Below are 114,181 nucleotides of genomic sequence, written 5' to 3' on the forward strand. Positions count from 1 at the left end.
GAATGTTATGCTTAGTAATTGTAATTCTCTTCTTATTATTATTATAATTTTATCTATTCTTGAAATTATAATTCTTTTCTTAGATTCATTTATCACTTTCTATTTGTCCAAAAATAAATTCAACATAAGGAATGCAGTACAACAGTAATACACTACAAACATTCACACAAAGTGTAACGAAACCTCTACACAGAAATACACAATTACCTCCCCTAGTGGTCATTCATGTGAAGGGGAGGCAACCGGTGTAATTTATTTTGTTGTTGTAGTTGTTTGTTTTCTACCAATACCGATTACAGAATTATCTAAATTCATCACTTTTATTCTCTATAAACATTTCCAACCCACCTTTTTTATATCTGATGCTAAGCATAATAAATTTGGTAAATCAGAAATGGTATAAATATACCGGACTTTGAGTTTGATCCCTTCCATTGCAGTTTTCCAGATTATCAGTAAGCAGTATGATGTTTGACTGCATTGGATTGTATTATATACAAACATACTAACACACATTTAATGGTTAAAAGCTAAACATATATTTGTTTTCACAAAGAAAATCAAAGTGACATTGATAGCTGGAACAAACTCTAATTATCCACTCCTCTTAATTATTAAATAGCCAAACCATTATTTTTTTTTAAATAATCCAGGTAACTTGTAATTGCAGAAATACCGCAAACTGAAAGCGTTCAAGTGACGGTTACTTCCACCGAGCTTCTCAACTTCCGCCAATGGCATCAAGACCGGAAAAGACCGGAAGCAGGCAACCACCCTAACTTACATTCGAAAGTTTCTTCCACTTCATGTTTTGCTGTCTGTCTATCTACTCGGTTGTGCACATGTTGCTGTGTGTGAAGCTGGCCGCCATTAATGATCTGGTTATAAGCCTCCCAGCTGCTCGGCCTGTTGCGGCTTGTCGCAAATGCCATCGTTATCGATACTGCTAGCTGATGTTTACAAAAAAGTACTCAGCATATTTTGTTTGTTTGTTTTTCTTGCGATGGCAGAAACTAAACTTGTTCCACAGCGAAACATGAAGCCGTTGTGCTTTAGGAACAAAACTTTCGATTCTCTGCAATCTCTCAAACTCATCATCCACGCCTCCTCTTTACATACAAATGTCATCTACACCAACATTGCAAGCTTCACGACGATTTTGAAAATGAGCTTAGCATGCATCCTTTTGGGAACTGAAATTGTTCTGAGGCCACAAATAGCACAGTCGAGCTTTAGGAACTATATTTTTGTCTCGTTTTTAATCTCCTGCAGTCTTATCTTCTTTCTGCTGTTTGTCGAGGGTGGTTTGCATCATGGCAGTGCTGACTTGTCCTCCCTGCAGCTTCGTTTTATACTGGATATTTTTTGTGGCAAAGTGTAACATAGAAGAGTTCCATCGTTCCCATCTGGAGATCAATTTCCTTCCTCTAAATGACTAGTGTTCAGCCTCGTAGTGGCTCGCAACGTTTCTTTTTCTTGGAGCGCTCGTTAACCGGGTTTGAAGGAAACGTGAGCCGAGTGAGGAGAAAAATAATGAAATAGGGTAATAGGGACAGGTTTTAAAAGTATGACCATCACTGGAAATGATGATGATGATGATGATGATGATGATGATGATGATGATGATGATGATGATGATGATGATGATGATGATGATGAGGATGTAAAGTTTGTCCACTACTCTCTGATTTTTCTCACCTCGGTGTCGGCTTATCTCAATCGTAACCAAAAGAAACCGGTCTTAGGTTGAGTGTTTTGTCACGTGACCTCCTTCTTTGTCGCTTTTCTCTTGCCAGAAGGGGTTGAGAGCGATTTGTCGGTTGGAGATTGGAACCCATCCTTTCTCGTAGGTTTAGTATTGCAGGTATGAAATTTAATGGATCAGGTTCGTTAGCTTCTTGGTCTCCAATGTCATTCATTTTTTCATTCTTGTATTTGTTATTAAAAACACTTTGGTGCCCAGAATGAACTCCCAACCACCTTCGTGCACAGTCTTGCCATGCTCACGCGACCTCGCAGCATGAATCCCACCTAACGAGCATGCGCAAACAAGGACTGGATCGAGAAAGGACCGAGAGAAAAAAAAGTAAAACGAGTTTGGGTGTGTCTAATTTTAGCCTCACCGACACGCGCTTGAGCTTAAAGACATTCTTGATCCTGTACCACACCCCATCCCTCCTCCATCCCATCCTCCACTCCGGCTCTTCAAGACTACGGAAATGATTTCCTTGGGTCGAGTTTGAAAGACTTGTGGGTTTTTAATTTCCCGGCGCGGGCAGGCACGCGACTTTGCCTGAAGACTTGAAGAAAGCCGGGCTGAAAGCACAAAGCAACGAAATGGAAAAGATGGAGGGAGAGAGAGAGAGGAAGGGAGAAATTTTACTTGAGCATTGCAAGAGAGTTTCTGAATCGTCTTACCTTCAAACGTTTCCTAGACCTACGCCAATATTAACCCTTTTTACGGGACAAATTGCAAGAAATTTTTTTTGGTAATTGTTCAGATTTGTTCACTACATCTTGCTTTCCTACGAACACTCATATTTGTGCACGTACGTGCGTGCATGCGTCTGTTTGTACGTCTGTGTGTGTGTGAGAGAGAGAGGGGGGAAATGGGTAGGAGGGTAAATGGAGACTACATCAGTTTATTGAAGACAATAATTATTACCTCTTCAACAGCCTGACACATAAATGGGAAAAGAAACAAGAATGCAGACAAACAATGAAAAAAAAGGTACAAACACACACACACACACACACACACACACACACACACACACACACACACACACACCACACACACACACCATCACCACACACACACACACACACACACACACACACACAATGTTGAAAAGAAAGAATAGGAAAAAAAGAAAAACGAAAATAAAGAATAAAGATTGGTGGCAAGGAGAATAAAAATAAAAAGAACTTCACTCACTGAAATAAAACATTAAAGTGTTACGAGTAAATTTTATGAAGTTTTTAAGTCGAACTCTTTAATGTCTCATTCAAAACAACTTATGAATAAGTTCGCATTCTGATACCCTCTTCTCACCTCCCTTAACCAACAGTTCAGTTACATTTACCCTGAAACTTTCCACCAGAAAAGATGAAATAATCTCTTCTAAGGGAGCTTATTTTACTTGAAGATATGCATACTGTCATTGCGAGGAATATTTGCTAGAAAAAAAGTAGAGAAAGAGAAATACAATAAAATATTTTCCCTGAAGATGTATCTAGTTTTTGTAAAGTTGTTATAAAGTTTTCAGCTAGCTTTCTAAATGTTTTGACAGCTAGAAAAAGGTCACCATTCCAGCATGCTAACAGGAGGCACAGACTTTTTTCTAAACAGCGTACATCTAGGTAAACTTTAAAAGTTTGTTCTCAGTGTTTTTCGATGATATAAACATGACAGCCAAGTTTAGAGGCACAAAGATGACAAGAAAGACTTCTTTGTTATTTATCATTATGATCAAGAGCTGTTGCCAACAAGTCGATTTTCTTCACCAGGGATCCATGTCAAAGGTCGTTTTCCAGACAAGAGAATAGCTTGTCCTACTCTCCAACCGGAAGCGGTTCTCGCAGGCATCGTGACTACACGAGAACGTGGAGAAAAGTTACGATGGCAACGATTTTCACGGTAGTGGCTCTGCCAGGATAGACGAGGCCAACCACACTTCCCGACTGCCACCTACCTCCATCCCTGACCACACTTTCCTCTCTCAAAATGGCGGCAGTCTTTGGTTTGATGGAGATATACGGCAAGGTTGGCCGGGTCCACGCAACCAATCAACCCCAAAACTATCAAACAGAAGTCGAGAGAAACAGTTTATTTACCTTTAAGCTCCTCCCAGCTTTTTGTTCTTAACCATCTGAGGAGAAAACCTCGGACTGTGAGCTGAGGAAAGATCTGGAGAGATTGACGGGTGGACGATGTAGAAGGACAATTGTGATATGAGGGGGTGGAGAAGGAAAGGTATGGGGGGCACTCGCGACTGTCATCTCACTATCATTGCCATTATTCTCGCAAAGACTGTTTGTCAAGTCAGAGAGAGCTGTCACGAGGTTGTCACAACCTGGAGCTGTCACGAACACTCTCAGACAAGTGGATCCATGACACTCCTTACTTGGTCAGTACGTGGAGCTGTCACCGGCTGGTCGCTAGTCCGTTCATGACACAGCAACAGCCACAAATTGCCTGTCACTATGTTATGCCTGTCATGACACTGTCGTGACAATGCGACTGTCACGAGACACAACCCTTTTTTGGTGACATCACAGTTCTCACCTGGGCTTCGTAAAGGCATTAATATCTCATTATATTAATCTGTTGTTTTGGAGACGATAGAAACAATTTTCTTTTTTATCGTCCAGTGCTGAATCAAAGCAGCTCACAGGTCAAAGGTCATTTCTTGTGGTTTTTTTTTTCTTTCAAAGAAAAAAGATCGATTTAAACTTCACAAAGTAGTTTTGTAACCAGCTAAGTGGAAAACAATGTTCTGTCAACTTTCCAGCCTCTTCAATCTTGCTTTCATGTTTGATTTATCTTTAAAACACGCCAGCTCCACCTAGCGAGCGGGAATGTTATTGTTGAAAAGTTTTTTTGCTTTCGAAATCCAACATTAAAAGTCTTTTAATAATTCACAACGACCTTTTACAGATCACAGACGTTCCACCCACTCTCTCACCCACACCCGAGTTAACTTCTAGAACGAGACCAAAGCACAAATTTGCTTCCAACAACAATAAACATCAAGAAGAGTATACAATGCGAATTTTCTTGTTTATAGAGATGCAAGAAGCAAAAGAGTAAATAAGTAACAAATTTATTGCAAGTCTGTTGTTGACTTGAAGAATTTATCACAGTTCCGGATATTAAACTGCTCGATGGTTGGCCAGCCAGCAGTCCAGAGATACACAGTCCGTGCACAGATTGTCTCCGACCTAAACATGCTGATGTCAATATGTTTTGATATCCGACTGATGGCAGGGTGGACAGGAGAGCTGTTAGATATTTGGGGAGCTGGGGTGAGGGTGCAGTCAATCATTCTAATCGATGTTGAAGTTATTAAATTTTGTTGATATTTGTTATGTGGAGAAAAATAATATTGGCAGCAGCACACCTGCCACACTGAGATTCATGAGCACAAACAAATTATGATGATGACAACAATTATGATAATGATTACAATGATGATGACGATGACAATAATGACGATGATGAAAAAAAGCAAATAATATGATTGCGAATGATTCTAACCACTCAAACACTTGACTATTGACAATCATACCTTTCTAAATATCCCTCGAACACAGAACTTAGAACTTTAACACTCCAACAAACACTAACACACACACACACACACACACACACACACACACACACACACACACACACACACACACACACACACACACACACACACACACACACACACACGTATAAGATAAAACTTTCATGTCAGTCCCTTCTCTCTCCTCTCATTTCTTTTCTGAAAACAACTTTAACAACTCTTCTGATTCTCCTTTTCTTTCACTCATGAATCTTTTTGTCCAGTTCATCCTTTCCAATCCTCAAATTTCTCACGATGAATTTAATCTCTCAACACCTCCAACCCCTCCGATCCCCAAACCCTTTCCGTTTCCAGAAGTTTCCAAGAAAACTCCGGCGCAGTCGAGAGCGCCCGAGACAGTTTCCGTGCAAATCACAGTCTCCAGCTTTCTGGAACCGCCTGCAGGGAGGGGAGGGGCCACACCGGAGATGACGCAGTCCCTCTCAAGGGTCCGTTAAGTAATTAGAAAATCGATTGGGCCAGCTGCTGCAATAACTGTAATATTACTGTAAATATTGCCTCGCAGACGCTGGTCCTCGATAACCTCAAACATCTACTGCGTCATCTTTGATGCCCACTCGTCTCTGCCAGAGGTGGAAACGAAGTCGGCGGACTAAAATAATACACCGATTGCTGAGGACCTTTATTCTTTCGAGAGAGAAAGAGAGAAAGAAAGAAGAGAGAAAATAGAGAGAGAAAAGAGAGAAGAAAGATATATAATTTTATAGAGAGAAAGATGTGTGTATTTGTTTTAAGAGCATATGGCATAAAGTACAAGAACCAATTCTTCTATTTTCGAACCAGTGAGAGTCCCTGTGGATTTGAAAGGAGTTGTAAAAACCGAACACGACTTTGTTTTTCAAACAGAAAAATCCTGTTTGGGTCTTTTAGACATTTTATAGATGTCTCACTTACACAAGATACATGAGATTAGTTTCGGAAACTTTCAAAAAATATTTTTATTAGAATTGTGAAATATATATATACGAATACACTTGTAAACATTGTAGAAAAATATCTATTTTTATATATCTTTCTTTATTTGTATATTCATTTTATTTTTATTTTATTTTATTTTTAGAATTGCGAAAAATATATATATATATATATGCGAATACGAATATGCTTGTAAACATTGTAGTGAAATTTCTATTTATATATATATGTATATTTGTTTATTTGTATATTTTATTTTATGCACGTCATGTAATAAAAGTTATAATTCAAGTTTCAGAAGTTCCGGCATAGTTACTGGTAATGAAAAACAAATGACTAAAAACAAAGTTGTAGCAGATTTCGTTTACAGGAATAATAACCAACACTTGTTTTCGTTGGCGTCGAGGTTTATTACTTCATAAACAGGAACATGACCAACAGCTACCGCCATTGCCCTGGTTGGTTAAGTGGCTTTTAACGTCAGCAGCCTTCACTCCCTAGTAATTTCCTTCAGCCGAGGGGTAGATGTATGGGGTTGTGGGTGGGTGGGTACGAGGCACGATCAGAAAGAGGCTCGCGAGGAGGAGAAGGGAGGGAGGAAGGGAGGAAGGCAGCGATGCAGACGACAAACGGGAAAGATTGATCAGTTCTGCCTCGGACGCTCGTGCCGCAAAATGAGGGCACGTGGGTCAGACCGCCCTTGGGGAGGACAAGCGGAGGGATCTGGAGGACTGTGTTTTGAAGTTATAAAGTGCAGGAAAGGGCACGAACAAGTAGTAAATATTTACTAATAGCGGCAGTATTTTGTAGTAGTGTGTTTTTAATACCAGTTGTTTGATGCGAAGCTCTGTAAACAAAGTTGGAAAGTCCCACACTTGAATATTTTCTTCTTTAGCTGCATCTAATCGCTAGAAACTGATTGTTTGCTGAAGCATCGTAAGTGCTATCTGTATTGCTTTATATGTACTGCTAGCAAGAAATTTTTCACCCCACTGTGCCTTTAAATAAGTTGAAAATTGTTATTGACGAGGATAAAATGTACAGTATACTTTTTACAGTAGCACTTCGGTGCTCGACCACAATCCAAATTTTTCTTATAAATGCTTTTAATGGGTTCGGCACCCTCAAATATTCAGCTGCTTGGTATTATTCTCAGTTTGTCTATAGTACCGAATACGCAAAAAAGTTTGTTTTTTTGTTGTTGTTTATCTGCATCAATAATATGTCCATCTCTTGCATTGTTACATCCATTACTCCTTTCACTACTCCAACTGATTTAATGACCTCTTCATTTTTCCAAATTGTCGAAATCTTCAACTTACCCGTGTCACACTGAATGGTAAGTCAGAAATATATATATATATATGCCATTATAAAACTTGTAAATTTTTAAAATTTATACTCTCTGTTTTCCTCTTTTCTTCACTCTTCGCACTCTATACTTCCATGGATATTATGATGACCGTATCATGTATATATAAAGACCATATCGTGTGTATTAACAGGGATTATCTCAATTAGCCACCATTTTGTACATACCACGCGGATAGGGAGAATTTTAATGAATATTTTGGTACAAGCTGCTTACTGATGAAAGTCCTTCCCAAACAGGATATGAAATGGATTTAAAGACTGTTCTTAACAGGAGAAATGTCGAGAGGCTAATCCAAGTTTGGCAAAGGAGTGTGTTAAGGTCACGCGAAACCGCCATTGAAGCTTGTGATCAACATGATAAGTATAAACATGTTTGCCAGTACATCTCCGATACATTTCCCCCAGTACAATAGGACTTTGGGTACACAGGAGGTTTGACACTTCGGCACTTTGCCCGGATGAGAGAGGTCTTTAGGAAATGTCTGCGAATAATCAGCACCGTTTCTTGTCTGCGTACCCGAGCAAGATATTTTCCGGAAACTATTTCCTTCTTTTCGCCATAATTGAGCAAAATTGCTCCTTAATACGGCGCTAGTTCTTCTTAGGCGTCCATCCGTCATCTAATTGGTAAAGGCTGCGAGCCCCGATAATTTCATGGCGAAGTGCACGATCTTTTTGTTAGCAGTCGACCTGCAGAGACCTTTACGACACTGACCTTTCTTTTATTATTTAATTTTCTTTATTTTTGAATATTAAAAATGAGCGTCCACCAAGAGCACCGGGTACCCTTCCAGCTTACAACACAGTGTGGGAAATTAAATCTCATTTGCTACAAAAGTGAGTTGTGTTCACAATTTTTTCAGAGTATTTAAACTCCTGTTTGCTCACCGAGCTGCCATCAGTCCCTGCAGGACATGGCCGCTGCTGTTGTCACCGCCACCAACCTAACAACCGACGCGACGAACGTTCCCCAAATCCCTTCAATTCTCGCGTGATCAATAAGCACCGGATGACATCAACCGAAACACAATACGTCATTTCCACCTCCTGGGACCCCCTCGGCCGTCTCCCTCCACGTCTCGATCGTCTGTTGTGTCCTTCACTCCACCGCCTGCTGGCTTGGCTGAGATACTGATACAGGGCAATATGATTGCTCCTCTGCTTGTATCTCGCCCCTTTTATTCAATGAAGCAAAGCATCGACTGGCCTTTTATCAGACTGCGGCGATCTGAAACTAATGGACCCACCCTGAGCGACTGCTGTTGGAGAATTTGCTGAAGCTACAAGGCTACTGCTCGCAATATGACATGTACCAGCTTCCAACATAAACAGACCGACACATGCCTCCCAGGAAATCAAAGAACCAAAACAGTTACAAAAAAAAAAAAAGCACGCAACGTTCTGTGAAAAATACGAAAACACTGCTCCAGGGAATTCGAAAAACAGAATCGAGTTTTGAGTACCGATATGTCAACTTGTTGGCCGCTTGTAGACTCAGCGAGGGTCTGTCGATTAGTTTCGGATGGACGATCAACCTGTTGATAGTATCTGTCTGTATGGATATTTTATAAATATATCAAATATATATTTACGGACTTGTATTACTGGATTGCTGGCAGACGATCTTTTTCCCCAGTTAACTCCTAAAACGAGGCATTAGACGACAAAGTTCCCGTTTATTCACAATTTCATATTAACTACTAAAACGAGGCATTAGGTTACAAAGCTTCCGGTTTAGTCTCATTCTTTTTTTAGGCTCGCCGAGACTAACAGTGGAGAACTTCGCAAGAGGCTAAGCGTTGGTCTCGGCAGACAGACAGCAGTCCATCTATACACGTCCGTGATATATCTGATACTAGCGTGAATATAGGTAGATGTTTATGTATGTCTGCACAGACTATCTATCTATTCATTTGTGCACGTGTTCACTGCCGTTAATGATCTGGCTACCAACTTTTTCTTAGCCTTCAATAGGAAGGACCAGCAAAACAAGTTAATTCCCTTTGAAAATGTTTGTCACCAGGGGCGTGTTAATGGAATATTTTAAGAACAGCTACGGGCTCCAGGGATGGAAGAAAAAGAAGAAAAAAAAAGAAATGTGCAGTCGTTGGGAGCATGCCGCATTATGCACTAAGCGCACCGCTGCTGCATGACGCATGTCTTTGACAGCAGGCACGCGCCGCTGCACCGGTCCGCACGCTGCTGCCCCCAGTGTAAACAACCACATAAACAAGGGGCATTAATCAAGTCATCTGACGTTAGCGAAGACAGCATGGGTGACAGCGCTGAGCGGAAATTAAAGACTCGATATATTCATATTTAATTATGAAAAAATCATGAGAGTTTGAGGTCGGGTGGTGTCCCATACAGCAGAGATTACTTTTCACACTTTTTTTCTCACTTTTTGGAACTCAGAACCACTGTTCTTAAAGACCAGTTCATGGGACTGGCATTATCGCCTCCCACCCCCACAGCCCTCTAACAGAAACAGCCATCCTAGCCGATCAAAAGCAGGAAACTCCATTTATCAATCTGTCCATGAAGCCAATCAGGCTAGCGAGCCAGGAAACTAGCTAGTCAGGTGGTCAGGACCCCGAGTGTCTGGCAATGAATGGCTGCCTACTTCAAAGGGACACCATTTCACAAAAACAAGGCAAAATGAAGGAACAAAACGTGGAATTTCCATCAACAGACATGCGGCCTGCCACACGACTGCATCAATGAAACGGACGTAAACATCGAAACTAGGAAGAAAAGCAGCAGAGAGCGGAAAAGTTTCTTCAAAAAATTGTTTTGTTCAGGACAAGGAATCCTGGGATACCGAAAATGTCGTCGGTTTTATACAGAACAGGGTAAAGCTGATGGTGAGTTACACAGTTTGCGAGAAACACAAAATAAATAGGTCACAATGAATAAACTCAAAATAAGAAAAAAAAAACCAGTGTGAGAAACAGACAGAAAAAGAGAGAGAAAAGATCGAAAGATAGAAACAGAAAATAGGCGAGAGGAAAAGAAGCAAAAGAATTGAGAGAGAGAGTAAGAAAGAACAAAACTGGAGAAACGAGAAAGAAGTCTTCATTTATGGAGCTGAACAGGAGGGAAAGAGGAGAAAATGAGAAAGAAAAATGTAAAAGAGAGAAAAACGATACAGAAAGAAAAAAAAAGAGACAAAAAAGAGAGAAACAGAAAGAACATCGGGAAATGAAAGAGAAAAAAATGAGAGAAAAAAATTAAAGAGAGACTGAGGAAGGAAATGAGAAGACCGAGAATTGGAGGAAAGAGAAATGGAAGACATGTTGGTAGATGAGCTTTTATTCGCATGCAAGGTGGTCGTTCATCACATGCCCAGACATGTTAAAACAGCGTGTCATGCCGCTAGGCGGCGCCTCGCAATCTTCTCTGTGCAGCTGGCCCCCCTACCCCGCCTAGTGCTGTGCGCATGCGCGAACATGCACTTTGTAGACTAAGTCTCCATGGCGAGAGGTCTTGGTGTGGGAATCATTTCTGTTCTCTCTTGACCCTGTGACTCCTTTCTTGCCAATCTTATCTCATCGCCGAGTTATCTCCCCTTGACGGAGTTGTCTCGCTTGAATATTTGTGAATATTTGTAGGAAGCGGGGGGAGCGGCAGGAGGAGGGAACATAATAAGGTTTGCGTGTTAAAAAGAAGATCACGTGTCCAATATAAACGTGTCCTCTTTCAATCCTAATCCTTCGTGCATGCTTTAATGCTGATTTTTTTTCTCTTGGATTGCAAACGGACAAAATTTTAATAAACAACCTTTAAGAGCTGGCAGGTGCTTTTTTAACCTCCTCATCATGACATTATGGAATAGATGACTATGTAACAGTCAAATAACATATTTGCCGCAGTCATACATTCGAGAAAGTTTGTCTTTAAGCTCCAAGCTACCACGTGTCCAGCTTGCATCAGCAAAAGTATTGACAATGTATTGACAAACTTATTGCCAAACATGGCCAGACCTAGCTCAGCATGTTGACTGAAGTTCCAGAAAGGCTTTCTGTGGCATTCAAGCGCAGTTTTGTCAAACTTGCCTTCAGGAGGACCCAGCAAAGCTCATTAGATGGCATTTATGCAGATCAACTTGGATCAGCCTAACTGGATTGTGAAATGTTTCTGACGGGCAGAGAATTTAGGAGAGGTGGAAAGAAGCTTAACGCATTTTTCAAAAAGAAATATTTGCTGTTGATGTATACATCAACATCTCTCACATGAATATTGCAACTGTCTTAATATTTGTATATGTATTCGGACGATATTTCTATTGATTAGGTATTTAAGTGTGCAATTTTTGGGAAGACTGTATTTTAGTGTGCCATATGTATGGGTGTGTATGTGTGTGTGATATCATATGTAATATTGGTATGTTACATCAACATCATCATCGTCGTCGTCGTAACTTTTATACAGGGCAAAATTCCGACAAAAAAATCAGCCTTTAAATGATGATGTCGATGATTCGTTTCCAATACCATCAAAAATCCTCCCACTCTCTGATGTCGCCTGTCATGGAGACAGAAGTTAAACATAAAGGAAGATAAAGATTTTATCTTCTTCAATCACGTGGTCGGGAACTCAATTTAGAATTATCTCCACCTTAACTACTCCAGCTAGCAAGCTCACTTGTATCTATTGCTGAAAACCACAGGCACGATAAGAACATCGAGATTATCACTCACTTCCCTCTTCCTCCTCATCCCACCACCTCCTCAACACCCGGTGGTGCGGTGGTCGGTTAGAAAGGTCAGTGAGGGTAGAGAGTTGTAATAATATAACCAGAGCAACACAGAAATAGGCTGACAGTAAAGGTCAGAGGTGAATGACCCATCAAAGCTCAATTAAAACAGACTTGCAATAATCCGTGTTACGTAATTCAGTTTTAAAGCGAATTAACTTTTCTTGGAATGCGTTATTTTCTTCCTGTCTTCCACATTTTGTTTTCTTTCTTTCATTATTTCTAATCACGATTTCTGGTCCAGTTCCGCGCAAGAGCCTTGGAGCGTCAAGTCTGATAAAAGGTTAGGGCACTGCAGGGAAGATAATTTATTAACGTGCATTGCGGCAGAGCAAAAGTACCCTCCCCTTTGTTCACGTGCTACCCGCTGACCTTAAAGCACAATGGCAGCGCAAGAACGTGACATTAGGAGGTCAAAGCTCACGGCTAGAAGAGATTTAACGATGTTCCTTCAAAAGGGTAATGGAAGAAAGAAGAAGTAAAGGAGCAGATAATGGCGGACAACAGCAAAATCCGTGCTCGCCAATTTGTCACCTCCTTTTCAGCCTCTGGTCAAACAAACTTTTGTCCTGGCCAGTCATGACAGGATTCGTTGCCTCATCGTGACCTCGGAGTGACAGAAGACTAGCCTCGCAGATGCTTGTTTAGCCTGAAAAACTAGCGACGAGTAATGAATAATGGATAGCTTGAGGAGAACGAGTGCAGAAAAGGAACAAAATCTCTATGAATTCTCTCCAATTCCTTCCCCTCAAAAATCGTATTGCCAATGAAAAGGGGGAACGAACATTGGCTGTGAAGTCTGATCCAACCTGGTAAAGGGTTAAAGGTCCGTTAATGCCAATATCAGTTGTCCGAGTTCCATTCTGTAGAAAGCGACTACAATATTTTACATTCCGCTATTTTTGTCTCGTTTTTTCTCGTTTTATCTCGTTTTGTCCCGTTCTGCCCCGTTCTGTCTCGTTTTATCTCGTTCTGTCTCGTTTTCTCCCGTTCTGTCTCGTTTTTTCTCGCGTCTTTTGAATGGACCAACCACTCTGTGTTTCAGACTTGCACTGAGGGACCTTTAGAGACAGTTCTCATGCTCGCTGCATTCCGCGCACGCCTCAGACCAATCTCTGTCGCTTTGCGTTGATCACAGTGGCCAGACGTGCACCGTTCCATTCTGTCAGGGAAGCTCTTCCATGCTAAGTTTGTTGGACCAGAACATCCGCCGACAAACATTTTTTTTAATGGATAATATTGATTTTCGTTACAATCTCTTAGCATCAACTCCCATCCCACGGCGCGGCGACGATGTATGTTCTTTGCAGTTTTACTTTTATGTTTGTGTTGTCAACCCCGGGGAGCAGGCGGGCCAAATGGACGGAGGTGTCGTAATTGAGCCACTGCCTGCGGCTAATTACCCTCTGTACTCCTCCGCCGCCCGCGCCAATACACTTACTACATTTGTAACTAATGTTTTCACAGCTTACCCTCACCTCCATCGCCCGAAACAAGAAAAAGCTCAAAGTAATTTAGTTACATAACATTAGAATGCTTTTGTGAGAGCTATGACGACGACGACGACGACGACGACGACGACGACGACGAAGAAGAAGAAGAAGAAGAAGAAGAAGAAGAAGAAGAAGAAGATGATGATGATGATGATGACAACGAAGAAGATGATTTCAGTAACCACGACGACAATATTGATTATTATTGCTTTTGCTCTATATTGCCCAAACCCACACCCGATTCGTCCCGCCATCACATTTGCTAGTACAAATAAATCCAGACACAGGTCTGCAGCCCCCAACGAGAGAGAGTGACAAATTTAAACACTCTTCTCTAGCAGATATTTTCTTTCTATCTGTGATACGGACCACATCATTTATTTATCTTCTCTCTCTCCTCCAATGACGTCTGGAAGGCTGAGTGCCATCAAAGAGAGGACAACTGGCGAGGGCTACTGCAACTGTAGCAATATTAAACCATACGACTCCCGACAAACAAGATGGGAGATAATATGAGCACGAATGGAGTTCCAAATACGGAAATTAACTTGTGTCCCGTCCTCCTTCACCCCGTTCCCTTACCCGCCATATCACCCGTTGGACCAATCATTGCCATTCGTCGCTCGTTCTCTCGCCGAGCCCAATATGTTGTACGAAGTTCAAGTTCGTTAATCGAATAATTAACGACCTGGGATGGAGTGACGTCCACAAGGTGAACCACACAATCATACTTTCTTTGAGGCACGACAGTAAACCATCCATTGTATTAGAAAGTCGTATTATTATTATTATTATTATTAACAATAAGAAAGGCCTGCTTTTTACATCTGGTCCTCACCTTCTACAGGTAAGAATGTAATAATTACTCGAATAATAAAAGAAAGAGAAATAAAAAAAAGAGGCAATAACGAATGAAGAACGAGCGATTTTTATTGCTGATATTATCGACCCTTTATTACAAGGGTGTGATAGTCGCTCCTGCACTTATTTACAAAACCTGACAATAACCAAAATGTGTTTGTGTGTGTGTGTTTGCGTGTGTGAGAGAGAGAGAGAGTAGAAATAGAAAATATGAGCGTCGAGGAGAAAAAAATAGCTCTGATATCAATTATTTTTATTAAAAACATAGCAATATTGTATTTCCTATTGACTTTCAGTGTCACTTTCATTTTTATATATTCAGTAGCTAGACGCGAATGAAGACCAATCAAAAACTGCCATCTTGAATTGCAATCTGTCTTACTCGCAACAATAATGAAAAGAAAATAAAGCTCGTTACAAAGCGACACCGTTGATAATATTAACTGAATTTCATTCTTTTGTTCGACATGTTTTTTATTCGGGATGGCCCGATGTCAGTGTCCTTTCTTGCGAACAACTGTCACGCGCCATTGTGCAACTACTAGATGTGGACATAGATTAATATAAATGTCAATTTTAAATTCAACGAGAAAAAAGTGAAACTTTAGTATTTTCCTTTCTATCAATTTTGCGTCTTTCTCATTCCTATTTCATTGAAGGAAGATAAAGGTATTTTGTAAAAACTAAAACCTTAAAAATGTTTATAGAAATTTTAGAACCTCAAAGTACTAAATTATCAGTATAAATTTTGTTTTTTCTAATCCGAATGGGTTTGTTGTATCGAGATTCTACATCTGTGTGTGTGTGTTTGCATACGCGTTCCTTTTTCTCATTCACACATTTTGCATAGATGTAACTCTATTGACAATTTATTTCACTTTATGGATGCAACAGGTCTTTATATAAAAAGGTTTATAGTTCTTGAACAGAAAACTTTCAAAGATGCTGTAAATCCATCAACTTGTCAGACACTCGTCAACTTCTACAATGGACATTTCGGTAGGTCAGCATAGAAATATGAATCACTTTTTGTAAGAAAGTAAAATGAAATGCATAAACTGGGAGGGCTGAGGACCAGGAAGACAAGACAGCCAAGAAATAAAATCAAAGACAGACGCAAACGAAGCTCAACTGTTAGTGGACGTGTCCCAACTTCTAATTGACCCCCCAGACGTGCTGGGGTCATTATACAGGCAGCTGTCTACCGCAACCTTTGCCCCCTGCGTCTCTCCTCCCGATGTCCTCTGGAACTCTGGTCGAGCAGCCGACAGATCCTACCGAGCAGCTGCTTTGGACGTGATCTGGAAACTTCTCTTCGTTCCCTTTCGATTTTCACGGAAGCCCGTTAGCCCGTCCGTTGGCCGGTCCGTCTAATGGCCGCACTACACCTCTGACGGTCCGCCTCGCTGCGTGCTCAGCCTGAACTTCCAGATGACAGTCGCTGGGAGAGTTTGACAAGGAGGAGAAGATGCGAGGAGGCTGGAAAAAATGTGGAGGACACATCCTTCGCAACTCTCATCTACCTAATGGGGACATGATGGAATGCGTGGGGAGGCTGAGTACAGAACTAGACCCAGAAATTGGTTTCCGAGAGTGCATTGCCCTTTTCAAACCGTTTTTAATTCTTTGGGGAATAAGCCGAAGAATCCGCTCATCTTTCTTTGCACATGGGCACTTCGTGATTGGAAAAGAAAGAGATAGAGAGAGAGAATGAAGGAGAGTTGTAAAAGTGTTTGTGTGCGTGTGTTTGAATGTCTGCTTAGTGTCATCGATTGGTAGGTAAGTTGGTAATCAAGCAGAAAGTCAGGGATTAAATTATCTAAGTATTTTTATGTATGTGTATGGATCTAAGTTTCTATTTATGTATGTGTTTATGTATGTCAGTAGGTTGTATGTATGGACGGACAGATAGATGAAAGTGTAAAGGAATGGATTTCTGTGAATGTGTATGTCGGTGTGTATTCAAACATGGAGATAGATATTCATTACTGATATCCAGCAAGAAAGTCCGCAACAGAAGCTAAATAAGCGAGTGCTCATCCTCTCAGTCTGATAGGTGACATAACTTATTGGTATTATTATTATTATATATATAGACGTGTGTATGTTTATACTTTTTTATGAATTCGTGTGTGTATTCATGTTTTTTTGTGATCAAAAGTTAGTGTTGGAGAAAATTCTGCACTTTGTCATACATTAACTCATTCTTTCCGATGTTTCAATATTAAGAGGTGGCATTATTCCCTTCCATACGACAAAAATAAACCTTCATCTGAATTAAAATGCCGTTCTTTCTCATTTAAAAAACAAGCAACCGAACTATTTTCCCTCCTCCCCAAATAGCACCCTTAAAAATAATGAACATGAAGACCCATGCAACGATGTCCCATAAAATGACATTATAGTCATATTGTAACTTTGTTTTTGAACTAATTTATTAATGGAAAAATAATGACAGCAACAGAAAATCTTTTCTTACACCTTTGAATCTGTTTGTGATGGTGTTATCGGGGTTGGGTGGGCAGGAGAATCTTCTCTTACAGCACTGTTGATGCCCAAACACGACCCTGTTGCCGGATATGGACATGTTTTTTTTTTCCAAAACGAAATTCCAAGTTTTTACCACAAACAGCAGATGGGTTTTGCAGTGACAAAGTTTTTGAACCAACATAATAAAGCAGGCCTTTTGCCAAGATACTTTGCGAGGGACAGCTAAATCAACATGATAAAGCAGGCACATTACTGGCAAGTAACAGCAAATAAGCGGTGTAAGGGATCTCGTTTGGAGCACCCTCTAAAATCCCTCTTTGGCTTCTGGGAATTTGTCCACGTATTTTGACCTTTGCCCCAACAGCAAAAGCTCAGCGTTTGTGACAAGCCCATTAGAATTTTCCACTCACATTTTGTTGCCAAGGCCCCTCGTGGTCATCTTGGCTTTTACGACTGCAATCAAACTTTGGACATGAAATGGCTGTAAAAGATGGCATGAAATAACTTCTGGTAACAAAACTCTTATCATTTCTCTTGATGACTTCAGCACGTTACCCGGATATAATTTCCGATCAGCCAGCCTCAGGATATTTTATGCCTGCTGACAGTCCTCGCCATTTTTACTAATGGTCCTGCTCCGTGACTTCCCGCCATCTTGTAAAGGTTATCTCCTCCCTGCCCCTCGCCCCCGCCTCCTAACCGCTCGTGTCTATGATGTACACGGCAACGTGGCGAGTCCCTTCTACAGTGCTAAAACTTTTTGCAGTTATTCAGAATATACCATCTGTGCTTGCATTTTTTTGCTGGAACAATAAAAGGAGAGTTGACAGAAGAACAGTGATAACAACAACGACCACAGAAATAGCAGCAAAAGTGACTACAATGACAACAACGACGACAAAGAAAATAGTCAGAGGACGAACAAGTAGAAATGTCAATTTGAAGAAGGACAAGAGGATACACATCGCTATTAGCCACTCTCTGTTTAACCAGAACGAGACAACAACAAATCTTCAAAGGATTCTCGTTTTGTGTTTTTGCTGGAGGCTCTTGTCTTTTCCCGTTCCTGGCAATTCAAGATGGCAGCTTTTTGACGCTCGGATCACAGGAAGTTGAAGTCAGGTCCACAGAAAAAATGGGGATGTTTGTGAAAAGAAAGGGCCAGAACTTGTGCCACAAACATTCGTTTTACGCCCAATCAAATCTCACGCTTGAAGAATATTGGTTTACAAGATGGATTACATAGTTACTTCCCTTGTGAGAATTTCAAGCAGATGAAAGATAGGTGCAGGCACTGAATGCACACAAGCTGCGGGTCGTAGGAACCACTCTACTCCATCAAACTTAATATTAAAGATAAAGAAAATTACATGAGAAAAAGGAGGCAGTGGAGTGAATGAAAGAGAAATATCGACTTACGTGGTGGTGGAGTAATCTCCCTTCATAGCAATTGTGCTTTGTTGTCAGTCACCCAAACCACAAAATGCATGTTTGTATTAAAAGAAAAAAGAAATCGCACTCTTGTCGCTTGGTTGATCCAAAAGCAGTCTACGCTTCATTACTTTACTACTTTCTTTGGTTGAAGGAATTTTATTTTTAAAAAAAAGTTTCTGCGGACTCTGGAGCTCCGAGATCTTAGGACTGACCCTGACCCTGCGATCCCTAATGGAAGGCTAGTGATGCATGTGCACCACGCACCTCTGTTTCAAGTTAACGAGAGGAAGAACTTAAAAACACCAATGAAACAGAGAAAATATCGTTGAAAAAAATGAGACTTTTTATGGAAAAGAAAATTGAATCTTTTTTTCTTGGATTGAAGCAGCACACGTTTGGCTGAACTGGTATTTCGTGCTCGTCTGAAATATTTTCATGCGCAGAGAAATTGGGAAGAGAATGTTTTCCATGGTGAAGCCGACTGTACCATAGGATACAAATAAAAATATTGCGGGATTTATTTGTTTGTAAATGGAATAAATATGGATAAGAAAATAGAAAAGGCAAATGATCAACAAAATTATAATATAATTAAACAATAATTATCATCTACTTTGCCTTTATTGGTCTGAGGCCAAGTAATGATATCACAATCAGTTCTCATCATCTTTCTGGGATCTTCGCCATTTTCTGGGATTTGTTAAATGGCAGGCCAGTGCCCGCTTTTAATGTTGTCTGCCCATTTCTCTTTCCAAACATCCCTTCACTGCTCCCTGTAGGGTTGTCTCTTCAGGTCCTGATGATCTTGAAATGTGTCAACACCATTTTAGCTTGAGTTTGTTTTTCTTCTGTTGACAGGTTCTTCTGGGCTCCAATTCTTTGTCTAATTCTCTTTCAGATTGAACAGATTTGAAACAAGCCGTGGTTACAGGAAAAAAATCAGAGTCAAGCAGTTCAATATCGCCATGATGTCAGCAGGTCACAGGGTCATCTCGTTACAATCACACTGCCACAGGTCCACGATGTCAAGATTTTAAAAAGCCACAGTGCCTCATTGGCCATTTGTCATTTGTCCAATCATGACCAGACATATATATCTTTCACTGTTTCTTGCTCACCCAGATATAAGACTTATTTTTGAAAGACATTGCCAGCTTCCCAAAGGGCGCACACACACGAACACATCGAGGTACACCCAAGCATTAGCGATCGCTATTAAGAATGAAAGCAAAAATAAACAACACACCCGTCTCTGTTAAATCTTCCATTTTCTTTGTCATCACCGAAGGAAAAAAAATGTATATATGTGCGCGCACGCTCGCGCTCTCTGGCGCATGTTTGCTTGGAGATAGTGGAGGGACAGTCCTATAAACACTCCCATCTTGTTTGCAGAGACCCGGAAATGTCGGGATGTGACGAGACTTCACGAGGTCCCCTCAGCATCATCACCACCACCAGCATTTCTCCGTCACGTGCGCTGCGGTCGCTGTCTAGCGTCGTCACACGCGCTCGATTGTGCCAGAGAGAGAGAGAAGAAGGGTCAGAGGTTTCCTGGGGAGAGAGGTGCTGGAGCGGCGCGAGGTCGTAGTAGCACAAACTGGCGAGCAAACCTCGTTATTTGGTGCCAATGGACTGCTAATGAAATTGCTGTCCCCCAACATTTTCTTCTGCTCAGCTCGCGGCTCTGCCATTAAGGGCATTTTAAGCTCGAGGCTCATGGTAGGGGAAAAAGACAGTGGAGAGTGCCGGTAGGGGAGGTAATTGGGGTTCGTGGTGGCGGTGGTGGCCGTTGTGGAGAATAGAGAAACATAGAGAGGAAGAGAGAGAGAGAGAACCTTGTGTCGTAAATATCAGTAATAGTGCTTCAAGATGTGATTTCCAGGACTCGGATACCTTCTTTTCTCCACTCCGCGACTTACAACTCGGGGAAATGGAGTCTTCTGATTCTGGCACTGTTCCTGTGATGTTTTGCGCCCGGCCTCCCAGACTGGGGTCCTGGCGACACCAGACGTCGCTTTATGTGAATTTCACCGACTCGCTAATGAAAACTATTTGGTTCCCGCGGGAAAAACCTCTTTCGTCTGTTTTATGGGTAGACTCCACGGCCGTTCCAATCTGGATGAAGGTTTTGCTTCTGTTTCTATAGAATTGTGTTCTTGTCCCAATGTCACTGAGTTTCTATTTGTATGGCATGACGTTTCTGTTTAATACATTTCTTGGGAAATTTTAAACACTATATTGGTAAATTCTTTAAAAATTAATTTCACAATACACATGAGCAAAATAACAAAACAAAATACAAATGTGACTGCACAAGTTACAAAATACAAAGAGAAAAGGAAAGACCAAGAAAGAGAGACATCAGTGACTGAAGGTATTCAAGAAGGGAACAGGACTTAATGTGAACCTTGAGTCCCTTAAAATGTGGTCGTTGTGAAAAGTGAAATGGTCAGTGCATTTTTGAGTCTGTGGCAAGAGTAAGTGCTGCAAAGTAGTATGTTGACTAAACACCGACATTAAAAGAGCTTATTATAAAAACCACATGTGAAGAATTGCTGACATTTATTCATTTGCCTAAAAGGGATTCGAACTTTGACTAGAAATCAAAATATACATTTAACTCAAAGAATAATATTGAAATACTAAAATACTCCTTTAAACTTTAAAGTTCAGATCACTTTCAGTTTATCTGAGGACAATTTTTTGTCGATGGTCTACTTTGTAAAAAAAAAACTGTTATAGGTAGACTAACATCCGCTAGGAAAGGTAGTTATCGCTGCTTTTTATCATTGTATCCAAGAATTGTGTAAATGTCATCAAGTGTCACGTGGCCATACCAGACCGGCTTACTGTCGCAAGTAGGGATTCCTCGTGTCCTACGATAACTGTAAGGATGATTTGTACAAAGTCTTTGATTTTATGCTTCTTTGAGATTCGTAGCAGTCTCCTCAGCCACTTGCTCCCCAATCTCTTGATTCTTCTCTCACTATCGGCAGGCAGAGCCCTCGTTTCACATCCGTACGTGTGTGTGTGTGTGTGTGTTTTTGTTTATGTGTGTGTGTGTGTGTGTGTGCTTGTGTATGTATTTATGTCTGCATGTAAGTGCATTTGTCTCTGTGTGGGAAATGACAGTGGACAACGGCTTGCTGCAATCTATTTTGTTGCACTTCCATGTCAATTGTTATTCCTTGAACATTACACAGGGTAGCAGACGGCAAACCGTCCCATTTATGTTCCTGTTATAGTCTGAGGCTGGCCGGCTTTACGTGCGTGATTATATCTTTTGGTGCTTGTCCATGTTTTTCTTCTGAAACTCTAATAAAACTGAGAAAATAAAACAGATCGCTTTCAGGGTAAGTTGACTTTGATATTGCCCTAAACTCGACAGTTGCTTGTTTTTCACGATTCTGTTGACAAAATTTTTTTATAGCCTTTATCGTTAATTCTACTTTGACATGAGGTCAGTGGACATTGAAATCCTTGTCAAGCCTTAGAGAATCGGGGAATCGTTGGGATGGGGAAATGCAAGGACATAAAATACAAGTTATCAACGGTTTGTCTGTGTAGAATATCAAACATCTCGTATTAACAACTGCATGCTAAACAATGCACTTAGCATGCACCGTCTGAAGATGACAATTCATTCACAACAGGCATTCAGGATCCGAAGCCTTGACAGGTAATTGAGTTGGGAGAGAAAGTGCGAGGCGCCATCACAGTTTTGACAGAAGTGTATCACATCGCGAGATTGTGCGAGAACATTCCTCCACAGGCCCCTCAGTAAAGGTTCAGGCAGCAAGACCCTTTGCTTGGTATCTCTAGCAACATGGAGCTCAAGTTTATGGCTGTAGCGTGAGGGACTCGCTGGTCCTGGCCACTGAAGCGTCCTGATTTATCTCCCTTTATGATCCCCAGTGCTTTCCCTTTGACGAGGCCGATTCCCGCTCTAAGTACGATTTATGTCATAAATTACATTACATTACTGAATTACATTTCAGAAACTCATTTCCTTCAAGCTTCTAGATGATTCGTCTAACAAACACAAAGCAATACTTTAGTTTATTTCAGAGTTCTCTCCCCATAGAGATTTATTTGTGTGCAGTCTTTGTCAACAGTATTATCAAATTTGTTATTTTCTACCTGCTATATAATTCCCTTTTTCCGTATTTCTCTGTCTGAATTTATCTTAGTTGGTGGAGCAGGGCAAGACAAGCAGACTCGGGTGGCAAGGGGTCACCAGCGCCGACAGGTTTGCTGAGGTGAGGCCGTGAAGACAACAGTCACGTGGTGTGGATCCTGTTGTAATCGATGCGAGCTGAGACTAGGAGTCAGTGAAGCTCGAGGAGGAGGGACGAGGCACGGTCTGCTTTTATTATGACAAAGAAAATACGAGCGGCATTATTCTGATCTCTTTGAAGTTTATTCAGCAAGCGGTTAGGGAGATCGACAAGGAGAGTTAATCGAGCTCCGACAACACACACACTCACGCACGCACGCACACACACATACAAGAGCGGTTTGGAGGCAGACACTGACAGGAAGGTTCGGATGCGAGTGACCCTGCAAAGTTCACGGATGGTGGATTGCATTTTATAACATAAGCTTGCCCATTATTGCATCAACGGACCACGTGACGGCTACAGTTGATAACCGGTAAACTCACCGCCAATTATATGTCACAACCACCACCACACTCACAGTCATTGGACTCTCAATTTACTTTTATCTATCTGGTCATTAGCCGCCACTTCATCAGCATCTGAGACAACAGGAACTGTCACGTTCATCACCAGCCAGTCGCGCGACAGACCTCTTTCGTCCACATCATCATCATCATCATCATCCACACTTTTCTCCCCACTACCACCACAACCACCATCATCATGACCACCGCTCGCCCACAATATCTCCTTCATCATGTATAGTAACCAAGAGAGACATCTCGGGGACCGTGAGTGTCCGGAGACATGAGGAAAATGATTCTGCCAGCAGCATCGTGGGTAGCCGAGACACGCGAGTAACAGCGTCATACGAAATAACAAATCTAATCTCGGCAGCCCCAAACCCGAATAGAATTTGTCCTCCTTTTTTCAGACGATCAAATTGCTGCCTCTCTCTCTCCCTCCCGTCCTCTCGCTCGCTTCCAGAGGCTGTCGCCTGGTGGCCAACAGATAGATGGTAACTGCGCACCATCAGGTTATTTTTAGCCTGCAGATCATCTTCCAGAACCTTCCAAAATACACTATGTATACTTCTTTCTCTCCATCCACCCTTCTCCTCTTACAGAAGAAAAAAAAATTTAAAAGGTTCTTTCTGAAAATTTAAACAGCTGGCTAGACCAGTCGTATTCCTTGGTGCAAAATCATGTTTAATTGATGCACGCGCTTTCTGAGAGATAATTACCCGCAACCTTTGTTTGACCAAAACACAACCTTCGGGGTGGTGTCATGGAGAACGATAAATAAGACGTAGACAAAGTAATATTATATCCAGTAGAGGAGTTACAGACACACACACATATAAATATATACAGAAAAAATAGATAAACAAAACAATATTTTTAAAAACACAATTTAACAAGGAAGCAATAAGGACACAATATATAAATATAAAATATTTCATTCTGTATGTAGTCCGCCGTATCCCAGTTCTTTCACTGAGGGAAATGAAGAGGTCGAGGCTAAACAAGTGTCCATCACCGACAAACTACAACAAAGACGGACGCTGGCTGTCCATTGTCCCCGAGGAAGGAAGTCGGTGGATGTTCTGACAGACTGGCTTTGTGCTTTGTGTCGAGATGGCGCTCGATGTAAGGGCGACTCGACCCTCAAGCGGCAGGCAAAAACCGGGTCGCCCCCTTTCTGATTATTTGCAGGAAGAACAAATAATGCTCAATCTTCGCTGAGTAGGGGCAAGCTGGAAACTCAGCTCCGCCATTGTCCAGGTATTGACATTGCCTTTCGCCCCGCGTCTTGGTCCAGGGGCTGTTGATGGTGAAAATAATCAAACAACGGAATGTCGTTGTCTTCCATTCTGAATTTCGGTTAATCATCGGATTTGCGTTGCGATCATCTTGTCCAGAAAAAGGTTTGAAGGATAGAAATGTAGAATCTGTGTGTGTGCGCGTGTGCGTGTGCGTGTGCGTGTGCTTGTGTGTGTGTGTGTGTGTTCATGCAAGTGTATTTGATGTTGACAAGAGTGTGTTTGTACACCTGTATGTGTGTAACGGGAGGGTGCTGGGAAAATGCTCCCTATAAACGTTCTTATTAAATATGCACGCCTTATTTTTTTTTTTTTTTCTTCGCCAGTCCATGGAATCCGATTCCGACTTTTCTTCCAGTCCTCATTTACAACTGTTCATCCACAACTTCTTCTCTCTTTATTTTCATCATTTTTAATATTTTTCTCCTGTGTAATTTACAGTATTACCTCTGTGCTTCTTGCGGTCTTTTTGTCATTTTTTTTTTCTTTTCATGGCTTCTATGGGATTTCTCTTTATTTTTTCCCCGCATTTGCTACTTTCCTTTCCTCATTTTACTCATTTCTACGTTCATTCTATCACTGGTGTCCAATAACATTATTTTCCCATTCATTTTCTCTGTCTTTCTTTGTGTCTGTTCTTTTTTTGTATTTGTTTTATTTGTTCTGTCCTTTATATGACATTTGACATTTTGTAAGGCAACTTAATCTAAAAAGAATAAGAGAATAACAGAATAAAAGGTTTTATTAATTAATGCTTTACATCCAGCCAGGAACCAAGGCAACTGTATCCCAGCCTGCCCTGTAAACAGGTGCTACAGGCAAAGAACAGAGAACTGAGCCCAAACCGGATGATCTCACTGTTCTAGTGACAAGCCCATTACCCGTTACGACACCGGAACCCATTGGAGGCAGGCAGACACTAAAACCCACTAAAAGCCTCGAGGAATTCAAGCGAACAAGAGGGACGAATGAAATGCATAAACTATCAAGACTAGAAAGGTTGTGGTGGGCAGGTAAGGGGTGGGAGTGAGTAAAATAGAGTCGGAGGCAAGCTGTGGGCATGGCAGACCATCATGCAACATGCAGGGATTCCACACATGACGCACGCATGATGCAGGTCCCTTTGCCCCAGAAGACCTGCCGCACGTCTTCAATGACAGAAACTGCGCGCAGACACGCGAGTCTTCCCGAGGTTTTATTTCCTACAGATGAGCGAAATGGCGACCGTCTCATCAAACAAGAAACCGGCCTTACCTCCGATGGGAGAAATTGTTAAGCATATCAAGAAAAAAGAAGAAAAGAAAAAAGGCGGTTAATTAGCAATGACAATGCAGTCACGTGACCAGAATAATTTCAGATGTAAATTAAAAGTTAGTGACCCTCTTCAACTTCTTATAAAGCAATTTCTTCTGCCTGGAGTTTAGCGCATGGTTTTTAGTTGCTGGATTTCAGGCTATAAAGATTTGTGGATGTTTTCCAGGAGTAGTATCTCATCCTAGGTAACTGTAAAAACGTTTGGATTCTAAAAATGGAGGCTCGAAGTAAGATTATTCTGGATTTGCAATTATGTTCTGCTCTGGAAGGATTTAAGTCATCGAGACTAGCACCAATGGGAGAGCTTAGCCTTCAGCCAATTAGGCGTATCCATGGAAATTAATATCATTGTTTTTGTTATTCTGTGCATGCTGTTTTTTTTCGTGCTTCGTGGGTTCGTATCTGAATGAGATTTTGAGTAAAGGCATCTTATTAATGCACGGAGGTGTTAAAGGTGTCATGATTTAAGAAGTTGTAAAGTACAGTATGGACATAGCTTCGTGTTACATCGCCTCTATATCACAATCTAGAAAATAGACCAGTGGCATCATTAAATGTTAAAATTGTTCTAGGTTAGGTGGCATGTACATTAGCTGCAAGATCTTTGCAGGAAAGAAAAATTATGTCATTAATTTTTTAAGAGCTGAAAAAGACTAGCAGACCTCATTGACATATATATATATGTGAGAGAGAGAAAGAGAGAGAGAGAGAGAGAGAGAGAGTGAGAAAGAAAGAGAACTAGAGTAGACAGAAGACAGGGAAGTCACTCTCACATGCAAGCAGAGTTACCGTTCGTGAAATCCCAATCTCAAGACCAGGGTATTTATTTCCGCTGGCTCTGTCTGAAGTTAAACACTCACTATATTGCAGCTAGAAAAGCGATACTGACCAAGCGTTTACCTAGATATTTGTAAACAACATCTTGCATACACTTTTACCGACATTACAAACAAACAAAAACAAACTCATTGCCCCTCATTAGATCTTTAAGCTCCCACAGCACTCTGGCCTCACCAGCGGTAGCTTTCCAGTGATTGACGAGCGTCTAGCTTCAAAGCTGACCCCTGACCCCTCTCCCTCGATACCAGTGACGGCCATCCAGCGTTGTTCTCTGCTGCAGCAGCTGACTGCCGAGCGTGTGATGTGCAGCCCAGGAGTTCTCAATGACTGATGATGGGACAGCCACACCGCCCAGTCTCGCTGACACCCTCTGTCCAGTCGTCGGCGACGAGGGAGGCTTGGACTCGGGTTCCGGACATCCTCGTTAGGAAGGAGCTGAGTTCACTGCATTGCACACTTGACACTCCTCCGGGTGACCAGCAAAGAGTGGTCAGACACACTCTTGCCTGTATCTTTATTTCTGGGGGGCGGCGTGTCCCCCTTACCCCAGGTTCTACATCACTAATTTAAATATTTACAAGGAAATCGCTCTCATTGATTTCGACTTATTTCAGAGAGGTGTTAGAATTGTTAATAGTCCAAGAGTAAGCATATTCGCATTTTGTGCACCCGGTCTACGAAAAGTTCATCTAATATGATCACAAATCTTTCACAATATGTGAAGACGTTGGTGTATACAGTTGCTTGCTCTGAATAGAATACCAAAGTCCAGCATGACCCCTTACCTCTGACCCTGTCAATCCTCATTCTGGCTTGTATTTAAAAAAAATGTCATATGACTGAAAAGTTGAATAGCAGTTGAAAGGTCATAAATATTCCATAGATTCTGCTCATATTTGCTTAGTTCCACCTGAGTTCCGCCCACTTAATAAGCTCTACTTATTTCCAGAGAAGAATACAAGGATGTCTACTGTCGTTTATCAATCTACCCATCGCTGCAAAGATGGGATCGAACGCGAAATTATTATAACCAGGACAAGTTCTACCTGCACCAAGATACAGATACGAGTTGGAGCAGAGTGAGTGAGTGAGAGAAATGTATGGACAGTGAGCTTGAAGAGTAAAAAGACTGGTGTAGAAACAAAGGAGAGTAACAGAGTGAGAGAGAGAGAGAGAGACAAAAAGAGAGAAAGGGAACGACAAAGAAAGAAGAGGGAAAGAAGAGAGATATGAAAGAGAAGAGTGAGATAAAGGGAGAAACAGAGAGGAGAAATAGGAAAAGAAAGGAGAGTGAATAGAGAAATATATAAAAAAGCAAGCAATAGATAGATACGGACGCTAGATACTAGACAGACGAATATACAGATTGATACCCTTTACAACAAAACATTTTTCAATCAGTGAACTTACTGAAGTCCTGGGCAGCCGCAAGTAACGGTCGTTGCACAATTTTCAAAGTGATTGGTCCACAAACGAAAGGACAGCCGATCATTTGTGTGATTGATTAGCGATTGTGTCAAAGTTTATGTAGTAAGACAAATTGCTGAGACCCTCATTTTCATGCCTGCAACGAAGAATAATAATTCGTGGCATCTAGAAACATTGGCAGGTAGAAGTATTTCATCGATGTATTGATGACATTCCTGCACACTAAGTAAGGTCGGGAGAGAGAGAGAGAGGAAGTCCGGGGAGAGAGAGAGGGGGGGAAGGGTGAGCACTCGTGCCACTGTTGTGGTGACATCACAACGAGTCGTTTCTTATCTTCTTTCTCATTCACGATGCGTCCTAGAAGAATGAAGAAAGAGGAAATGACGAAAGACAGCAAAGCAAGAAATGAATAACAAAAAGATGAAATAACAAAAGAAGAAATTAATGAAAGGAAGAGTAAATAAAGAAAAATGATGAAAAAACCCCAAAACAGCAAATAAGAGAGAGAGAGACGAAAAAAAAAAAGAACAAACGAGAAGACGAAAAACAACAGAAGAAAGTAAGAAGAAAGAGATGTATACAGCCTTAGTTTCTATGACCAGCTACTTATTTACTACACATGGGAAGGAGTGATGAGAGGATGACTAAAGATTTTCGTACATTATAATGAAATATTGATAGATATACTGTCAAACGACTGTGTTTCCCTTTGTGTATATCAATGTTGTTTTTGGCTATAAGTTTACTGTAAAATCGTGAATTTTAAATATCTTTTCTGTATATTTTTGGGGTTTTTTGTTTTATTATTTGTGCATCACATAATAACAATTCAAAAATAGACAAAAGAGGAAAAAAATCAATAAGTATAATTAAGAAGCAAATATTAAAGAGAAGGAAACAGTAAAAAAGAAGGATAAACAAACAAAGACAATAAAAGAAAAAAAAGGAGGAAAATAGAATAAGAAAGGAAAGACTAAGATAGAAATAAAAATGAAAAGAAAAATGCAGTAAAATGAGAAATAAGAACAAAGAAAGAAAATGAAAGAAAAAGAAAATACGGAATAAAAGAAAAAGAAGGGAGAGTAAAAAAATTAAAAAGTAAGAATGAGGAGAGAAAAGGAGACGTTCAACAACAAAAAGTAAAGCCAAAAAGACAGAATGAATGAGAAGCAAAAGGCATAAGAAAAAGTCGAGAAAGCGTGAAGGCTCAAGTACAAGCTTAGCAACAAAAACTATTTTCATTACACGGACCGAGGACCGCCATTAGCCAGTATGTCAGACCCGATTACTCCACACGATGCACGCCGGCCACAGACATTCGCAGTAGCGAGACTAATTTGTTTATTTGTTTTGTCTTTTCTTTTGCTTACATTTTCTCTTCGAATTATCCGTTCGTGAAACAGGATGTACCTACCCCACGTGGTACCATTTCCAGGGAAGTAGGAGGATGCTCGGGTTTGTGGGGGAGGGAAACTCCTTGCTGACAGTGAACGGCGTTCACATCATCATCATCATCATCATCATCATCATCATCATCATCATCATCATGTCCTCCATATAAAGAAGTCTTCCTCTACTCTTTCATCTCCATCCTCCTCTTCTTTCTCCTCATCTTCCCCACGGTAAACTGGACTAAGCCCCTAAAGGTTTGGGTACGCCATCTCCGAATCAATACCGGATTTTTTTGTTTCTTTTCTTGCATTTCAAAGACTGAACATCAATTTTCAGAGCTGGCGTACAGAATGGTGATGCGCTTACTTGGCGTTTAGAGATAAAAGAGCAAAAAACCGTCTGTGCAGCAACAGCAACAACGGCAACAGTTCATCAGAATCAGAGGCAGCCGCACAGCAACATGGGATTCAGCGGCTCAGTACAAAACCATAACACGAGGTATTGTGTAGTTTTAGTCAGGTATGTCTATAGACAGGTAGATGACTGAGAAAAAATAAGAGCAAGAAAGGAAGAGAAAAAGGCGAGAGAAATGAGAGGAAAAGAGAAAACAGAAGAAAGACAGAAAAAGAGAAAAATAAATAGTAAAGAAGAAATAAAAAAATAGTGTCTTTGTGCACGTGCTTGTCGATATTGAAGAGTAAGAAAATGACTGTAGAGCTAGTCCATATGCAAGCAATTTTCACTTTCTAAATGCAATCATCTTTTGAAAAAAAAGTCACACCAGACTTGAGCATTCTGAGATTAAAAAAATAATATTCCCAGATATTATGCCCAGAGCCTTTTATCTTTTGTGGACCATATGATGAACTCCCAACAGCCTGGTGCCAGGAAGGCATACTGCCAGCCGACCTCCCAGCGAACCAGGGAGGCAATAAGAAATCACGGAGAGAACTGAAGGCGCATGATCAAATGGAAACTGTCCCACGGCTATGATCAGACTGGAATTTGTTGTAATTTGGCCAGTTAATGCGCCAGGAGAAAACATCAGCTGGAGCGCACAAGTTGAAGGACAGATCAAACTAAATAAAATCAACGAAGAGAAGTGAAAAGGATGGTAAAGAGCGCTGGATCCGTTAATATCGAGACGTGACAGAACCTGGTCTTCGCGATGTCTCAGGGGTGAACTTTCTTGGGGAGGGGAGATAATCGATAAAACGAGGGAATGAGAGAGGACACAAGTGAGAGATAGAGAGGGAGGTCAAAGGGGGAGAGAGAGAGAAAAAAAAATGAAATAATAATAGAAGATTCTCTAACTGTATTTAGTGGTCTTTCACTAGCTTATCCAATCCCAGAATAAGTTTAGACATGTGGAGACAAAACAACAAATATTTTTTTAAATCTCATTAAATGTGCAGTGCTTTACAAATAGTGGAAAATTAACGAGACATTAACAGAGAAGAAGTTATTTTTGTGAATCCTATTTTTTAATTTAAGCAGAAATTATTATTGCATTATTAGCTGATTTCGAAGTACTCTCTCTTCTATTCTGTTCACATTAGAAAAGTAATTAGATTTCGAGAAGGACATTGATTGATGAGAGTTTGTAATCTGAAGAGAAGGAGCAGGCTTGTTGGCTACATTTTTTGTTAGGTCGTCAGCAAATGGGTCCCTAGGCATGTAGAGAGGACAGAGGGAGAGAAAGAAGAGAGAAGGGAATAGACAACAGTCGAAGACTTTCAAGGAAAGCAAAGAACTAAAAACAACCTAAAGGCCAATGAAGGAGAAGAGAAACAAAAGAAGGAAAAACTTTAAATAACCTTTTCTTTCGAGGAACATCCAACAGTCCAGATATACACAATCTTTGCCTTATTTTTATTTCATGGTATGAACGAATAAAAGCGCGCGCGCATGCACATACACTCGCAGTCACACGCACGCACGCACTACAAATACACAGAAATCCTTGACGAGGAACTTCTTGGTTTATTACTTGGATCACACTGGTGCGGGACAAGGAGCAGATATTCACAGTACAAACAGTAGAAATCGTTCAGGAAGTTGTTGATACAGGATCCTGCTCAGACAGCATACAGGAAACAGCTTGTTGAGACATGAACAGACAGAATAAACTAAACAAATAAACCCCATGCAATATGCAGCCCTGTACAGGTAGTGAAAATTAACTTGAGAAACAAAGCCTATATGTGTATCAATCCAAACACTTCTTCTGGAATTTAAACAGAACCATTGGTGTATTATTTGCTGATTTTACATTAATGAACTTTTTGTCCAAGAAATTCTAATTTGATTTTGTTTACAGCAAGGGACTTCAAAGCACTGAGCATATTAATTTTACTCGTACACAAAAATAGGTTGATTAAACAGAAAATGTGTATTGTAATCTTATTAGTTGGTGTCTTTATCCATTATGTGCTTACCAAAGCTTATAATTAGAATTTTGTTGATTAAGTTATAAGAGTAACAAATTAAATAATTAAAAATACAAATTCGTTATACTAAAAAGTTAATCAGTTGATTACATAGACATAGAAATATGCCAGAACTAAAGAAAAAGAATGTTTGAAACAATCAAAAAAGGTATATTAGAAATTAAAATAGAAGAATATCAAAAACTGTGGAAAAGAGAAGCCTGTTAGAAACAATGGAAACTAGACGAATATTAGAAAGATTGTAAAAATAGACATGTACACAATATAAAGTAGACGATGTCAGAGACAATGAAGAAAAAACAAGAAAAAATTGAAGAGGGCTTTGTCAGGTATCTAATCAGTAGGCATATGCATATGTGAATAGTATCCAAGCTCACTTTTACCGATATGTACAAGAAATCACACAGTTATACACATAACGCCACGCATGCGCGCAAACAGGGCGAGGACCAATCGTTGCAGTGCTTCATGAAAAAGTGTCATGGCGGTCAGCCGCGAGGAGTGAGGAAGAGACCATGGCGTCTATCGGTTTCGAGGAAACACCGATCCCAGAATTCACCTCAGGGGTAATACGTACACAGCTTGAGTGCAACAAAGTTTGAGTGCCAGAGAACCCTTGGGGCAACAAGGACATGGAACTAACGGGATGTAATAATTAATACGACTGACATAACAAATTAGCAGTGGGACGAGATAGTCATGAAGATAGTCATACGATGCTGAGATATGAAATGAGAAATTATAGGCAGTTAAGTTATTCTAGTTGACATCCAGTCAGGCGATCATTCCTTCCGAAAGGACCAATAGAAGAAAAGAACAGCAGATCATAGAAGTGGATAAAAGAAAATACGAAACAAAAAAGATACAAAAGAAAAAAAAATCTCAGAGAAGTGAAAGCAGACTCACTGAAAGGAAATAAGAAAGAAATGAAAAAGACAAGGAAATGTGCAATGTGTACAACGAGAGGATAAAGAGATGAATGGCGAAATAAAGAAACAAAATCAGCAAACAAAACACACGAAACAAACAAACAAACACTGTAAACACGCATTTGTTAGAAGGATTAACAATTAAAATTAAGCAAGCCTGTACTTCCCACCGAGTTGAAATCCAACCAATTCCTCAAAACGAAATTATTTTAGCAGATTATTTCAATGATGCCTCGCTTTAACTCATTTCATTTCAAATGTTCTTGTCCATCTCTCAAATGAACAAGGATTTCGACTATGTTCAACTGAACTGCAAAGAGTTAAGATACCACTGGTGCGAAACCCTGCTGTTTCTGTTGTTTTTTTTTTTAAGTAAATAAAAAGTGAAGCTTTTATAAAAGGACACAAAAGCTATCCGAAGAAATTTGAAAGATGTATTGTGTCCGTTTGCGATTGAACTCACTTTACAGCAAACTAACTCAACCGTGGAAAGATTGCATCATGTGTTCAGAGTAAAAATCCACGTGTCAGGCACGAGATCCAAACAATTTCCTATTTCCATCTCGGGAATTCTCAGCCTCAGAACGAGATGTTGGTTTTCTGTTCAAGATCTCTGGTGTGCTGCTCCAATCATCAAAATTAAGGCTATACGACGTTTTCTCGTTGTCACGTGACACAAGAGGTCAAAATTATTCAAGTCAGTGTGTTAAAGAGAAAGATGAATGTATGATTGAAAGTTAAATGTTACCGAAGACCATTTCAAGTCGATAATTAATTTTTTAGAGGATTTAGTAAAGGAAAACAAATAGTTTTTAAATATTATTTTACAAAAAAAAAATCAATTTTCTTTTTAAAATCTACACCGAATTCTCATTAAAGCCAATCCAGCCAGCTCCCATCACCATAAATAAACATGGAAAACCTCCCACCGACTGAGTCAGGACTGTACAAGGCAGGTCTGAGACCATCGCAAGACGAGACCTAAATTGGTTTGAAGGGGTCATCGACAATACATGTTTTTGTCGCGTGCCTCTAACAACGAGCTTGTTCTTTGCTTGTTGCTAGGCAGCGACAATGATGCTGGCTCCTGCTTCCTATTCTTCCCAAATCCATCATGGCGACGCGCATGCGCAGCGTCTCGCGGGAAAGTTGGGCTTCGTTGCAGGTGCATGGCATGGGCCTGCTTTTCTCTTTACCCTGTAGGACAGCAGACGGCCGGAAATTGCGGAACTGACGAGCGAACGAGCTTCGCCGAGGTAATCTGGGGACCCGTTGCGCATGCGCTAGGAAACGATTTCCTGATCCGTGCTGATCCCTTGATCCCACTTCTCGTAAAAATAGAATCTAAACGCTTCGACGGTGGTTCTTCCTTTTTTTAAAAAAAGGAAGATTTGCTCGAGAATATGATTTAGAATGATGTACACGGTAAATGAACAACGATTACTGAAATTGGTCCTCGGGGTGGAATGAATTAACAAAGTTTTGTCATTAGGAACAGGACTCAAGAAGGCCTTCTGCACTTGATACACCAGGGTCAAAGAGTGGGGAGATGTCAGGACAGCGAAACAAGAAACGTGGCGACGAATGAGCAATTCAATATAACAATATCCGCGCAAATTCCAAATGAAACAAATGTATCCATGCCACGATGTGAAAGAATATGGACAGCAGGAAGCAATATAAAGTTGATGAGCAAAGTTTTTAATAATAACATGAGCACGTCAAAGGCTTGCCGCATTTCATGGATTAGATATATGCCACGTATAGCGACAATACAGAGAGGAGATGATCTCAATAGGCTTTGAGGGAACGAGAGAGAGAGAGGAGACACAAAGACAAGACAGAAAGACAAGACGAGTGAGACATGAGACATCAAGAAAAGACAGAAAGAGAGGGAGAGAGAGAGACAAGGACACACGGTAATGACAGAAAGGGAAGGCCAGAGAGAGAGAGATAGACATAAAGAGAGGAGAGAGAAGGGAGAATGGACGGAGGAAAAGGCTATAGAAAGATATATATATATGAATTATGGAAAAAATCAAGAGCTTAAGATAAGAGAGAAAAACACACGAATACAAAAAATAAAAGAGTAAGAAAAATAAATAGAGAGCAAGTGTTGGGGCAGAGGCCAAATCAGGAAGAGACAGCATGACAACAAGGGAATATCTAACTTTTTAAATGAATTCTTATCCAACAGCAGATCTTTGATTTACTGGACATCACTATAATCCAAGTTGAAGCATAGCCCAGGAACAAGATTTTTTTTTCTTCAAAACACAATTCAGTAGTTTTTAAAAATAAACATTAAGTGTCAGGATAGAAACATTTTCAGATTTTTGATAGTGCACATTATTTTACACAAGAAGTAAAAGGACATAAAGAAACCAGATTCTTTGATAGACTAAAAACATCACCTTGTGTCATTCTTTGCCTCAACGATTAGTCTGGACTGCCTCTTGAATTCAAAAGCTTGCTTTAAATAATCCACCACAACTTAAACTAACACAGGCAATGAACTTGTAGGAATAAGCATCCCCACACTTGATTTTCGATTATTGCTAGTCTTGTTTGCGTCTTCCGGGTATTTTCATTGCTATTTTCATCAGCAATGTGTTGATCATACATGGACAGAAACATTCATGATGTCGCAGACCTTCTTGAACGCAGCATAACTCTAACCCATGGAGTGCGCATTTTCGTTTGAAATAATTTTTTTCGGAGGTTTTAGTGTCTGTGAGACGACAACACATCGTCACCATCGTGCAATTCCTGGTCCAAGTCCTGTTAAGATTTGTTCAAAAATAATTCTTATGTAAATGTTTGCAATTTCCTTACTGCCATGACGAGGGTTTGAAAACCTCTCTCTACATCATGTTGCAAAGATAAAAAAGTATTGAAGTCACCTGTAAGTTGTGCTATCAAGCAACAAAATGCTGACGAAGAAAAGATTTCGCAACACAGGTTCCTAATGTTGACTGTTTTTAAGATGAAGTCGTTGGTTATTTCCAACTCTGATTTGTTGTATCTGCACACACTTCAAACGACTGTCGTGACCGATGACATTTCTGAACTTCACAGTTTCAAGAGGTCTCAGAAAAGACTTGCCAAGTCATCTGTCTCTACATGCATGCTGTTTTAAAAGTTCCAAAAATAAAGTCACCAAAACACCTGGACACGTGTCTCCAAGCTAGTCCAGACTGAACACATTAAGAAAATAAAAATTTCTGCCAGACGCTAGCATCTCAGAAAGTTCTCAAAACGGATTTTGCAGTCGTTTGTACACAAACATGGTTGTAAGTGCTCAGAAATAAAATCAGTTGACAGATGTCTCCAAGCTAGCTAGAACCGCACACGGTAACAAAAAGTCTCTTCAGACCGCTAGAATTACGGCTTTCACTATGCACTCGACAAACAATAATAATAATAAGTGACCATGGCGAGAATAATGTCAACAGCGAACTACCTCTCTGCTGCATTTGGCGTTCATGTTATTTTTTTTAAAAAAAGATTTTTTTGGAAAATGGCGGGGAGAGGGTTGTCATCAAGCAGACTACTTCTACTGCGTTTTCCCCCTTTTCTTAGACTTCAGTTTGCCTCGCACCAGCTTCTGGTCTGGTGACAAAGAGGCGTTGGTGACGGGTACCCCACAAGAAGCTGTTCTGATGGCCGGGATCTTCGTCGCGCCACAAGCAGCGGCACTGTTGTTGTTGGCGGTGCCGCCACCGCCGCCGCCGTTGCCGCCGTTGCTGGCGGCATGGTTCCCTCTGTACTCCATGTCCAGCGACCGCGAGACGGACATGGCGAGCAGTCCCCTGAGGACGGCGGCTCCCAGGCAGCCGGCAGCCGTCTGGCCCCCTACCCCGGGTGCGCCAGCCGCCAGTGCCGACAACGAGGACACCGCCGCCTCCCTTAGCCGTCAGGACAGCTTGTGCCAGCGCGCCACCGCCATCTTCTCGCGGACGAGGTCTTGCCAGTGCGCCTTCTCCTCGCCGCACGAGTCACGTGACAGACGCACCTTGCCGATGCGCTCGTCGTTGCCCAGCTTGTTGTCGTGGAAGACGGAGACCTCGAGGGCGATGGAGTCCAGGTGGTCCCTAGGGAGGTTGAACACCAGCGCCTCGTTCCAGACCGGGTTGATGCTGTTGTGGACGGTTGCAGTCTTCTTCTTCTTCATTTTCTTGTTGCCGGACATCACTGTCACCCTGGTGTGTGCGTCTGGAAATCAATCAATGAATCAATCAATCAAAGGATACTTGGAATGTTCAAGACCTTTAGACTAGATTGTTTTCTGTCCTTTTCTCGATGACCTTTGTTTGCTTGATTTTAATACTTTCTCTCTCTTACATGTAAACAACCATCCACACACACACACGAACTTTTAATTTGCTTCCACGGAACGCTCTCCTCTAACATTCGTCTTGACAGATTTCTGTTATCGACCCTCTTCCCTTTCATGAGACCTGATACATTCTCACGTGACCCTCGTCTGGGCGCTGAAATAATTTGTCTGCCTCTAAACACGTTTTGGGGATTTATTTACACTGTATCAATATATCCACTGTGGTCAGGTGCAGCGGCGATATCCCAACTGAAAATGAAATATTTAAATTCCGGTAATTTGATCGTTACTTTGCCATGAATTTACTTCCTTTTTTTTTCATCATGTCTTCCCTGTTAGCCTTTTTAGCGCATATTTGTGCATGCCTGTTGGTCGCCATGTTTAGAAGAACGTGCATGAGAACGAAATTCTTTTACAAAATGAAGTTTTTACTTTCTCTTGTCGCTAATTATTCTTGTCGCAACAGCTCCACAAAGAACCCCCTTACTTCACCTTTTCTAGCATATAAAACCTTAAAGGAAAAAAAAATTTTTTAAAAGATATGAAATAGGAAAATTAAGTCAGGACGGATGATGATGATGAGGACGACGATAATGATAAAGGAAAAAAAAGAAAATGTCACAGAACTATGCGAGGAATTAGACCTCAACATCGCATGACCTTACCTATTGTCTCCCTTCCTCCTTCAGGGTGTCTTAGGTTGCGGGCCTTGACTACCACTACGGTCAGTCTTTCCGCACTGGGCAGATAACTCAACGAGAACATCACGTCACCAACATCTCTCTGAAACGGTAGCAAAAATCGTATTCCTTCAGCCTGCGAGCTTAATCCAGTAAAATAAAAACATTCATAAATCCAGAAAGCACAGAATACTCACTCAATAAAAATTCATAGCAAAATTCCTTTAGCTTGACATTATAAAATAAATAAACTGCAAAAGAAGTCATTGAATGCACTCACAGATGTTTATGCTTAATGACCTGTATCCGGTCTGAAAATCAGTTCTGTTCAGTTTTAACTCTAAAACCTAATTTGGTCTGAAGTATGTAGTTAAACATGGTCAGTAGATATTCCACTCAAGCTAAAGAAATAGTTAGGTTACTAAGAAATACTTAAGTTACTTTAGAGAAATACTCAGGTTACTGGCATCTTGGCATTACTGCACCAGATGAGATCATTACATTTTCTCTTTATGCTGAATGATTGTGTAGTTAGTGTTTTGTAAGCCGGATAAATTGTTGTATCTAAGGCAGATGTTGGTTTAATTTTTCACTTCTCGTATTTCAGACCAGGTACACGATGTGTTGCTATTCTCAGCATCTTTTTGATCAACCCAATGTCTCTTTGTTTTTTGTTTTGTTTTTGTTTTTTGTTTTTTGTTTTGCTTCAGATTGACATCACTAAACGAGGAAGAATAGAGATGTGAGCTGGACTGTTGATTGTTTGCCGAGACCAGCCTCTCGCTACGTTGTAGGCTGTCAGGTCTCGGCGAACCATTTAGCAGTTAAGTATCCAGAACTGCGATAAAATTCTTACAGTCATCATTAGACTTGCAATAAATTTATTACTTAGTTTTGGTTTCTTTTTTTTTTTTTTGGAAGAAGTCGTTGACCTCGACTTCCAACGAGCCACGAAGCTGAAAACAGAATTAACAGACCATAAACTTTGAGCTTTGGTACCTCCATCAACACGAGAGTTATTAGCTCTTTTTCTTGATGTTGATGGCTAATCCAGAAGCAAATTTGTGCTTTGGCTTCGTTCGTTAACGCGGAAAATTCGTCAACAAGAGGTTCAGAGACATCTACGTCCGTGGACAAACAGAATTTTCTTACTAGTGTGTCTAGTCATATTTGAAGAAAGTCATCTCATAATTAGCTCTAATCCTGACAGATGTCGATATTTTAAATTAAAGACTAATTCACTGTAAATTAATTTTTCAATTTTTCACTTTGGTTAAAAGCCGCGTAGCTCTGTACGTTCCTCTCTTTCTTTCAGTCCTCCTTCCCAACTCCCTATCTCTATTTTTTTTTTTTTTTTTTTTTTTTTTTTGGCGAGGAGAGGATGAGCAATTTTTTGCTTCCTTGAAATCAACATATTCTTTGTTTTTATGTCATTATTTTCTTTTGCTTATTTCATACTTAATATTTACTGAATTTTAGTCCTTAGCTTAAGCTGTCTGTACAGTTTTACATTAATAGGACGTAAACGATTTATTTCAAAAGGAAGTACTTGGAACGAAGCTTCTTTTGACTGTTCAAGTCTTTTTTTTATTTTGTGAGCTGTCTTGGCCTCCACGGCACCGTTGGATGTATGACAAGAAAGTCTAAAGAAGACATGAGAAAAGCCCAGGCAGACAGGCGCTAGTCTCAGCTCCGAGGACTCCCGCCCCAGGCTCCATACAGGGTGCGCAAGATAAATGTGTTCGACTTGCTGTCCAGCCCAGAAACATTCTGTGTAGTCTGGTCTGGAGCTAACGAGCTTAGGTGCTGACAGGACAGGCTGTGTCGTGAGGGCGAGACAGGACAGACAGAACCACCACAGAGACCCTAGCAGCCATGTAATAGAACTCGCCTAAGCCTCAGCACGGCCATCTAATTACTTATTACTTATTGCAATATCATACAATCTTACGTGAAACACGAACTGATTGGACACCTACGAAAACAGTTTTGAGGTCAAAGAACTAAAGAAAACTGAGAAAAAACAAAGTTAATGAAAACTACCAAAATATACAATGGCAAGGTAATTAAATTACTGAGATAATATCAGTTTACAAGTAACAATATTGCAATAATTCAGTTGGAGCCAGTCAGGGTCTGTCCTCTTGTCTCAGGTCAGTCCGGCAAGAGGACGTTGAGTACTTGCTGAGCTCGTGCTCAGAGAGGTGTGACGTTCGTTCATTACTGCCATCATGTTGGGCGAGGGCGAGGGCGAAGAGGTGGACGAGGACGAGGACGAGGACGAGGATGACAGTAGAAAGATCTTGTTATTTTTATTTGCCACGCTAGACAAGACTTCACTTGACCCACCCCTTGTCTCCCTTGTCACTGTTACTCCTGCCCTGACGTGTCATTAAGTGTGTACACGAGGACTCCGTGGAGCACAATTTTCGTTGCCCATGGCAACAGACTAACCGGCAAGAGGAAATCAGTGAAACGTACATTATTAACGAGATCCCTTTTTCTGTCTTATTTTGCTTCTTCAAGGCCAGACAAGATGGAGCGTCATGTGTTTATGTTCCTTCTTCTGCATTCTTGTCGATATCCCAGTGTCAAGCAGATTTATGTCATTAATTAAATTCATTTTTAAGACAAGCAAAGCTTAAAAAAACTTTTTAAAAAAACCTAGAGGAAGAAAGAATTTGCCCGGAGATGTCATATTCATCTTTTCTTAGGAATTTGAACATTGAGCAGAAAATAATAATAATAAAGGTCAGAGCAAAAGAATAAAGTCTCTAATGATGCCATTTCCTTCTTATTCGATAAAACTGAAAAAGTTGAAGGCAATCAGCGAATGTCAAAAGTGAGATAATGAGTGTGTCAGGTGTTAGCACCATTTTTCAATAGCAGAAAAAATATGTCTTAATCATTAACCCTTTGGGGATGATAGGCCACACTTTTATATCATTATTTTATCATTTTATTTTATTTTGTCGCGAATATTGGTCTATCCGCTCCTCTCCTTGAGCCACGTGGAGCGTAGTGCTGGGAACTGTTCCTCAATTACCTGTGTGTAGCAAGTTACAAGGCGTTGTAGAGAGCAACATCCACAATCATTTCCACTCATAGTAATGCAGACCAGGTGCTTACATTTTATTTTTCCTCTTCTCTTTTCTCTCTAATTTTCTTCCCTTCTTCTTTCTCTATTTATCCATTATTTTTTCTCCTTCTTCCCTCTCTCTTTCTCTATTTTTTACTCCCTGATTTCTTTATTTCTCACTAATTCTCTCTTCCTCCTTCATATCTTTCTCTTTTTCCTTCTTACCTTCCTTCCTCTTTTTTCTTGCTATCTTATTATCCTCCATCTTTTCTCTATTTCTTTCATTCTCTTCCCTATTCTATTTTTCTCTCTTTATTACTTATTTCTTTCTGCGCTTAAGCAGGCTACCTCAGCTGACATCATGTCTTCAAGTCTGTAACCTGTATATCCCAGCATTCCACACTGGCTGTATGTGAAGGCAAACTTCCTGCCCCGTCCTTTCGTCTGCGGTCGCATCAAGTCCATGATGGGTTGCCATGAAAGTCTCCCTCAACCTCCATCTACCACAACCCCCCTACTCACCCATCCTCGCTTCTCCCTCCCTCCTCTCTCGAGCCATCCTGGCGGTAATTTGCATGCTGGGAACGGTCTGACGTAGTTCTCGACAGCAGCGACAAAGCAAGGACCTCGGGGCAAATACGGAGGTTGGGGGAAAAAAACAGGGCGAAGAGCGAGGACAGATTTTGCAATAGCAGGAAATTTGTCTGGAAGTATTTAAAAATAAGTGAGGCGCACTGACAAAACACGTTGGTGTTCACAATAGAACTGGATGCTGGGATTCTTTTCTATTTTTCTTATCTGTCCCCCTAAAAAATATTTCCCCTCCCCACCACACATCTATTTGTCCCTTCTGGAATGTCTGCAGACAGAAAAGCACAGAGACAGCGGCTGACGTAGGTCATCATGCCGAGGGCGGTTTGAAGAAATGAACAAAAAGTAAATTTGCTATGTCGAGCTTTCTGCTGACCCTGAATATACTAGACTGATGTTTTGTGTGAGGTCACCTGATTTCCTGTCAGATGTCTGTCTGCCGTCTTGCTTGTCATCTTTCCTCAGCCTCCACATTTTTCTTTGCTTCCTGTCGTCATTATTTTGCTTATTTCTTCCCTTTCTTATTTTCTAGCTTTCCTTATGGTCTCTTCTTCTTTGTTTTATTATTTTATTCTTTTCTTTTTTTATTTTCCTTTTTTTCCCAAAACTTTTATTTATTTTTCCTTCGATTGCTGAGATTTTTGCAACAATTATTTCCTATGAAATCATCATCATCATCATCATCGTCGTCGTCGTCGTCGTCGTCGTCGTCATCATCATCATCATCATCATCATCACGTCCTTTATCCTTGACTGGCAGTGGAGGCACTCTGCCTTCCTATAAACTGTATATTGTCATCATCTTTTTTTTTTGTTGTCACCATATTTTTGTCGTCATCTTATTTTGACGTCACATCATCTTCTGTACCTTCTGTCATTTGTGAATCGCCCTGAGCTTTCCACAGGCCAGGGTTAAGCGCTACAAGCGAACACTTATTATTATTATTATTATTATTATTATTATTATTATTATTATTATTATTATTATTATTATTATGCAAGAAAAAATATCCCAATCACCAATGGTGGAGATGTTTTCTGTAAGAAAAATGGCGCACGCTGGCGTACCTCCTCTGTCTTGCCCACGTCTTCCCCATTATTTACAGATTGTGTCCTGTTCCTTCTGTCTCGGTGAGGACGTCCATTTTATGCCGTCTCCTTCTGGGTTATGCTTCTGCCATTCCACAGCCATACATTTTGATTCTTTTTACCCTCTGCTTGTTATGTCTCAGACACCAGCGTCGTGCGAACTGTTGTTTATTTTCATGTCTGATGCAAATACAATGAGTTTCCCCGTTTGATTAAATCTCGTCTGATTTCGTCTTCCCTCCACACCTCAACCATCCAGCAGCCAGGTAGTTATTGTATTTTTCCTGGATTCTATCTTTTTGATAGTCACGATAAGTTTTGTGTTAGTAAACACAAACGGTAGTCAGGTTAAAAGTTTAATGAGCATGGAGGTCGCTTTACCTGTAAGACCATCACCCAGCAATCACTAAATAAAACCCAGTCCATCGTGCATATAATTTCTTTGAGCCATCCTCCCACTCCCCTTACATAAATCACCCAATGGGACAGTCAAATGAGCATAGCCACCATTTTGAAAGAATAACACGCCCGAGACGAGATCTGAACCCATATCAGCTAATCCTCACTGTATTGATGACAACAACGAAATATGAAAAAGAACATGAAACAATAGAATAAGAAATTAACGTGGAAGAAAAGCAACAGGAGAAGAAGCAAACACAACAAAAATAAAAGAAGAATAGAAAACAACAATAACAAGCAAGAATCAAGAAAGAATCAAGAAGAAATCATGTATTGTGCAGAATCATATTCCTCATACATATGTGTTCAATGCGCATGTCACTACATGATGTAAATAAAGAACAAAAATAATACAAATCTAAGAGAAGGAAAATATATTTTAATTAAACAAGACCAGAAAACTTTCTTCCCCGGACAATTGAATAATTGAATGTCAGTCAAAAGGAACAATACAGAACAATATGCAAGCAATAACAGGCGTTACACGAGAGAATAATGTTTAGGAAAACAGATGTATTTCAATAGTTTTCTCCCCTCCTTTGATAGGTCGTGGTCTCTCTGAGCATGCTGTTGGTTTAAAATATATTTTTGCTATCAAACTTAAAATAAACGGGATTTTAACTCGGAGTACATTTGTTCCCTGATGTTGAGGACATTATAATGTTGATGTGTCAGGAACCGGAGGTCTAAACAATAAAGTTTAGCTTCGTTCTATTCTGAGTTGTTATTCCAAGGATCCAAGGAGCGTGCATGATCGGTTCTGGGTCCATCTTTTGACATCAGGCATATACAGGAGTAGAATTCACTGTGATACACAATCAAAAAGCTTCATGGCACGGTAGAGAGAAACTTGTCATGAAGACAAGTGAACGCTACTTCAGATCTTTCTCCTTCGTGTAAAAGAAAAATTTTATCTTTTCATCGCTGTCTCCCTCTTCACAACCTCCTTTCTTGTCCAGCGACCCTTGCAGGACGTGAGCAAGGGTAGCAGACGACACCTGCAACGCAATTTCCCTTCGCGATCTTCGCTTAGTTTTCAAAGGGACGTCAGTCTCAGTGCGTCCACCAGACGGTAGACGGCCGGAAGACAGTCTGTAGACAGTAGACAATCACTAAACAGCTCCTTGTGAACGTCTTGGCTGCACGGTTAATCGAATTACGTTGTGTGGAATAACAGAAACGTCTTCGCGACGTGATTCTCCGTTTGGGCCAACCTCCCGCTCTTTCTGCTAACTCGGTTTCTTGTTTGGACCGCCCACCTGTCTCTCTGTCTAAAACACGAAGGGGGATAGCTGGGTGGCAAACATAGAAATGGTACCGAAGTTCAAAACCAGCCCCTGTTGCTATCCTTGTCACCCCCTGTGTCTATTCAGTCCATCCCCACCCCACCTCGCCACCCCGACCAACAGTATGTCAGAAAGCTTCAGTCAATTGACCAAAGAAAGATGGAGCAGAAAGGAAAATATTTGCGGAAAAATAAAAAGTGTTGATGGTAAAATTTTCAATCAAAAGAACAGAAACGTTCGTGACAGGTACTCACGTCTCTGTCGTTGTCTTTTTCATAAGGGAGGATACCCTTCCACAGCTCCACGCGCTCGCTGAGGTCCACGGTCTTGAGGGGCACGTGGACGTAGCCGATGCACTCGTCACGTGAGAACTGGTCGTAGTCGTACACCAGTATCTCCAGCACGGCCCGCTCCATCTGGGAATCGCTCAGTTCAAAGATAAACTCCTCCTGGAACAAAGGGTTGACCGTTTTCCGGTGGATCTTGCTCTGCGCAGACGCAGAGCGCTGGTCGGGCAGCAGCGAAACCCTGACGTAAGGGTCTGCGGTCCCGCTGAAATCTCGCGGGACGAGGTTTCGGGCCTGGATGACGTAGACAGTCAAAATGGAGGTCTCGACATTGTGCTCGAGCGTGAAGTTGATGGATCCCAGGTTTTCCTCTTCGATGGATTTCACCGAGGCCTGGCGGACGAGCTGTTAGGAAAAATGGAGAAAGGGTTAGCGCTGGGAGCAGAGAATTCTCGAGAAGTTCAAGTACTGTGCATTAGTGGAACAGCGCATGCGTGCCTTAATATGTCTGCATGCCTGTCGGTACACTTTATGCGCAAATTGGATGCGTGAGGCCGTTACCGTCTTTTTGTTGGACTTGGCGTCAAGGGGAAACAACCGGACCACGTTTTCATAATTACTCATCCTGGTCTTTCGTCGCTTGTCAATGTATCGCCATTTCTCCCGCAAATACGCTTTTAATGTCTGATCATATTTCTGTTCCAGCTTTCTGAATGGTTTGAGTGTTTAAAAAATATTTGCTCACAAGATGGAAAAGCATAACAAATCTGAAAAGATGAAAGACGGCGAGCAAAGAACCAAAGGAAAGAAAGATCAGTCACTTTGACGCACACACAAACATTCAGCAAAAAAAAAAAAATAAATAAATAAAAAACATCTAACCTCTTTCAAAGCCAGAGAAAATAAAATAGCAATAAAATAATTCAATATTAAAAACGCCAGTGATTATAAAATGATTATAAAATTCTGAGAGCTAGCCAGTGACATCCCGAAGCTAAAGTAGTGATGGAAAAGAAATATAAGATTATGGGATGTATCCAAAGCCTTGATAATGTCTTTACAAAACGACATCAAACGTTGAGCTTATCTGATACAATTTTGCGAAAAATCATTATTTTGCTCTTTTTTTGTTTGTTGCGAAGTTTCTCCACCTGATTAAAACCTTTATATCGAATTCAGATACTGTTCTTGCTCTTACTCCTTCCTGCAGTTAAGTCGATTTATCACTTTGCTATTTTCGAAGAAAACGTTTTATTTTGTTTCGTTGGGATTTCCAAGTAATGTCAACAGAGATAAAAGGCGCGGGAAGAGAAGAATAAGCAGCGAATGTAGGACCCACCTGATAGCGGGGAGAATGAAAACACGCTGCACAACACAAAAGGAACGCAGACAAAAGCAAGTGGAATACAGAACGCAAACAAAGGAAAGACAAACACAGAACGCAAACAAAGGGACAGCACCGAAAAGCACACAGAAGCTCGAATCCAATGAGTGAAAAGCTTGCCGACATTTTGATAAAAAGCCCTATTCCTGTAAAGTCAGACAAATCTGAAATAGTTTAGCCTACTATTTTACAGAGCGACACCACACCTACTTAACGGTCTCACGTTGCCTAGGGCAACGCCGAAGAAATAAGGAGAAATAAGAAAAGGAGAAAAAAAAACATAAATAGAACAAAAATATTATTTTTGCCCTTAGGATATCGTTCGAGTTTGTGAAATCGATCTTCGTACATTTGGTTTCAGTGACTTTCATCGTTTACACAATGACACGTGGTACGAGTACAGCAGTGAGTGAGAGAAGAAAGAGTAGAAGAAGAGAAAGTATTAATGACGGCAATGTAGGAGAGGAACAGCTCGAGTCTGGAACTTTCTACATGACATACTTCTCTGAAGTTGCTTTTTAGTAAGCGTGTATATTCCGAGTGCAACCTCACCTGACCAGTAAGCAAATTATTATTTTTGTTCACATTGTTAAATTGTTCAAAAATGTTGGTAATTTTTTTGCAGCTAAAATTTCCTACCACCAAAGTATTTCCGGTCCCCTCGTAATTCGAACACATATCCTACGCTGTTCGTTGTGCTTCGACCGATATTTTGAATATACTTGAGAATATTTCGATGAAAATTTCACATAAAGCGGCACAACGGAGTCAGAAGGTCCATGTATGGGGTATACGACAAGGTGTATGACGTCAGCTATGTACAGCTTCCCTACTGACCTCAAGAAGAATTATCTTCATATACTTTCTATTTCTGCTTTTAAAAAAATATCTCGATTTAAAAAAACCTACAAACATGGAATATTTGTAGCATAACATCCCTGACATTGTTACCATCAGGTGTAAAACTGTTCAGAAAGAAGGGAAAGGCGGAATACGATTGTAGGATGGCTAAGGTAGAGCTAATCTCGTAAGAGCCTTCGATGAAACGCCATCTGGCGGGCGGAAGCATTTGTCCGAGGTCTGAAAGGCACACGCACTGTAAGTCTCTCAGGTCGATTTTCGCTAGACGTATCTCAAAGACGTGCTAAATCCGACCAAGCACGTTCTACTGATCATCACGTGACCTCGACAGACACGTGACTACTGGCTGCGCAACCGCAGTGCTTATGAGAACTGTGAACCAGACAGGAAATGCTATTATCATTTACTGGTGGGGTGTGGTTTTGTTGTGATGACTGAGCAGATTTTAGACAAAGATAATATGATAAAATTTGGTTGAATACACCTTACATCCGTTTGCAAGATTCACACCTGCAAAAATTATCATTAACAGGTAGAGGAAGTTAGGGACGGAGTGACGCCCCCATGGCGAACATTTCAGCTGCATAGACAATTAATCATGAAGAATGCAGACCTGACACTAGTGCATTGAATTCAGAGATTCATTTTAAATGTATTAGTTACAAATTATCAAGCTCATGGTCCTAATGATGGCGATGGAATCAATGGGTTTTGTGGCAAACTCTTCACAGATATTGGGATTTTTTAGAGCTCACGAAGGAGGAAGAACATTTTCTGAAATTTATACTATCCTAGGTTTATCAAACTTAACTCACTCGAAATAATGACTATGGGGTGTGTGTCTAGGGGTGGGGTGTGTGTCTAGGGGTGGGGTAGAGAAATGACTGGAGACCTGGGTGTTTGGTGTTTAGCGGAGAGCAAATCCACCCTGGCTCGCTGGCCGGCTCTCTGGTGCGTTCTTGCACGTTCATCCTGACGACTTGGCTGCGTCAACTTTCCCCAGCAGCCCTCAAACACCAGCCTCCCCCATCCCCTGCTACATTCCCCTTCACTACTTTGAGTCCATGAATAGAGATTACGGAACCGTCGGGGCTGGTGGGCTGGCGATGTGGAAGCCCTCCACAGCCTCGGGCGGCGAAGGCGGCGAGCTTCAAACTACCTGCCAGAGCAGAAAATTGCATGGCGGCCTCCGTCCCCGTAGCACCAAAGAATTAAAAAAAAAACCACCTCGTTATCGTTTTCCACCCGACGCACGTCTGTGTTCGACCTCCCTTCCTAGTCCCTCCCACAGCAAAACCAAACACCACCTTCCTTTGCGACTAGAAGTCACGTTCGACCTCTTCTCCTACCCCTACCCCACCCTTTCGACACCACCCACCACCTTACAACAGTTCCAGTCACGTGGAAATACTTGTGTCTCATTCCTTCTTTCTGAACAGATAATTTTTTTAGTTCTCTTCCTTGGTTGATTTTACAACCTCGCTACACCTCATTGTAAAGCTCCATTCAGTTTATTAAAAAATAAATTAAGTTACTATTTAGATAAGGACTGATTAATATTTATTAAATGCGTGGGTTGCTTTGGAAGGTAGAGGGAAACAGTGTGAGGAGGGTAACAATATATTGTTCTGGCGAACAGATGATCATTTTATTAGTGATAATCATCGTCACCATCATAACCCAATTGACTATTGTGGAATTATAAATGGCAACCGGGAAAAAGTTTGTTATTATAAAGGAATATAAAATGAAGAAAGATAAAGATTCGGGAATCGTAGATACAGAGAGAGAGAGAGTGAAAAGGAGGAACAAAGGGGATCAGAGGAAGGGATGGAGGTAGGGAGGGAGAGAGGTAGGGAGGGAGAGATTACTGTTAATACCTTCTTATCGTACAGCCTGGCGTCTATTTTGGTGTAGTCAATAGCATCATGCATGGATGCTCTTCGCCTGGGGACGTAGCCGGCAGGGGGCGTTGACGGCAGGCCGTCACTTCCGCTGGCTTGGCCTGGAACCTTCTCATTGGAGAAAGAGAAGGATAACTCTCTAAGTGGGGGAATGGAAGCTGGAGTTGCCTGACCGGAGCTCATGACTTCTGGAACAAAGGCGTGGCGTCAACTATTATAATGTAACAAAACAATATAATTAAAAAACCAAAATTAATATGACAAAAATAATAAAATAGATATTTGAACACAGAGATGCTTCATGTTCTGCCATTGACTTACCTCACCAGAGGCATGCCTCTGGTAGTATGATGGGCAGTAAATAAACTATGCAGGTGTGAAATAAACACAACTTATCAATGATGGAGAAGAATAAAATGGAAAGAAAGAGGAAGAGTGACAAACGATGGAATGAAGAAAAAAAAACTTATACACACACAGATCGCCTTTACAAAGAAATAGTTCTGTTTTAGGAACTACCTGCCATGACACAGTACATTTAACACAACTTAAATCATTCAATGTACCCGGCTGTTTGCAGGCACCCAGTCGCCATGTCTACCGTAGCCAGAACGTAAAAACCACGTTGAGAACTTTGAGAACTAATACTTGCGAACAGTGAACCACTTGAACTGTTCTATTTTTAGCTGTATCAGAGAAGTCCATCATCGAATTACATTTTAAAGCGAGGCGAGGAAATGCAGCGTGAGTGACGCGGTTTGAAGTCCCGGGTACAAAATAAAAAGCTTGGTGAATCGATGAAGCAACAGAATGATTGGAATTATCCTACGGTTGTCCACGTTGTGGGATGGACTGACCAGTAGGGGAAGTTAAAAAAAAGAAGAAGGTTTGAAAACGATCAGTCAAGTGGCTAAAGCTGAGAGAAAGAGAGAAAAAGAGATGAGGAAGAGTCAGACATGAGAGACATTAGCGGCGTGAGAAAGGGGTGGAAGAGAGAAGGGGAGATAACAAGAGCATTAGAAGAAGAGAGAGTGGGTGAGAGAGAGAGAGAAAGAGAGAGAGAGGAAGAAAGAAAGAGTTAGATGAGATAGGATGGAGAGACGAGAGAGACAGATTAAGACAGAAAAAAGACAGAAAAGATTGAAGTAGAAAGAGAGAGAAAGAGAGAGAAAGAGAGAGATAGAAATCAACAGAGAGATGGAGAAAAAGAGCGAGAGTGAGAGAATGAGAAAAACTAGGTGGTAAAAGAGAAAAAGAGATTAAAAACAGAAAGAGATAAAAAAAATTAAGTGAGCAAGTGAGAGAGAGCTGGAAGAAAGAGATGAGAGCGATCAGATGTTTGTAAATATTTGTAAATTAAAGATGAAGTACCTCATGTTTATCAGTCTGTGTTAATGACAGAAAGAGAGAAATAAAACTTTGTCAATCATTGTAAATTAAAGATAAAGTATTTATTGTTTCTATTTATAAGCCTGTATATATATATGAAACTGAAAGAAAATAAACAAAAAAAGTATTTTTGAGTGCTTGAGTGCCAAAAGAGTGTAGAAAGAGAGCTAACCTCTCATTAATTACTTTAAACCGGATATCCCGTTCCGATGGGTCATCGGTTTTGGAAATAATTTCTCGTGAAATCAGAGTGGTTTAGGCAAAAACAACAACTTGTTTTTACCAGGCGAAGCAAACACCCGTCAAGCCTGCTGCGTTCTGTACAATGTTCCTTGATTACCGCGCGCAGGATGCTGGGAGATAAGGAAGGTAGGGGGCAGCGAATGGTGCAAATATCCAATCACATTGTCCCTTACAAAACTCCACAAAGCAATCAAGTTGCCTATTGGTCAGAATCAGCACGGACAGCTTGCTGTGGCTAAAGCACGAATGTGATTTGCGACGTTTCTCTCGTTGCCAGCAGTCAGGTCAGAGGTCGTAGGTCAGAGGAAATTTGTCTGGCAGCGGTCCGGCACACAAGCAGGGGAGAAAATCTCTGGCAAGCAGCAAAAGGGGAAATAATTGGATTCTCAATCCCCGCGGTCTAAATTGCGTTGCACGAAGCATTCAGCTCTTCTTTATTTTATTGTGGTGATGCGTTACAGCTGCGGCGAAATGTTGTGAGGGAGCCACGAGTCCGCTGTGACACGACAGCTTCCTTGCCGCCAAGGGGGATAACTGCTTCGGTCAATCTGACGCACGAACTGATATCAGCACGCACGCACGTGCATGTACATCCATGACCATACATCCATGCACAGAGAGACAGAGTGATGAAATAAACTGAGAGACAGAGAGGGAAAGAAACTATCGATAAGGAGACAGAGGTGGTGATCATTTCTGCAAAGTAATCACTTAAACTAAAATTTAAAATTCACTTTGAACTCAATAAAACTTTTTTTTTTTTTTTTGTCTCTCACTAATTCTTTAGCACTACATTTCTCTAGATAAAATAAAAATATGTAAACACATATCATTTCTGTAACCTCTTCAGAAAGAGTTCTATTCCCCATTCTTCTCGGCCTCGAACCGTGTGACAATAATGTTTAATCATTTTATGAACTTTTCTTGGCAAAGTTTCCTTTGGGTTAAGAGCTCCACGGGGATGCCTTGGGTTTGAGGTCTACAGCACAGGATTGATTGAATGAAGAATATTTCTGTGAGGCTTGGTTGTGTGGACGAGAATAGCCAGCCAGCAATGAGATGGAGGGTAGTGATGATGGCATGGTCATTGCTTGGCACTGCAGACCACTTATCGTCTGCAATAAATTCTATTGCCTGACCTGCTTCGTAGTTTTGGTGGCAAATAAGCAAGTCGACCTACTGGCAATTAAAAAAAAGAGAAGAAATTTAGGAAAACAGTAGTGAAGATAGTGGATGAGTGTGAATGAGCGAGTTGACTGAAAGAAATAAGATCACGTGGGTTAAAAGGAGAGAGGAGATACTAGTGTGTGGTAGAGAGGGTTAAGGTGTGTGGTTAAGTAGACTAGAGATATTTGATATTAATATACAGAGCAAGAGATTGTTTAGGTGAGTGTCTGGTGAGTGGTTCACGGGACAAGTAAGCGTGTAGGCGAGGATACGCGTGTTTGTGTGTGTGTGTGTGTGTGTGTGTGTGTGTGTGTGTTGTGTGTGTGTGTGTGTGTGTGTGTGTGTGTGTGTGTGTGTAAGTCTGCGAATGGATAAGACAGTTTGTTGGTCCATTTGAGTTCGTGAGCCAAGTGAGGGGAAAACCTAAAAAATTAAAACAAAGATAGAAAAACCTTTGGAGACTGTGTTCAGTGTACTACAGTCCTCCTCGCGATGCCCCCTCCCCGAGCCTGTCTCTCGTGATGTACCTCAAGCCTTCCCTCCCATTGGAGCGGAGTGCAAAGGTCAATAAATGACCGACGTTTATGATCGTGCTCCGGACAGTAATTTTTATTCTTTTTATTTTTCGGTCTAGACAGGGCGGGCAAGCAGTTTAGACAAACATGGACCGATCGGTAACTTGCTATTTTAGTCAACAAAGCAAGAAAGTTTTTAGTCCACAAACCTGGTGAGAAAATAACACGAAACAGTTGGAAATAATTAAATATAGCATTTAAATATTCTTCAGTTCCAAATAACATTTTTATTTTTGGAAATGGCTCACTTGAGGAATTCAAAAAAGTTTTTGATGGGCAATGCCTTTTTCTACGCCTAGGTGTTTGTTTGTTTTAGATGTGAATACAATAAATTTTGTTTAAACTGTGTAAATTTATTTACACATTTGCATGTATATAGAATTATTTAATCACAAGAGTGAATACTTGTATATCTGATGTCTCTCTCACACACACACTCTAATACAAAAGTACAAATAAACATTAAAATACACAACAAACGCACTTATGGCCGTTCAGAAACGGCTTTGGGGGAGGTTGAGGGCAGGTTGAAGGGAGGTTGAGGGCAGGTGGGTGCGTTGGAAGGAGGGAAGGTGTAGAGCAAGATGAAATAACAAGCCGACCGAACATAAAAAACAGGAAAAAAAGAAGAAAAATAAAACCACCAACAAAAGAACCTGACTGCCGCTGTCAGCATCACCGACCACAGCAGCTTTCCATCGGCTCACAAGCATCAGCAGACATGATAATGACCTGCCTTTGATGTGTCAGTGTCAGGGGCTGACAACTGTAAACAGAGTGCCTGCCAGTCTGTGGACATTTCCAGACTCCCAGGCCCGCCTCCCAGTGCAGAGTGAAGGCAAGTTATTTTGGATTTCAATTTCAGGTCCTGCAGAACCACACCATCGACAGTCCAACAGCGGTGCCGTCCTCATTTCTTCAAGTATTTGGCTTTCTTTCTGTCTTTCCAATTTTCTTCCTCTCTCTTTTTTTTTCTTTCCTCGTTCGTGTCTCTTCTTTTGCCCTTTGTTATTTATTCTGGTGCTGTGTTCTGTTTTCCTTCTAATCCTCTTCTTAAAAGTTGCATCATGGTCTTTAGCATAGACACTAGTGTTAAATAAGGTGGCTCATATCAGCTTCTCTCTCTCTTTCTCTCTCATTCATTCATTCGTTCATTCGTTCATTCATTCTCTTTCTCACTCATACACAGGTCCCAGTTATTGCTCCTCAAAACACAGCTCAGTCGAAATGTAACCAGCATCTCATGACATCTTGGATAGTTAATACGGACTCGGAAATGTCTTTTTTTTCTCATTTTGCTTCGTTAAGAATGTTCTTTTATGGATGAAAAAATTTTAACAAAATAATTTTTTTTAAGTTTATACATTGAAAGCAGGCATCAGAACTCTGCTGATGAGGTTTATACGAGAACCACTGTGAAGGTTCGAAGCCTCAAATTTTGTCACCTGACAATTACACGATCAACTCCTACCTATCATGTTTGAAATGTCAAGTTTGACACATCAGCTCCGACATATTGAATGACAAAAAGTTCCACTGCTGTCGACGAACATGTCGATAGATGTCACAGATAAATGTCGTCCTCCCTGGCTCGTGGAAAAATAATGATCGAGACCGTCCTTCACCAGGTACAGGAACTGAGAATGTGATCTCCTCTATGTGACTGAGAAGGCCAAAATACATTTTTCTGTTCACATTTATATGAATACGTGGATTATTCTTTAAGGGAACATTAACTGGATGTTCATTATGATTTAAGGAGATATAACAACCGTAAGTCGGCTAAGATTTTAATTCTAAACTTTAAAAAATCCGTTTCGAAAAAAAAAAGATTAATCTCCAAACTTCGCAAAAGAGAGATGAAAATTTGATTGTTTTTGGAAGGACAATATCGGGATTTTGTTTTTAATATTTCAGTCTTGTTTATTACATCGTCCTGATCATGTCAGACATCTCTGGCTCGTCGCCTTATCGGCCCTCGCCACTAGGGGGCCAGAGAAATGCGCAGTAGGTAAGATGTGATGTTGGTGTCAATCTAACGGTTACAGCTGAGCGCAAGAATAAAGAAAAAAAGAAGAAAAAGAAAAAAAAATCCAGGGTTACCGTTCAGACGCCTGGTAAACAAAAGGGCACGCAAGCCGCGCTTCAATCTTCATAAATTGTATGTCTTGATGACTTCCCCTGAATGCTCTTTTGTCCGCGTGAGGGATGTTTAGTGAAGACATTGCGATCATAGAGAAGAAGGGAGGAGGGGCTTGGCTTGGCTTAACGAGTTACCTCGCTTCCCTCTCCCCTACCTACCCAACCCACCGAGGTGTGGTCGAGCGGACGCAGGCGCTAAGAAAAACAAAGATGTTTAAGGGGAGAGCACTGACAATGACAAACGATGAGATTTGGGCGACATCTGGGAAACAGCGATTGGAGGCAGAGAGAACACAGGAAAATGGGGAGACAAACAACTAGGCATGCACCCACTGAGACAAGCATCCAGCCAGCCAGACACGCAGACAGCCGGCAAAACAACCACTTAGGGAGGTAAGCAGGGAATAAGCTTTTATAGAAGTTATCCGCTGGGAATTCTTTTCTTTCTTAATTCTCTCCCCTCGTTTGGGTACCACTTAAAATAAAAACCTGGCTGGACTAGTGTAATACGATAAAGACCAAGCTGCTCACTTTTTTGATTCACGGAACCTAAAACTAATTAAAGTATTAACCAACTTTTCGAATTGCAGGCAGACGTAAAATAAAAACGAAAGCAAAACTAATATAAACTGACTAATTTGTTTTACTTGATTCATCCCTTCGACTGTTGTTTGCCTTTCCTGGTCGTATCTAAGGAGGATCAAACAAGAATGGTCGACAGACCGACTGTTGTTAGCATAAACAACACGAAACAATTGCTCTGATACAAATATACAACAAACTCTACTTTTTTACCCTCCATTGAGGTCGTTATATACTTATTATCCCCAGAAAACCACACTATAAATTCTATAGAATATCTGTTTTTTATATATAAAGAAATTTTTAATAAGCATACCTACTAGCCTGCTCATGCGCACGTGCGCCCACACACACACAAGCACACAGGTATGCAGACACATGCACGAATATATATATATCAAAGTATATCAAATATATATATATCAAAGTTGGTTTTTCTCCGACACACGTCTCAGTAATAATTTAACAAATCTCGCTAATTATAAAAGGTCGTGTAATTATTTGATGACAGTAACATAAAACATTATAAAATATTCAGGAATGTGGCGAGATATGATACTAGTGAACATATAATGTAAAACGAATAACTGATCCTGTACAGCAAAGTGTTCTGAAAATCATTCAATGTCATTCTATGCAGTCTGTTGTGACCAGTCTATTGTTCCTGTGGTCTGTTCCACACACCACGTGACATGAGCAAAAGAGTTCTTAGCAACCTGACATTGAATACAGAAGTGTTGTGGTCAACCTGTCATTCATGTGCAGGATGTTGTGAAGAAGCCTGTCACGTGGGTGCAGCATGTTTCAGAACAGCTTGCCATTCAAGCCAGAAGTGTTCAGACCAGCCCGCCATGAACGTGTTCTGAACAGCCCACCCTTCGTGTAAAGTATGTTCGGAAGTTAAACAGTTCTAAAAGATCCTGGCCCTGAGTGTATCTGTTCAGACTATACGTGCGAGAAATAAATTCTGAACTCCTCAATAACTTGCACCTTGCGTGCAGTGTCCCTGCGTGCACCTGCCTGGCCATGCTGATTTGCATCCTCATCCTGCGCCGCCATCTGCAGCAGCCTCACGATGCACGTGACACTGTCGAGGGCGCGTTGGTGGAGAGGGTTGGTGGCGGGGACAATCTAACAACATCGCCAACTTGCAACGAGGGGTGGACCACGTCCTGACATGCTAACGATCTTCAAGTTACAGACAGCAGCAGTCCTACGGAAAGTCAAAACGATTGATGCTCTGGGTTTCCCGATAGCGCAGTGTGAAAACACTCGCTCGTCACTAAAACTCGGTGAGAGTCGTGAAGTCAGGGCTGTAGGTGTCCCCTCGGGAACATTCCACGGATATGATGATATATCTTTTGTCACAAGGCTGAGTGGCCGTCTGGGAGTTTGTGTGGGAGTGGGTTCAGTGGGGTTTTTTTACTCTTTCTCATCCCTTCCCCCTGTTAGAAGAGCACCACGAGGCGGGAAATCTTCAAACAAAACGATCAACAGTGCTAGAATGAAGTTCGTTTTAGAATATTGGTTGCCAGTCGAGAATAAGTGTTGGTTACTGGTCAAGTGTATCGCAAGTCATTTACTCTGTCGGGGTCAAGACACACTGAAGAGTGAAGTCAATAAGAATCGATGTAACTTGAGCTGCATGAACGCCCATTTTTTTCCTTTTTCCTTTCTGTCTTTCCATAAACGAGGACTGCGGCTGAGTGAATGGCAGAAAATCAATCATGCGTGAACCACAGCCAGGTTTATTGAAATCTTTTGCTCGCAGCTTGGTCAGATTACATTCTTTTGAAAGCGACTTGGAGATGATGATGATGATGATGATGATGATGATGATGATAATGATGATGATGATGATGATGATGATGATGATGATAGTAATAATTAATAATAATAATTTTGTGACATGTAATTCGTGCACACATTAGTGTGGTTAAATATAGTTACAAATCCGTAATAATGCAGAAAAAGAATTTTCGATTTTTTCAAAAATTCAACCAGAAACAAACCATCTTCAAGCGATCTCATTTATTATGAAGAAGTCCATTCTGGAAACAAGTCTGGGTGTTGCAAGCTAACAGTTCACCAGACAGGTACACCCACAGATCACACCTAGCTGGCTTTTTGTGGGTTGTTAGACTTTAAATGGCTCGCCGCGACTAGCACTTTGTCAATTAGAAGGTTTACCCACTCCATTGTCTCCTTCCTCACACCAAAGCTCACGTGGAAGTGGATAACCTACCCGAGCATCTGTATTAAACCACCCGGGGATTCTGGGAGCTCGGAGGTTAGGACATCAGCACTCCAAGCATCCCCCGAACCTCTCCCTCCGCCACCACCCTCGACTCAAGAGGGATGGAGATAGCCACACCCCAGCCCCACCTTCCAGACAAAAAACTGAGTCTGAGATAAGTAGTTTCTAACATCTCACTCCGGGACAACATTTTCTTCCATTCTTCCATTCTGTAATCTGGTGCCAGTCTCACTAATGGATGGACAAAATGTCTTCCGGTCACTGGAAGTCTTGGCCAGAGGGAACTCTCAAACATTCTACTCAGTAATGCTGTAACCATAGGCAACCAAATCTCGCAAGTTACACAATCCCGCGGGAATATGCTCGACGAAGTTTACAATCTAAAATTATCTAAAATATTTATATAAAAGAATAATAGGTAGGTTTTTTCCGAGCCTCTATACGACACTTTAGTCATCAATGTTCGTCTTTTTTCCTGTCTAAACTTTTCCATAAATTTCCTTGCCGATGCTCCCTGGGTTAGAATGGTTGTTTCAGGACACAGGACTAAGGTTTGGGACAAAGTCTGCCGGCAGTGCTAGAGTGGAAAGACATAAACACCTCGATGTCGTTTTATTTATCTTCTTGTATGGGGAGATGTTCTTGAAGCTGGTGTTGTTAGCACCTGCCTGATGTACTAACGAATCAACATTTTTTTAAAAATAAACCATGAAAAACTTCTTGCTTTGCTATGACATTACAATGCGCGTTTTCAGGCTTCCGGTCAAGTTACAGTTAAAAAATAAATAAATAAATAAATAAAAAGAGAAATGGAAGATCGTAAAAGGAAACCCTCGCCCTCAAAATGTAGAGCAATCGACAAAAAAAAAAAAAAAAAAAAAAAAGAAGAGAAGAGAAAGAAATCGAGACCACTTTCCTTGCTACAACCAGTGAATGTGGCTGAATATTTAAGGGAGTCACTTGAGCGCAAAAACGAAATGCAGCTGCTGGAATATAATAGTGTCCGTTACAGACAGGCGGGAAAAAAAACTAAACAAAACAGAACTCAAAGTATTTTAACTTTTTTTTTTCTACGCTGCCACTTGCCGGCAGTATGGAGAAGCAATAGAAAAGAAGGATGACTTACAGGTTTAGTGGGGTGGACATTTTTTCTTGTTTTTTTCCTTCAACTGACTGACCAGTTTTAGTGACGCATCTGGTCACGTGGTCAGTGAAAGTCTAGCCATAAACGTGCTTTAAATTAGAAATGTTCTGTGCTGCTGGCCCCAGAGCTAACATGAAACCGAGAGAGAGAAGTATTGTGCGGGTGAGTGTGTGAAAGGGGTCCCAGCCCTTTCTATTCTTGTCACATGGATGGCGACAACTTCTTCGGAGATCGAACAACCGCCGTCACTGCAGGACAAGAACACTTCAACCGCCGGCAGAATGTTCCTTACACTTGGGCTTTACCCGTGAGCAGAACAGACTTCTGAGTAGAATGTGCCTTGCACAGGTGTGTAATATTTTCACAGAGGATCCAGAAAACATTTCGAGATAATTTTAAAATAAATGACAATCTCAGAACATCAGTCAGGAAGCTTAGGTCACGTGCTGCCAGGTGGAATCGCAAATGTTTGAGACTGCGAGTGTATCAGGTGGGCTTTACCGGTCAACACCTGTGAGGTAACGGCAAAACATGACACTTAGACTCTCCCTAATGATGACAGATGTAAGATGTGGAAGCGAGACATCCATGTTGTTCAGCCATGGAAAGAATCGCAATCCAGAGTGTCTAGAGGTCGAGAAACTTGTTTCGGGAACATTCCTACACTCCTCCACCAACTCCCTCAGTCGCTACAGCGATAATAAAATAATTACAATGTGAAAAACTGTTTCGGAGAATTAAAAAAATGGGATGGAGAGTAGGAGACGGAAAGTGCTATGTCTAGTTTACATCGCAGGTTCAGGGACAGCCAGGGTCAACGATAGGTACGACCCACTCAGGTCGTTTGTCTCACCTCAAGCCGTCAGGTGGGCTCAGGTAACATCTGTCGCGCGTGAAGTATGGATGAAAGTATTAAATACTCAAGGATGTCAAATGAGGGGCCGGAACGTGGGTAGAAGGTTAGAAAAACAACAGATAAACATCAGACCGGTGAAAAAATAAATAAAAAAAACAAAACTCACTAACAACAGGGCAAAGAAGATGTTGAGGTGAAATCAGAAAAAAAATTCAAGGATCGAGACTAAAAAAAGAGATTCGGAGATACATGAACTAGGCGCAGAGAGAAAAGATGGAGAGATGAAAGAATTAAGAAGAAAGAGAAGAATGGAGTATAGAAAGATAGAGAATGAAGCAGAAAAAGATGTAATAAGTAAAAAAAAAGGAAACAAAGAGAAAAGATGAAAGTGGTGTACACCGTCAAAGCACACATGGACACAGACGCACACAGACAGACCTGCAGGTGAACAGATTTACTCGGACTGACACACGTACACACATATGACATATCTATACAAACAACATTCAAATATCGACACAAGACTATACACGCCAACATTCAATTGTAAAAACAAAATATTATCTCCACCTTTACTCAATCAAAGGTAGACAGATATAGACACCTACCGAGAGACATGTAAACGTACACACACAGAGAAAGGTGAGGTAACTCAGCAGAACTAGCGACACCTACTTACCCTCGTCACTGCCTTGCCTCGACAGGGCCGGAATGAGGCTCTGGGCGCGCTTCCGCTCGAGAACGGCGGGAGGGACCCAGAACTTCTCACTGGCGTCGGCCACGGGGGAGCTGGGACTGGAGCCCATCTTGCGCATGCTCTGTAGCCATTCGGCACCACCACGTACCCCCGACGTCAGCGCCGACGACCCTGACGATGACGACGACGAAAAAGATGAAGTGGAGGCGGTGGCGGTGGCGGCAGCAGCGGAGGCGGTGGCAGAAGTTGTGGTGGCCGACCTGCCCAACAGTCCGCGCCCAGCGACTCCGGCCATGCACCTCGCCGCCAGCTGCTTCAGCCACTGGCTCAGGTCCGAGCCGGCCTCGCTTTCGGTGGAGGTGGTGGGTTGTATTGTTGATGATGATGCTGGTGATGATGATGATTTTGGAGGAGGCAGTTTAGGTTGTTGTGGCGTTTGTTGTATTCTCCACGTGGTGGTCTGCGGCACGGCGAAGGACAACCCCTCGTACGGCGCCGACGGAGAAGAAGGAGAACCGCTGACGTCCTTCGCAACCTCGGGCGCGACGACGACGATGATAGACGACGCAGGCGACGACGCAGCTGCCAACGAGGATGACGTCGACGATGATGTTGGATCCGCGAAGCTCTGACCGAAAGAGTGAGGCACGAGCAGGCACGGGGACCTGGGACCCACCGCCGATGACGACAAATGCGATGAATGTGACGAGGAGGATTCCAACCTTCCCCCTTTACCCCCAGCGCCAGTTCGAGAACTTCCTGCCGGGGTAGCGACCCAAGGGGACGCACTCCGGACCTGTTTCACCAGCCTGTGGCTCCCTCTAGGCGCAGTAGTTCGAGGGCCAGAAGATGGGGACAGCGACGGCGACGGCCCAGCAGCAGTAGCAGCAACAACCCCGTCACCGCTCGCTACGACACGCGTGCATCTCACCGTAGGCTCGCCAGCGTGGAAACTGGAAGCGACAGCCGCAGCTGTTGCAGCCTTGGCGGTGGCTGAGGTGGGAGGGGAGGTGGATGGAGCACCACCACCACCACCACTCTTCCTTTCTTGTCTTCCTCCTCCTGGTTTTTCCTTCCTCTTTTCTTTTTCTTCTTCTTCCTCTTCCTCCTCTTCGTCTTCGTCCCTGTCGCTGTCGTCACTGCTGCGCCGGCCGCGACTACTGCAACATATTCGCACCACGCGCCCGCCTCTGCCGGCGATGGTCACGCCGCTCGCCGCACCGCCGCCGCGCACGTGCAGCCCGGAACCCACCGCTGCCGCGCCCTTGTGCTCTTCCAGCAGCGTGCGCTCGAACCAGTTGAGGCGGTAGCGGCGCGAACAGAAGATGTACACCAACGCCGCGAACAGCCCCACGACCGAGAGGCTGACAGCGACGTAGACGGCGATCATGTAAGGGGGCGTGGTCGGAAGTGACGACCCCATGGTTCGCGGCAGCCAGCCAGGTGAGCCAACGGCGGCTTCCTCCCTCCTTCTTCTCTCTCTTCCTCCCTCTCACAACCACCCAGCCCGTCAGACCGCTGAACCCTCCTCCTCCTCCTTCTCCTCCTTCTCTTCCACCAGGATGTTGGATTTGGTGGTGGGTGGTAGTCGTTGCGGTTGTGGGTAGGCGGGTGGTGGTGGGGGACGCAGATGATTTACGGATGTCTATGGTCGAAAATATGTTTGTGTCCTGATCCGGGGATCAAGTACGTCCTGCTTGAGGATTTTCTTTTGTTCCTTGTGTTTTGTTTACCTGATAAAAAAACAACAACCAAACGTATGAATTATTTTTGGAACAGGGTTATAGCTTCTTCTTTGTTGTTGTTTTGTTTGTGTGCGCGGTGTTTATTTAGCCCAGGATATGGGAAATAAAAAAAAGGGAAAGTTTATGAGTGTGCACAGGTGGTAGGACGGTCAAAGTCATTTTATAACGAGAGTTGGCGAGGTGACAATGAAATAGGTAGTTGGGGGAGACGGAGGGCTGAATAATGTGCACAAAGTAAGCGAGTGGAGGGGGTAAGAAGGAAGAGGGGGTCCTGAGAGAATGAGAGAACCAAAGAGAGACATTATATGGGAGAGAAAGAAAACGAGAGAGAGACTGAAAAAAAATAAAATAGTGAGGAAATGAAAGATTGCAAGATAATGAAAGTGAGACAGATAATCATGAGAGAATGATAGGTGAGAGAGAGAGCGAGTGACAGAAACAGAGAAAGAATGAAATAAATATGAGAGATACAAAGATCATCACAAATCACAAATGTAGCCGTTGGCTTGACAGAGCGTCTAGTTTCGAATTTTGTCCGAGCTCGTTATTCAATCGATGACATCGCGTCATATCGCACCGGCCCGCCATGAATAAAGGGGACGAAACTCCACGAAGCGCAAAGCTTAGAGAGCATTTAATTCCTTCCCCCTCTCCCCTTTCCCCCTCCCGAACCACCACCACTTCCACCACCATCACTACCACCACTACTAACACCACCACCACTACCGCTACCACCACCACAACACCATCACCACAACACCACCACCGAGTTGTGGCGATGGACTGGTGTCGCTGCGGTTCTTTTCGAGGTTCAGAAGTGCTGACAAAGACTACGTTAAGCGGGAGGCGGATCGATGCCACGTCCTGCACAGGCTTGGTGAAGGTCTTGAAAAAATCCTGCAGGCCTTAGCAGTCTTGCTATGAGGCGACAGATAGACTTTAAGCCCGGGGACAGCGAGCCACTCACACCTTAGGCGTGCTTCACACGGTTCGACAGGGTTGGTACGGTGTAACTGATTGTTTGATCGTCAGCAACGACGATTTCATTAAGTCTGTGACAGAAAGAATTTCTATTTTTATCATATTCAATGAAGAAACAAAAAAAATTCTTTCATCATCTGTTTTTTTTATGTTTGTAAATTGATGATGATAGTGACGACGACGACGATGATACTTATGATGATGAGGAGGATGGTGACAAAGGCGAGACTGAAAGATCAACGAAAACCCAGCTGTCCTGAGCTTACCACGAAGATATTTTCTCATTTTCGTTTCAAAATATTTTCTTTCTCTCTTGTAGAAAAATAATTTTTGGCCTTCCGTGAAAAATAAAACAAGAACCGGTTCAACGTCACCAATTTATTTATAGCAAGCGGAGGAACCTGACAACGAGGTGTTTCCATTACTACCTTCCTTTTTTGTTTTCCAAAAGCAGATGAGAATGTCGACGAGAAGTTATCACTCAGAGAACAGACCGTACCTACCCGCTTTAAACTGGGTAGTGTTTTCTGATTGGCTCATCCCTGAGTGTCTTCTGCTTGGTTTACAAATTGTCTTGTGCTCAGCTGACCAGCTAGTAGTCACGTGACCACTAAAGGCTATAGCTGTGGAGTCTGGCATGTCACGAAGTGTGACGTCAGCCTAAGCATCTCACCGGCGAGAGCTGCAGCGACGGGCCAGCGGGAGGCGAGGAGGAGGTCGAGGGATCTGACGAGGCAACAGCTGGCCCAAAAGAGACTATTTCATTGTACTAGTGTCGCGCCCACCTGTTGGCAATAAATGCGCAGCGAGTTCGCGATGGGGTCAACTGATCTTCCTTCCCTTCATGAGTTTTTCTCTTCATCCATCTCTCAGTTCTTCTTTATCAAGGTCACATGCCAGGTTTTCCCGCAAAGAAAAATTGACCCAACGACGGATGTCTGATCACATGATCGCCTAAGCCTAAGTTTGTCCTTAAGTTCTCACAGTCTTAGCTTGGAAGACAGTAAAAAAAAAAAAGGAAAAAATAAAGAAATATTGCCATGTACCGAAAAAAGGGCAAAAACTTTACTCGACTACTCGTGATTTATAAAATGTAGCTTTAAATCATTGAAACGAGAAAAGACAAGCAAACCCGAAGCAACTACCACTTACAAAGACTGGGGCAACGAGAAAGGAATAAAGGCAGCAAGGGAGAACGGGATCGAACCAACGCCGGGGCATGGAGGATGGAATGGCACGAGGTGATAGTAAGAAGGTCTACCAACTTCTAAAGATCCTCGCTAAGACAGACCAGCAGAAGACCTCCGCCATCGATGACGAGGACAGCAATGGTCACCTTCTCACAAAATCCGATGGACTGAGTACCTGTACAACTTCCAGATGAAGACCGACGCCCACATCCAAACAACCAGACTAGAAACAGTTGGTAATGTACCAGCTGAACTGACCAAGGAGGGCGGGGAGGAAACTACAAAGGACCTCACTCTTCTGTGCCAAAGATTCTGGAAGCGCAAAAAATGTGTCGACCGCTTCTCTTGCCGGCAGATAGAAAAATGGCGACAGCGGCGAGCACGTGGTGTGTAACTAGCCAATCAGAATGATTAAACTTACGGTCTTATGCAAGCCTGTCTCAGAGTAGTTGGAACATTTACAACATGGCAACGATGGACAAAGTGTTAGATGAACCTACTTTTGTATTTTAAGACATCAGTGTCGACCACTTCCCTTTCCGGCAGATGGAAAATGTTTAATAATATCATGCTCGAAGCCATCATACTTCCATCGTACTTCCATTTCCACGATCATCAAACCTCCATTTCAGTTGGCGGAAGGACACAAAGAACTTCTATTTTCAACAGTCAGGCGAAGTACGAATACTGAAAAAAAAAATGTAACACATTTGCCTTTTCACTCTGTCGACTATGGAGTGTTTTTGAGAAACGTTTCAATGCATTTTTACATAAAATACCGGGAAATGCTTGGGTAACTTTTTATGTAAAATACCGGAAAAAACGGAAGCAAAACATTCTCTTCACGACATTGGCCTTTAACTCTGCTTTTAGCATTCAACAGTTGACCAGAAAAAGCTTTTGAACTGCACTTGCGCGCGGCGAACCTTCAAGACCAATCTTTCAGACGAACGTAAAAATATCTTAGAAATCGGTTTAAAACGTTGGGATTTTTTTTTCTGAACGAAAGTCAAGACAAAGCCAGATCGATTGAAATGAGTCTCCAGTGGACTGTAAGAGGGTGGGGAGAATGTGCTGTCTGGGCAGAAATCCTTTCTAAACTCCATTAAAATGTTATTTTGTAAGAAATATTTCTTTGTAAACTTTACAACACAGTCTGATTCACAAGAATTAAAAAGTCAAGATTGTAGACTAGGATAGCAACGGACACAAAACCCTTTTTAATCAGGGTGGCTATCAACGTCAGCATCTTGATGTTCATTGGCTGTTTTAAAATTACAGCGCACGCGCGTTAGTATCAAACTCACGTCCTTCCCCAGGACCAAAGCTCGACTCTGGTTCAAACCCATAGCTTCTAAGCTCTGACGTCCACAAGGCAAATAATCCGCTATAGCGGGCGCGTGCGAGTGGATCAGACGACAATCCTGGGAATGTTTACGCCCTCCGCCAGCCTCCTTCACCAACAACTGGCACCGCAGTAAGTCTTCGTCCCGTTGTGCGGAGACATCACTAACGGCCGCCAGGGCTTCAGTCTCGGCGAAGGGATGTGCGTGCCGAGAGTGGTTGACATCGATTCTCTGTACCGGAAGTGAAACAAGTGATCTCTTTTAGGTCCGTTAAAGACCAACCTGAACGGTTTGCGGTTTTTGTTGTTGTTTTTTTGTTGTTTTTTTTTTTTGTTTTTTTGTTTGTTTTTGTTTTTTGAGATATCGGTAGATACAGGCGATATAAACCTAACCTGTAAATTTCAGCCTACAAAACCCATCCATTAATTAATTAAATTTACAAGTTAGGTTTATATCGTTTATATCTACCGATATCTGCAAAAAATCGCAAACCATTCAGGTTGGTCTTTAAGACCTGGTGATGTTCTTCATATTTTTTTCTAGTCAGCTAATAGTGAATCATAACATAGACACACTTCGTTAAATCTATATACCTAGTCTGAAAGGCGACCAATGAAAGACTGGTTGAAAGAAGTGACGGTCGGTATACACGAGGTTGCCGACATGTTGGAGGACTACTTGAACTTTTCTGACCCCGTCTGCCGTGAGTTCACGACAAGACGAAGTAATTTTCGTCTGAAAGAATATTCAAAGACTTAGTTAGCATGTATACTAATCTTGTTTATTTTATCGAGTTCTTTTGCACGGCTTGATTCATGCACTAGGTACACACTAGTTCTTACTACAGCAGGTATTACAAAGTCAATTTTACTTTCATGCAACACATGCACACGTACATGCACATACATACACCAACATACACACAAAACATGTTAGCGAGCGAGAGAGAGAGAGAAAAAAAGAAAGAAAGGCAGAGAGACGGATACTCCATGTAAACACAATGACATTTATCAAATATCAACAATAAAAATTTAAATATGCAGGAACTCGATCGTGTGCGCCTGGGTGCACGTGTGGTATCATAACATGAATTGCGATCTACTCCCTCTAAACCTCTTTCATTTCATCCTTCACCAACCCACCCTCCTCCTCCCACCATTCCCAGCGTCCCATGCGCGGCCCGGTACCAGATGTTGGAATTGATGCCATCGATCAGGGGCCGGCAACTCTCGGCTGAAGTGAAGTGAAGGAAAGTGTGTATGTCCCGAGTTATCTCGCTGTCCGACAGGATGTTACGCCGTGCGATGGCAAAGGATAACATTTTAATGCACTCCTTGCTAAACTCCTCCGGCCGTTCATGCGTCCTTCTGTCTTCAGCTTCAAGCACGAGCTGGATCTCTTCCACAGTCCCGGTCAGTTCCTCCAGTGCTCCTCCAGCACCAGAGCTTCCTCCAAGTTGCTTTTAGGTGAAGACAGAAGTTACAAAAAGCCTCACGTCTACAAAAACCTAAATTTAATAAAATTAAAGACATGTTGATGGTCTAGGGTCTGACTGGATGCGATTTCGTTGACTATGAATCAAAGTTCACAGCAAGAATTCTTGTAGCTTTAGTGTCGAGGGTGAGAAGCTGTCAGGAGGAAAGCAGTATACACCGATAAGTTGAGTGCAAGTAACTCTGCAGACAAATCAAATCTTGCAGGCTGGGGTAGAATGCTCACATGACCTCCATTACAAGGGATTCAACGGTAAATCCTTCGACCGGAAAATGCGCAAAACCTTTTGACACATTCCCTCCATGAGCATCATCTCTCCTTTTTTCACTCGATTTTCTTTCTTCACGTCTTCGTTGAAATGTTTACATTGTTACCTAGGTGATTCCATGTTGTAAAACTGGCTTCAGTAAAGTTTGTACAGTCAAACTGCCTGCTTCCACCAGAGAGATGACAATATTAAAGTGAGGTTTCTGATCAGCTTATATGAGAATAAAACTGCTTGCTATATATTCCTTTCATTATAGAGACTCAAAACAATGAAACCGAAAAGAAAGCGAGAGACAAGAAGTTTTATAATACCAACATCTTCTGCTGTTAAAAATAAAAAGGAACAAGAGAAGAAAATGGGAGGGAGAAAACGATGAAAGAGACAATGGGAATTAATAATTCTGCTGATGTGTAAATCGAGAAAATAGAAAAAAAGGTCATTAAATGCAATTGTAACAATTCCAATGCCAACTTCAGCGATGGTTTTCATCATAAACTGTTTTCGGATCTTAACAAGTTTTTTTCCTTTTCTGGGGTTGTAGTTATGAAGAGAGGGTAAAACTTCGCCCTGTGGCAACCATAGGACAAACTTTTTCTTTCCGAAGGCCGTGTCCAGACTCCACAGATGTTGTTTTACCCCTGATGCATATGCCATGAGGTAAAGAAACATAAAGTTGTATTTCAGATTCTGGCCGTAGTATTGTAACTACATAAACAAGACATTCCTTGCATTCCCCATGTTGCCTTCAGTAAAAGATTTTTCTCTCGCTTCATGACCACGGCCCTTGGGGACGAAGGACTAAATTTTCCTTGCAACTGAAACACTTGTTTTCTGATGCGGCTATCTTCTTCTCTGTGTTTTTTTTTTTTTTTCTGATGGTTATTTTCAGTTATAATACTCACGTTGTCTTGGTAACCCGATGGTTCTCTCATTTAAATCGTACAGTGCAGATGACCAGGCACAGTCGAAAAATCAATTTTACTTTTGTTTCAACATGACACTATGAGAAGTGGTGGGGTATTTTTTATTTTGTTGTTTTATTTTTCTCGTCTGTTGACTCACTGTCCTCATTGTTATCTTAACCTTATAACTGCTATCGACTTCATTTGTATTTTGTTAGGCCCCAGGCTTTCATACGTTTGATAACATAATACCGTTTGACAGCAGCATGCGAACATGGCGGCCTGCTGCCCGGAAAACAAAAGTTCGTTGGTTTCCACAAACAAGAGATTGCGAGAGTTTGCGAGATATTGCCCAGCTTACTTCGATGATTCCGAGATACGGCGGCTGCTTATCAGACATGCGCACAGCTGCAGTCAGGTATGCACGTGAGCTTCAGGAAAGGGGAGATAACAGAATTTGCTGGGGTTTTTTTAAATTTTTATTTATTTATTTATTTATTTTTGAAATTTGATTTTTGTGTGGACAAAATGAATTGTAACTAAATATAATTTTAAAACGTTGTCACCGTCGCCACAGCCTTATCACAGCCTTGAGTATCCTCTTAATTGGTTGGTTGGATGATTTAGCAGGAAAGTGCTTCCACCTTGAGGCGTGCTGGGAAAGTGCGCTCGTCTCTTCGTGCATGGGTAGACCAGGTCAGTGGCCACAATCAGAGCAGAAAAACAGTCTCGACCCAGACAGGGTTCGTTTATTCACTCTATGTGTTCTCTGGTTACACAGCTGGTGATCCAGCCGACCGCGACGGTCGTGCCTGTTGACTTGTCACCTGTGAGTCGGATATTAGAAACTCACACCTGTCTGGTAACTCAAGAGCCCCGGATGAAGATGCACCTACACGGATGTGCGCGGAAAAGCCCGGGGTGTAGACATAGAGATGTTCTAGCAAGAGCACCGGGTGTGAAGGAGAGACACACAGGTATGCAAAAGGGTACCCGGATGAAATACACACACGTCAGTTCAAGAGCCCGGGATCCAAAGGAAGCATCAGCATCAGCGACTCGCTTCATGAAGAAGACCTTGACCACGTGATGATCGCGCTTGAGGTAGTGGTGGGAATCGGATGGAGGCACACTGAAAAGAACAGATTTCTACAAAGAAAGCTAAAGAATTAATGACCTTTCTACTCCTCTTACATATCATTGGCTATTAAGCGAGAAGTCAGATGAAGGAGGCTGGGGAGACGGCAATGGGTGGAGGAAGAAGGATTAAAATCAGATTCTTCTTCTTCTGTTTCACTTTAATCTTCAGTACGATAATCAGTTTCATACTCGAGAGTGAAGACTTCTGGAGAATATAAATGATGCAGCATCGTCTACAGCTTTCATCTTCTGAAAATAACCTTTGTGATGGCGTTGCTGCTGATATTGATGGGCATCGTTGACTTTTAGTGTGGATGGCCACGACAGTCGTATTAGCCAAACGACAATTTAGTCGTGATCAATGGTGGTTAGCTTCTTCTGAGACCGCTCGTAGCTCATGGATACAACACCGCAATCAGTCCTGCTCAGCTCGGAATGACATCATGCCAGGAATAAAAATATACAAAGTATACATTCATTGACTTATTTCTAATAACTTGTAGATATTATTGAATAGAATATACATTGTATTTTCTGTGTAATGGAAAAGCAAAAATCTTAATGACCCCTTTACAGGGTAAACAAGATGGTATCTTGTATTTTGTTTGTGATTAATTTACCAGCGAGGTAACAGATCGGATATTGGTTACAGTGCTGTCGAGGGCCACGAAGGCCTATCAAAGTTATACAAATATATGATGTCTGTGTGATTTCAGGGAGGGTGGGGAGCTGAGGATGGGGAGCTGAGGATGGGAGGAGTTTTGTGTTTGTGTGTAACTACGCATGAGCGCACTATGTTTTGTTTTGACTGTTGTGATTCGTTTCGCGCACGTGCGAAGTCGCAGACGACAACATCAGGGTTAAGCAGTCCCAGCAACTTAAAAACAACATTTTGTTACTGAGAAAGCAGCCAGACTCGCCACTATTGATTTTGTAATGAAACGCACAATAATACTACTTTCTGGGATCCGGCCTGCTCGATCTGTTCTGAACCAGCATGCACCGCGCCACCAAGATGGTGGATGGGGAAGGGGATGGGGAAGGGGAAGGAGGCTGTGCAATGAATTGTTACAGTAATGTCCATATAAACGAAAAAAGTTTCTGCTTGAATGAACGCAGACAGTTGCAAGTTTAGAAATGATGTAAATACCTGTTTGTTTACCAACATTTAATTCGTATTAATAACCGAAAATGTAAAGACTTCATTAAATTGGAAAACATGTAGCTGGTGTCAATAAGTAAGCATTGTGCTAATTATAATCATAAGTGTTTATTTTTAGGATACAGTAACACAAGGTTTGTTCTGAGTGCACTACAGAGTGTATTTTGAGCGAAGCCGCGAGGCATGTCGGGAAGTGGGAGGAGAGGGTTGGGGTGCTCAAGTGGGAGCAAAGTAAGTACCCAGCGTGTGTCAGCTGGTGTCAAGGCAACAGCCCTTCAGTGATTCATGCTGTCATAGACAATTATTTTAGTCGTCACACCTGACAATGACAGGTTCTCTTGCTTTTACTCTTTCTTTCTCTTTCTACCCTGCTATACCCCTCCTTTTTTAACGGGGAAGGTAAAGAAACGTTTCAAAAAAAAAAAAAAATGTTTGTCGAGACTAAAATCGATCTCAACTGTGACGGACATATCAGCGCGTGCCGTGCGACGGTCATCGATCGCCAGTACCTGATGAGGACAAATGCAGTGTTGATGTCAGATAAAAGAGGACGGCGAGGGCTCTTGTGACACACTCAGCAGTCAGCGAATGAAAGGGAGACTATTGACGAAAGCAGGCTGCTTCGTGGGCGGACATACGTGAATTATCTACACTTGTATGTGCTTGAGAGCGCACGTGACTGTATTGACTGTATTTGTGCGTGGAGAGACGAAGAGAGGTAATGTAGAAACTACTACTACAACAAAAACAACAACAACAACAATGATGAAGAGTAAGTAGTTAATATCAATACAACAACAAGATAGTATAATAAGAACTCTTAGGGTATAATTATGGTCGTCAGTTCTGGAACCGAAGAAGTATGAGTGATGATGAAGTAGACAAGAAAATCCATGGAGCAGGAGGCAGAGTAAACACACTTCTCGTCACAAGTGCAGTCAACGTTGTGTAAACGCACATTTCCATTATCTACACAGGCAGCGGAAACAAAAGACCTACAGATGAGAAAATGTTAAGAGTGCCAGGTCCGTGCACCAGAAGCAAAACGATACAAATATAGAAAAATGAAAAAAATAGCTTTTTAAACGAAGATACCTCGGACAAGATGGCTGAGGCTGCAGAGGCTGTTAGGGAACGATGTGATATACAAGTGGAAATGACTTGGCGTAGTCAACGAACAATCAGACAGATGTACACTGCGCAATAACCAAAAAAAATATTAATAGTAATACACAAGACTACATTAGACATGGAAGTCAAGGGATGAAAAAAGACAGTACAGTCCCATCAAGACTGTGAGGTGAAGGGCATCAGTCAAGTAAGTAACAAACAGCGAGTGCCAGACGATGACGATGACTAGTAGCAAATGACAAGAGAGGGGATGATACCCAAGCAATGTTCCAAAGTACGATTATATATAGAATTGTATCCCTGGAAAGGAGGAACGTTGAATTATTTTATAAAGGACTGGGGAAAAATAATTCATATGAGGACGCCAGGCAGCGCGAACGTGCACGTGCACGTCTGTTTGCACGCTCGTGCTGAAAAAAAAGGGGAAAAAAAAAAAGAGTTACGTCGGCGTGGATGAGTTAGGTAAGGGGAGACAAATCGAACGAAACAGAGTCGAGCTGGATGTACGCGGTTGCTTCCCTTGCATCGTGTTACCATTGAACCGCATCGTGTATGCGAGCACGCGTTTATCTACAAAATAAAACTTCTCTTTCTTTCGATTTGGAAGTCTCTCGTGCGCAGTCATACACATAATAATGTCCCTCTCACACTTTACATATTAGTGAACACGCACGTCACCTCTAGCATCAATCAAACATAATCATAGCCATATACGTCACCTCTCACACAATGCATATTCATGATTACGTTTACATAATAGTGGTGGAAAATGGATTAACACTTTGTGGCCAGCTAATTAATATTCTGTGAACAAACAAGGGGGTTATCAGGTGACAGCACGATTTTACACTCGAAGTCTTTCCATCTTCTCACAAATCTGCAAGATTAACAACCCTCTCTTTAAAAAAAATAATAATAAAGCACCAACAACAGGCCACAAATAAATTGTCCTGCAGATACCACTCAAGGCCTATTTGTTTTGGAAAGACCTGTTCTGTCATCTAAAGGGTCTGCCAGCCGAAGACCGGCGATGCTTCACCTGCGCGTGTGTCTGTTATTTTTGGTTAGCAGCCTGCCAGCAACACGGGTGGATGTCAAGACGTCACGGCGCATGACAGAGGTGACAATGCTGCTCACTTCCGGACGACAGGTCACGCAATGTCAGGTGACTGAAACGAAGGTCGCCCACACATCACTGTTTACCGCAGGTCTGATGCAAACACCATGACGAAGTGTTTTGCGTCCTTGGAACTTTCACATTTCAGAATAAAGAGAAAATACCAGAGAAGACAGAAAGACAAAGTTGTTTTTTTAAAATCTGCGTGTGTGTATGCGTGCGTGTGTGTGTGTGTGATGGGTATCGGCGTTAAGGCTTAATTTCCACCCAAAGCATCCAGTCCTGTGAACATCCGATAATATTTCGAGTGACTGGAGATACAGGTTTTCACGCTTCACTTCACAACTTAGAAAAAAGCTTAAAAGGCTAGATTCATGTTCAGTCATAAAATAATCCAGCAGCAAGAGAAAAAAGAGAGGCAGTCAAAATGATTGAACTCCTTTGGTTAACAGCACTCATCTCTTCTCATCATGGTCGAAAAGAGAGCATCTGTATGTGGCTGCGTGTGTGTGTGTGTGTGTGTGTTCATGCGTGCGTGCGTTCGTGCGTGTGTGAGGGAGAGATGGAGGAAAAGCGATAACAGAAATCACGGAATAGAAGAAGCTTTGTTTATGTCCTGATAAAATCCATCTACAATCACAACTTTTCGCGTAACCAAGGGCCCGAGGACCAGAATCTTACATACGTCCACAGTGCCATGCGACGATCACGTGACTCTTTCGACATCCGCTCTCAGTGCCAGGCCGTGTGCAAACCAGACAGCGTGCAGCTGGTGTTGTATTGACCAGAAGCAGAATTCAGTCTAGGAAATCAGACGACGAGATCAACTACAAATGAGTGATTCAGTTTTTCAGATGCCAGCCTTGTCCTTTTCCTCCCTTCCAATCCACTCTCTGGGCCCAGTCAACCACTTGTCTAAACACTCGTCGCAAGCTTAGTATGTAGCAGACATCACAACAGATTATTTACAAGTAATTAAAGAAATTAAGTTAATAAAATACATACAGCTGATTTTTTCGACTGCATTCTTAACGCGCTTGACCAAAATAGTATAACTCTTATATAAAATGAGGAACAAGAATATGATCGACAGGGCAATGGATACTTAGAGATGTCCATTCAACTTTCTCTTGGTTTTTACAGTCCAAGAATTCAGACATATGAAAGCAATGATACTATCCTGTGGCGACATAACAAAATTATATATGCAGTTGGACGATTGTTCTCTTCAAGCCGAAAGAATAGAAACTTTCACTAAAAAAAATTACTTTTTTAGTTGTCACCTCCAAATCACGAAATTATCCCCTACATACGAGAAAATTCCGTTCTAATTGAGTCTCACATATTTATTTTGACTCGTATTGCAAAGTGAATCAGCAAAACATAAAAAATAAACACAAGAAAGAAGTGCCACCGAGATGTAAGGTGACAGAACATGTAGAAGTCTAGCGGCAGGCCCAACGAAAAAACATTCATTAACACTAATTCCAGAGAAAGACCGACACGTTAGCGTAAGTTTGCGACAGCCCGAAACTATGGAAAAACAAAGTACCCTCGACAAGGCCAGGCCATCCATACCAATTATGGCGCAGCCTCGTTTCCGCTCTTTGCAATTTAGAAGAGTGTTTGGCATCAGGCGGTGTTTTAATAGCAGACAGGCTGCTGGTCCTCCGTATACTAATACATTCCTCGTTTCTTTCTACAGGAGAGCTTATTATTTAGGTGCTAACATCGACTAGCAGACGGTAGGTTCCATAATGCACACTGTGAGAACCTTCTTCCAGCCTGAACCTTTGTGTTCGAACCAAGGTTTGGAAGGGATTTTTTCCCAGTTAAGAATGAAGCTGGGATCAACGACGATCATTGATCCTTCTGAACCTGTTTGAGATCAGGGTGGAATGGTGAGTTAAGACAGGGTTTTAACCATCCAGTTGGTGACTAACGACATGTTGAATGCCTGGTCCTTGGAGTGCCCGCCACCCATTGTGTACTGTTGTTCTGCAAGCGGTTTGATTTTTTAAAAATAAAATTATTACGGTGGAAATCTCTACACAACACCAACATGGCCTCGGCTTTTCAGGGTATCCACGGTTGCGTCGCATTGCACACCCATAAACCAAGCAACGATTAAACCTTTTGCTGTGATTTCATGGTCTCCGCTCTTTGTGTCTTGCGGGTTATGAACCTACAACTGCCAGATCCGGTCGTGATCACAGGATAAAAGGATGGAGAACGTCTACACCCAATTCTATCCCCACATTTGTAGCCAGTAAAGCTTGCGCTCTTCTTAGTCCTTAAAAGTATTAAAAATCTGTACGCATTGCACTGCCACTAAAAATAAGACAAACAGAGAGAGAAAGAGAAAGAGAGGGAGGTAGAAAATAAAATGGAGTATAAAATAATGAAACACACTAAAATAAAAAGGTAGTATGGCTTTTGGAGTTACATTTGAGGTCGAATAACTGAAATAAAGAGAATGCCTGACACAGAAGAAACCTGATCATATGCTAAATATGGTTCGGCAAGTGCACTTATGTTTATGGGGAACAGTACTTTTGCAATAAATTCGTGTCTAAGTTACTTTTTTATGAAAAAAGTCGTTGACATCTACCTTCCAATCCAATTTTCCCTCCTTCTCTAACTTAAAATAAATTAACACTCAGTTAATTATAAAACTGTTTGTTTTTTTTTTTGCACCTTCGCTGTCATGCATTGTCTGATTTTTTTAAAAGCAAAGTCGGGAGCTCATTCGAAAATGCCTCATTGACGCGGAAAATTCATTTATCAGCAGTTCTTTTTGTCTCACCCCGTGTTTGCCATGACAACGTTAATCACGTGATTCTTCTGACATGCGCACTGCGTTGGCAAGCGAGGGGAGAGTAATCATGGCGACAAGTACCGACACGACAAGACCCTGAGCAGACACCGACTCACACACGCTTACGAGCGGAGTTGTCGTCGACTAACGGCCGATGGTAGCCGCCTGGGGAAGCGGATAACCGATTGGTTAGAGCTCTGACGTCCAAACCTGGAGAGGAGTCGGTTCGATACCCATGCGACGCAAGCGAATTAGGGTACCTGACTTTAAAGAGGGTTGGAAAAGAGTAGCAGGAGGGAAAGGAAATGTTCACAGTCCACATCGCCCATCACCCCACAAATCCCACCCCACACACCCCACATCGCCCACCTCACACTAAAAAGCTGGCTGGCCCTAAGAAAAGTGTTATTTCTAACTCCTTCTTCCCTAAGCGACAAAAGGGACGACTTTTACTTTTTGAGATGTTCCCTTTCATTGGAGGTGAAAATTTTTTTTTTTTGAACATAGGAACACGAGCCCATTTTTGAGCAAAGGTTTAAGGCAATATGTTAGCAGTTGTGAGATTATTTCTCGTCTCACTCACTCTTTTACTCTCTCATTTTACTCTCTCATTCATTCGAAACTAAACAAGAAGAAAAAGAAAGAAATTAAAAAAGTGGAGAAAGGAGACAAGTTAGAGAAAAATATAGAAAAGAAATTAAAGAAGTGGAGAAAAAAAAAATCAGAGAAGAAAAACAAATGAACTTTCATCAAAAGCAAAACAAACGAAGGTTGCCTGGTGACGGTTTACCTCCAGACCGCACTGCCGGCGATGTTGACCTCGTCACAGAAGGCCGCTAACTCTGACGGCCATGTCCGCACTTATCAGAGTTGTCAGCCGCAGCTGCTTCATGAATGTTTGATTAGACAAGTACTTCAGGACTCGACAGACGGCACCGTCACCGACCTCAGCTGCTGCAACCTGCAGGCATGAAAGTGAAAACTCGTCCAACTGGTCTTCAAACTTTTTTAAAAAAACTTATGAGTTTATTCTGTGCGTGCGGAAAGACTTTTTCCACAAACGCTTCATGAGGTGCTTTGTCACGGGGAATGAGTGGAACTCACTGACTCTGGGGAAATGTGGAATCAAGGGCAGTTGTCTTGTTTTTGTAAATAGGAGGTCATGTCCAGACCCCGTGGATGTTTCTTTTTGTTACATGATCCTAAGAGTCGTTCTCAATGCTTTAAAACATTGGCCCCTGAGGGAAATATTGATGGAGACAGGAGCCTAGCTCTTGACTTCCAGTTATCCTCCAGGGCAGCTACTTACCCTTGGTTCAAGACTATACAGCCCAGTTCAAAGGGCAGGGATAGAGTAGCTGGTGCTTGCTATGACGAGGATATTAAATCCATTGATAAGACCAAGGGTATAGGTGGACTGCTGTCTGTGTGCCAAGATGAACACTGTTAGTCTCGGTGAGCCTAAACAAAGAATGTGACTAAACCGGAAGCTTTGTACACTCCTGCCTCGTTTTAGTAGTTAACTGGAAAAAATCGTCTGCCAGCAGTCCAGTGATACAAGTTCGTGATAAAACACACACACGGGTACGTTATCACCGAAAAACAATCTCAATATTTTTTTTTCAAACCGGTTTGTACACTCCACCAAAGAGGAGATAATTCTGATATTGATTATTTTTTTTTCAAATTCAAACTGGTTCTTCGACTATTGACCTGAAGCGTTTTAAGACCCACTTACACGAACCCGCTTGTCACACCTTCAGAATCGCCGGGAGAAGAGAAAACTATTGACCGTCCTCTCAACCCCGGGTAATGCCACCAAAGTGTTACTTACCCATTCACCGGGATGCGGGCCGTGACCTTATTGCACTCTGTGACAGCTTGAGGGATAATGGATCTTATTGAGAGAAAGAAAGAAAAGAGGGAAAATAAGTTCCGCGAACAATGCCGGGGCTCAAAATAATGTCCGAGCTTTTTGTTGAAATGCATTCTTAATTGCTTGTCCGTGTCGAGAAAAATCCAGAGCATTCTTTGCTGCTTCCATTCGCCGGTGTTCAGTTGGATTGGAAGAAGTTTTACGGCTCACAAGAGGTTTAAGTCTTGAAAGGAATGGAAGTGATCAATAGGTAGGTGTGTAAGGCGAGGTTAGTTGGCTGAGTAGTGAGGGTGACAAACAGTGACAGGGAGGACAAGAACAAAACAAAGCGGGAGGAGAAAAATAAATTAACAAATAAGGAAATGGAGATGATGGAATGGTTTACTGGCGTTTGTTTATTACTTGTGAATGTGACAGGCTGTTGTGTGTTGTGTGATGACCGAAACGAACATCAATTAACACGATGACTACTGGTTTGTTGATGCTAAAACAGTAGAACAAAAAACAATGAATACAAGTAGTGCAAGAGTCATTGACAAGTCAATTGTTTATTGTTTTTGTTTAGCCCCAAGTCAGCAGCCAAGAATAAATATATCTGAACTCTTTGTAGAAAGCGACCTTTCTAGAAGAAGAACTTGTTTTGCAAGACAAATGATGTCCTTCTCTCTCACACACACACACAGAGAGATCAGGATATTCAGATTGAACTACAAGACCAGACAGGTAGATATTGCAAAATCAATGTCCCCTGGGTGACCTGACAGGTTTAAGTGCACAAATGACCCGGGATTACACGGCGGGTACGTTGACAATAGAGTTGGATGGATGCATTAGCTTTGTGTGCTTGCCTGACAGTTGCCCTGGCATCTCCCTCGTCCACTTCATCACACGGATGCTGGCAGTTGCCATTCTCCAGCAATCAACGAGCTGGAATACTGGTTGATAATTGTACCATTGTATACACATAACTGTTAGTGTTGTTTTATTTTATGGAGGAAGGTGTGAAATAGGAGAGGGTGAGACACAATGCAACACAGCGACTAAAGCGATTTTCTATGTTCCTCAGTAATTATGCTCCATTAAAAAATACGCACATTAATTGTATTGCTGTTTATTTTGAATAGTTTGTATTTTTTGTGATTAAAATGTATTTAGCTTTTAGATGGAGAAGTGTATGTCAGGCTTATATGTTAACTTTGAGGTTTAGGTTATAGGATTTGGTTGAGGTTAGTTAGGGTTATGATGAGGGGCTGTGCTTGAAACTGATGATAAAATTTAAACAAGGTTGTATGCACGTGCGCCGCTCAGTTGAGGGAGGGAAACATAACCGCCTCCCGACCACAGAAAAGTGTCGACACGTGTGGCAACCCCTCCCCCCAACTTTCCCACCTTCACCCTGAGGATGGAGTACTCGGCAATTGAGCCACGTGTTCAGTCACGTGACGTAAGCTGTACAGGACGGTCCAGACACGATGCCAGGTGTTAAATACTACCCCACGTGTTAGGTGATCCCTCGCCCAACCTTCTCATCCCCGGATGAAGGATTGCGCATGTCTGATCGATGTTGCACGAGCGTGCCTAGTGACGTAAACACCCGTGATTACGTAAAAAATATCGTAACATGTATGACGTAAAACACGTGATGACAAAACTGATGAGACGACCAGGAGCTGTTTAGATAAACCATATCGACGATACGAGGCCTTCATCTCAGATAGCGATACACTGTCCGAAGCGACAACTAGCCGCGAGCTGTCTCTATTTATTCATTAATATCCTCTCTCCCTCTCTGTGGTTGCCGAGTCCGTTATTTGCTTGTCCGTCATTAGTGCAATCTGTGTTTTTCCTAATTATGTCACTTCTTTTCATCCATCGCTCACTCGACGCTAATGCAACTGAGATCTGATCCCCCCTAAACAGTCTGAGAACTGGCCAATAAATTATCTCAGGAATATCGCCGATAATTATCCCGGCTACCGACACTTTCCCGCGAGACTTCGACTACACCCACGTGTCGGCGCACACCCAGAAACGCACACTCGGAAACACATCGACGCACGCACGCACGCAAGCACGCAAGCAAGCACACTCAAAACACACCCACGCACACATGTTATTGGCAAAGGCATCAGCAGCAAAACACACACAAGGACACATACATGCTTATATACGCTAACAGAGACGCAAACACGTTAGAGAACAAGCACCCAAACACACTTACACCGAAACTGCAGCCTCAAGTGGAGGATGGTGGGACCGACAAATTATTCTTAAATATGGTATGATCGAAATATGAGATCGAAACGATTTAGTAAATTATTGCTGGAGAAATGGGTCAGGACCTGGAGCAGCACGACCTTTTCCAGTACCTCATGCAGAAAAATGAAGCTGGTAACTGAGAAATAATTTATTTTTATTTTTTTTAAAGAATATTAGGAGCGAGGGTGGGTTTCCTCTCTGACGACAGGATGCTTCAACAACGAGGCTACAACAGGAGTCGACAAGGATTGATTGATATTGAGAGTGATAACCGTTAAGGCACTCACGCAGGTGAGTGGGAATCGGGTCGAGAGAGGATTTGTGTGGTGAATGTGCGATGATCTCACTGAAGTGGGACTCAGCGGTGGGCAAGCTGTCCTGCAAACTCCATTAAAGGAGTCCCGGTGGAGCCGTTGCAACTGTTAGTCAAGTCCAGGCCTGATGGAGTGTTTTCTCCAGAATTTGTATTTTGCGAAATATATGAAGCACGTAGATATTTTTACACACACACACTCTCTCTCACACACACACTCTCTCTCTCTGTCACACACACACTCTCTCACACACACACGCAAACACACACACACACGCAATCCCGCCATCACGTGATTTGCAGTGGACCGAGTACACACCGATTCGTTATGACTAACCCTGTGTTTGAAGAGCTGAACGGAAAGCAATTTGAATGAAACACAATACTGTTCACTGAAAATGTCGACGGGATTTGCATTGAAATGTATTCTTATATAATCATGGGCGCGTCCTCTCTCGCTCTCTCTTTCTCACACACACACCATCCTACACACACATTGACAATGTATTTGTAAAGGATGGAGTCTCATCTAATTTTCAAATTAGAAATTAGTCGTGTGCGCGAGCACACACACTCTCTCTTACGCAAACAAAAAACCACACACGCATAAATACACGCAGACGTTCACAAAAAGAAAGAAAGAAATAACGAAAGAAAGAACGAACGAACGAACGAAAGAAAGAAAGAACCAACGAACGAACGAACGAACGAAAGAACGAACGAACGAAAGAAAGAACCAACGAACGAACGAACGAAAGAAAGAAAGAAAGAAAAGAATAAAAAATGGAGATGAAAGTACACATCCACTAATAACTCTCCAACAGTACTTGCTGTAAGACACCAGTTGCCTTGTTCCAGCAACAAACACAAAAAAATACTGCGACACCTTTGTCATCTTTTTCGATCTGTCTTTCAAATGAGAAAGGTTTGGACTATCCACGCTCTGGCATTCAAAAGGAACCTCACCCATCCCACTTCCCAGCCTCCATCATCCTACTTCATGTCTGATCCAGGTGGCAGTGTCGCTCTCTCATTTGATGACATAGCAAGTGGACCCGATGGACGATACAACTGCACACAATGTCGTACAGTCAACAGCAATCTCAACCCCAAGGGAAATAACCCGAGCTTTGTCCTACATTTGTATTCTTCTCCTGTCCTCGTTTCTTTTTTCACTTTTTATTCGCTGCAGACTGCCAGACATTGTCCCCAGGCCGTTGAGTCCTTTGTGAGACAGAGAGCGGAGTAATCTCAGCGCATCCAAGATTACAAGCATCACGAACATGGCTTCCGTTACTGCCGCGTATCGGTTTCAAGCTGCGAGTAACGTTACACCCACTCACCTGGTGACGTCTGCCGACTGTTGGAATGACGACAGGTTGACTTTCTTTCTTCTTTTTCTCCTGTCTTCTGTTGAAACTCCATCTGGAGGGAGAACAATGGGGTGTGCGCAAAGACGAAAGGTAGGACAAGAATTCTAGCTCGCTGGGGAGATAGGCGCGTGGGACTGCTCTTTCTTTCTTTCTTTCTTTCTTTCTTTCTTTCTTTCTTTCTTTCTTTCTTTCTTTCTTTCTTTCTTCATTCTTTCTTTCTTTCTTTCTTTTTTCATTCTTTCTTTCTTTCTTTCTTTTTTCATTCTTTCTTTCTTTCTTTCTTTTTCTCTCTCACTGAAATACAGAGGAGACTACGGAAACCCACGCGAAGCTTTAAAGAAAAATTCAATTACAATATTCCTACCATTCAATCATCCATCGCAGACATTTGCTTTCAATCAGCTTTCACTGAGTTCAATCAGAGCAAGATAATTGAACTCTACTGTGCTGCATGATTATACACAATACAACTTTTAAAAATAGCTTTAGCATGACAGTGATTACGAGATAGAAAGAGAGACAGAGAGACGTACAGAGAAAATGACACAGAGACACGCAGAAGAATGCAAGTAGTCATGGAGACAGGGAGACATGTAGACATGGAAGCAGACTGTCACGTGGTAACCAGGTTACTAGGAGAATAAGGAGGATTGTTATAGGATCTTTTAAGTCCATTTTTTTAATTGTGCATATGTATGTTTGTGTGTGGGCGAGAGAGAGAGAGAGAAAGAAAAAGAGAATCCACTGACGCAGAGGAAGAAACTTTTGATCCCTGAAGGAGTTCTTTAATATAGAAAAGGCCCTTTAAATCCACCTCAAAGATCGCTCTACCGATTGTAAAGCTGGAAAAAAATGAGTATTTTGTGAACCGTCCTCATCAAAAACATCTCGACCTCACTCTGAAAACAAAGACTTCGATCCCAGTAACGAATAACAGGCTTAAAGTGTCTTTTCTCCGGATATCTTGGATTTATCCAGCTTTTTGGCAAACATCACACCCAGGATGATCACAAAGAAAAAAATCATGACTGTGTGTGTGTGTGTTTTTTGTTTCCATTTTTATCTTCTTGGAACTGAGAAGATAACTCACAACAAGTTCCTTGAATTCCAAGTTTCTCCAAGCAATGATCAGAGTTGACATTGCCAGATTCCGATGACGATGATTCTGAGGATGAAATATGAGAGTGTGAAGGAATATAAAGATTATTTATAGGGTTTAGAAAAATCCAAGAAAACATTTTGCATTTTTCATATTTTGCGTCGAAAGAAATTCCAGTCAGGCTGAACTGCGAAGACCTCGAAGTGATTTCCCTTGCATTCACGTTTGTTGAGCATGAGTGTCGCTCAGACATGTTTACCTGTAGTGTTTATAGTGTTTATCGAAGTGTGTCGTCCATAGTATGTATATACAGGTGTAACAAGGTGCAACAAGCCCAAGGATTGTTTTTCTTTGACTCGCCGCCAGTCGCGACCTTTGCTCAAAGACCTTGACCTCACTAACGGTCCGACTTCCCGTCAGCCCCTGTCGTTGTCCGCGATTTGTTCTTTCTGGTCACTTAGACCGTCTGCCTTACATAATGCTTCTCTAAAAGCCGGTACACAAGACTTTAAATTACTTAAGTGGTCTATGACACGTGGACAATTTTTGTAGTCTAGACTTTTAATTGTAGATGTTCGTGACGTACGTAAGACTTCCACAACCACAACCACATCACAAAAATCTCAATAAAGGCGGTAGATTGTAAAATTACGGGAATGTATAAAAAGGAATAAAAGGAATGGTAAAATTCTGATGTTTTAAATCATTAAGTATTTACTCGATTGTACCTAATCAACATCACGTGTGTCGTCTGCTGCGTGCAATATGGAATGGGAATACAACTTTTTGTTGGTTATGGCAGAGAAATGAAATGGATCGTTCGGCTGGACGACCTGCCCTGAGTTTTGTCTGCGTGTATCGGCTAGCACAAGATTACAGCGACTGGGGAAAACTGGGAAGCATCCGTGGACAACGGTGACGTCACAAGCTTTATCTTTTTTTTGTTTTTGTTTTTTTTTTTGATGGGGGAAATGTGATATTTGTAATCGTGTTTATCGAGAACCAAGAGGATTTATTTATTTGACCACATTTGGAACAGTAACATTGTGTGTCGAATTCAACTCAGTTCTGTAACCCTTTGAGTACCAGGGGACATATTTGTTCCATACTTTTAAATGGACTCTAAATGCGATTGAAGCAACATAGAGCAGCCAGATTTGTATGAACCATTTAGTATGTCACTGACTTTGTATAAATAAGTCTGACTTTGATAGGCATGTGTTAGTTTCATTGTCAGATTGAGAGGAATTTTCAATTTGAAGTGATTTTGTTTTTCAAAACAATGTAGCAAGTAGACAAACTGCCACTGGTTTTCCTAGGGGATGTCTCCAATGTGATGTATTAATACTTTTGTTTCAGGAATTTTGCGCTGTTTTTCGAAAATTATTTGATTTGTTGCTGTGGGACATATTTCCCTATGGGCCATGAGAGAACCAGCTTTTATGTTGTGCCTTTCTTCTTCGTGTTTTAAAAATAGATGCAGCAATGACCGAAATGAAAAACCCGATTCCTTTGAGATATTTCAAAATTTCTGTGTTTCTCTAGCTTCATAGCTCTTGTTGATGAGGACAATACATGTAGCAGTGGAGAATAGCTTTACAAACTGAAGCGTTTGGAATGAATTTTGTAATGGATATCACGTGGTTAAATCATAAATATGACTAAACCGGAGGCTGTAGAGCCTCGTTTTAGTAGTTAATTGAAAAAAAAAATCGTCTGCAAGCAGTCCATTAGTACAAGTTCATGTTTTCACTGAAGTAATTCTGTCACTTACCTGTCGCTTGCGTCCCTTCTTCATCGCCCTCGTACAGTTCTCACAAGGTCTTCTAAAACTACCCCAATGTCTATATAACACTCCCGATGACGTCACGATAGTGTCAGGGTAGGATGACTGTTATCACACTTTTCCGCTTCGAAGCTCCCCTTTCCACTTTGGTCCGAACGCCATGTTCCTTCCCATCTGGCACTTGGCACTACTGTTCTCGGATGTCGAGAAAAATCATCGCTTCACTATCTCCGCTACAGGAGAGCGTCACAGTCATGTCACGTCGGTTGAATACGGCATCAACAATTCATAATGGCCACAAAGATCCCTGTAAAACTAAGATAGTGGGGGTGGGGGGGAGGTGTTTGTGGAGAGGAGATGGGCATGTGCGCATGCGCAGCAAACTACCCCGCTCTGTCTTGCCCTCCAGTTGATGTGTGAGAGGAAGGCCTGGATAATTCGCTCTAAGTGCTTCGATCATTGTCTCTGTGGGGCAGTGGGCGGCTTTATTCCTTTTCTCTGTGTAAACATATATTTGTATGTGTGTTTAGCATGTGTGATGTACTTATGATGCATACATACATGACTATATATGTATATTTGTGACTGTATCGATGTCTGCAAGTATTCGACTGGCACTGGTGTTTACGTGTTTATGTGTCTCCACTGTAGAAGCTGTGTCGTCATCGTCCATCAATCATCATCCATTATTCGGCACTAATTATCCGCCCCTCAATACATCATCCACCCACCGTTGTTTATCAATCACACACGATCAACAATATTTGTCCACCATCTCCCACCACCAGCATCTCTTCTCCTCTTTTTCATTCTCACCACCGTCATCATTGTTGCTTGTTTTGAGGTTTGAATAATTTCGGTTTGGGCTCGTTTGGTACCATTAGCTTCATGAAAAATCTTCTGAGGGTTCTTTACCGAGATACAACTGTCAATGACACCTCGATCCCACCCGACCACGAGTGACGTGTATCTGTGTGTGTGGGTCAACATGTTCCTCCAAACGACACCTCTCCTCCACAACATCGGTTATACTCGACAACATTATATTTTACACCAGTCCTGGTAGTCACTAGTTCCTGTTCTGGGCCTCTGCTTTCGTCATGCGATACCCCCATCGGTGGTCCCATAATGCACCGCGTTAAAAGCTTGGGAACCCAAAGAGAGCATGACGTCACACCGAGACGTCACCTGCTTGTGGTCATGCAAGATCCCTCGACAACAAACGGTGCGTCGGTGTGTTTGTGTGCGTGCTATTTACGTGCGTGTGGGAATCCTTGTGCAAACTGTTGCTCTGGCATCATTTGAAGAATGTTGTGTCCTCCTGCACTGAGACCTGTCAGCGTTTCCCAAGCACGAGCACAAAAAGAATTTAATCCCACATGAAACAACATCAAAGACAAGTTTACCAAAGCAGAAAAAGTTTTACTGCAAACTTTGCAATCCGTTCATTGATAGAATGAAAAGAAGACTTGAAGGAAATACTATCACAGAGGGCAATCACAACAACGCAAAACATCTCAACGAATTAAATTTGAGTAAAATAAAAATAGTGCATGTGTTAATATGTAAGTGTATCTTCAGGAATATATTTATGTAAATATATATTTGTGTGTGTATATATATAGTAATGTCTGTGTATCTTTGTCTATATAGCAATATTTGTGTCTATAGTTACCAATGTGTATTTATTTCAATTTATATCAATGTGTCTATTATCAAGATCTCTCTATGTAAGAAGTAAGCGCGTGTTTACATCAACTTTGTGTGTCTGTGTGTTTGTTTGTTTTGTAAATTTACACCTACGCTCTGATGTTAGAGCCAACACCAGTAAACATGTCAACACACATGCCTGAGCGAGAGATGTTGAGGAAAACAAATTTCTGACACATCTACACCTGTTCTCGCATCCCATGATTGCCTTTCACGGCGCCATTCGATCTGTCTCCTCCTCTACCCCATCCTCTACCCCTTTCCTCGCCCCCACACGTGACCACGAGCGAATCATCCGTCGAACTGGAACTTCAACTTCGGGTTGAGCTGAGTTATTAGCGGAATTATTTATCACCGCTCAAGCGGAGAGATTCCTGCCGTCCGGTCCCTCATTTCCAAATCGCTCTTAAAACGGTTTTCTCTACAAACTGACTCCGACGGCGAGACAACTCCAGGTTCCGTAATCACATGAGCTTCTAGAGTTGTCGGCCCTTTTTTCACGCCAGACGGCAGCAGGGTAAACAGACCGCGCGTCCGCCATTTGCATAACTGAGTGGATGCGATCAAGGAAAGTATTGTCTCCTTTCTTCACCTCGGCTTTCTTAAAGCCTCAAAAAGACTAAAATGTTTACTTGAAAGAAGAAATAAGTTTATTTCAGGCTGAAAAAATTCAGAAGTTTATGTGTATCCTGTTTGTTTGTGTTTTTTTTATAAGAAAGTGGTTTGAAGGGAAACTTTAATGATGAAATGTAAATAGATGAAGTGGTGGTGGTGGTGATGATGACAATGCTGCTGCTGGTGCTGATGATGATGAGGAGGATGAGGATGAGGATGAGGATGAGGATGAGGATAATATATTTTATCTCATTTTCTTGTGAACACTGAATGTCATGTCCACTTACTGATTGCGCAACAGTATATCATTCTACAAATGAAGAGCTTAGGGGTGGAGTGCTCCAGACACGCACGTGCGCTTGTGCTTGAAACATGCATTGAAAAATAGAACTAAATCCTCTGGAAACAATCTGTCTCAGCCGTCTGAAACATCATCATTATTTTTAGCGTCCCAATCATCATCATCATCATCATCATCCAGAAATCTATTTACTTGAACTGTGGTTCTCGTGCATCCTGACAGCCCCATGGCACGCTCACAAACAAGGCAAATTTGACAGTAAACACTGGCTAGACCCTCAAGACACCCCGCCGACCAAGTCTCGCAAAATCCCGTCGAAGGCTCGTCTCGCGTAGCCAGACAGCGCGCGCTTATGGCGATAAGTCCCGAGGATTACTTCACACAAAGCCACACCTCCGGCATCCGCAGCTCCAGCAGCTCCCCACTGTCGGAGTGGGTGGACAGCCTTCTTTGCGGTGAGTCAAGGTGTAAGGAATGGAAGATTTGTGAAAAACAAGGTTTCTTAGACATCTGTACAGACTCCAACCGAGTTCCGGATGTAACGGAAACTTGCGCAGGTCTTCTGATGGTCCTGATATTCGTGGATTAGCAACCATTTTGTCCATGTTCATGCAATCATTTCAGTAAACGCTACTCAGGAAATGTAAAGATTGGGAAATTACATGGATTTTTTTAGCACAAATTATTGATGTTGTTGGGCACACGACCTTCTCCGACATGTTTTGAAGTAGATGTCGACTGTATGTCACGTGTTCAGAGTACCCGATCTCTCTCAATTCCGAGAGACAAAAAGAGTTTCTCCAGGGACAGACGTTGTAAACCAGACTTGCAGCTCTGTGGACATATGCAGGGAGTCTCTAGCTCTGTGGACACAAGCAGGGAGGGTACACAACCCGGAGACCTCTACATCATCACCTCCAGTCCCTCAGCTTGCATGTGTTTGCCGTTAGGAACATCTCAGACTTGCCGAGCCATTGCTAACTGTCACACTATCTCATGACTACTGCACCCGGAGGTTGTTCTTCCTCCAGTCCTCAGATTTGTAACCAGTCATTTAGAAAAAATTTCTTCCAGAAATTTAAGTCAAAATATCTTCTTCTGTTGACAAATACCAGTAGTGATCACGTGTAAGTCATCGGTAAACAGACGAGCTCACAACCATTGGAATAAAAATGTTAAAATATTATCAAATCATAATATTTCGTCCAATATTGGACAGTCGTTGACTCACTTTGCCATGGACACCCGCATCGCATGACATTTGGCTTTAAGGTCAATAAATATTTGACATTTAATAGTTTTAACATTCATGCGTATGAACTTTCTGCATGAGAATATTTTAGCGATGTGTGTCTGCCACAATAAATAGAAATTCCGATGTCGACTGGTGACTATAAGAAATGACATCGCATTCTTTATGTTTCAAAATCATGATACCCGTTTGCCAGGTAGATGGACGGTCCGGTGTTGGCACGATTGTTAGCACCTGTCACCAATACGCTGAGGGTTCGCTGTCCTGGGTTCGGATCTCGTCTCCGACAAGCTGTTCTTTCTCTGTATGTGGCATCTGTATACAGGGCTGGCTGCTTTGATACATCCTTAGTTGCCGACGGCGGAAAAAATAAATTTCATTCCACACCATCTTTTTTTTTTAATAAGATAACCCTACCCAGGTTAGGTCAGTCGGCTATCTGGGGCATGGACAAAGTAGAGTGTACTTTATCCAATTGGTAAATCGAAATTGCTTTGATTGTTCTCAGTCGTCAATGCACCGAACAACCGGTGCACGTTTATTTTAGGAAACGCGTGAAAAACCGTTATTACCATTTTACAACAGTCTGGTTTGTCAGACCTGCCCGCCATTGTGGAGGATCTGTCCTGCTGGCAGAAGTCAATACCGTTATCTGTACTTCCCTCTTTCTCTCTCGGTTAAACATTTCAAGAGCTTCTCTTTCCACTTCCCCTCCTTTCTTTCTCTTTCTCTCTCCCTCTCTTGCGAGCCTTCCACAAGTCCAAAGCCGCTAAAAATAAAAAAGAAACAACAACAAAAACAAAAACAGAGAAAAAGTTTATAAAACAAAGAAAATTTCTCTGGGACTGTTCTTTCTCGATGGCTACTTGAGCTAGCCACTCAAATCCAGCCTCCTCTCAAAAATTACAATAGAAGGAAAAAACTGTGAGTGGCTTGCAGGTTCCAATATTCATCATGTGGAAATCAATGAAGTTTCTGGTTGCTCGGCGGCCTTCTTCGGATGGTTGCACACGTGAGTTTGTTTTGATGCTGAGAGCACGTGCAGTGGGGGTGATGGGTGGGGCGGGGTGAGTGGGGGAAGTGGATCTGGGATGCAAGTGTGATGGCAAAGTGTGTGTGTGTGTGTGTGTTCATGCACAAGTACTTGCCAATGCATACATCACCGCCTCATCAACAGCTTTTCTCGTATCTTACTGCCTCCAGCCTCGTAACCGTTTCATCACTCGATGAACCACACACCAGACCGGAGTCAGCGAGCCGGTTCCTCCCCAAGCTAACGGTTACCTGCGGTCCCACGAGGTAACCTCCAGTGCCAGAGCCACGTCTGCAACCTGTCCAGACACACACTCCCCCTCCACCTGCCCTTGACACACTCTCCTCTCCTGTTTACCGATGTTGATGAGACAAATGTAAACAAACCGAGTCATCGTACCTTTAGGTCTTTCCTTTGATTCCAGTCCTCGGTTTGTGTGAACTCTGGTGCAACATTCCGGGTGAAAAAAAATCTTGAAAGCAAAAAGCGACAGAAGATACGACCCTCACCTCCAGCAACATTTGCGAGCCGTTGGTCGGCAGCACAATTCTCTTAATAAATGCCCGCGGCAAGCCCTGTCTCTGTGACATTTCCAATTTATTTCTATTATTTTATGTCGTAGATCAATTAGTTCACTCCACCGGCATTTGATGACCGTTTTTTTTTTTTTACTCCTCTTTCTTTTGAATTATGGGTTGGATTAAATACGCAATGCACATGGTAGATAATGATGCACAAGAAATAATGAGTACAATACAGGGACAATGGGTATGATACAGGATGTAATGAATAAAATACAGGAAATACAGAAAATAAATGAATAAAATACAGGAAATAATGAATGAAATACAGGAGCGATGAGTACAATACAGGAGATAATGATGTCAAATACAAGAGGTATGGAACTAGGAATAACGATGAAAAATAACAAAGATAATCATTCATAATATAAACATTTTTATATGTAAAATATTTGAGATAGTCATACACAGACGAAAGACAATAATTACTGTACGATAAATAATGAGAAAAAGCTTGAGAAAAAGATGCACAAATATATAGTGATGTATCAAGCAAAAGATAATGATCACACAAAGATGATTACAAGGCAATATATCAAATTTACGATGGAAAATATAAAAGCAAAATGACGAAAACTTTATAAATATAATAAAAAAACAACAACAATATAATAGATAATTATCACAGCAAGTAAAGATTAAATATAACAGTTAATGATTTCTGGTAAAAATCGGGAGATAATGATGTTCAGTGAGACAGATAATAATAACAATGTGATGTATCCCACCTAGGATCGATCTTCTCGACACCGAGTCCGACACTGTTTGTCAGGGAAACAAAGAGAAAACCCAAACAATCAGCTGTAGACATTTTTGTTGTCTAGGAGACCTTCACAAATCTGACAGTAGACTTACTGCAGCACGTGCCGAGCACCACTGCCGCCATCTATCTCCCTACAGCCCCGACGTTCGTGCAAGACTTGAGTAAATTTTCTTTTTGTCTGAAGTTTCTAGGTCCCTCCTTACTGCCAGGCACTTTCCCCTTTCCCCTCCCTCCTCTGAAATGTCATGTTTGGTCGTGGGTGAAGTTCTAATCCGGGAGAGAGAGAGCCGGTTTCCAAGGAGATCCAGGCTCACCCCTCGTGGGTCGTCCTCGTTCTGTTTACGTACACAATCTGCTTTTGTCTAGCGAGAGTGTTATGAAGTATTCTCGGTCAACAAGCCTGTGTACTCTTGTTTGTTTCGCCTCGTTGAAAAACGGTTTATTCAGGAGTTAAATGGCGGCTCTCATGCAGGTGATGGCAATTTAAGAGCGGGGAGTCAAGTTATTAACGATGTCATCCGGGCACTTCTGAGTGGTTTGTTGTAAAATCTGCTACGAGTGTTATTACGGTTGCTATTATATTGGCTGTTCCGTCACTATCATCACTATCATTGGTTCTCTTCTAATGATGACAAATGTTCATCCTGCTACTCAACACCAACACCATCGAGGTTGATGGTGAGGTCGATAGTGACGTAGTGGTTGTATCCTCCGCTGCTGCTACTCAAACACCTCCTTGCTCTCCTCCGACCGGAACGACAACACTCATGCACTTACCTATACCCAATAACCAGCGAGAAAATGTTGGAAACCACTATGTCTTTAAAGGGAAGAGCGATGGAAATGTTAAGCTGAGCATAAATGATAGACTGATGGTGGAACAGGTCCGACCCATTTTTAGGTTGCAAATCAATTATTTAACTACAATACCTCCAAAACAAACCTTCGAGTCAATTCCCGAAGGTCTCCATGTTTGTGTAACTCTTTCGAGAGAAAAAGATGAAAAAAAAACCTGTTTGAATGCGTGGTGTGGGAGGACCCAGTGGCCAAGAGCAGCGGCGAGAGATGCTTTGACTGACTGGCCACCTAGACATTTATTTATCATTCAGTCTGCGAAAATGTCGGAGAGGCTGTAATCGGCTGAAACGCATCGACGACAAGAAGGATGTAATGTCTTTTGAAGAAGGTTCACCTTTGAACATTCAGGATGCGAGCTAATATCTAGGTTCATGTGTGTGTGCAAGGATCTGAACAAATTCTTCGGTCAGAACAACCGGTGGCAAGGCACGTGATTCCAGAGGTCGGTATTTTAGAAATGATTTTAAGTAAACGATCGTTTTGAAACCCGAAATTTTGGTTGGATCCGATTCAACAGGTCATGTCTGTCATTTAAGTCAAGGGAGACTAATTAGAAGAACCGTTATCTCTGGTGCGGAAACAGATTACTTGCGACGCGCATGCGTTGAACTTTGAGATATTCCTTCGGGGGTTTTTTCTTGTTTTCCTGAAGGCAGTTCACACAGATTATTCCAGCCACTAACAGTGTAGATTCCAGGTTCCCCTGCATAAATGTCTACACAAAATATTTCGATTTCCCACATATTAAGAGCAGACAATCAAGTCTGGGAAAACATCTTATGAGAGCTGTGAACCGTCGAGAACAGCAAAGACATTTAATTAGATGGACCACCAGCTACCACGTGACAGAGATGGCGGCGACAGAGAGCGTGAGTTTGGGATGAATTCCATTATTTTAAATGAATTTTTTCCAGTCATAAGCTCCATTAATAATAAAAAAATCTTATTTATAATTTTCCCTGCATAATTTTCCAATGCAAAGGAAGCAGAAGACATTAAACACAAGCCGCTTCATTAAATGTTTTTCTTCAAGAGTCCACCCCGTACCTCTGTACAGAAGGACATCACAATAGATAGATATTACAACAAGTCTATTTCTCTATTTTCCGTTATTTCCCTCCACTCAGTGGGACAAGAAAGAAGAAAATATATGAATGTGCTCCAGCAGCGAATCGGGTATTTTGGACTCCATGGCTGCCACACACCACTGGTCACCAGCTAAAATACTTGCTTCATTTGTGGAAGACAAGTTACAGAGGAGGTTAAATTTCTAAGCAAACAATATAATAAAAACGTTAGGGATTTACTAAAAAATAAGGGAGGATAAAAAAAAATTGAAGATCATAAATGTATTTAATGGGAATTTCATTAAGGTAAGCCGGAAGTTGCTTGTGCGCAGGTACAAACTTCCACAGACCAGACTAGCGACTTAACCATGCTTCACTGGGTACGGGTGGAGTCAGCTGTCTGTTTTTATACTCTGATTAGGTCCACCCAACCATTTCTCTTGCTCTTCCCTCTAGGGTACGCACCCGTGCGGGAGAGCTGAGCAGACATCACAGATATTTGTGTTTGTGTGTTTGTTTGTTTGTGTGTGTGTGTGTACGTAGGGGTGGATGGGTGTGTGGGTGGACATTTGTCTGAAAGTACTCCACAGCTGAGTGCAATTTATTAAGAGCATCATTATGACAGCAGCGCCGCAGGTGCCACATCAAACGATTTCCGCACATCAAAGCGATCGACGCGCCCTCTCTGTAACTCTCCGCCTCGTCTCACGCCACACAAGCGACTTACTGCGCTGCGGCAAATAGTCCCGTCACGCGTGCTCGTGACGCATGATGCAGCATGTGCGTGCCGTCACACTCAAAGTGACAAACCTACATGTCACATCACATTTATAATTGCTAACACACAAGTGCCATCACATTCACGATCACGTGCACCTGTGTGCATAGCTATATGAGAGAGACACAGACATTGCTATATAAGAAAGACAGAGAGACACAGACATAGCTATATGAGGGAGACAGACGGACACAGACATAGCTATAGGAGAGACACAGACATAGCTATTTGAGAGAGAAAGAGAGACACAGACATAGCTATATGAGAGAGACAGACATAGCTATATGTGAGAGACAGAGATACAGACATAACTATATGAAACACAGACATAGATATGTTACAGACAGAGAGACACATACATAGCTATGTGATAGAGACAGAGAGACACATACATAGCTATTTGAGAGAGACGCAGAATATCTATACAAGAGAGACACAGACATAGCTATATGTTAGAGACAGACACAGACATAGCTATAAGAGAGACACACAAGATGAATTAAGAACGGAATCTGTTGTGACGTCTGGACACGACAAACATGGACGGGTGAGAAATCACCCAAAGCTTTAGCTCCGACTACAAGAAGGACAAAGAAGAGAAAGCGTGTTATGTCCCCTGTTGTCTCCAGACTTTGGTAAGACAGCAGACGACACCCCGACCTCAGCCCACCCTGGAATCCCTCCATCCTCTCTCCCACCCACCCCTAACCCCTACCCCCAGCTGAAGTAGAATCCCAGAAGGTCCTTTGCTTGTCTACGAGCTGTATGACAACCAGTAAACAAATACTTACAAGGTGAAGGGCACGGTAGTTTTCCTGAAGCAGGGAGGACAATCGGTGAGACGGCATCTGAATCTTTGTATTGTCTGACCACTGTCTCTGTCTCTCTAACGGAAGGACACTGGACTCAACGGAGGGAAAAATTATCAGACTTCTGTGTGTAAAGACAGAGAGAGAGAGACGGGGATGAGTAGCTCTCACTTGTCCACAAGGATGATGCTCAAAGAACTGAGACTCCGACACATCCTTACTCAGTGCAGCTGGTGTAGGAAAGAGGTCACGTGACTGGAGACCGAGGTGCTCACTCCCCGCCTACTGCCTACTCATCACATTTCGCTTTTCTCCATTTAAAAAAAAAATTTTCCAGGCATTACCCATCTGACCTTTCGCTAACAGCCAGCAGCCCACGTTGCTGATCGGGTTTCGATTTCACCGCGCGAGTGCAAAACTAAAAAATAAAAAAAAAAAACAAATCATCAACCCAGAAACAAAAACCGAAAGTCACCTTTGACAAGGTTTGTTTTGTTTCAGTCTCTCTTGTCTCTTGCCGACTACTTCAGAGTCAGCGTTGTATTGTTGTTTTGTTTACAAACCGTAAACAGTACTTAGAGTACGATAAACCAGGGTTTATGGCTGGAAACAGTTAACTGAACTGAAATAGTACCCGAAAGTACATCCTCCTCCTCCTCCTCCACATCATCATCATCATCATCATCATCACGTCTCTCAAAAATAGGCTGTTTTTCCTCTCATTATCAAACTTTTTTCATCATTGTAATATTACTTTCTCCTGGGGACATAACTCTCTCTCTCTCTCGTTGATGTGACGGTTGTCTGTTATTATTAAGATGTTTTATTACTATTTTTATTAGTTGTATTTTTTAATTTTATTTTATTTTTTTTTTATTTTTTTTTTTTATTTTTATTGTACTTTCTCATTATTGTGAGTTCATCACTAGACTGTTTCTTTCTCACTAATGCAACCTTTCTCTCCCATTACAATAATTCGTCTTTCTCTCGTTGACATGTGACAAATGTCAGCTGCACTCTCTGCCAGTGTCACCTGCTTACAAATGTCACAAGCAATTAGCTAGAAATCAACAATGTTGCCGTTTGAATGTAATTAGCAGGTCTGAGAACATCGATTTGAAACACGAGCCAACAGCAGCAGCAATCCACTCAGCCCTCATTGCACTCAAGCATCCATAAAACCTGTTACTTGTAAATATCTAGCGACGAAAATAGTTGAAAATATTTATGAGAAAACTGTTTTGTTGTGTCTCCTAACCTCAGTAAGTACTGTGAGACATCAAGTAAATTTACAGTCAGGTTTTTACTGTCCTTTATGCATAGAAAACAACAATAAATCAACTTTACACAGGTTTTTATTCATCTTTTTTCACCTGTTTCTCCTTCCTTTACTTCATGTCTGCCATAATTTTTATTTTCTTTTGGTCTTTCTTTCAGTAACAAGTCTGTAATGGCATAGCATAAATTTCTTATCGATTATCTATTTTTTTCATAATTCTTTTGTCTTCCTTTTCATAATTATTTTTCTTATCTCTCTTCTTTTCTGTCTGTCCTTATCTCTGTGACCAAAGACATCGATGATATGACTGTCCATATCTTCCATCCATCCATGGAAAAATAACTCGTTTTTCATGTTTATCATAACACAAATCCGCGAGTAGAAGACTGGAACAAACTGATGTCATTGAATTACTTAGCATGTATATCTGGGACCCAAGCTGAGAAGCGCATCACACCATCATCGATTCTCGTCGCCTGCCATGAGTTACCGGACCTGGACACGCGACGCACGAGTGCTGGACCCGGGGGAGCGAGCACGACTGATGAAGTTTTCCTATTTCAGAGTTATCAGCCCCGGTGTTGCAAAGTCTGTGTCTGACCTCCCCTTCCCCCCTTTCCTGCAATGCACCTTATCGGAGGAACAGCGAGAGAACTCTGCAATACAGTCACGCATGTAAGGAGTCAATTCTGTGGGAAGTTATCCTCCCTTGAGGAAGCGTGGTCAACGGCATTCTTGACTGGAAATACTTCTCGTAGCTATTTTTAAAATGCTTGCGTGTGGGTGGGGTAGGGGGAGAGGGAGGTAAGATTAATATAAAATTAACCAGAAAACATTTCTACATTCAGCAAAGTTATTTGTCCAGGTAAGAAAGACTTCTAAAAGATGTCAGAACTGTGTCCAACTCTCTCAGTATTGTTATCAATCTATTTTTAATCTTTAGAAATCGCAAGATTGTTTACACTATTATGGCAAAAGCTGTAGCAAGGAGACACACACACATATACAGAATAACTGTTTTTAATGTTCAAACCGTTTAGGAAAAGCATATTCAAATTTAAAAAAAAAAAAGATAAATGCAAAAAAGGAGAATGTCAGAAGCCGGCAGCCAGATCTTTTCCTCATTAATGTCGAAGAAAGTTTAAAAAAAAGCAAAAATTGCTAACGGTTAAAAAAAGTGAAATGTTCTTTAAAACTTGTATCGACAAAAGACATTAGAGTTACCCTCTCCTGAGACAGGACGAGGCGCGTGCCGAGATAATGGACGTCGTGCCTAGAGAGCAGATTTGCAGGATCAGGCTAGCCGGGACTTTCAATGTCTAGTTGCCATTTTTTTTCCTCGTAACTGGACAAGTGCAAGATGCTATCGCCTTCAATCTGGGTTTAAGAAAAATCTCTTCTTCATTTCTCGAGAAACACGATTCAAAAGTCAGCTTGGGCAGAAAGAAGTCGAACATGTACATAACACCTGATCTCACTTGTCCCATTGGTTGAAGCCTTCATGACGTATTCATGCACAATGCTGACGTCTGTTTTGTGGACTTCTTTCTGCGCATGGTCATGTTTTTAAATTTACATCCCCAAACTCTACCCACGAGTATCTTTATGTTCGTCAAGCCACACACCTACCTACCATTATTTTCTGTCAGTTTGTATGACCTCACCACGCGCTGCTACCCATGCTCCTCCAGAACACCGTGACCTTTTCACTGACGTCACTGGCGAAGTGACACGTGACCAGCGTGGGGTCAGGATGTGTGGAGCAAGTGATGCTCAAGACCCGATATTCTGCCTGACTGGCTTTGTCGTTGGGCGGTCTGTCAGCTTCTTCAAAGAGACCGGACCAGATGTGTCGCCGTCTGGTGGCCGCTGGAATGAAATTTCGTCGCGGCGGTTGCAGGACCTGCAGACCTGCGTCTGCTTCCAGCAGCCCGGTAGGTGGCAGTGTAATCACAGCTCGCTAGGTGGCGGTGTGATCGCACTTCCCGGCAAGTTCTAGGGCTTGGGGGGGGGTAGGGTAGGTGACAGGCTGCAGCTGCTGGGAGGGATTATGTGTGATCAACGCTACCCTACCTTTGCCCTCCTCCCCTCAGAAGGGAAAGGCTTGTAGACGAGAGTTTATGTCGGCAGCTCATAACTTTGTAGAGTATGCAATCTTTCTTCTAACCCTGTAAGCCGTCTGCTGCATGTCCATGCATGCTCGGAAAGTAGATCCTTCTTACACAAGCAGACATTGTGCTTGCTGTTATATTTTTTCTCGAGCTTGGAGGTTAATGTGAGGCGTGACGGCTCTTTGACCAACAAAAAAAACAAAACAAAACAAAACAAACAAACAAAAAACCAACAAAAAACACCCGGGCTCCTGTTATCGATCACACAGTGAGACCTAAACGGTCAAGTGGAGTAGAACCTTTTTTTAAAAGTCTGGGACGAAGTGCAAAATACCATTATCCACTTGCATGATTTTTTCTTATTTTTTTCTAGAGAGCTTGTTCGTATGAGTTTTAAAGCGTGAGACTAACATCTATGATTAAGACAGCCTTAGGGTTTAGGTTAGGATTAAGGTTTTGGTTATTATTTTTGGCATGCAAAAACGATATCTACCCCACCCTATCTTAACAAAGAGGACGACATCGACATGGACGCAACTAATGATTCATTATTAACTACACCATCCTGCACTCAACGATCTCAATCTCCTCCCGACTCCACTCACTCACCCTCAAATCGTACCCGGATCTAATCCCCTCCACTCCTCGCCCTCACTGCATTGTTGATAAGCTAGTTATCACTGCTACTGTACTTTCCTGATTAATTGTTAATTAATGTGCCCTAATTAAGCTGCCTTGTCTTCATTATCTTTAGCAAAGTCTTTAGGTGAAACAAAGGTACTTATATCGCAATCTGAGCTTTACTGTTTTATGTTGCTAAATGAAATTTAAAACCGACGCCATCTTTAAACTAAGATCTTCCAAAGGAGAGAAGAATATAATAGACCAGACGGCATGAAAGAAAAAAAGAAAGAAAAAAAAGAAAGAGTAAAAGAAGGAAAGAAAGAAAAAAAGAAAAGAAAGAAAGAGAAAGAAAGAAAAAAGAAAAGAAAGAAAAGAAAAGAAAGAAAAGAAAAGAAAGAAAAGAAACAAAGAAAGAAAGAAAAAGAAAAAGAGAAAGAGAAAGAAAGAAAGAGAAAGAAAGAAAGAAAAGAGAAAAAAAATAATGGGGAGAAAATCCCTCACCGGAAGCTGGAAGGTGGAAGAAGGAAGACGGCAAGTCAAGAAGGAAAGGTATGAGTGGTGCATTAGTACTACAAATGAAGCCCAAAATACCAACGGACTCATTTCCGAACAACATACATAGCGCCCCCGTCATTAGCGCTCAGACAGAGAGACAGGAAGTGCTTCTGGTCACGCCAGCACCGCCGGCAGTGACGTCACATCAATTCAGGAAGCCGTGGAGAGCGCGCGATGACGAACATGGCCGCCTCCACCGTCATTCCTTTCAAGCAGATGGTGGCGGTGATTTTAGTCTTCCTTGATGAAGGCAGCAGCCATCAGCCAGGGTGGAGTGAGCCAGCAATTAGGACAAGTGAGGTCATAAACTGTTTGAACCGTCGTCGACCTTTCAGACTTACTTAATACTTCTTTCTTTCTCTTTCTTCTTTCTTTCTTTCTCCCTCTTTCTTTTTCTCTCCTCTCTCTCTCTCACCTTGATCGGAATTTTGTATACTTGATGAAGATAGGCTCTTGTGGAAATGAAGTTTAAACCAATCAATCTATGATTCTCTTTCATACATTTTTTTTCTCTCTCTCTCGCTGTTGCGGCTCTATGCTCCTCTAGGAGTAGCAAGGAATAAACTTTCTCTCTCTCTTTCTTTGTACATGCTTCACAGCTAGACTGTAGATGTAGTCATTGTTTTAAAGTGAAAGAAGTGAAAAAGAAAACTGTCTTTCAACAATGTGATACATGAGTATAACCAGTATTATAACATGCCTCAGAATATTCATATTGAACAGACCAGCCTACACACCAACCTGTAATATAAACTTAAATACAAACACCACAGAAACTAGTCTGTGGGGAACTCGGTCGACATCCACTTTCTACCGTTTGCATAAAATACTGGTTTCAGAAGAAAAAAACTGTAGTGGCCTCCCCTCAGGCAGACAATATGTTGATTGGATTCCACTGGACACGACAAGGTTTCTGGGTGTCAAACACATAAAAAATTCTCATTTATCTCGGGTTGGACCAAACCTTCTTGAATATGGCAATGGATTATAAAGTGAGAAATCTTGTATTTCTCTTCTTAAAGTTGGAAAGGAAAAAGGGAAAAGATGGAGAATAGAATAAACTTTGTGCTTTTTTATTGTTTGCTTTTAAAATAAGTTCAAGATTGTTGAAAATCAATCACAGCGACTGAATTTTATTATTAAATTGTTGTCCGTATAATTCTGGAAAGTGAGAATGTAAATACATTTATATATGCATTGAGCAACACATCACCGACAAGAAATGTGCGAAGGAATAAAAAAAATATCAATGGTTTGTGTATATGCGTGTGTCAGTATGTGTGTATGGATGTACATGTACATGTGTGTATGTTTATATGTGTGTGTTTATATATATATATGTGTGTGTATGTGTGTGTTTATAGGTGTGTGTTTATATGTGTGTCTGTGTGTGTGCTTATTTCGGTGAGAGTGATGGATAGCTTATCTGTTTCTGTTTATTTGTTCGTGAGCATAGACGAGTGTTTGTTGATGTGTGAGCGTGTGTGTACACACCATGTACATTGTGTACATCTGTCATAGCTACAAACAGACAGAAGTACCTTGTACATGAAAGGAAAAATAATTCCCAAATGAAAATTCTTCCATCGACCTATCATACTAAACTAAAGAAATTAAAATACCAGAGATAACATTTGTAATCAAATGTTTTCGTATTATTAAAAGATTTTCAGACAGGATGCTATTTTCGGAAGCAAGAATACAACAATCAAAGCGAAAATATTAATTCGGAAATTAAAATTCGATATTTTCATCTCACTTGTCCGCAGAGAAACTCATCATTTCTATTTTATCAGCTTGAGATAATCAGCTTTAATATTCTCTGAGGATTTATTTCTTAAATTAATTTGTCTTTGCTAAGGTAATGACCACAAGTCTGGACCAGCAGCCATAAAGTCTACTCAAAGGATGAGACAGAACTGAGCATTTGTGTACACATACTTGTCGTACCTAGGGTCACAAAGTCCACCCTAGACACAAATCCTCATTTTTCTTGTCCAAGTCCTCATTTTGTCATGTGTAAATGTGTAAGGCTTGTAAAACATTTGTAAACACCTTTACACAAACACTTGTCATATGTAAATGCTAACACACACACAAACAACACAGTCTGTCAACAAAGTAAACTGTCAGACTCAATGACTCAGACACAAACACAAACATACTTGTGTCAACGATGTCGACCCACCTCACGGCCTTCTCCCATCCTTCATTCCCAGCAAGTGAGACTAGCGATGGCAGCACTCGTCTGCCATAAAGTTCGGTCCTGCTACCGAGGACATCAGCTCCTCCCACCACAAGCATGTGGATGTTTTCAGCTCGGATGAACAAGAATGTGGCGAAGAAGGAAACATGAAAGGAACATGCAGCCAAGCGGTGCATCCAGATGGCCAGCCATCGATCCCTGTCAAAGTGCCTCGGCACCCGGGGAAAGATTCCGAGGGCCAAAGGAGCAAGACCAGAAAATTCGTTGTGATTGGTGGCGATGTTGGTGTTTGTGTGATGATGGCGGCTCAGTCAGGTTCTGTTGTAAGTGAGCTTATTTCTAGGGACCTTGGTGAGACCCCTAACCCGAGGGTTTCCTTCTACCCTCTAGCTCTTCCTGCCCCGAGAGTTTCCTGTTCCACAGGTCAGAGGAGAAATGAGGTCTTTACTTCCTGTGACAAAGCTCCAAAATGGGATGTTTAGTCTCTTTTCTTCCCTCACAAGTCTGTCGCCTTGGAAATGCGAGGTTACTATAGCTACCGTCGTATCGGCGTTTCTGTTTGTGATTCTGGCAACATGTGTGTGTGTGTTTGTATGAGAGAGAGAGAGAGAGAGAGAGAGACAATATTTAGCTTCAGGAAGGTCATCTGACCCTCCTCCTCCTCCTCCTCCTCATCCTCATCCTCATCCTCATCATCATCATCATCATCGTCATCATCATCATCATCAAATACTGCTGGTTACATTTATGCTAACATCGAGTTGCTTTACACAAGGTTCACTTCTTGCTGTGTGACGTCAGCGAGGGACAGGAAGTGTCAGTCACTGTTAGGATTTGAACTCAGGTAATCGGTGGTGTGTCATTAGTTGACTTAGTGATATAAATTAGTGATAACAATCACGATGGCTGTGAGCGATGTCCAACTATATCATGGCATCAGTTTGTTTTGGCGTGTTAGAGAGAGAGAGAGGAGTGATCACTGCTTTCTTTCATCCACTTGTGTTTCTTGCCAACGTGCGAGGGCGTCGAAGAATTTGTTTCCTGATGTTTTTGTCTGGCGTCCTTTCCGGGACGACACCAGCAAGGCTGAAGAAGGAACAACACAGGCGCGAAGCCAAACAAGTCGCCGCCAAAGAGACGAATGGGATGACAGAAAGGGCAAAGTGAGAGACTGCAGCACGCACAGGCACTGTCAGAGACAGAGACAGACACTGTCAGACACAGAGACCAACTGTCAGACACAGACAGAAACTGTCAGACACAGACAGAAACTGTCAGACACAGGCAGCAACTGTCTGACACAGGCACTGTCGGACACAGACATAGGCACTGTCAGACACATAGACAGGCATTGCCAACCACAGACTGACGTTGTCAGGCAGCCACAAGGTAAGCTGTCAGACACAAGGACACACTGGTGGACACAATGTAAGCTGACATCAAGACATTCGCTTTCAAACTTACACTGTTGTCAGACACGAACCCAGACTCTGTCAGACAGTTATCGCAAACTGTCAGACACAAAGTCAGTAACTGTGGAGAAGGATAGCCTGGTGGCTAAACGCTGCTGTCCGAGAGGCGCGAGGTTCGATACCCGTGTATCCTTGCTTCCTTGGCTGTCAGGAACGGGTAGCTAACGCCGTAGAGGGTTTGGGTAGGTAAAGCAGTGAACCCACATACAGCTGACCACGAGGAAAGTGAGGTCTCTAGCATCTGCTGCTCCAGCGACCTAAAACTTGTAAAAGGATGAACTTTACCCTTTTCTTTTGATGCCAGACTTAGATGCGATGGCAGACCCTGTCGGGTACAGACACCATGAGACACAACCGCTGTCAGACGCAGAGTTAGATAAAAAAAAAACACAGACACTGACAAAAAGATGGACTCAGGCATAATGTGCGGACATTGTCAGACAATATTTGACATAGAAACAGACAGTATAGCCGTCACCATGACAGTGACAATCCGGTGATGCGGGTTCGCATCTCGGCTTTGGACATACTCTGAATGGTTCGACCGTCGGTGTTTTTCTACAAGTACTCCGGTTTCTTCCACTGTGTGTATGAGAGAGAGAGAGATAGAGGGAGAGAGGGAGAGAGGGAGAGAGGGAGGTAGAGGTGTAGAGGTGTAGAGGTGTAGAGGTGTAGAGGTAGAGGTAGAGGTAGAGGTTTAACTTAAATGATGGTAAGTGTGTGCATTATGTAAGCGCCTTCAACCGCCATTGTTGGCGGGTTAGACACTCTATAAAAAAGCATTTACTAGTATACATCGGTCAGAATGACACACACTACCAGATAAAACAACCGACACCATCAGGCTCAGGGGCAAGACAGTAAAATACAGATATGTGCACAGACGCGGAGAAACAGTCGCCTCGACATTGACAAAGACCAATCGAAGGATGCAGACAGGGATAGACAGAAGATGACAACGGAGGAAAATACAGAAAAGATACAGAAAAGAAAGAAATACACGGGAAGAGAAGCAGATATGCATAATGAACACAGACATACCTCAGCATCTGGGTACAGAGAGTGGCTCACACAGCCCAAAGAGAAACAAAGGGCAGAAGAAATAATCCATGTAACAAAGCAGATGGCGCAGTAATTAAGGTCCTAGTGTCTGGGTCACGAGCACGACTATAATTTGCTATAATTACCTCCTAATTACTGCACCTCACGTGGTTGTACCCAATAACGCGGGATTTGATTACCGAAAGAAAAAAAAAGCTGTATTACATAAGGGAGTGGGGGCGCCACTTGACATTCCTTCAACGTACTAACTTACATAATCTTTCTCAATTATCGGTGGCCTAATTAAGGCTTAACAGTCCCATGAGGCAGTGGGAAAACATCACTTGTGGCCCTCGACAGCTGCATTAGTTAAAGGCATACAAGGAATTAATATTTGTAGCTGCTGACATGTAAATAAAATATAGGTGTATCATTTTTTCCCTTCAAAATGCATTGTGATTCTTTTCTAATGTGGGCGAGGAAGGTGAGAGCGTGGTTTGCAGAGACATAGATAAAATGTCTGACATCAGTGAAGGCAGCAACATACTGAAGTGCTTCGAGAACATTCCAACCAAGCGCTTCATAATAGAGAGACCGCATACTTCACTCCTTGGGGTCTGAAGTTTTGACTTATTTGCAAAATACAAAATTGTTTGCATGATGTAAAAACAAAACAACAAAAAAACAAAAACAAAAACAAACAAACAACCCAAAAACAAAAGCAAAACAACAACAACAGCAACAACAAAACAAAAAAACAAAAAACAAAACAAACAAACAAAAAACCCAAAAACCAAAACAACAACAACAACAACAACAACAACAGCAACAACAACAACAACAACCATAAAGTTCACTGCACGGAGTTTCGATGATAAATTTTCTCGTAATGAACCACAGCCATCGAAATGAAAATAATTTCACACTCCAGTAGGCCTTTAAGCTTCAATCCGCCATGGAAAGACCAGTCACCACCGCTTCGGAACTCAATTATTCCTCATAATTGTCTACATGCAGCAATAATGCCGAACGGTAATACCAACTTTTGTCTCCATAGCAACCGAACAATGGATTACTCGCCAGATTTTGTTCAGCTTTTTTTTTTTTGCGTTTATCTTCTTGTGTTCTTTTCGATTTTTCATTCTCTTTCATTCTTTTTTCTTTCTTCTATTGAAGTCTCTTCATTTGTTCATTCATTCTTTTATTTGAGAAGACTGCTCATCTTTATTGCAAAGCGGCTTTTATCTCAGCAGACCGAGGTCGGAGGTACAGCACACAGGGGTCATTAGTGGTTCCCCAGGGGAATGTATCGAAATGTCAAACGCGACCCGATAGATGGAGCAACGGTTCTTTGTAAGGGAGACAATTAAAACTCGGTGGAGCGGCTGTACAAAAGAGAAGAAAGAATGAATAACTGGCATCAATGGCTGTCCATGTGATTATCCCCTGTCCTCAAATCTCAAAGCGGTTCTCAAACAACACAGAGCATTGACCCAGCATCCAGTTGAACTTTGATGAAATATTTTAGGGGATACAGTTAATAGTTCATGCGACTTTGTGAACCTGACCACAGATGACCTCAAGATTTTTGTTTATCCATTGTTTATAGATTTATATCTTCTTATTTTTACATATCCTTTCGGCATCATGACCAGCGCTCTTTATGTATGGGATGACCAGCTCAGTTTAAAGCGCTGCTTAGGGTGGTGCACCGAGTGCTTGAGGTTCCATTGCGACCAGACACACGCAGAGAAAAATGACTACTCCCTTAAGTCTCGGTGACAAACCGCTGTCTGACCGTTAGTTAAGGGTCGATCGTAAAAATACGTGAAAATAACGTCGTCGGTTTGCTGAGAAAATATGGGAGAAAATTATATATTACGATCCGCCATGAATACAATAAAAATATAAACACATACATATTTATGCGCACACATTTAGAGAAATAGGCCCACACACATACACACCTACACATACACAGCCACACATACACACCCACACATACACACACATACACACATACACACCCACAACTATCCGAACACGTGCACAAAAATGCAATTAGGCATTCATTCATACACTGAAATACCCGAACACACACACAAACACGACGCATGCATGCAATTACATGTGCAGTCATTACACGCATTAACAGTCGTGATTCTCATGTTTACTCACGACCACTCCACGCATGCACACACACGCTCGTGCACACAACTCTCCCAACCCGCACTCGTCCACTCGTACTCTCCGACTGGTAAACAACTCGACCACGCACTCGTTCCACTAACCTCGTGAGCCGGGTGGCCGGGTGAGTCGTCCTCAAATCTCGTCTTCTTAGCAACCCTCCTCTCATTCGTCGTCGTCGTCGTAGTCGTCGTCGTTGTCCTCCTCCTCTTATCTGTCACAGACCATTGCCACTTTCCCAACACTCGGCTGCAGGGAGCAGCAGCTCTCCAGTGGGAGAAACAACAGAAAGCCACGTCGGTTGGCTGTACACAGGGCGCGCGTGGGTCCCCCGACCCCGGCTCTCCCGATTGGCCAACTGCGGGCCCGTCTGTTGACATCAGCGACAATGCTGTCGTCGATACTGCCCGTCCGTGCGGGAGACCGCAGCGACACTCGGCCGTTATCTGCCAACGGCACCTTCATCCAAGCGAGGCAACTCTTGTTCAAGACCGACAACTCGATAGGGTTGAACTGTACAGAGACGGCAGGAGTGAGATAACTCATCCTTACAAAATAATAGAACACATTAAAAATAAATTGTGTGTTGTTCATCACTCATTCCTTTGAAGTATTTTGTGGGGATTGAAATGATTGTAAAAAGTTTTTGTTCACTGGTTGTCTTGTCTGTAAAGTTTCCACACGAAGTCCTCCACTTATTTTGTACTTATTTCTGCTCTCAGAACAGCTTTATTTACGTAAAGACTTGCTCTGTAAGCATTTTTTTTAAATATTCAAATTTCGATCGTGCTAAAGCTTCTCTTCCTGGTATGTGATGACAGGAATCTTGAAAACAAGTCGCCCACACAATGAACTAGATATTACAGCATCCTCACCACAAAAAGTCACCAGTAAGCTATCTCATTTCTGTAATGCCGAATACTTTATTATAATTAAACAAAGATTAATGCTGGCAGAGTTGTTTACTCAGCTAGAAACGATAAACATTTTTATCTTGCCGTGCATGCGCAAAGGTAAACGGAAAATGTTTTTCACCGAAGTTGCGACATCTTCGATCGCATGGCGACCAGCAACAAAAGCCACCAGAGCCATGCGTCTTACAAAACCTTTGCCAGACAGGTGAGTGCATGGAGTCTCGTGCTGGATGAGTTTGCCCACGCAACTGTCACGTGACACTAGGCGAGGCCAAGCGAGATTTTTTTACCGTCTCGGCAGGCGACTCGGAGAAAATCTGTTAACAAACATGTTTTTTTGCTGTCTGGCAAAATTTCTGCTTTTCAGAAGTGAATGTTGTGCACGAATTTTTGTTTTGGTGTTTTGTTGTTATTAGTAGACTTTTTGTTTTGTTGGATAATATATATGTATATTTATATCAACTACTATTAAACATGCAAAATGAATGAGAGAGAGAGAGAGAATACAAAGTAAGAGAAAGGGAATATGGAGGAGATAAACATATTTCTATCGAGATAATTTATTGTGAAAACAATTACATCGTTGACAGACGATACTTGTTATTCGTCTGAGAGGTGTTGTATCACACTACATTGTTGTTTGCTTTCTTTTTAATTATTTTGTTTCACTTTGTTGTCATCGGGAATGGCACTGAGCTGTGATTTACAATGCCGCAGAAATGGGAGACTGGTAGCCAAGGTAACATGAAGACAGTAAAACAATCCGAGAATGAAAGACATGTTGTAGTCTGAAGCAAGGCTGCAAGTCTGAGACTTCACTGGTCTGTGTGTGTGTGTGTGTTAGTGTGTATGTTCGTGTGCGTGTGTGTTATTTGCGTGAAAGGTTTGCATGTATTGTATACCTGTGTACGTATATGTGTTCTCTTCCTCCTTACAGTCCGCTTCAAGACACAAACAAAATCGAATCACTGAGGTCATTTCGTGCATCACGTGACTCAACACAAGGAAGCTGGCCGTCCTGCCAACAAAACATGTTCCTTCTAGAATTAACAGAGACAAGTATTTTCCATGTTCCAATTAAACAAATGGCTTACATGAAAGCTCCACCACCTAAGGTTGATTACACACTAAAGGGTCGAATACAAAGCAGAGATGATTAACGAGGAAAAAATGAAGGGTCCACAGGAAACGATCCTTGGCCACTCCTGTGCAAAACTAAATAGAAATAAATTTTCCCCTAAATGAGATTCGAACTACGACTTATCGATCATGACTATCATTCTTGTATTCATTTTGTTCTGTCCTGAACCGGCCTGTCCTGGTCATCCCGGACTGGTCATCGGAGGGGCCGTGGGGGAGTCAAGGGGCCTGGATGGAGACAGAGACTGAGGTTCTCTCCAGACGCCTGTCTTCACGGTCAGTAAGCATTTGTGGCATCACGAGGTCAGCCCACGTGTTTATGTTCGCCAGACACTTCCTTCTCTGTCCTCCTCTGTGCCTGCCTCCCTCACAGGATGGTCTTGACAGAGCGTTTGGTCCGAGTCACGTGGTCAGCGCAGACTGTTACTGTTGCCATCAGAGGGAAAGGGGAATTGGTGGTTCACGAGGGAGGTGACCTGTCTAACACATCTTCGATGGTGTTGTGTTGAAGGTAGAAAATTCCTTGTCTAGACTTGATCTTTAGTGTTCATGCTTATTGTTTAGAGGCTCGACTCTGTTTGTTGACCACCTGCTCGACAAGCTCCAGATAACAATGATGCTTGCATTGTATTTCACAAGCAGAAGGCCAACCATGCTACACCACTTTTATTAATACTATAATCATCGTCGTCGTCGTCGTCGTCGTCATCAAAATTCTTCCGTGTAAGCAAAAAATGTTCAATGATAAACACTTGTACTCGTTTGAAGTAGAAAGGATGTTTTGTAAACAAGGTGTGGCGTGAAAGCATGGCAGATGTCTGTTCTACTGGACCTGTAGCTGGACTCGAGTCCTACCAGACTAGCAGCAGCTGAGCTGGATGTTAGTCCTTCTGGTCACGCGACTGGCGAACCATCACTGGCCGTGATGACATCCTGCTACAGATGGCAGCTGTCTAGAGAACCTTCCTCACTGACAAGTGCGTGGGCCGTATGGCTGGCTCCTTGTAACCAACCAGTCTATGCCCAGAGGCAATGGACCGATGATGGACAAAGATTCTGAGCTGGCGAGGACCTACAGTTATTTTTTTCTGACTTATACTTTGCATCACCACCGCTACCACCACCCATCACCACCACCACTGCCACTGTTTAGTCTCTCCACCCTCTCCTCATCCTCCTTGTGTTCCCAGTAAAAAAAATGTCGTGCTTTCCGACTTTCCGTTGGCAGGACAAGTTTCAGACTCGAGGCCCAGTCTTGCCTCTTGAGGGCTTTTCCTCAGACGCAGCCTGTGATGGCGTAGTGCACGGGGACGTGTGCGCACGCGCGCCGGCCTTAATGTTGGTGGACATTTGGAGAAACCAGGAGAGACAGCTGGCATCCGCCCACGCACACTGACTGCCGCACTCACATTTTCTGTTTGGTTGATGGTCTTAAGAGACAGCGGTCCCCGCCATCCAAGCTCTTGCTCCGCTGTTCAGCTCTCCTCTTGTTTCAGAGTTTCCTGTCCTACCCGCCCACCCTCCGCCATTGAGGTAGGGGTGGGTGGGCTAATGGCAAAGCCGTTACATGTACACCATGACAATAGTGAAAATCGGTGGATCTCGGCCTGGAGCCCACCCTCTTCTGGACATGGTATCGGTTACCCTCACATCCATCTCTCTCGGGTGTGTGTGTGTAAAGAGCTTTGAGCCCTACCTTTCAGCCTTCCACAAGTCCGTTAATTCCAAGAACAACTGTTGTTGTTGTTGTTGTTGTTGTTGTTGTTGTTGTTCGGGAAATTTCCCTTCTTAAAAGAGAGCTCAACGCGCTTTACTTAAGAAAGGCAAAGACACAAAATTCACATAACACAGCACACACATATATATATATACAGAACAAAACATGTCACCAAACCAATGGACACATCACCAAAACAAAGCACAAAATAGAAACATTTCACTTTATTTTTCTTTCAAATGGTGAGAGAAAGCAAACTCCCTTTACGAGTGTTCTGACTTCATGTTGGTCTTGATAGGATTCCGCAGTCAGCTTCTACATATTGATGTCATATTCGAAGCCGAAGAACGATTGCAGGAGTAAAATAAAATAATAAAAGATCTTGAGATACTATTGTATCTGCTTCTCATTTATTTATTCTCGATTAGGAAGCAGTTGGGTTTTCTTTGTTTCTTTTTTACTATTGTTCTTGGTTCTTGAGGTTTGCATTTTACTCAAACAAAACGCGACTCCTGACAGACAAGTGAAGCTGTTGAATAGACTAGGATGGACATTCTTCGCAAAGCTGAAAGTTTTTTTTTTTTTTTTAGTCATCACAGCTTTTATCAGTCATTCATTGAAAGTCTTATCCTTTCTTCTCATTTTTATGCTGGTTCCACTGTCTGTCTATCCATGATAGGAACAGTTTAAACAGTATTGCTCATGTTTGTCTTTAATTGGTTTCAAGCAGAAGATCAGCAAATTGTCAGAAAAGCTTCCAGCATTTTTGTATACCAGAACATGCCCTAGCATGAATGGAAAAAATGAGTTTTTGCCTGTCGGCAGAGGTAGTCGGAACTTGAAATCTTTTAAACCCTTGGCAGTGAAGCTGCTCAGCCACATGAACTGAACGCTGCGTGTGCGCATGGGCGTCTGGGACTGCAAGTGTTAATAGGGTGTCGGCTGGAAATTTGCATATTTCTGTGTTTAGCCATGTTGCTCCATTTGCCTTGTACTAGCACTTGTTCTGTTTCTTTTTCTGTTTCTGTGTCTTTTTTCTCTCTCTCTCTCTCCTCGTAACCTTTGTAACTGAGCATTTTTCGCCAGTTTTCATACCGCATTGGGATTAATACAGTTTCATTTGCCATTGTCCTTTGTCATCTGAAGTGGATAATAATCCAGAGGAATTACGAGCAGTCATCAAAATTCCCGATATAGAAACAGGGTAAAATGTAATAAATTAACGCACCCTAAAAGCAAAAAAAACAAAAACAAAAAACAAAACAAAACAACAAGCAAACAAACAAACAAAACAACAAAAGAGAAAAAGAAAACAAACAAGCAAAAAAAAAAAACAACAAAAGAGCAAAAAACAACAAAAAACACTTTAAAAATTACTAAACATACCAGTAGAGAGAATCAGACCAGAACGTTTAAAAAAGAGGATAAAAATAAAAGTAATGGAATGGTGAAGAAGGGTAGAAAAACAAGGAATAAAAGCGAGCGGAAACTGTAACATCCTGCAGAACGATAGATCACCGGAAGCACGTTATTCAGCCACTGAGGAAAAGGTCAAGGTAAAGGTCGTCCTATGACCTTTTCCAGGTCGCTATTGTGTGAGCTGTCAGAGTCTTCACTTTTCTTGGGGCCACCTTTATGTGAGGGTGGTGCCCATCTCCTTACTTACTTTCCCCAACATTCTTTGGAGTCAGATACCCGTTCCCACAGCTGGTTCGACTGCAGGAAGTGAGCTGCGTTACTCAGATATCGAACCGGTGAGCCTCTCAGTTCTTGACCCCACAGCTCTGACCATCCGATCCCACAGGAAGTGTGGCTGGGAGGTCTTAACAACTCCCTGTCCTACCATGAAGTCGGAAAATGTCTCATTTTTAGGGGAGAAAAGGGAAACTGGCTTCTTCCTTGACAGATTTATTTCCGAATATAATCTTTATTGAAATCAAGAGAGAGAGAGAGAGCCTGACGAAACTTGAAGAGAAAATATCAAAGCGTTCAACAGAGTGGCTGCCAGAAAAAGTCAGTTATTCTACTTGTGAAGATGCAGGCAGGCAACTAGTTATAGAAACTGTAGATTGCTTTATCATATTTTGTTTGTTAAATCTGATCCTGAAACATGTATTTAAAATGTTTTGAATACACGGTTTGCATAGAAAACATTTCTTCAGCAAATGGAGAACAAAAGGCGTCTTACCTGTCCAGTTTCCTTCTTTGTCGTTTGCCAGTTGCACAACACATCTCTAATTTTAAAAATCTTTTTTGGCATTAAATGTGGTTAGATAATCAACTTTATAAAAATACAATGCACAACACAGTTCTAGAACTTTTGAAAGAAAATCGTTTTAAGATAAAACTGTTTAACCCGCATCACAAAGCCCATCATGTCAGTAAGGCTTCTCATTCCTGCTCTCTCAATCTTTTCTCATTTTCTCATGACATCATCACACTTAGCACACATCATTCCCCGCATAACCAAAAGTAACAAACAGAAAACAAACACAGACACACACAGAAGATGGAATGGAATGGAAAGACAAACTTCAATATCCTTGTCTCCATTTTGCACACCAACAGACTCACTGGTTCTGGGAAACTACATTTGTCAGACTCATCCATGTCGTGAGGGAATCGACTGGTTGTCAAAAATGATCTCGCTGTTTAGTTTGGCATCGTGGCGACTATGATTCTATTCTTTGAAAGGGAGGTAATTTTGCTTAGAGAGTTGCCGGACGTTAATCCATTATGAGCACCAGCTTCATATTAGTTTCATTGATTTCCAAGCTTACTCTTACCTCGCTTTAGTTTTGGAACGACGTGTCGAGCATTTTCGAGAGAAGAAATTATTCAATACGATGTTCAGCAGGAAAATATTTTGTTTTCCGCTTCGAGTACTTCTTGATTTGATTCGACCCGCCAGCATTGTGACCGGCCTCGTGTGACGTGGCTTTCATGGCAGGAAGAGGGTTAACGGTTGCTTTCCTTGCTTCTTGACTTGTAACCCCTTGGCTTCCAGCTACTTTTATTTTATTTATTTTATTGATGACTTTAGACACCTACTTCGCTGATTGGCTAATCCTGCAGGGGAACGTCATGTACAATGTTGACACATCAGCTACTCGTTACAACATCAGCAGCCACCACTCATTCTCCTCCACAAACAAAGACTTGACGACGTGCGAAGAAAGTATAACAGGAAAAAATTTTAGTAAATATAAAAAGTTAGTAAAATACATACAGAAAGTTAGCTTTTCTAAGTGGATCCCAGAGACTTCTGCGTTATTCCTACTTCTAAATACTGAATACTGATGAGGTCTCGACCTCTGCTCGAATAACTGTGTTCGTTTTGGTTTGTTGGATGCTTTGGTGGTAAAGGGCTTCTACCTTGAAGTGATTGCTCATAACAGTCATTCTGCATGTGCATGTAGGAAACAGCAGACAAAGGCTCAGAGAAAGTTTAACTAATGTCGATAGAACAAAGTCCTGGAATCCATTTATTTGGTTAAAAAATACACGATTCACTACATGGAGAAGTCTGGCTTCCTTGAAATATGTCCTGTCCACCATTTGATTCAACCGGAAAAAATACTGTGAATGCATCTCAAACGTTTCTTAACCGACGTCCATGACTACAAGCCCAGGCCTGGATGCTTACTCAAGGGTCCGCTGGCTGTCAACGTGCGATATGTTAGTTGTAGACGTTATTTGTAGATTTTCCTGTCACGTGACAAAGTCAACACGAGAAAAACTCATTGACTGCCAAGCAAGCGTGTCGTGCTCATTGCCCGGCGGTCGGACTGCTAGGGAGAGGCAATACAGGAGGATAGAGTGACCAACCTGCTGCTTCTTCTTCTGTGTTATGTGTGTATATATAGGTGTGTGTATATTGCATTTATTGATATATATATATAGGGGCGTATTGGTAGTTGGCAACATAGAGTTATCAGGTTTACAACTCAACAACCCGTAGCTTTATAGCTTTAATTCTAGTACTGACCGCACTATTCTAGCGATAAACCAGATAAAACTAAAACAAGTGATACCCGTAATTTCATCAGTTGTACTTCATTAGACTGTTGGCTGCACGAATTAAAAAAAGATTTTTGGATTGCAAATTTACAGTCAAATCATGGTAAAGAAAGTATTATTAGCTGAGTTAAGTTATAGCTGTTAAAAAAAAAAAAACAAAAAAACACACAACTGGAAATTCGAACAACCTGCTCTGGAATCATAGCCGACGTACTTACCACATTCACCACAGACTGTTTCTTATAACAGAATTTTTTGCGGGGAAAAAAATGTTTGTGGGACCCATAATTCATGATCTATTTATAAACAATTCACTCAAGTGATCAAGTATCACGAACTTGCATTAGTGGACTGCTGGCAGAGGATTTTTTTGTTTTCAGTTAGCTACTAAAACGAGGCAGGTGTGTGCAAAGCTTCCGGTTTAGTCTTTCATTGCTTAGGCTCACCGAGACTAGCAGCGAAGAATTTCGCAAAAGACTAATCGTTGGTCTCGGCAGACAAACAGCAATCCACCTACACACGTCCGTGATTTAATGTCCAGTCAAGTTTGCGAGCTGCCATGGAAGCCATGTTGAAAAGTAAAAACCAACTCGACATTTTTAGAAAGGCTTCTAAAGCGACAAACAAGCCGCAAACAAAAGGTTTACCAAACTATGTGGGAAAAGTTTGCAGTGCTGGTCACGCGGCAAACTGGAAAAACAGGGATTTTTCGGAAAAGTTTCTTGTTTTCGGTTTCTCGTGTGCCCGTTGCTTCAAGGGAGACGATAAAAAACAAAAAAAAAAAAAAAAAAAAAACAGCTGGGGGGAGGGGTATGTCTAGCGTTAAGAACCTTCAGGCACTTCATTTTCAAGGTCAGCGGGCTGGAATATTTCCTGACATCATAGAATGCTACATAATACTCGTACATAACTAACATCCTGAAATTGTGCAGGTAGCATGTAGGACACTAAACTTGATTATCATAGTGTCAAGAAACTTCACAATATTTAAAACGGTAGGGTATTCCTATCTCTTTGAGTCAGTGAGATAAGTATACCCATTTTTGTGCTCCGGTCGTCTGCTCTAAGGGACACAAACACTATCGGCGTTCATTGTCATGTCACAGAAGAGTTTTCTCCCCT

General features: G+C 41.9%; 1 protein-coding gene across 3 annotated transcripts; it reads right to left on the reverse strand.

Annotated features, from left to right (window-relative positions):
- Window positions 1-31,596: 31,596 nt before the first annotated feature.
- On the reverse strand, window positions 31,597-105,679 carry LOC112575295 (synaptotagmin-like protein 5). Of its 3 annotated transcripts, none has more exons than XM_025257043.1 (6): window positions 105,373-105,679; window positions 60,009-61,759; window positions 48,951-49,159; window positions 44,793-45,230; window positions 38,017-38,134; window positions 31,597-37,227 (listed from the first exon to the last, which is right to left on the reverse strand). In XM_025257043.1, exons 2-6 carry the CDS (start codon window positions 61,447-61,449, stop codon window positions 36,929-36,931), a joined length of 2,505 nt encoding a protein of 834 aa, XP_025112828.1. In that variant the 5' UTR covers window positions 61,450-61,759; window positions 105,373-105,679; the 3' UTR covers window positions 31,597-36,928. The 3 variants fall into 3 exon arrangements, with proteins under 3 accessions (XP_025112828.1, XP_025112826.1, XP_025112827.1); XM_025257041.1 differs by having other exon boundaries at window positions 48,951-49,162; window positions 105,373-105,678; XM_025257042.1 differs by lacking the exon at window positions 105,373-105,679 and having other exon boundaries at window positions 48,951-49,162; window positions 60,009-61,817.
- Between the last annotated feature and the right edge of the window lie 8,502 nt (window positions 105,680-114,181).

Source organism: Pomacea canaliculata, linkage group LG11, assembly GCF_003073045.1.
Source record: "Pomacea canaliculata isolate SZHN2017 linkage group LG11, ASM307304v1, whole genome shotgun sequence".
NCBI classification, from domain to species: Eukaryota; Metazoa; Mollusca; class Gastropoda; order Architaenioglossa; family Ampullariidae; genus Pomacea; species Pomacea canaliculata.

Excerpts from the sequence above, each read along its gene's own strand:
- LOC112575295 (XM_025257041.1), bottom strand. The coding sequence starts at position 61,449 with ATGGGGTCGTCACTTCCGACCACGCCCCCTTACATGATCGCCGTCTAC. Across the intron at positions 38,135-44,792 it reads AAAAAGACAACGACAGAGAC|AGAGATGTTGGTGACGTGAT; the intron begins GTGAGTACCTGT and ends CTACCGTTTCAG. Across the intron at positions 37,228-38,016 it reads AGGAGGAAGGGAGACAATAG|ACGCACACACCAGGGTGACA; the intron begins GTAAGGTCATGC and ends ATTGATTTCCAG.